At 35.7% G+C, this 102,487-nt stretch overlaps 1 protein-coding gene across 2 annotated transcripts; it reads left to right on the top strand.

The window, feature by feature from the left end:
* Positions 1-42,882: 42,882 nt before the first annotated feature.
* On the top strand, positions 42,883-101,474 carry LOC122330065 (matrix metalloproteinase-16-like). 2 transcript variants are annotated; one of them, XM_043226869.1, is made up of 11 exons: positions 42,883-43,326; positions 58,933-59,081; positions 59,949-59,963; positions 60,333-60,455; positions 65,729-66,033; positions 80,011-80,172; positions 82,717-82,934; positions 91,619-91,757; positions 96,124-96,274; positions 96,359-96,474; positions 99,366-101,474. In XM_043226869.1, exons 1-11 carry the CDS (start codon positions 43,216-43,218, stop codon positions 99,692-99,694), a joined length of 1,818 nt encoding a protein of 605 aa, XP_043082804.1. In that variant the 5' UTR covers positions 42,883-43,215; the 3' UTR covers positions 99,695-101,474. The 2 variants fall into 2 exon arrangements, with proteins under 2 accessions (XP_043082804.1, XP_043082805.1); XM_043226870.1 differs by lacking the exon at positions 59,949-59,963.
* Positions 101,475-102,487: the final 1,013 nt, after the last annotated feature.

The raw sequence follows: 102,487 nt of genomic DNA, 5'->3' as shown, positions 1-102,487 counted from the left end.
TGTTCTCTCCCGAAAAGCGTCACCTGACTTTGATTTCAGTACAGATATACTGTATACACCAGGATGCGACACGGGGGAAATCGCAGCAGCGAACGTACGGTCTGACATGCTCTGATATTGCTCTCGTATCGTATAACAGAGTCCTGTGCTGAGAGGGTTGTTCGGTAACACAGAGATAAGACGGGGCCGGTTATCGCTAAATGCTTTATATGATTATGGGAGTCTCTCTGGAGCGGACAGCAAACATTAGCGTCCATCTAAAATTTATCTCTCAGTCACAGAGCAAAAGAATCATCCTCTCTTTGTGGATTCTTCTCCAAGTTAAAGTCCTGTGTGAGCAGAACAGTCCAGCTAGCATCGATCTCCAGCGAGAGCCTGGCGTCTCAGCAGTGTCTCTATCGAGCATCACACACAGCCAGACAGCAGGAGATATAGAGCCCAATCGCTCAGCTGATTCATGTTTCCTGCTGCTTTCCTGCACCTCTGCCCAAATCTGCATCGACCCTCCAATCAGGGCTGAGAATGCAAAGCATGATGGGTTATCATTTAGTGGGGATTGTATCTGACAGGACAGAGGGATGTGCAGGTTTACTAAAAGAGCAGTTACGTTTGTATTTTCGCTGCAGACAGACGTTTAGCTGCTCTTTTCAGGCCAGACAAACGTTGGGTCAAATGCTGCGTTACTCTGTGCACGGGTGATTTTATCCACGGCGAGCTTTTAAACGAACCGCCTATAATTTGATGGATTTCGGGACGTAAGTAAACGGGAAAAAACATTGAAAACAATTTATAAACTTAAGTGAAATGAACCGCCGTTGAATAAAAATGCCTTTGAGCCCTGCAGTTGTGCTGATGTGGGGTTCTGTTCGAATAATAATCCAAATCTAATTTACGTTGACTCATCATGTACATGTTTTTAATGCATTAATAAACATGCATGTTCTGAAAACTGATGATTGTTGAGTTCTGCTGATTATATGAATACAATAATCTTATACTAGCTGAATAATGTTAAATAATCTTTGCATTTTAATTTAAAATTGTGTTGATTAAATATATTGCTTGCTATGAAATTATATATATATATATATATATATATATATATATATTTTTGTATTATTGTCACGTTTACTTGAAATATTTTATAGTTACAAGAATGCATCAAGTATTGTATAATAATTCATAATAACATAATTGAAATATAATAATAAAAATATATATATTTTTATTAATTTATAAAAAAATATTAAGTCTTTTTCTATATTTATATATATATATATATATATATATATATATATATGCATGTTATTTATATATATTATATGTCTTTATATATAACACATTTTTCTTAAATATATACATGCATGTGTGTGTATTTAAATATTTAAAACATATACACAGTACACACACATATATATTACATTGTACAGAAAACCTATTTTTGGAATGCAATTAATCATGAATAATCATTGCCCAGCACTAGTATTTTTATGTTTATTGGAGTTTGGCATTAAAATTGAGAAAAATGCCAATGTCTGACACTACAGGAATCCATTGTAAATCGAATCTCCTGTGAAGAGCACCACTAGTGTTGCTGCGTTTGCAGAGCGCTCCAAATCATTTACTTACGAGGTTCACTTATGAGAAGCTGCCGTCTGTGTCAGTAGTAGACAGCGAGGCAGCTCACGAGGCTTTGGACGAGATCTGCAGTGTGTGCGTGTTTTCATGCATGTTCACGTTTGTAGCATATGGCAGCACAACACAGTTCAGTAGAGCAAAGAATCAGGGCATATTAATTCACAAAACAAGCAACATTGAACACTGAAACAAAAGTCAGCAGGACCAGCAGCAGATCTCACACACATATATTATTAATATTAACTCATACTTTAGAAAATATATGTAACAGCATCTATTTGAAATGTATACATTTTAGCCAGTTGCCCACATATTAAACATAAATATACATTTATTTTAATTGAAATATAATTAATAAATCATTTAATAACATATATAATAGAGTAAATTGTGATATAAAATATTATACATATACTTAAAAATGAGACATTATAATTAAAACAAAATACATTACAAAAAAAAAGTTAATTCACTATTTTTTTGCGGCTAACCCACGTATCTCTGGCGTTAGAAAGGGGATTTTCACTGGGAAAGAGGATGGAGTTCTGTCTTGATTTATCTAGCCGCTTCCTCTCATATATTCAGTTCAGCTCTGAAATAGCAGTTCCTTTCTGGCCCGTACACTGCGCGCACCGTCCCAAAACCGGTCAAAACTGGCACTGGAAATGTGTTGTTTGGTTCTTTTGCTGGCACTGACGAAAAATATCACAGTCATATAAGGAGACTTGGACTGTGTGTTGTTGGGAAGCAGAAAAAAAAGACCCAGCAAGCACCATCTGTGTTTTCAATGTGAATCATTCACAGTTCTGTATGACATACTTTTGAACAGCACAAGAGAGGCTAAATGTTCAGATATCAGGGCGTCCTGAAACCACCAGATATGGTAATGAATTGCCACAGCGTGAGCTTCTGTAAAGGAAGAGTCACAAGTCATAGTGGATGACCGGCGAAACTTATAAACAGCAATAACGACTGATTTACCAGACCTGTCTTCGAAACAGAAATTTAAATTTAAAATGACAGCACAGACCAACACGGTCTCAACCCAACTCGTCACATATTGCCGCTTGGCCGGGCCATTTCCCATTTTACGACGTCTAGGGTCCTCTGTTGCTTGAAATAAGAAACCCTCGGTTGTCAATATGCCGATGCAAGATGCTAGGAATGGGAACTGGAGATGGGAATTTTATCGTCATGATTATATTATATATTGAGCAATGATATTGCCATCATTGCATATGAGTTAGGGTTCGATTTTTCATTTTACACAACAATTTTTTCATTATTTACACATTTAGCACGTAACCCAACCCTTACGCCTAAACGCACCATTTATCAGCAGAACACAAGATATAACAGGCAGATACAACTACCGTCATTATTTATCCAAAAGGAATTAATATTTCAAGTCTCCAGAAGCAAAAGGATTGTTTTGTGAGAGGATTTGACGCAAACACCGTAGTATAGACGCAAATGTAGTTTGCCACATAAATGAGTTAATGAGTTGCATTTTCTGATAGATTTTTGTGCTATTCTTCATCAACAGACCATAAAACATGTACAAACTTAACTGTGTGGGTAAAATACATAATTAAAATGTTGTTTATCCAATAACGTAATTGTCACCTCTATACTTCCCCACCTGCAGTTAGCCTTGAAATAAAGAGTATCACAGTAAAAGCAAAGAGTGAATTATAGTTTTTAGTGAGTATATACACAAATGCTCACACACGCACACACGCACACACACACACACACACACACACACACACACACACAAATCAATGGTTGGACAATCTATCCTGGAAGCGAAATGCCTAGTCTCTGGTTTATTATAGACTGAGTGCCTTCAGATTCTCTGGAGAGCCATCCCGACCACAAGAATCTACATATTGTAATTGATGAGTTTCATTCTCTTAAACACACACAGACTTGTACTTGCACTTCTATTGTTTTTAAAGGTGGTCTAAAATACACTAAAGTATGCATGTAGAGTACATATATATACGTTTATAAACATACATGCAAGTATGAAATTAAAAGAAATGAATGAAATGGAATGAAAGGAACTGAAAAATGGACTGATGGATGGATGGAAGGAAGGAAGTCAAAAATGGATGGATAGAATTGATAAAGGATAAATGAATGGCACTGAGAACTGAATGGATGGATGGATGGAGGAATTGAAAGAATAGATGGATGCATAAATGGAACTGAAAAATTGATAAATTAATGAAATAATGGATGGATGGATGGATGGATGGATGGAACAGAATAGAAAATTTTGATGGATGGAATGGATTGAATTGAAAAATGGACAAATGGATGGACAGCTAGAACTGAAAAAGGATGGATGAAAAATAAATGGATGGATGGATAGATAGAATAGAAAATAGTCAGATGGATGAAAGTGAAAAATGGATGAATAGATGGAATTGAAAATAATTAATTTGGTGGGCACATAGATGGTATTGACAAATGGATAGATGGGTTGATCGAAAAATGGAAGTTGTGATAGATGTGAGATGGATGTTTGGATGGATGGATAGAACTGAAACTGGATGAATGGTTGGATAGGTGGAATTGACAAAAGATGACGCGATGAATGGATGGATCTCTAACTGACTATTTATGGTAATATGTATGGATTTTCATCATGGTTTGTCATGTGATTTCAGGAACACTGATTTCTGGCAGACTTCATGCGAAAGATTTAAATTATTTTTTTATGTATTTTATTTTCTTTTTCATCCCCAGAAACACTCCACAAAACTGTCCATCCTCAGGCCTGTTCAGTGCTCTCTCCATTAGCGGAGACATGCACCCAAAGACAAACATCATCATATCTCTGTGGTTAAAACGCACAGACAAATTTCCCCTTCATCACTCACAAACGGCCTTCTCCTCCCTCACCCTCCGTCTGTCTGAGAGAAAGACTGACTTTAGAAAGCCATTCTCGTCAGATTACCTGGCAAAGCTTAATGATCAATGTTTTTATAGCTCAAATCACTGGGTTGTTTTAGTTTGAGATATATTCCTTCCTTTCTCGTTTTATTTTAGGATATCTCACTCCCTCCGTCTTCTTTATTTCAGGATGTATCACTCCCTCTCTCTCTTTATTTCTGGCTAAATCACTCTCTCCCACTCTGCTCTTTACAATCTTTATATCAGAATATATCACGACAAGGATACTTTTTCATTTCGCTCTATTATTGATAATGTAAAGGTGTGAGTTCAGTCTAGTTTGAAAGCACAGATAGCTGAGAATCCAGACAGTGATGCAATCTGAATGTCTTTCTTAGTCTCATGTAGTCTGGCTTTTGAATACTAGATGAAAGTCTGGTTCAGTTTGCAGCTCATTCTGGCCACAAACTGTATGATTTTCTTGATATGTTAAACCAATTGTATTTTTTTTGTATTATGTTTAGGAAATGATTCAATATCCCAGACAATGTGAGTCATAAATAATCATTCAATTATTAGATAATAATTATTATTATTATAGCTATGTTTAGCTATAGTTTATGAACAGATATGCCATACACATATTAAATTAGCAGGGACATAATAAATAAAACTGCTTATATTTAAAATATTTAAGCACATTTTAGCACACATATATTAATTAATATACTAATAATATATTAATTATATAATAATAATTTGATGTAATTATATGTTTTACACAAATAAAAATCCGCAAAGATTTATATTAATTTTAAATTACAATGAAAAATATAACAATACAAATGGATGGATGGTTGATGAATGAATGGATGGATGGATGGATGGATGGATAAATAGTATAAAAAATAAATGAATGGATGGAATTGAAAAACAGATGGCCGAATGGGATTGAAAAATTGATGGATGAATGGATGTGTGATGCATGTGAATTTAATTGGATATAAGCTGATCTGCAACATTATTATTATTTTTTCTTCTTCTTTTTTATTGTAACCCAAAAAATAGAAGTGGTTTAATATCGATAAAATATTTATTAACCACATGACACTATTAATAAGCAATAAATACTGCTTATATTGGTACAATATAGTTTTATTTTGCCAACGTGTTTATGTTAAGAACGGTTAAGACTAATTGTCAGCCTAAGTAGAACACTACGGTTACTCAGGACAGTATAGAAGGTAGCCTATGTAGGAGGTGAGACAGCTTATTATGTCTCTCTACACCCATAAACATTTAATAAATCTTAGCGCATTTAACGGAGGATGCTTAAGTCTTTGACGGAACACATTTGGCAAAAAGACAAAAGCCACAAGTTCCTTTCTTTCCTTTTGTTTTTCCGCTCGGCTACTTTGTTTGTTCTGTCCCTGCTAATTTTAGAGGTGCGTGGTGTGTGTGTTTATCACAAGTACTGGTTGACTGTGTAAGCTGGCATTTACTGTCTCTTTAGTGTGTGTTTTATAGGCTGTTGGTAGAATACACACTGGATACTGGCATCCTCGAGTCCACTGTCCCAATAACTACATCACACCCACCCGCCTGCATGGAGATGGAAGCGTCTGTATTCCCCAGCGATGGTGTGGGAGCCGTCCCCGCATCATGGAGCACAGTCACATTTAGAAATGCCTCTCTCTCACCATCGTCTCACCCACATTCACTCGGAACCATGTGAAAAAAAGCTAAAGGTCAACGTGTAAGCCATCTTTAAGTGGCTGAGCGTTACGCAATCCTGTTTCACATCTCTGACAAACTGACTAAACTACAGTGTCACAAACACAAATAGGCCTACTGCTCCTTTAAATAGCAGCCGTACAGAAAAAAAAAATGTAAGCGCGTTTTAGAATGCTCACTGTTTCCATAGCAACCGGAACTACTAACGGCAGACGCGGCGATGAGCTGACTTCACAGTTCAGCGATTGGCTATTTTATTTAGAAGGCGGGGCTTCTTGTGATTGATTGGCCATTTTAGGCGTCGCATTTTTCCCCATTCAAAAAAGTTGTTAAGACATTTAAAAGAACGAGAGCAAATTATTAACAAAAGCAAAAAACAAGTACCAAATTATTACTAATTCAGTAGATTGTGAGTGATGCCGTGGAATGGCGGAAAAACACATGGATTCGTGGAATTAATGTATCTTTAGCACAGCGGTGACAGAATACAATATGCGTTTGCTAAGGTGATGTGGTTGGTTATCAAGGTGTTGCTATGCAGTGTTCTGTTGTGGTTGTGAGGGTGATGCTATGCAGTGTTAAGAGGTTGTTCTGGGTCTTTGTCAAGGTGTTGCTATTCAGTTTCTAAAGTGCTCTGGATTGTTGTGAGTAGTTGTCAAGATGCTGCTACAGTATGTGGTTGCTAAGGTGATGAGAATGGTTGTTAAAGTGTTGCTATGCAGTTACTAAGGTGTTCTGGGCATGCATTACAATGTAAAGATGTTGCTATATTATGTGGTTGCTAAGGAGTTCTGAACAGTTGTTAGAGTTTTGCTATGTGATAGCTAAGGTGTTCTGTGCAGTTACCAAGGTGTTGCTATGGTCTTCTATGTGATTGTCAGGTGATGCTTTGCAATTGCTAATGTATCGTGGGTGGTTGTCAAAGTGTTGCTGCAGTACACAGTTGCTAGGGTGTTATGAGTGGTTGTCAGGGTGTTATTATGCTGTTGCTAAGATATTCTAGGTGGTTGTCAGGTGGTTGTTACTAAGTTTTGCCTAAACTGCCTGAACTTGTTTACAGCGATTTATTTGACAAATTGGTTTAGGCTAATGAGATTTAGGTGTAGAGAATGGAGTTTAGTATCTTAGCAATGTGGAGAACTGTAATTTATGCAAGAGCCAGAAAGAAAAAGAAACTATACTATCTTACACAGCTGTCAAAAATCTATCATCATTAGCTTTTTACAATATTTATTCATCTGATCGGCTTGCCTAATTGAATGCTATATATCAATGGCATCATCTCTGCTTCAAAGGTCGATTAATGATCACTAACTAACTGCGTTGAAATTAATTGTAAATGTTTAACAGCAGCGCTCCTCTCCTGTTTCTCAGCATGAGGCGATTTACTATTTCGTGGACGTCTGGTGGATTTTATTGGAGCGCTGTTATTTCCGATGAGCAGAATGATTGGAGCATGCTGATATTTGAGTCTTATTGCCATCTCAGTGTTTATGTTTGATGATTTGCGTCATTTAGTGATGACTTTGGTTCCAGGCAATCAGCAGGGGATTCAGGATAACAGACCTTTAGCCCTGTGAGTCAGAGCCACAGTTCCCTGCAACGCTGATCACATCAGCTCTGAGGTGCAGTGTGAGCGAGATGAATCAGCCGCCGTCGCTCTAACACATGAGAGGAGGCACTGATACAAGAGCTGTCAATCACGCGCTGAGCAATTTGACCTCATCTCTATTTCCGTTGCTGCGTAAAAAACATAAACATTTGTCACACGCTCACAGGTAGCTTTCTACAGTTTGATTGACAAGCGAGATTGATTGCGTGAGTGACACCGGGAAACAAATTGAACCGTTTCCATCTCTGTCAGGGAGGGATATGAAAAAGTAGCCACACAGATGTAAATCAAGTGCATGCTGGGGAATTTATGCTTGGCGATTAAGGTCAATTGCAGGAAAATTTCAGTTTTGTAAAAACAGTATACCACTTCAAGTCAAATATATACATACATATTAACTATGCAGAATTTCCCCTAATTTACCTAGTTTTGTAAAATCACATTGTCATATTGTGAGTTATAATGACGGGATGGCTTAATACATTTTTATGAATTTATTTCTTTTATTTAAATATATATTATATATATATATATATATAAATATATATTTATATATATATTTTAAGCTAAATAATATTGTTAAATAAATAAACACAGAACAATTAAACAAATACTACAAACAAACAAATAAATAAAATAGCAATAATAAGTAGTTGGGTGCAAAATATTATAAATAAAAAATAAAAGCAAATGCTACAATAAAGCAATCAATCGTCATAAAAATAAATGTTAAAAAGCATTCATTTTAGAGTTTATTTGACTTTCGTTCGTTTGATGGTATGCTGAATGTGAGATGGAAATGTTCTTGTCTGGTTTTGTGAGATTCATCTGCGTGTTAGCTATGCATGTCATCGAGGCAGGCTGATTTATTCTAGCGGTGAAATTTCCAAAACCTCATTAAAGCAGAAGGAGGCGGGTCAGTCTTGTGTCATCGCCCTAGCAACAATCACCGTGCTGATATTTGGTAATATTGATGCAGTAAAGGTCAGAGTTGGCCGACAATATAACAGCGACAGATCCTTCTCTGCTACGCCCTAAGAGTTAGATCATGCTTATTTCGGGACAAACAATCCCAGGTATGATGATATTTCATCCCAGCTTATGTTTGACAGCGGGTCCCAGAAGTGACCTCATCCAGATACAGATGCAGGATGACTCGGATCGTCTGTTTATCAGAACTGATGTCAGGTCTGCCTCTCTGATCCTCAGCTAATAAGTGCAGATATGGTTTTGTTTTATTAAAGCCTGAAACCACCGGGAGCTTTGTGACCAACGAAAAACAACAAGGAGATTCAGTCGAAAACTAACACAATCTACTCTTCACCGTGGTATGAAAGTCTACGTTTTCAAATTCCTTTTTAATAAATACCATTCAGATCGCTGTAGCGGCGCGTGAAGCTTGTCCTCTTTACTAGATATAGCACAAAATAAACACGAATGAACATCAGAGTTGTGAGATTTCAGATATCTATTGTGAGATACAGCATAAACCCGTAGTTCTGACTTTATATTGCTTTTACATCTTACAACTCTGACTCGTCTAATTTTATATCTTGCAAACTGAGAAAAGACGGATTTGTGAGACATATGTCATAATTATTGTTTGTTTATTCTGTTGTGTTCATATGGATGCCTGTTTCCACCAGTGAATAAAAAAAAAAAATCATTGTGACTTTTATCCCACAAATCTGACTTTTTTTTCAGAATTGTGAGATATTAACTCACAATTACAAGCTATAAAGTCACAATTGCGTGATATAAAGTCAAAATTGGGACTTTTTTCTTAGAATTGTGACGTGAACCCGCAATTTCGAGTTATAAAGTCAAAATGGAGAGATATAAAGTCGCAACTACGAGAAAAAAAGGTCAGAATTGCGTGACAAAGTTGCAGTTGCGAGTCATAAAGGCAGAATTGCAACTTTACTTCTCAAATTATTTCACAATTGTGTTAAGTCACAATAACCTTTTAAAACAGAAACAATTAAAAAACAACAACAAAAACCTTCAGCGCCGTTGACAGAATTATTATGAATCTTCTGAAAAAGTACTGAAATATATTATATATAATATTAATAATATCAAGAAATGTGCCTACCTCAAAAGAAGCGACGTGTTAGTAGATGTGTTAGATCTGAACTATATATTTTTTAATAAATGCGCTTTAAATATATTACTTTTTGGGCACATGCATGTGTAAAATCATGAATCAAACATTAAACAGCATATGAAATGTTGAGCCAGGACTGTGCAAGCTCCGGAAGTGTTCATGAAAGAGTGCTACTCCAATCCCGACACTGTCTTAGAAGAAAACGCCACTTACTGCACCATTTTATTCAATTATTTTTTATTTGGTATGCTTTTTGAGACGCGCCATTAGAGCAACGGTGACTCAAGCGATGCTGTTCTGCTGGTTCATCTCTGTCACGCTACGAGCAGAGGAGATTCTGACCTTCTGATGTGCCATTGCTTTTGATTGATGGCTGTATTAAGAGTGTCACTGCCGCTTTTGCTAATGGAACATCACATCGTGAGAGCCATTACTTTACCATCAGTCCCACCGGCCACCTCTCTCTTTCTCTCTATCTATCTTTCATCCACCTCCTTTCCAGCTCTTACCCATTATGCTCCTCCTTCACCGTGTTTCCCGCCACCTATCAGTGGTTTACTTTAAAACGCTCAAAGAGGCGTCCGTGCCATGCCTGGTGTAGACGAAACGGAGGCAGAAGTGCATGGGGTATGAGAATGTGCCGCCTGGCTGGAGATGCTTATTCCCAGAATCTGGAGGAAACAATTCCTCTCACAGATGGTGGGCTCATTTTCATCAGCAGTCAATAACAGCATTGTTTGGACAGCTCCGGGTGGGAGATTATTCCACATCAGACAATCAGCACCTAAATCTGGGAACTCAGGCAAACCCGCCCCTTAAAGAGGTTTATCGAAGCACACTGCGTCTAAAACAGTTACCGAAATCTCACCAAATGCGGTCAGCACATCATAAATGGAGATAATCATACAACGCTGTCATTTGTGATTTCACCACACACACACACACACACATACACAGCTCAATTCTGTGACGGAATAAAAAAAGGCCATTGCTAATATATCTAGCAATTCAGATTTGTTCCCTCACAATTATTAAAGGTCAGAAAATTAAACAAAGTAGGAAAGATAAAGTTTGAGATATCAGAACTGTAAAACATTACCTCACATCTGCAGTTGAGAGAAAAGCGTGACATTCAAAAAAACTGTAATTGTAAGAAAAAATTGAATTAAAAATGTTAATTAAAAGTGCATGATAAAGTTAATACCTTTTCAGTTTGGACATTTTTTCTTACAGTTTGGACTCACAAACTGAGAATTTGTAAACCTTTCATAATTCTGAGCTTATATCTCAGAAATCCAAGAAAAAAAGTTAAATATTTTTTTTTATGGGTATAAAAAATGCAGGGGGAAAAATAGAGTATAAAAATAGTCTATATGAAAGCTCACATAAGCTCAATTATGAATTATGTGTTTTATGCAAAGGACATACAATTTCTACATACAATACAAATTCTGTATAAAACTCTATAAATACAATAATCTTCAGTATTTAATATAACATACAGTATCCTATAAATGTGCTCAACTTTTATTTACAGTGTGACAAATATTGTGGAAAAAGTGTAAATGGACATTTTAATTAATTACTTAATTTTTCTTAATCTATTTTCTTATCTCATATCAAACTGCAAGAAAGTTTTAAATGTAAAATAATCTTATTCGAATAAGATGACTCAGTGTCGCTCGTTAAATTAAAACATAATATAATAAATCATTTAACAACAAACTGTTTTAATGTTTATTGTTGCATACTATCACATCACATACTATTAGGCCGTATACGATATATACACAATATGCATATAGTAGTATTTCAGTATCCCACGATGCACTCGGCTTGATTTTTATTTCCAGTGTGTGTTTTCTTTTTCACAAAATTGGATTAAATGTGTGTAAAATAAACATTGATTTTCATGTTGATACCTGGGTTTGCGCACTACAATGAGCATCCTACAATTCTGCATACTGTTGTTTATAAGCGTGTACAGCGTGCTATTTCTTTGTAAGATACAAATCCTTTTTTGTAAATAAACCCTTTAGCAATTATACAGTATATATACCACACCGTAAGCAGTACGCAAGAAGTGCATTACATTCTGAATGCAGCCACACACACGCTTTTAACTAAGCCGGTAGTTTAGCATCCCAGACACACCGCCGTTGGAGACATTGGCTCTTGTGCCCAGTGGCCAGCGTGATGAGTGTCAGCAAATGGTGAGTCTGATATTCTTAATGCAAGTGTTGCTGCAGAGCTCATAAATTAGATTCAAGCCTAAAGCCATGCAGCCGAGCCAACTTCATTTGCAAAGTGCAGGTGATAAAGACACACACACACACACACACACACACACACACGCACGCAGGCTCGCCGTCTCCAACTTTTTTCTTTCTCTCTGTCAGACAAGCACATACACACGCACTTTAACAGAATCTCACTCTGTCGGGACGGCCCGCGAGTGACACAGGCCCCTGCGCAAGAACCGATTCCTTGTGCATTAAATAACAAAGGCAGACACGACAACATGATTTTTCATCTCTATGACTCAAGCAGTAATCTTATTTCGCTAACCTTCTCTGACTAAAACTGAATGTGAAATGTTTTTTACCGTCAAAAAGTCTTACATCTTACATGCATTCCTGCAGCTTTCCCTTGCCAGATATTATAGTAGTATTTTGCTTTGTTTGTAAAATATTAAGACAAACATACCCTTAGAAATAGTACTCACATTTATGCCATCTAAAATGTGGATGAGTTTGTTTCTTCGACAAAACACATTTGGGGACATTTAGCATTGCCTCAGTGGATCCTTTGCGGTAAATGGGTCAGAATTAGAGTTGAAACATCTGATAAAAACTTCAAAATAGTCCACAAGTATTCCAGTCCATCGATTAATGTCTTGTCAAGTATAAAGCTGCGTGTTTACAAGTAACACATCCATCATTAAAGTAATAGTTCATCCAAAAATAAAAATCATTTACTCACCCTCAAGTAGATCCAAACCTGTATTCATTTCTTTGTTCTGCTGAACACAAAGTAAGATATTTCGAAAAATGTTTGCAACCAGGCCGTTTTGGTCACCATTGACTTTCATAGCATTTTTTTCATAGTATGGAACTCAATGGTGATCCAAAACATCATGTTTTTATTGTTTTTTTTAACCTAGTCTGCAGTTTGATTAAGATTAATTGGAGTGGTATGGAAGCCAGTTTCTGCGACTGAATAAAAATTTGAAAAAAGATTATTGTGAGTAAAAAAGTCAAAATTGAATGATATAAACTCGAAAATTGAATGTTATAAAATTAGAATTGTGAGATATAAAGTTGCAATTTTGAGAACATATCAGTCTTTTTTTTCGCTCAAAATTGGACTTTATGACTCGCAACTGCAAGTTTACATCTCAAAATTCAAAATAAAAGTCATAATTGTGACTTTATATCACACAATTCTGACTTTTTTCTTAGAATTGTGAAATGTAAACTAGCAATATCGAGTTATAAAGTCAGAATTGAGAGATATAAAGTCGCAATTCTGACTTTATTACGCGGAATTGTGACTTTATACTATGCAATTCTGTCTTTATAGCTTGAGTTTAGATCTCATAATTCTGAAAAAAGTCAGAATTGCCTGTTTTTACAGTATCACGCAATCCTCACAAAATTGTGATATAAAAAGTCACAATAACCCTTTTTTAAATTTTATTTTATTTAGTGGCGGAAACAGGCTTTCGTAGAATGCACAATAATTAAAAAAAAATAACATTTCTGAAATTAAAAAAAAAAAGAGTTTTTGCAAATGTCAATAACAATATTTTCTGCAGCAACCAAAACAAAAGTCAGAGAAAAGCTGTGCATGCGTGAGTATGCCTAGATTATTTTTCACTGATAAATGTCCCAATCCTTTATCCTGTTACTATCATACTATCACATGCGCGCACAAAATCATTACACTCATAGTGAGTGCAAAAGCTGTGCCACTGTTTTGTAAATTTATTCCTCACTGTTTATATAACGTGTCTAGAATAATTCCTGTAAATGGAGCATTGTTTTTTTCCTGTACCACAAATGATTTCCACACAGCCAAAAAAGGAGCATAGGGAAAGACAGAGACAGATATCGAGAGTGAGTGTTGGGTTAGAAGGCAAGCCTGGCATTATTCTAGTTGAGCGATCGAGTGACACACTGGGCACTGCATCATTCCCACAGAGCATCCTGGGTAATTTACTGCTTTTGTATCCATGCATGTGTTTAAGGCCACTTTATTGGTTTCAGTTTTGATTTATGTCCTCAGCGTTGGCCTTTTAGCAGCCGGGAATGAATTAAAGTTTGATTTGCATATATTTGCTGTTAATTTTCTGCCCGTGAAAGCTTTTGTCTCAGTGCCTGTGTTATCACACCTTACGCAAATACAATGGAAGGTTGCTGAAATCTCTCTAAAGCTGATCTCAGTCCCACAGCACCATCGGACCCTTTTACCTTTAAGATTAAACGCTTATGTAAGGCCCCATAAATAGTTTGATGCTAAATTTAATATAAAATGGGTCAGTAGAGTCTTAGGAAAAATCATTGGAAAATACAAACCTCTCTCATTCACACACACACACACACACACACAAACACACACCTAAAAAATAAAAAAAAACATAACACTGAAGACAAGTAAACAGTCAGTAAATAAAAGTAAGAAACTAATTACAAGCCATAGGAAACAAATATATATAACAGAACAAATAAATAAGAAATGCAACACTGTATAAAGTAACAACATCAAATGTTTACTGCCTAAATTAAATATTTATTTCTTTTTTTTAAAGCTACAAAAGTGCTTTAGTGGGAGATTTTGTTGTTTAATTAACATGATTGGCAGATAGCTGGAACATAAGGCTGCTGTCACTTTAAGAGCTGTCCTGATCAAATATACAGTTACAAGTGGCTTTCCTTTCTCGGCTGTTTGCTTTCACTTATTAAGACTTATTACTTTGTTCTCAAGGATATATAGTTGCAAAGACGGGCATTTTGACACATAGTATATATATACCAGCACATCCTGATTTTGCTGAGTTCATATTTTGTTGCCCCCGAAGCAGCATTTTATTCCAAAAATGTAGTCTTGACCATATCTCTATGCCTAAAATCAGAGGAAACGATAGATGAATGACACCGCTGTACAAGCACCAAACACTGATTGCAAACCTAAACTTCACAAAAGCTATAATTGGTTCTTCAAATCTAATTGGCTATTTATAATGTTGTACCAGGGCCAACAAAGATGTTGATATATGCGACTGCAGATATACCCACCGGTTTAAAAAACGTTTTCTGAAAAGGTTCATTTACCATCTGAACAAGATGATTAACAAGATGAACATGAAATTTCAACCCCATCATAAAATATGTTTTAGGCAAACTAAAATTCCCAATTATGAACTGGAACTAATGCGACATTTGAAAAGAGAAGTTATTTAGGCAGAACGTATTTAGTTTTTCAAGTTGTTTGTGTAATGCAGTGTGACATCAAAGCCAATAAAGCAGCGTTCTGTTATGTAACGCTGCGTTTGTTGCGTTGAAAAGGTTGCTGGGAATTCGCCGTAACGCTGCGTAACGCTGATTATGCATTTGTACAAAAATGAGAAGATTTTGTTTTTTGTGCTCCTGTGACCTACCAAAAGAAGCCGAGCTGAGGTTTCAATCTCCATCGGACTGATGCTCAGTTTTGAAAGGTCACTGTTAGGTTCTGAGTTCTGGACGTCTTGTTTGAAAGGATACCTTACCTCCGAATCGAGTGTGAGGGCATGTTTGTGTGTGAATGCTTGTTTGCTGACTCTTTGGAAAGACGCAGACTATGTTTTCTCACCTCCATTGGGCAACGAACCGGCACTGACCAAGCAGAGCAGATGGACGGCACTGCGTGAGCGTTTCGTCTTCAACTCTGAGCTCATAACACACTCTCTCTCAGTTCCATTAGTTTCTTCTTCTCTCGAATATAAAGGAGTGTGGACTCAATGATTTCTGTCTCTTATAATCCATAAACAGTGTTGGGAATAACTGAGTAAAATGAGCGATTATAAGCGAATAGGTAACATTTTAATGTCAGATTCATTCAAACGAATAGAACAAATCATTCTAAACAGTCCTCCTTGTTTTATGTATCACTTCGTTCTATAATTCTCCAACTGGTCTGAATCGTTCTAGTGAATCATTTGATTCATTCTAGAGAATCAGTTTGTTCGGACAGTTCATAAAATACGATTCACAGATTCCCCCGCCGTTATTTGCGGGTGCGTTCAAATTTAAGGCTGTGACCCTGACTGAGATTTTTAAATGAATGATTTTGGGGAAGAGCAAAACTAATTCTTTCTAAATAATCAAGAAAAACATAAAAATACACTATACCGTTTAAATGTTACGCCGTTGACTTTTTTGACTCTGACTTTGCAAGTAAAAATAGTAATCTTGTAAACAATTTTTACAATTTAAAATTTCAGATTTCTATTTTAACACATTTTACATTTATTCATGCAAAGAGTTTTCGTTACTCCAGTCTTCAGTGCTTCAGAAACAAGTCATAAGTAGCTCGGGTATAACTTTAACGATAGCCAAAAATACATTGTTGAGTCAAAATTAATTTATCAAAAATCATTACGCTATTAATTTAAGAACATGTCCCATGAAGAGATATTGAAAATTTTCTATAAATATATCAAAACTTAATTTTTGATTAGTAGTATGCTTTACTAAGAACTTTATTCGGACAACTTTAAACAAAAGGTTGATTTTCTCAGTATTTTTTTTTTATAACATCCTATCCTACAAACCATCCATCAATGGAAAGTAAATTTATTTAGCTTTAATTCAACTTCGTATGAATCTCAATTTCAGAGTCCAGGCTCACATGTTGGTTTGCTGCTCAAGAAAAAAAATTCTTCTTATTTTTATTATTATCAATTTTTGAAAAAACAACCAAACAAACAAACAATTGCTCTGCTTGAAATTCTTTAAGACTCTTTGTTGAACAGAAGGGCATTCGATTAAAATACAAGTATTTTGTAACAATTAAATGTCATTTAATGCATTCTTTCTGAATACATCTTCAAAAAGAAAAAGAAAAAAGAAATCAAACTTTTGAACGATGGTGTAACTGACTGTATTTGAACCACTTTACATTTTTACTTATCTTGGCAGGCTACAAAGTTGCTTCCCAAGCCCTGTAAATAACATCTTAAAGGCCGACACGAACATACTCACTTCCAGCTAATGACGGATACATTTTAAGCAGATTTACAGTAGCCGAACAAAGACGCTGCCTCTGCCTAACTCCAAAAACTTGCTCATTCAACGTGTTAAAAAACTTTTGAAAGACAAGCAGAGAAAGCTACTGTGCATGTCAAAGCGGCCGGGACTAAATTTAATCAAAGTGACTGACACAGAAATGCTTAGTTCTTTCCCTCACTGTATGAACATTGATTATAGGTTAAAGGCAATTAAAGTAATGGAGAAAAAAAGCAGAGGATGCTGCCAAAGAGAGTCTTGGCTCGGCCGTCCGTTAGCGCAGGAACAGTGAGTGAGAGGTCTGATTTAGGGACCTTGAGCGTCTTACAGGAACAAACTCTTAATGCAGCGTCTCTGGATGATGTTCAGCGAGAGAGAGTCTGAGTAAAGAGAAACCGGTGCCAAAGTCCCGAACGTTTTAGCTAAAAGGCATTGAAATAAACCGAGTGTAACTTTGTACAATGTTCCTGAAGCAATAAAGGTCTCATTAATACAAAACAAAGCACACAGTTGCTGTGCCTTTCAATGGTTAGAAAGGAAAGCTTCTCAGTGATATGCTAATGCATGGAAACCTAAATTATGGAATTTGTGAGTGTTTAAAAGGGAAACCTAAATGTACAAGTATGTGTTGATGGCAGTTACATCACATGGCAACACAATAAAGCAAGAAGCAATGTTAAATGCTCTTGTAATGGCACGCAAAATTGATAAAGTAAAGCTGTAAACTAAAATAGAAAGCTAATGACAAAAAAGTAAAATAGGTATATTATTTTTTAAATAATTAAAATATTTTATACAAAGGAAAAACTTTAAAGTAAAATTTTAGTATAATTTTTTGTTATTATTTAAATTATTAGTTTTTTTAATACAATTGTATAATTAAATAATATTTGATCCCAATACATAAATAAATTTAATTTAATAAAACAAAATATTATTTTAGGTAACTAGATTATTAAAAATAAAAGAAATATATTAGTTTTTAAAATATTACCATAAAAATATATTTTTATAAAAATATTATATATATATATATATATATATATATATATATATATATATATATATATATATATATATTTAATTTTGATCAAATACAATACTTTTTTAATATTGATTATAATTAACATATTTAATACAAAGTAATAATATATATATATATATATATATATATATATATATATATATATATATATATATATATTATGTATATAACATATGTATTTAATTTTTTATAAAATGATCATAAAAACATAATATTTAACTAAATAAACCATATATATGTGTGTGTTTGTGTGTGTATTATAATGTATTATAGTATCAGAAGCACTTGATAAAGAAATAATGCTCTGGTTTACACATGACATGTGTCCAACCAGGTGGCAGACGGTTGTAGCCTGAAGTTGGGTCATTTTCCCCGAACAAACTTCTCTTCTACTTATCAATAGCAGCTAGTAAATAAGAAATGAGGTCAGAATACTCAAATCGAATTTAGTGATGCTGCAGCTCCCGCTCCTGTAGTTGACTCAGAATGTGCTACACGATATAATTGAATTCCTCCAGGGCCAGATCTGCTCAGCGAGGTAGACAGAATGCCCCGTGGTTTATCTGGAGCCTCGTGTAAATACACTTCTGATAGTGGTGCATTTTTATTCCACTGAGTACATGCTGCAGTTAGTGTGGCTTTACTTTTGTCTTAAAGAGACAGTTCACCAAAAAGAACATTTAAATCCTGTCATCATTTATTCACCCTCGTGTCATTCTAAACCTGCAAGACTTACGGAATGCATAGAACACAATAAAGATTTTCAAAAGAATGTTTGAATTTTTGATGGAACTATCACTTTAAGGTTTCCTAGCCACTATTCAGATCAAATCTGGCCCAAACCAAAAGCATGTGCTCTTCCTTTTCCTTTCTTCCACCTCTCACATTTCTTTAACTCCATCCCTCCGTTTTCCCATTGTGTAAATAAACCCAATATCAAGCAGGGCTGATTGGCTTCCTGCTCCGTCTGGTCCACCCAGCCCAGCTCTGCATGTGAAATAAACTGTCAGGGCTTCTGGTCCCCACAGAACCAGACAGAACCACACTCTCCAAGTCGGAGAAGTTTACTGACATGGGTTTGAGCGGGTCTAAATGGAGCCTGTGTGCCGTAACCCTGAGAACACAAAACCCTCATGCAGGCTTCAACAGTGTGACGGATTGAAAAGGTTTGAATGAGAGCTGTGTGGTTGGACATGATGTTGCAATGTTTGTGTGGACCTCGTGCTCGGATAGTACAGGCTTTGACGACGTGAAACAGAACAGAGCGTGTTTGTTGTGATGCCGCACAAGGATATCACTCATGATGTTTGCGCAGCAAGCGTGCCCGTGGGGTTTACTGCTCTTAAACCTCCACTATGTGAAAAAACAGCATGATAAACAAAAGAGAGAGAGAGAGAGAGAGAGAGAGAGAGAGTGCTACTAGAGGACAAACAAGCATCTGTTCTTGCTAGATCGCTATTAATGACAAATAACAAGAGCATTGTTGTGTTACTTATATTTTATTCTAAAGCATCCAGACCGCAAGCAAAGTTGCAGGAAAAAAGGAGGTGCTAAATAAATATATTATCTGATCAAATAAAATCTTGAAAAAGAAATATAAAAACATGTGAAATATGAAAATATTTTAGAAAATAAAATGCCACAGTAAAAACAAAATGATGTATTATTTAAAAAATAAATAAAAATATTAAAAGTCTCACAACAATTAAAAAAAAAAATATATATATATATATATAAAATATATATATATATATATATATATATATATATATATATATATATATAAATATATATATATATATAAAATATATATATATATGAGTAATATAAATACACCCACATACAGTATTTACATGCATATATTTATATTCCTATAATTTATATAACATATAAATATTATATATATATATATATATATATATATATATATATATATAAACACTTTTCTTAAATATACATATGCACGTTTATTCATATATACATATTAAATATAAACAGTAAAGTAAATGTTTACATAAAAACTTATTTTTAAAGTGATTAATCAAGCAATTTGTATTACAGTAATAAATAACTAAATATTAGTTTAATTAAAAAAACCTTGCAATCTATTCTATTTACTCCTTTTTTTTTACTTATTATACAATTAACAAAAAGAAAAACTCTATAGATTGCTCTATTCTATTTTCTTTTTATTTTAGAATGTAAGAATTCTTTGCTTTGTGTACTATGATAAGCTAACTGAGACTTGTTATAGCATTAATTCCAATTTTTAAACAATTATTTTGTTTATTTTTTTTTTTTTAATTATTTTATTTTATGCTTTATTTGATGTTAAATATACAAAGTGCCCGTATTATGCTCATTTTTAAGTCCACTGTGTTATTTTTGGGGGTCTGCCTGAATATAGTTAAATGACTTAAAGTTCAAAATCATATTTTCTTTATTCTGCGAATGACTGCCACACCTCTTTTTTTCACTCTCTTTTTTTAGTTCCTGTCTCTTTAAATCCCACTGTACAAAAAGTCCTCTCCAGTTAGTCAGCTACAGCCCTGTTTGTTAAAACCCCTTTATAAGCAGTCATTATGCAGATATGTAACACAGAAATAAATGCAGGACTACAAACGAGACATTTAAGTCAAGTGTTTTGTGCTAGAAAGAAAAAAAACGTTTGTAGGTTTCGTAACTTCACAGACCGTTTATATGCACAGACAGTATATATATATATATATATATATATATATATATATATATATATGTGTATTACACACTAAAGGAAAGGTGAAATCAAAAAAAGCATATAATGCAATCATGCCAAACAAAAGTACTGGAGAATTAGGCAAAAGGGATGACAAAGAAGAAACCCTGTGAAACTAGATGCATCGAATTGAGAATTTTGAGTGAAACAGCCAGAACATCACCAGCCATTGATCACAGACAGAGAAAGAGGTAAAGATGCCAGCTATCTCCTGTGAGAGAGAGGGAGAAAGAGAAAGATTACCAATTTAGAGAGAGATCTTTGGCTGATAGAAATTGAGACAGATGAAAAGAAGGACAGCTAGGGGCTGAGATGAAGAGACGGTCAGTACAAAAACGAAGATTTCAGAGGAGAAGATGAGTGTGAGAGAGAAGTACAGAAAGAGTGAACTCAGAAACAAAGAGCATATAAGGAGTGAGGAGCACAGGAAGGGGAGACAATATTGAAGAATGGGGGGAAAAATGAGGAGAAAGATGAGTAGGTGTGGAGTAAAGCCAGGGAAATCCTCACATGTGATGGTGGGATTGCTTCAAGAGCGCAAAAGAGAAGGCTGAAATGAAAATGAAATAATAAAAAATAATAGGTCTTAGTACACATTTTGCTTCACGCACACGAATGCAGAGGTAGACACATCCAGAGAGGCTCTTGTGGTAAATGGGCTACATTAGGCATGTGGCCAATGTACGCACAAAACTATTAAATAAATGTACTTATGAAATATACATTTACATGGCGCTGAACCCTGACAAAACCATCCACTGTCACCTAAACCTGCACACGCGAAAGAGAGAGGAACTTTTAGTGCTGCTAAAATACATCAGAATTATTCATAGGCTTAAATAAATAAATAAATTAAATACTATAACATTAATATGGAAAAGAATATATATATATATATATATATATATATATATATATATATATATATATATATATATATATATATATATATATATATATATATATTCTTTTCCATGTATCTATATATATATATATATATATAATAAAAAGAATAACAATAAAAATAAATAAATCATTGCATTGTTTACCCTTTTGATCTTTCATTCATTCTAACCTAACATTGAAGTAAAGCAATTGAAAATTGGTAAAAAACCTCACTGTGAAATAAATGTTTTTCTCCAATATATGTTGGCCACATTTATTGGCACCCCAAATTCTTATGAGTAAAATATCTCTGGAGTATATTCCTATTCTTATTCACAAAACTGAACGCTCCAGGGTGATTACGGACATGAAATTATCCAGCCATGGCTTCCTGTTTCACAGAAATATAAATGGGAGGGAAACAAAGCCCAGCTTCTCTTATCATCCATCACAATATGAAAAAACAAAGAAAGTTAGCGAAGTGGCTTTAAGAAAAGAACTAGAGCAGTGAAAATGACCCTGTCTGAAAGAGGACATGTATCTATAACGTCTTAATGCACAGCGAGGAGGAGAGTTTGAGCTGGAGAATTGCAGAAAATATTCTTGGGAACTCCGGCATATTCAGTTATCAGACACGACTGGAACTTCAATTGGCACTCTACGGAAAGATGAAACACACTGGTTTGGTTAACACAGGGAAAACAAAGTATCTTATGTGTACAATGGTAGATACTGCTGTATTTTGGATGCTTCTGCTGGAGGTCCTGGACATCTTGTTTGGACACATGGCTTCATGGATTCTGTATTCAACAGATGAAAAAATCAATAAATGGTTGGGTCTTCCGTTGGGACGATAATCCAAAACAAACGAAAGCGTCAAAAAGCACATGTGAGTGAACACTGAGCTCCGTTAAACACGCACAAATGTAAATGCTCTAACATTCATATTGAGAATATGTTCACGGACCACCTCGTGTGTAGACGTGGTCTGATCAGAAGGGGTCAGCTAAAGGTCCGTGTTTCAGCTGGAGCTAGAAACACATGGATCTCTAACATGCACCAGTTCTGCTCTGACAAATGGCCAGGACTGGGTTTCAGATATCACGTTCCTCTTAAGAAAACAACACACGGTCCTTCTGTTGCTCATTAAACTCTTGATGTCATCGTGATTGTTATACTAGCCAGTCCTCCTGTCTTCTATTTGCTCCATTTCCTGTGCAGGTTTACACCGCGTCCTGAGCAGATGTGACGCGATGAACCAACACGAGCATCCGACGCTTTCTGCAGCATTGTGCTGAGGGTCACATATCAGTGGTACAAAATTGTTCTCACATAGTCCGATATTAATAAAACGAATAAATATGCGCAAAAATGTGAAGCCTGTAAGATTTTTTTTAACACATGTATTTTAACACATTTTTTTACTCTTTCATGGGCAAGGCTTATATAGTCCTAGACTAAAATGCGAATCTTAGCTGTTTAATCTAAAAGAAACTTGCACTGATTGATCTTAAAACATGACGGTGCCTTTGTTTTGTCTTATGATGAACACCAGTAATGCTTTTTTAAGGCATGTTTAAAAAAATTACTTAAATGTCCTTACTGAACTATGGCCTAATCCTGACTTAGTCTAAGCATTATCTATGAAACAAGACCTCTAAAGTCTAATTTATTGCTAAGGAAAAGTACATTTTCAGCATTATTACTCCAGTCTACAGTGTCACATGATCCTTCTGAAATCATTCTAATATGTTGATTTGCTGCCCAGTAAAAATGTATTATTATTATCAATACTGAAAATTGAGCTGCATGCTGAATATTTGTAAAAACTGGGTTTTTATATTTTATGTGGACTCGTTGATGAATAAAAAGAACAACATTTATTTAAAACACTGTCGCTTTTGATTGATTTATTCAGTTATCAGTTGACTTTTGATCCATTATTGCTAAATAAAAGTATGCAAAAACTTTTGAAAATAATATATTTTAATGGTTTCAAACTTGAGGAACCGTTGTCATTAAAGGGATAGTTCACTCTATTCACAAAAAGTTGCAAAAGGTTCTTTGTGGTGAAAGAAGTTGTGAAAGTTTAAGATTATAAAATGGTAAGAAAGAGATGGTTTGATTGAATGATTTGTTGTAGAATCAAAAATGGTTCTTTTATTGCATAGCTGTGAAGAACCTTTTAAACACCTTGGCTAATCATAGGGGAAATTTTCATTTTGGGGTGAACTATCCCTTTAAAATCAGCTAAATATATAAACTATATAATATATATATATATATATATATATATATATATATATATATATATATATATATATATAAACTGTAACTAAAACCAACAGTGCAAGAGTGAAAACTAAATTAAACTAAACTGAAAGGAGGCCATTGCATTTTAACGTATATGCACGCAAATGAAATTTAAGAGTCTTGGAATGGAGCACATCGTACAGAACAATAGACCTTTTTAGAGCTCAAAAGCACCCTATTTATTTTCATTGCATGGAAAAGAACTGAAATGAAGTTGTATGGGTTTGGAATTGGAACACAATAAGGGAAAGTAATTGATGGCAGAGCTGTGGCTTTAATCAGGAAGATGCAGAGTCTTATACGGTGTCGGTCCAGTGACAGCTGACCTTGCGAACCATACAGCACTGACCAAATGCTCCTGTGACGGCAAACGTCTGCCCTCAGAAAGGAAAGTAAACCTCCTTATCTCTAGGGACACACCAGCTGGGACTTCTGTGGGATTCCTAGAATACAGGGCAAAGGTGGAGGAAACATGCCAGCTGGGATTTCCTCAGAGCCAACAGGGGGAGCTGTGCTGGGGGTGCGCGCTGCGTCTATGTACTTGCAGTTAAATTGATTCCAGCCTTGAAAAGCAAAGGAAATGCCATTCCTCATGCTAGATCCTTTTTTTGTCTGGGTAAAACATCCTATACTATTGTCCTGTCTGAAGTTTTAAACTGAAACACCTGCCAGAGGCCCCTTCGGACCGAGTGTCTGCTTTCACTATAAGTTTTTCCTCCAAAGTAATTAGAGAAAGCCTTTTGGTCTGCGAGTAAGTTTGAAAAATAACTGCAGAACTTGGGGTATTGTTCAGCAGAAATGCTCTTGTTTTCCTAATAGAGGATAATAGCTATATCGGAAGGAAGCCAGAATGTATTCTGCTCTGCTGACGGGGTGTGTCCTGGCTCAGGGAAATGAGTTTTTCGGAAGATACAACCTGGTCCGTCCTCAAGCGCCGTTGTGTTCGCGACCTCGAGTCCTTCGTAACCTTTTCATTGAAGATGGTGGGGGTTGATTCCCATCCTGTTCGTGCTTAGCGTTGCATGCCAGCGAAAAACTTAAAAAAAACGCTCACGCGGCGTTCAGAGATGTTTCCTTCTGCATGTCACTGTCGGGTGCTCTTGAAATTTATGCCTCAACCTCCTGTTCGCCCCAGTCGCCCACAGATACATGCATGCACATATACGGATAGACTAACGAAACGCACGTGACAAAATACTCCATATTCTCTATAAACATGCACTCAGCACTTTGCCAGCCGTAAAGTCACATGTGAAAGTCAACATTACTCTCCACAGGTGGACTCCCTTTCTTCTGAAGTCAAACTACACGATTTTGTCTTATTCGTGATCTTCGAAAGCTGTATGATCTTTTGTGGCTGTGCAGGTCATTGAAATAAAACAGAAATTGTGATACGGCCTACACTAAATGTAAATCTGAGCTGTTTCAAATTAAAGAAACCTGCACCGACTGACCTTAGAACATGTCAGTGCCTTTGTTTTGCCTTAAGATGCAGTAATGCTTTTATGTTTTAAGGCATGTGAATGAAAATGACTTAAATGTCCTAATTGAGCTATGGCCTAATCCTGACTGGCTCTCGCGATAAGTCATGGTGACGGTCCGAATGTTGGTGGGTGACATGTTTCCATTGGTTGTGTATTCAATTCTCAATTTCAATTTGCACAATTTTAAAGATTATGGTAGCTAGCTTTGCTGCTGCTAGCAATCTACCCATCAGAACTGCAACTTAAAGTTTGTTCTGTTTGTCACAAAAAGCTAAAGGTGCTTTTGCACTGTTTTTCAATCTTGAAAGCGTCCCCTTCACCATTTGCTCTGTAAAAGAGTACTCAACATAATTTCTAAATTTAAAACCATACGGGTTTGGAGGGTATAATAACTAATGACAAAATGTTCATTTTTAGGTAAACTATTCCTTTAAGTCACAGTTATGTAGAAATTGTCTTAATTCTATTTATTATCATGCATATTCGTGCCAGGAGCTACAGATGGTCGGAGAATGATAGAAAGAGGTGGAGAGGATCAGAGTGGGAGGAGAGTTGTTGGCAGAAACAGAGACAGAGTTCAGCCGTTGATGAAAGATCCGCACAACGAGATGGATCGATCTGGACTAAAGTCCCAGGATTGGACAGATGCCAGCACTCGGAAACGTCTACGATAGACTTTAACAAATGATTCCTGATGGACTTTCTCCTTCCATTTAGGTCGATTAGCTGCAATGCTGTGCTTGTACGTTTTAACTTACGGTTAAGTCAGGTTATTACTGCTAACTATAGCATAATGAGTCAGAAATGAACAGTAAAAGTAAATGTGCGCAATTGCTTCCTGTAGAGCTAGTTTTATAAAAGGCTTCCGAAGTCTTGAAAACACAGTATTCCCCGTTGCTCCAAAAGGAAGAACAAGGGAAGAACAAGGCTAAACTGTTCCATTCCAGGAATGTAGTGTTTAGAAATGGATATTACATGTTCAGCACTCCTGATGGAGTCTATCCAAACTGTCTTTGAGTCTGAGCCCAGCTGTCTACCGGCACAAACCCTGCTGGCTTCATTGAAAGCTGATGACTGATCACTAGCAGTCAATAATCTAGTGCGGACGGGACTGAATGGGCTCTTTTAATCTGCCGTAAAAGTATCTAGTAATCGAGTTCCCATTGCTGCATTGAGCATTGCATGAAAATGCTAACTCTATGTCTGCTCTTGTCTGAAGGGCTTTATTGCAGTACTATTGGTCATTCTGATAAATTAATCTATTGGGAAGCAGCCAAGACTTCCTATTAAGCATCCACAGTCCATGAAATTTCCACTATTTACCTTTTTGAATACCAAAATTAACTTTACAATATTATATTATACTAAAATTATAATAAAATTATATATATATATATATATATATATATATATATATATATATATATATATATATATATATATATATATATATATGTGTGTGTGTGTGTGTGTGTGTGTGTGTGTGTGTGTGTGTGTGTGTGTGTGTGTATATATAATACATGACATAAGCGTTTGTACTTATATTTGCACACATTTGCACATTATATATACATTTGCATGTATATATTTAAGACCAATATGTTATTTGTATATCAATATATTTTTATATAATACAAATTGTATAATTATTAATATATACACACACATATATATTTACAAATATATATATATATATATACATACAAATATTTTCTAATATATACTGTATAAGCATATGTCAATAAAAAGGTTACTGTACAAATATAACATATATATATATGCATATGTGCGTACATAATAAACATACACAGTACACACAGTATGTATACAAACATTTTGTTGGATGCAATGAATCATTTGACAGAACTAAAAAATAAATTAAAATGACAAAAACCACACATCAACTAATTGTTATTATTAATATTTTAAATATAAATTCTGATTAAAAAAAAGCGTTTGCCATACTTTGTGCTTACTAAGCAAGTAAGTATGTATACTGTTAATAACAACGGCAAGTCATAGGTTCAATTCCCAGAGAGCACACATGCCAAATGCATACTTTGAATACCCTGTAATTGCTTTGGATAAAAGCATTAGCAAATGACAAATTAGCAATTAGCGTCTACACAAACACCTGAGTATGCAGTTAATTTCACCCTATTTGCTAAGTCAGCGTGTAAAACAACGCTAATTATTCATCTGTTGATCGTAAATGGGCCAAGCACATATGGGCGGGGTTTACACAGGAAGAACCACTGCAGCATCTTGTAAGGTCTTGCTTCATTAGCAGGTATAATATGTGCTAATGAGATAGCAGCACATGTAGGTCATCGCTGTCATAAATCGCAGCCCAAACCTTTGATTCAGACAAATTCACTACGTCTTGCTACATGGAGCAAATGATTTGAGACGGTATCCGTGTATGTTTTTTGCTCTCTTTCAAGTTACGTTTGTGAACAAAAAAAATGTCCATATTCATATTTTCTTTATTCTTATACATATTTGAGTTGGGAAAACATAGATACAACCAATAAATCGGTTTAATTAATCTTTCAAAAGTCTCAAAAACGGATTGAATCCTTTAATGAACTCACTGATTCAGTCAGAAGGACTACTGCATTGACTGAATCTGATACACTTGAAAAATTAAAAAACTACAATTTGAAATGCTGCTTTGGCAACTGTCTGAAATAGCCTACATGTAATAAATTGGTAAAACATTACCATTAACATCATAAATCATAATAGTATGCAAATGATACCAACACTGGTGCATTGTGAGTGGCCTACTGTATCAGCCAACCATTTTAAAGTCTAGACTTTCCTTGATTATTCATAAAGTATAGTTCCTAGTTATCACAACTTTTCATTTCCCATCTTTCTTAGTACACTATGCATCTATAGAGGTTTTAAATAGGAAAAATATAGAAACTCTTTAGCATTTTTGAGCAATTTTTGAGCATGACGCTAACGGTCTAATCAGATTCAGAGCCTGGTGAAGGGCGGTGAATAAAGGACGGGGTGAAGATGACAATAACGAGGAGGGGCAGCCAACTCGTCACAATATATATATATATATATATATATATATATATATATATATATATATATATATATATATATATATATATATAAAATCAAATAAACTACACGTTTAGCAGGCAGACCACATATTGCTCGCCCATCAGTGGTCGGTGAAAAACAGTACTTGCTACACAGATAAGTAACCTTGAGAAGAAACCACTAATATTTCTTTGATTCTCCCCACCTGCTCTAGGAATTTCCCAGAATTCACTTTACACTTTAGACCGGACCACAACACCTGACACCTTCACCATCTTGCAACAACCTGCAAACGCTGCTTAAGCCATCTTTCCTTAACTATTCCAGCTAAAATACAAATACTCACTTGTGAAACATTTAGCTTATTTTTCCACAAGTCACCGTGCTGGCATGCTAGCTTTGAGAGGGTACAATACGCATTTTTCCCTCTATCAGACCAGCACTGCAGGCAATGGTTTAAGATTTCTTTTTTATTGCAAATTGAGTCAGCATCTATAAACCTTCACATCCTCTCAGAGCAAAACATCGGCAGGATAGTCGGGGTATTTTTATTAATGATGAAAGATTGTGCAGCGCTTACTGTCTCTGCAGAAATTGCCAGAGGTGCAGGACAGTAACTGCTCGATTAAATGGTTGTATTTCCATGAACGCATCTAAGCTTTATTATCACCAGATCACCGTCTAGAGTCCTTAACAGATATGAGAAGAGGTTTCAGGTTTGTGATGCAGAAATAAGAGCCTGGATAAATCAAAAGTAAGGCAAAAAAAATATAAAAAGACATTAAGTGAAAGTAAACTTTTTTATGCCTTATTCACTGTTATCTTGCAACACTTCCTACAATAGAGAATTCTGGTCAAAGCTTTATTTTAGGCAGATTTCAGCTCTTCTCATGTATCATTTTGCATAATATAATTGATAGTTCACCCAATTCTGTCATCATTTACTCACACTCAAGTTTTTTAAAATCTAATATTTTTAACCATGCATAATATCCACTGATTTATTACACTGTAAAAAAAAGACTCTGATCTAAATGCTACCTTAAAAACCTGTGAAATGGTTAATGGTAAGTTCCCGTAATATATACAATGATTAACTGTAATAGACATTTCAGACAATTTTACAGTAAAATGCCATTTTTGGTAGTGAAAAATAATATATAATTTACAGGACATAAATTGACGTTCCCAGATTTCCCTACGTTGCTTTTCAATTTGATGTTTTTTTCCTTTAAAATAACAGTTTCCTGTTATTTCTTATAGGTTATGGTTGATCGGGTTGCATGTTACATGTTGCATGTTAAATTAATGTTTATTACACAATAGTGTTTAGTGTTTGAGTGAATGACACGTGACGTACTGTGCACCTTCTGTATGTATCTATATATTTATTAGTATTAATTCTCAGCTTGTGGAAAAGCTGCTTGAGGTGAGCTTTCATCATGTGACTTTCTCATCACCGCCTGATTTTTATGGTTATCAGGTACAAAACAAGATTAGGCTGGTTAACATTATATCAGTTCAAGAAATACGTTTTTTAATTGTACGTTTCAGTAAATCTGTGAACCCTAAAACTTTGGTACCGTATTTTTTACTGTATAATTTTTGTGATTTTTACAGTATTTTTTGGTGTATTTTTGCATACTATAGAAATCAATGGCTGCCAGCATCTGTTTGGTTACCAGCATTCATCAAAATGTCTTCTCTCGCGTGAATAGTTCTTTTAAGTGTACTCAGCTTTGTTGAGACCTATAATTCTGCCTCATTTTAAGACTCTAGAAACCAAACCAAAATAGTGAGCAAATGAAACATGCTTTATTTGCCCCGGTTTGAGTGCTTCGCATCAAGGTGTCTTTTACAACTAACGCAACAGCACTCCTGGGCATCGGTGTGATTATCTCCCAGTTTCATAAACTATTTCTCTTAACTCATAGAGTTTTTATTGTGTGTTTATTACTTTTAAGACAAATGCACTGCTTTCTTTCACCAAGGGGACTCAAGTCCTGCAAATAATGCTTCGGATGATGGCTTTTCAAGGGCCCTTTGAAGAAGTGATCATACAGTTTGTGTTAGCAGACGGTATTTGTAACATCATCTTGAGCTGAAGCCGTGTGGTCCATCAGGTTACGATTCTTTTCTGATTTTGGAGTTTTGTAGAACAAAAGAGACTTTGCGAAGCCACTTTGTTTCTTTTTCCTTCATTACTGCCTAGACTTTGATCCTCCAGTGGTCATATTTCGCTGAATGACAGGGCGGAACATTGAGCTAAAAGTGCCCAGCTGTATTTACCCAAATATCCCCGTTCTCAGTCTTTTTGGGCTAAGCCGAGCTGTCAGTGCTAATTTTTGGGTCGTGTTTGTTTAGGTTTATCTGAGGTTTGTCTCTGGGTGTGCTTATATACAGTATGTGCGTGGTGGATCTCAGGTGTGTATATGTGCTCTTCTGTCGTGCAAGTAAGCCAGACTGCTGGGAAACGTGCTGGCATCGACGCTCCCAAACCCTGCCAGTTCCACTGGGCACCAAACCAGCGCCATAGCTCATTACAGATGCAGTCTGACTCCGCCCATTTTGCCCCGCCCACCTGCCACAGAAGACGGAAGATAGGCTGTGTTCCAAAACCTAATAAGCTGCTTTGCTGCCTACAGACTACAAGAAACATGGCTTATGGCTTTTTAAACTGGGGTCCACCGCAAGCAAATACTAGTGGTTCCCGGAAAACATAATTAAAGAAAATATACAAACAAACAATAAATAATAGCAATAATGATAATTAAAAAAAAACAGCCATGTTATTCATTTTGTTTTGTTTTTTTTGGCTGACATAATTTATTTATTTAGTTAGTTAATTAGTTAGTTAGTTTTTTATTTATATTCCAAATAATATTTTTAAATTTAAATGTACTTGGCATAAACTATGCATTCCCAGTTGATTATAGTATTTTCAGACGTAAGCTTTTGCATTTGGAATGTAGCAAGTGTTACAAAAGTCATCAAGTTTCATTCCACTTTGAACAATAAGTATAAATACCTATATTAAAAAAAGAAATATTATAAAATAATAAATTACTTTTCAACCAAAAATGACCAACCTTCCAAAACCACCAGATGCTTAAGAGCACATAAATGATAACTGAATATCAAGATGTATGTAACATGTAACATGTAACATTTTTGGTACATCATGGATTATTTCATGTACAATAGCGCTAGCTTTAAACATATTAAACAACTTAATAACAATAATAATACATTTTTAAATATATATATTACATTTGTTTTGAAGTAAACCAGTCAATCAGATAACTGATTTCAGACAGAACGTGCCATTTTTGTGTGCAATATTCATCAGATGGTCAGGTAAAGAATTGTGGGAGGTCCGTAGGTGAGTCGTCTGATGCTGAGACGACCCAAAATTGTAGCATCAGCCAGGAATACTTAAACAAAAAGTAATAATTCATTCTATTCTCTAATATTTTATACATTCATACACTCCTACACATTCACAATATTTGCTGGGATCACTCAAAGTCAGGCTGACCTTTAACCCCACAAGTACAGTTTAAAATTTATATATGATGTAATGAAAACATTGTTGTTGTTTTTACCAAAGACACCTCTCTCCTGCCAGGCGTAAGAAGTTTTCATGTGCGGTTTGTATGTGTTTTGTGCTGAACTAAAACTCCATCTGGACTCGGTGTGGGTGGAGCTTTTAGCATGAGCTGCGTTAGGAGAGCAGCAGTGGACTGAGTACAGCCTGCAGTGGGAGTAGATGTGTGCCATTTCTGATTAATTTCTGAGTAATACACACACACACACGCACATTTACAACGACAACAATAACAGAGCGAAGTGACATAACCGCACATCCAAAATCAGCATTATGTCTCATGGGAAGATTTGAAAAGTGGAGCAAAGCAAACAGTAAACAAACAAAGAACATGAGGCGATGAACTGAAAAAAGAATTTAAGGATTTTGGTTCCTTAACCGTTCCGTTAAAGATTTCTCTTGTACTTTTAAGGAATTAATCATCAATCAATAATACATACAATAGTGTACTACACAAATAGTAATCTCATAATGGACTCAAGTAGCGTTAATAACTATAATATTCTAATTACAACATGCTTCATAATAGAAACACTTGTTCAAAAATCGTTTAGACAATACCCATCGTGTGAAGGTGTTTGATTCATTAATAAGAATGTCTTATGAGTCGTTCATTTGGAAATAATTATCTCCTAAGAGTCATTAGGTTGGGAATCAGATTGGAGTAAATCTTTTTTCTCATAAGAGTCATTCTAATATACTGAAAAGATCCATTTGCTGGGGGATCAGACTTTCAACCTGTTTGTTTTGTATGCCTAATAAGAACCATCTTAAAAGAGTCGTTTGTTCAGGAATCATTTGGGCTACACTGGTTGCGCTAAATGTTTATAACCACTAAGAAGAACTATTTCATTCTGTAACAGTTATTCATTGGGGAAATCAGACTACACTGGCTGCGCTGTGTTTTTTAATTAACTGATAAGAATACTCTAATAACAGTCATTTTCTGGGGAATCAGACTACACTGGCCATGCTGTATGTTTTTGATTCCCTAACAAGAACTGTTTCTTAAGAATTATTCATTGGGGAACCAGACTACACTGGTCTTGGAGGAATAGATCTGCAACATTGCTGAACTGCTGTTAGTTATTAGATTATTGCTGCCTCAAAGCAAGTACAGGAACTTGCTACTGCTAATATATACACTATATATAATATATACAGTAGTACACGCTGTGAGTATTTAATGCATACTGCTGCTGCACAAATAGCGTATATACAGGTGGCGGTGGGGAAGATTTGGGTTTCAGAGGAACTGTACGAGAATCGAATTTCAGAAAAGTTCAAACGCCAATGACATATTAGTGATATTCGCTAAATGTTGCATTCAAAAAAGTTTGGTCAAAATAGATGTCTACATGCTTGTTGTACCAGATGGTGAAGTTATGACATGCAAACCAGCCGTAGCTTGCCAAAGAGGTCCTTTTAAGCTTAAATAAACTATTCTTTAACATCTTTTGGAGCATAAAAGAGCAAATCCAGTTTTCAATGTCTAGAAAGTCCATACAGTCCACACGGCAAAACATGTGGTTATGTGACTCACAATGGAAGTTCCTCAGGGAACACAGAAGATAGAGAGGGCTGAGAGATAACGTTTATATCATATTTCCCCCTCACTCCGAACAATCCAATTATTACCTCTTGCTCACCACTCATAACCAGATTAGACTGAGTTGTCATGGCAATGGAGATCTCCAATCAGCTCTCTCACGTTTCCTGTCACATGGCAGATGACGATATTAAAGGGCAGAATTTATCACCAGGGGTTCTCCAAATCTCATTTGAGATTCAATCATGAGAGCAACAATAGCTTAATATTCTCTTTCATCTGGCCGCGTCCCAGAATCCTCGGGGTCACCATTAGTGAGTAGACTGTGCACATTAATGGACCTGTCGTACATTATTTTTAATGAAGCCATTGTCATTTTTGGTTCTAATAGGGGAACTCATGGCTAGTTATCACACTTTTTATTCTAGTGAATACCAATGGGGCATGTTGTCACAATGGAACCCGTGAATTGAAACAAGAAAAACACATATTTTGTCCAACAAATAGTATTATTATTAAATTGCATAGATTTAAACATATATAGTTCAGATCCTTAAACCCCTCCACATGACACTGTGTTGAATCTCTTTATTAAAAACCTCATGTGATGTTGTGGGTCAGGATTTGTAGTTATATCACTGATGTTGTAATCATCACCAAACAGATATGGCATTAAACAATCCTGCACTGTGGAAATCTCCAGCAGAGACAGGTTTGCCTCTTGAATCCTGTATAATCCTGCAACCTGTCTGTGTTTATGTAAGAGAGCTGAAATACCTCCCCAAATATCTGGCTCGTGTGTGCACACGGGAACCGGCATCCCTCAGGTCGCATGGCTCAGTCCTGCAGCTTCCAGGCCGTAATCAGCCTCTCAGAGATGTGAAATGTGACAAGGGCCCAAACAATTCCATTTCCCATGGGAGAAAGATGGCCTGGACCTAATAGCAGATCTTTCTTGGTGTCTGTGGCCTTTTGGAACACAAAAAAAAAAAAATTGGTACCATGAAGACATGGACAAACCTTGCAGAGGCAAAATGACAATGAGAACCCATAGAAAATGAATGCAATGAAAAGTCATATATCACTTTTTTTTTCTCACCTTAAGATCATTGTGCAAGACCAGATCTATTTTAAAGCTCAAATGAATATGACCAAATGAAGTGGAGATATAGATAAGGTTAATAGTTAGGTCTACTTACAGTAAGTTCTCATTGCTTGATGATTCATATACAGTATTTATGGGTTCATCAGTATGACATAATCCCGTTCATATGATCATGGACAACAGTAAACTCCTTTATTTCACCATTGCGCAAGACAAACAATGCATCAATACAGCCTCTAAAAACAACAGCATAAGCGTGGGAGTAATTGGCTTCAAGTTAAAGTTTAGATCTCAGCAGCGATCTGTGCTGGACACCAATGGTCAAACTCACAAAACCAGAACTAGGTCAACACGAGACACTTTTTTCAGTTGCATGAAAAAGCATGCGAACAGCAATACGGTATTTTGTTGAAACCAATCCAGTTCATCTTTTTTCATTCAATACATTTAATGGCAGGACATGAAAATGTATTGTTGGCGTGCTGTTCAGCTGCTGTGAAAATCAGATCGAACTCGTGCAGAAAACCCTTTTTCCTGCAACTACTGTATATATTTCGACTTTGAGAGTGTTGGCTTTTTTAAGCACTGCTAACACAGCTCTTATAATAATTCTAGCGGATCCTACTGGATTTTGAGCGCAAATATTAAAGTCTGACTGAATTATTGATCAGCCTGGACTGATTCCACAAACAAGCAGGTCAGACCTTCTCTGCCTTGATTTCCTCTCCGCTCAAATCAGATTTCATAGAGCTATGATGCTAATGTATAATCACACTGGCTGCCATTAAATGGTGACTTGTGATTTACAAGACCGGGTATTTCAGTTCAGTATGCGTGTAGTTGTAATGTAACAATCTCACTCCACTTATTAAAAGCCTGAGTCTGCAAACACTGCAGACCATATTTAATCTCTAATCACTCAGCAATTTAGCGGAAAAGGCCAAATCATTTTAACACTTCAAAGGTTGCACTAAGTATGTTTTTCCTTTAAAAAAAGTACGTTTAAGATGCGATAAAGCAAATCTTTTTTTCTGCTGAAACTGCAGGTTTCAAGGAGCAGTTTATAATTTCTGCATCATTAGCGACAACAAACGGAAATATTAAAAAAATTGTTCATGTACAAACAGGTTTCCCATGTCTATCAAGCACAGCTATACAGCTGCATTGTGATGGGAAAAATTGGAGGAAAACATATAAACACATTTCTTTGGCGTTTGCGGGCAAGGCTTTTTGTTGGGGGGGTTTTTTCCCCATACAAAAAGTATTTTCATAGCTTCATAATATTACCGTTGAACCACTGATGGCAGATGGAGCATTCAGATGACATCTTTCATACTTTTCTGTACCCTGACAGTCGAAATTGTTTGGCAGTTAATGGCACAGTCACAAGCCTTTTGGTTTTCATCCAAAATATCTTGTTTTCTGATGACAAACTAACCTTTTACGGGTTTAGAATGACATAAGAGTTAGTTTCAGGGTGAAGTAACCTTTTAATTTTTTTTATTTGATTACGTAATCCAGACTACATGTAACCGGTTACTTCTCAGCACTGCTCATTTCTGCTCTCTAAACTCGCCACTTACATTTGGACAATTGCACTAGCCACTTTGCACTGGACATTGCACAGCCACTTTACACTTACACTTTATACACTTTACACTTAATATCTTATACTTTATATTTATATTCTATTTTATTTTATTTTTTATATTCTACTTTGCACACTTCTTTTTTATACATATTTCTTATATTTTATATTTATATATACATTTAAATTTTGTTTCTATTTTGATGCTGGACGGTTGTAAAGAACATTTCACTGCATGTCGTACCATGTATGTATGTGTATGTGACAAATAAAATTTGAATTTGAATTTGAATTTGAATTTGTGATGCTTCAAAACGTGCATAAAAGCAACAGGGTGATGGAAACTAATGACCGGTTAGTAAAACAGATTGCAATACCGCTTTTTGCCACTAGAGATATAGACGTTACAAACTATTACATTTGGAAACCCGGTTTGGTGTAATTGTTGTCACTGCAAACATTACCACGCGTTAAGATGCTTTCGTTCTAACCCGATCCTCAACAATAAAGCTCACCGTTGTTCTAGAAGTGGATGAGAGCGTACTCTTTCTTTTGTCATTCCCGCAGACCACAGCGGGAAAATATGTGTCATCCTGTGTCCTGTTTTCAACGGCTCTGATTACGCATTTAACATTTAGAACGATGGCACGCACTTGATATTTCGGCCAAACCCACCCTGGCACTTCCAGCAGGGCCCTGACAGGCCCCGGGGACAATGCGTCTCATTACCCTCACTTGCCCCAGCAGGAGGCCTTCTTCCCCCCCTCACAGATGGTTCAGGAACCTGGACGACGTCCACAAGCACCAGAACGACCGAGTCAGTGTCAGTTTCCGGAACTCTGGCCATCCGTCTTTTGACGTCTGCGGTCATGACAACAAACCACGCTCTCCCGCTGACACATGGATGCATGCGCACAAAACAACCGATGACAGACACCCTATAGACAGCAGTTGATTTTTTTTTGTTTTTTTTTTTTTTTTTTTTTGGACGGATGTCATGTGCGACCCTGCTTGCATGTTTAATCACATTATGTAAATATTGTGTTTGTCGTTCCATTGTGCACATGTTCACTGGTATTAGGTTATTTTTATGCTCCATCTGTCCTCTGGAGTCATTGTATCACCACAGCTGGACTTAAAGCTAGACTTTCGTGGGGGAAAAAAACTACTTTTTTTTTTTCATTTAAATCACAGGCTGCATTGTGATTTTAGGAGGGACATTATTGGTACACTGATGTTTAAGGCACCCGCACTGGAGCCGTGTGCGACTTCTGGCTTTCTTAAGGTCTGACCTCAATCTGACCCTGCGGCCTGACTGCATTTTATAACTGTCAGCGAGTCTGTGCCATTGCTGGATCTGCATAAGGCTCTGCTGAAATTGCATGCTTCTAAACGTAAGCCTGTCTGTCATTAAAAATGGTTTTGGTGCTGCTTCATCCTAGAGATTCGTCAAAACTCCTCAGCCAAGTATTAAACATTTTTTATAATTTTTTTTTAATTATTTTGTTTTTGCAATGGTTTACATTTTCTTAATTATTTAATATATACACATGCAGACATTTTTACTTATGCAGCTATATAATTAATATATTTTACGCAATTAAATATTCAGCTGTGATCTTTGCTTGGAGCCATTTGGCGATTAATGTCAAGGCCTGTAAAAATCGAGTAGATAATATACATTTTAGTTCAGTATTTGAATTTATTGAAAGGATAAATTGTTGACCGTTTTTGCTCCACTTGATTAATGAAAATAGCATATGCAGCACACATCAAGGGTGTTTTCTTAATGAATGATTCGTATTTTGGAATTTTGAATCATTTGAGTCAATCTTTCAGTGGTCAATTCATAAGGACAGGCACGTGCTTCGTTCTTGAATGAATCAGCCGTCATAAATGTATTTTGTTAAATAGAAAGTTGATAGAATTTTTAATTAAACAATGCGATTAGAAATGAACTGATCACGTTGTATAGGTGTGTGTTTCTATGCATTGGTCTCTTTTGTGTGCGTGTATGTGTTAGCTTGTATCTTTTTAAAAACGGATAAGATTTTGTATGGATACACCCATTTTCACCATCAATTTCTGTCTGAAAGCGCGCGTGCGTTTGCAGCCCATTTTAGCTGAAAATTGTGGCCCATTTTAGGTTAACCAGCCATTTCTGCGTAAAATTACATCTTTCACAAAAATCAGTTTCTGTAAATGTGAAAATCCACTGGCCACTGTGACTGGTGAGTAAATAAGTTAATGTCAAGCCCTGGTAGTAAAAATCACACTTTAAAATATATTATAATATATATTTGAATCAGATTTTATATTCATTTGTAACAATTTCTCACGACATTGCTTTTATAATATTACTATTTACAAATGTTAGGATCTTACAGACCCAGTATATATGAAAATCTATATAATAAATAATAATAATTATTATTATTAAATACAATAAATTATTTTATTTTAATTTTCACATGGACATTTACCATGTTCTCTGAAATGCACACAAATGCATACTTTGAACATAAAGCGAACAACGGCATATCCTTAAATATTTTAATAACTCTTGATGCAGTAAATGGAGATGGCAGGAGATTTACTGAGGACAAAAGGGTTGGAAAGAAGGAGATGGGAAAAGAAGAATAGAACGGCAAGAGAGGGAGAAAGTGATGCGTGATGGGTCGCCAGGAGAAACGGCCAAATGCTTAACCCGCAAACGCGAAGCCCGAATCTGTCCAGAACGTTTTTGGCCGGTCTGTGAAGGAAGCAGAAGGAAGGTTTCGAAGCAGGCGGCCAAAGAGCAGCTTTCTGAATGGAGAGAGCAGATGCAGTTAGAGCATTAGAAGTGATATTGAGAGGGAAAGTTATACGGGGGAAGCAGTACCCAGCGCTGGAACAGAAGAACCGCAGAAGCCTTCTATCTCTCACAACGCAAGAGAGCGGGAGAGACTACAGACAGAACCGGCTAAAAGAGAATGAGAGATGGACGGAGAAAGAGAACGAGGCGCAGATGGTTGCTGAAATGTGCGAGTGCTCCAGTTTAGGATGTCATCATTATCATTATTACGTGTCAAGCGTAGATGCCAGAAATGAAATTATGGCACCTGCTCGTTTCTTCGACACAACTGCCCAGCAAGCATAAAACATTTCAACAGCTTTGCATTTTGCTCGCAGCATACAGTAACGTCACAGAATCTCCTATGGCTAAATTTAAACATAACTAGAAAAAAACAACTGAAGAAACATTAGCTACTTAAGGTCAGATTCCTTTAATAAGTGCTTATAAACGTTAGTGTAACACATTCTTAAGAACCGACTAAATAGCAGACGTCATAGACTTGTATTGTATGTTTCACTGTTACAACGGGAAAATAACATAATACATATAATAAAAGCAGGTCACATTAATCAAATGTTTTACATTTAAATATAAATATTTGAAAACATTTATAATAAAATTATAAAAGCATAAAAGTATATAAGAAAATATTAAATAAAAGCTTATTTAAAATATTAATAAATGCTGTAATAGTCTATAATTAATATTAACATTTAACATACATTAGCAAAAATGTTCAATTGTAAATAATAATAAAATATATTTATTATGTAAAAAAACACGTAATATTGCTGAAATTGAAACAAATAAAAGTTGAGGTAGTGAAAAAATGAAAATAAAAATATATTAAAACTTAAGAATTTAAAAAAATGAAAGTACGTAGGAATAATACATAATTATAATGTACATAATAAATGTTATAATAGTGTAATACTAAAATTGTGGACTGAAAATTGCATACTAAAAAAAGTGTAAAAATAACAAAACAAAACAAAACAATTGCTATAGCTATACCTAATAGAAAAATACATTTATGTTTTAAAAAATAAAACATCTGAAATATAAAAGATGCAGAATAATATTACCATTATTACAGTAACAATACATTTACGTATACCATTATTATAAAACATTATGACAGCCTTTTAACAGCTTCAAATAAATGTCTATACAACATTGCCATGCTTGCTGGGTGTTTGTCAGTTTACCTCAAAGGGCCTTTGCCGGAGCACTTTGATGAGCATGTCATGTTCATCTTTACCGGCTGATCTCCACTCATGTGGCTGAAATGTGTCAGATACAGATACAGTTGGCAGAGCTCGGGGATTTAAAAACAGAGCAATCATCAACTACAAATCAAAAGCAGCAAAATGCAACCATTTTTAACTCATATACGTGCTGTTTAAAATGTTAAAGTGCCCCTATGATGGATTTTCGAAAATGACGAAGTGAATGAAGACAGCCCGCAAAGTTTCAAATAAGAAAGTGCACCGCGTATAAAGTTCAAAAGAAAGAATCGACTCTGAATCATTGAAACGAGTCGATTTTTAAAACGAGTCCCAAGCCGTTTTGTGTTGACTTTAACGTGAATCATTGGCACATTCCTCACTTGGTGTTTTCAGGTTGGTCTGAATGAAAACGCTGATTCATTCTTTGTCACTAGGTGCCGTTAAAACTCACAAACACTTCTTTAAATTAAATTTGATCATGCTGAATGTTTGGGAGTCGTCGAACAAATAAGGTACAAAAAAAAATATATATGAATGACCTTGCATGCAATGTCCACCTGTTGCTGGGACTCCCGAAACCAAAAACCATTCATAACCACCCATAATGGGGCACTTTTAAATGATAAGGTTTTAAATGTCATGATTTAAGGCCGGTGTGTTTTGAAGGAAAGCTGTTATTGGTCACCGCCGTCAGTGATGTGTGTGAGGCCATCGGTTGTAGTCTGACAGATGTTATTGGTGCGTTCTGTTTTAGGTAGAAGAGCAGATTCCCTGCGGTTTCGTGCAAACTGAAACCACATCAGATGGCCGCGGACGTGCCCTGCTCTGCTTTTTTACATCACATTTGCCTCTAAGTAGAAAATCATTGATCTGCGACATTTAATCAGATTTTTCTTTTTCAGCGTCGGTGTGCGTGTTCTCGCCGAGATGAAGATGGGCTTGATCTGCGCTCGTATTTTTGGACCCCTCCCTGTGTGAGAGGAACACACGCTTTGCACTTTTGTAGGAGTGTTAATAAACCGAGCCAGGCAAATGATAATTGTAGCACATGAGCAAAAGTCTGCGCCGTTTAGGATGATTCAGTCAGAAAAGGCTGGCTGTTGGAACTGAACACTGTAAAAAAAATAAATAAATAACAATAATAAATGCAAACAAACAGGACTTTGTGTATATAAAAAGTGAGGAAATTGTAATGTTCCCTCTTTTCACACAGTAAGAGAACACGAGAGACGCCCTCTAGTGGACATGAACGGTACATCCAAGGCGATGTAAAACAATAAATAAAATATTGTTTTTTAAATAGGTTTTGTAATTCTTTATTAAATATTACGTAAATATCTTACTAAATATATGATTCAAATTAACATTAACACAAAAGTACATAATGAAATCAAAATCTGAATTATTTTACTTGTATTATTTAATATTAATATAATTTAATTAACTAATTTAGATATTTTATTTATACTAAATATTATTAAACAATTTTTCTAAACACACACATACACACATACATACATACATACTGTACACATGTTATATATATATATATATATATATATATATATATATATATATATATATATATAACAAATATAAAAGAAGACTATATATCGTTAAGACTATATATATTATATATCGTTTTATGAATACATATATATGTGTGTTATTTATTACAGTTATTATATATAGTAAATAAAATGTATGTGTATGTACACACACACACACACACATTATAATAAGTATAATGTGACATTAATTAATTAATATTAATTGTGTGCGTGCTTAATTAACAGAAGATCAAACTAATCTCAACAGTATGTATTAATTATGTGTGTGTGTGTGTGTGTGTGTGTGTGTGTGTGTGTGTGTGTGTGTGTGTGTGTGTGTGTGTGTGTGTGTGTAAATATACCGAAACACACTGGAACATTTGGTACATATGTTGGTAGATTTAGAAATGTCGTAATATAAATGGGTTAGCCCATATAAAATCTTATAAAGGCATTAAATGTATTATTATTATTATTATAGTACAGTATGTGTTTATTTACTCCAGTTTGGTGTTTGGTTTCTGATCTAGGATTCCGTGACGTTGCTCTCCGTGGGTTCTCCGCCGAGGTGGGATTCAGAGCTGAGCGCAGCGCGCATGCGCAGAAAGGGGGGGGAGGTATGGTTGATAACTCGCAGTCCATCGCGCTGAGCAGAAGAGGAGCAGCACAACTAAATGTGACTTATCTGAGCATCATCATCACATCTGCGCCTCCGGGAGACAAAGAAGAGACGAACTCTGAAGGAGCGAACAACGCGACCAGAGCCTCCCGGAGTGATATGATATCGTTATTATTATATCTCTCGACGTGACGACTGTTTGTCTGCCTCTAATGTTTCCAACCCACTGAGACCAGGGGGGATTTATTCCTTCTTTTGTTCTTAGCTTTTTTTTTTTTATCATTGACTATTAATAAAAGCAGCCAAAACGAATAAATACGGGTCATTATGGTTTTGTTAACACTGCATAATAGAAGAGGGTTGAATTGCTTGTGCGCGCAGTTCTTGCTGTGGATTTTATGTGCTGTGGACGCTGAGGAGCAGCAATTCAGTGTGGAGGTAAGAGATCCACAGAAGAGATGATGTTGATGCCCTTCACGTCTCTACACGCGTAACAAACCCTGCTAGATCGAGCCGTTTAGCATGCGAACTACTAACGCGTTTTTTTTTGTTTGTTTTTTTGCACGTCTAATCTCTCTAGAACACGCCGAATTAAAGTTTGTCAAACGTCAGCGATGCAAATGAATAGCTCGCGCTGTTACGCCTGAGACTTGTTGGTGGCTGTTTGCCGGGTTTGTGATTCGTACGGAAGCTTATTAATAAAGGCTGCGTTAAATATGCTAATGTGTCACGCGAGGGAAATCGGCGTTCGGGTTCCAGCGCGGTTGCTTAGTAAATAAAAAGCGGCATGCAGCTTGTGTTGTGAAGCAGAGGCACTTTTGTTGGACTGTGCGTTGCGTTTAGGCATGGCATGATGTTGCTACTTCGGTCTGTAGCTAATTTGTTCAAAAATACAGTAAAGTGCTGGTGCAATGTCTACAATAAGCGTTCCTTTAGAGAAGAGAGGTGTTTAGTCCATACACTTCCATTATTCTGATCCAAAAGCTTGTATGTTCTTGCTGTTTTGGACACACACACACACACTGAGTTTTGTTCTATTGGCACAATCTGATTTACCAAAGGGTGGAATAAATCAACTCGACATGACTTGATATCCGGCCAGCAACCAAAGAAGTCAACCTGTCATTACAGCCTAAATATTGTAACGGTAAACATGCTGCTTTTCGTTTTTATTAGAAATGCAGCGGCATTTCATGCAAAGAAAGCTTTCGCCCTTCGAAACGTGCCAACATTATAAAAGTCCGCTGTGAATTTACAGTCGGTCAGAAGTTATGCTCAAATGAGACAGCTGTTTGTGTTGTTTGGAATAGTGAAGTGCGTTCAGGACAAAGTTTTTCTCCTCAAGCGCTGGACGGTGTTGCAGAGGCAGACCGCCTGTTTATGAGCTTGACAGTTGTGTCAGATGCCCTTTATGTCTTTAAGGAGCCTAAAATCTGCGGTAAAGCAAACAATAGCTTGAGACGCCCTAAACGTTCATCCTGACAACCGGCTCTCTGAAGATTGCTATTTTAGACCCTTCGAGATTAGAGGCTTTCTCGGGACAGCAGCAATTCAATAACATTTTACAGTACCATGTACTTTAAAGTCCCCAGTCACCGTGTATTTAGGCATCCCATTGTATAAATCAGCGAGAAGCAAAGCGGAATACAGATCGGCTTGATACAGACTTCTTCACTGGACTGGTTTGGATTTCTTTTTAGAAGAAAGCACCTGTGAGATCAATGGTTTTGCGCAGAAATTCGTGGAAACTTTCCATCGCAGAGGTTCTTCAGATTATTAAAATAATCTTAATATGACACGCCTAAAAATAAAGTTTCCAAAAGAGGGTTTTAAGAACAATAGAAGAAACATTTTATAAGTTCCTCAACCTTTTATTGAACAATTCTTAAAAGAAACATCTTTCTTTTTTCTTAGTTAAGATTTCATAATCTAAAGAATCTGGAAGATTTGGAAAGGTTTCATGATTTGATGCCAATAAAGAATGTACTCTTAAAAATAAAGGTTCCAAAAAACAGGCTTTCATGGCCTTTCAGAGAAACAGTTCTTCAAAGTTCTTTTTTTTTGAGAATTTCAACAACCTGAAGAACCTTTTTTCACCATGAAGAACCAATGGAGAGTTTCCACAGATGTTAGTTACTTCATGTCACCACAAATGCCTGTAAAGAGTCTTTATTCTTAAAATGGTTCATTGGGGTACTCAAAATGGTTCTTCTATGGCACTGTTGCAAAAACACTCTTTTGGAACCTTTAATTTTTAAGAGTAAAGTTTATTTAGAAATTAACATTTGGTCATAATATACTCACTAAAACCAATAGACTGTACGCTAAATTTGCCTATACAATGAATGCCAATGGGTTCCAGTGTTTTTTGGACCTCGTTATTCTTTCGATTTTCTTGTTTTGTGTTCATACGCGCTCTTCCATTCCACAAAAGGTTCTTTGTATGAGAAAAAGGTTATTCAGATTAGTTAAACGTTCTTCACGCTGGTTCTTTTCTTCAAATACCACCTTTAAAAGCCCTCATTTTTAAGTAAGCAGGTTTGGAATGACATGAGGGCAAGTAAATGATGAGAGAACTTTGATTTTAGGTGAACTGTCCCTTTAAGAAAGCCTTGTGTGAATCAAACATTCAATCTGCCGGGGTTAAAAAGCATCAAGGAGACAGACAGAATGCATTTTCCACTTGTCTGAGGTTATAAAAGGACACTGATGTAAAGCATTGAAGTTTATTGGTGCGGTTTGGCTTACATGCTCTGCTGGTGTGGCAGTGGCAGAGGGTTATATTGGTAGCTTCCTGCGCACACAAATACATCGGCTTTGGAGGGATAAGACAAGTCTCTGTCTTTCTAAATGATGGATCTGTAGTTTAACCTAAATCCGTCTAGGTTTTGACATTATGACCGTCTCTGTGAGACCGAGGTCAGGAGCTGTTTGGTCACTGGGCCACAGCATCACCTCAGCTTCCTCCCTTCCTTGCAGTTCCACATGATTAACTCCATTTTACCAGACACATTAAACTAGTTTTATTGTGTTATGGTTCAATATCTATTCAAACGTGCAATGTACACACTCTCAGTACAGTAGACAAGCTCTCTCTCTCTCTCTCTCTCACGCTCGCTTTCTGTCTTCGTGTGTATGTGTGTGTTTTGGAGAGAGACATTATTAATAGTGTGTGACAGACAGACAAAAGAGGGATTTAACTAGTGTGCGGCGAAGGCAGTGAGGTGTGTTATAAAAGAAACCATTGACAAACTATTTGGTCTTTCAGAAAGCCAAATTATTAAGAGCTGACAATGGACATGTAATCTTTTCTTGGCAGTTCTCGCGCTCTCCATACGTATTGCTCTCTGGAGGTCTTTACGAGGCTTTCAGTTGAAGAATGGCCTCCCAGAACCAGCCAAGGAATTATCTCTCGGGGACGCAACTGATTTATTTTTTAATTAAAAAGTAAGATTTATTAAATGGAAAAAAGTTGTATTAATATAAATCGTCTGGATTATGGGGGCGTTATTTCATTCATTGTATAGATTTAAGTCGTCACGTCTTGCGAAAGTGCAGTTAAATAGCGCCAGAGCTGTCAGTCTAGAGAAAAAACGTCACCGTGAACAGATAAAGCTTTGTCACATCTCTCCAACAAAGGCATATTCTCTCCAGAATGACATGTTTGGATGATGTTTGTCACTTCGTATAACATGATGTGTGCGTGTGTGTGTGTGTGTGTGTGTGAATAGGAGTCAGATGGAGTTCAATTCGGCGTCCATCTTTCTGTTGCAGTTTCTTTCATTTTGCTAATCTTACATTAAAACAAGAGCGAATGTTATTTTTACCACCATGGCTGTAGTGATTCACCCCCAAAATACACATGCATACACTGGATGATGCAGCTAAATAATCTATAATATTAGAATATATATATATATATATATATATATATATATATATATATATATATATATATATATATATATATATATATATATATATATATATATCTAACTAGCACAAAAACTGGCCTTCTTTTTAGAAAAAGTCAATTTAAATGCAGTAAAATATAATATAGAATAACAGTTATTTGCTAAATAATAATTTTTTTAATATTTATAATTATTAAAATCTGTAAAAACACTAGTCTTTCATGACCAGTATAACATCGCATACCATAAACTGCAATATTTATTTGACTAAAACGTTTTATTATGCTGAGAACAATAAAGCTACGCTGAGAATTTCTTGAACATTTCTGAGATAATGTGACTGATGAATTAAATCAGAGCTGAATTGAGTCATATAAATGGACAGTTTGAATTGATTCATGCTCATGAGTTGAACAAATTTCAATGCTAATTAAAAATTTCTAAGACTTAAGCTTTCATATTTGATATACACAGGAGAAGGAAGGATCATCATCTTAAATAAATGTCATAAAGGTCATTGCATACCAAGTCTGAAAAAAGTCCAAAATTATCATACGTTAAAAAGTAAATATGACCTCATGCTGCATCAATCACACTGCCTCTGAAACTTTGATTCATCATTAAAAATTCGGATCAGATTTAATTTTCTGCATTTTGGCATCCGTTACAAGCATTTTTATAGGAAAAGAAAAAAAATGCATATACAAAAATTTCACATTTAAAGTGGAAAAATACTATGCATTTATATGAACTGGTTCATATAAATGAACAGTTTGAAATGATTCAGACTAATTAAAATAACTCTGAATGCTACAAATGCTAAAAATATTTTTAATTGAAAGGATCATCATCTCAAAGGATCATCGTCACAAATTGTTAAAGAACTGTTCGTTATATTTCCCAGCCCTAAATGTAAATCGGCATTTTTGGGTTAATCAAATCGATTTAAATGGACCATTTTTCAAAAACACTTAAAATGCTTGCATACCAAAGAGTAAGGAAATAGAGCCATCTCAGATATTTAAAGATATTAAAAATATCACCCAGACCTAATAGCATGCCAGTGTTTTGGGTTGAACAGGTCCTATGTTTAGCTAATCTGTTCTGAATATCAGGCGCAAAAATCACATTATTCAGAGCCACGCTTTTGGGTTTTGTCACACTTGCAAATAATACACGTATTTTCTCATGCTCTGCACTCAACACAACACACATCTTCAAAGAGAATACCCAATGCGCAACCCATCCCATAAGCCCTTCTCTTTAACTTTATATGTGCACTAGAAGCAGAGCGGTTGCGTCCTGCTGAGCACAGAGTCCGTGACGGTCCAACTGAATGGGTTCAGTTCTGTCTTCCTCACCGGCCGACAGATTCGATCACAGGAACCCTTTGAATAATGGAGCCATTTGACTGGGGTCGGTTTTGTTCTGAGTAAAACATGAAAGTCTCTTTTGAAGGCTCATGAATGAACAGAAGCTCAAATGTTTATTAGATCGTTCCCTTCATCGTGTGTTTGTGCTTTTGCAGTATTTCCGAGCGCCGCTTTCCGCGTTGAGGCCTACTGAGGACGTGACGGTTGACTCTTGTTTGTTGCATTTCCGCACAGCGTCATCCTATGCTTGTGCAAGCGTCAGTGCATGCATGCGTTCTGTTGGTACATCGTGTCATCGTGTGCATTTCCAGGCAAGATCGTAGTGCCCTGTGCATCGCGTAGCATGTTGCGTTCGCACATGGTCTCTCTGATGTCAGTTTGGCTCTGCACGGCGAGCAGATTTTCGCCGCGGAGGGGACGACACATCCGTCTGTTTATCTGTCCTGCAAGAAGCGAGCGCACCAGTGCAGCCCAAACGCGTGGTTCTGTCTGTATGCAATGTCTATTTCTAGCTTTCTTACTCCCCGGACGTTATTTTCTTTCTTTTTTGTCTCGCTCACGCCGTCTCTTGCTGTTTTCCTTGGCGTAATGTTAGTGTGCCGAAAGAGACTGTTGCTCTTCAATCTTTAATGGCACGGGCGATTGCTGGTGTCGAACAGACACACATGACACTATGAGCTCTCTTGAGATCTTTGGGGTTTTCTGTTGATACCGTAGGGACCAGAAAAATGTCATTGCCACTCAATCCAGTGATGACTTGATGGCAAGCTCATTTCTGCTTGGCACAGACACTGACTATACTGTATAAAAATGCAATTTGGACATAAACCGACCCTTTGAAAATGGCTTTTGTTGGTGTAGCCTGGTTGATTTAGTTGTATTAAACTGTATTTTTGATTCGTAACAAACAACTGTACATTCTGTAATTATTAATTACTTAATATTAAGTAGTAGATTTTATTCAAGTTATATTAAGATTATATTATTTAAATGAATGTGAGTAATTAAAAGTAGTCTATAATTTAAAAAAAAAATATTGATTCATTTATTTTAAAACTTATTTTTATAGTAGCATGGAAATTATGTCACGATCCAAGAAAAAACTAAAATGTGACAAATAAAAACAGAAGCATAAGGCTAATATCTGTTACTTTTTTCGACGTGGATTAAAAATGCAAAATGATGCCACTCAATAAATTAAACATGCAACATAACGAACAACCGTAAGATATGCTTCACATGCTATAAAATACTAGCACATACTGAGCAATGTGCATTGCGCTGGTACTCCATTCTGAACATGTACTGTAGCAACAAAGCTCTCTCTGGAGGGAATGAACTGTGAATTAATAAAAATGTTTTGTTTGGAACTGGGTTGAGAGGTTAAAAGCGCGCTAGATCCGTTAGAGAACTGTGACATTCTATGACATTTGGCCAAAACAGTCGGCAGCGGTTGATGGAGGGCATGAGACGGAGGGGGTAGCCATGGTGATCCCATGTGCGATACGACGCTTTGGTATGTGTCCGGATGAATAATTTAGTGCGTGTGAAAACTGATACCAGAGAACGATAGCCTTTATCCACACACACTTACACTCACTTAAGCACAAGTGACGCAAGAGATCCCATGTGCCTGGTGTCACAGCTCAGCTAAAACAGATAGCAGTTAAGCACCATTGTGTGAAAAGGTCCCTTTTTAACACAAGCTAAACTATGCGCTAAAAACACACAATATATAATATATATACAGATATATAGAAGCGTAAAAACAGTTACGGCAACTCAAATCGCTGGGATGAAGGTTAAATCACACGTTAAAACGCATTAGCATCGCAAAGCCCGTATAAAGATCAAGTCTAATAATCCGTACAAGTTATGATTTCTAGCCTCACTTAGATTTATTAAATAGTGAGTGTTTTCACACAGGTTTCCCTGAACACACCTTTTGTCTGTCATTGGTCAAAAACAGCCCCTCCCCCAAACTCACAGCAGTGCTTGAGCAAGTGTTGCTGTTGCTGGGCAGGTCTGGATTCTCAAACAAACAATGTTTTGAACAGATGCAAATGTTTACACTTTTAGCTTGTTAACATAAAAAAAAAACAGATATGTTTCACTTCTGAAGATTTTACAGGATGGAATTTTGACTAGCCAAGCTCAACAGTCACTTATTTATCTGTGATCTATACTCCATCTGTACGTGTTGCCATGGTCACATCTTCTCTCTGAGGGTGTTTCATTGCTAATGAAGCGTTCGGACGGCCTTTAGGGTTCAGCTTTGATGTTTCTATGAGGCTAATTAGGCCTCGTTTGGCTTAATAGCTAGTGATCCGTGAAGCACATCAGCTCTGAAAGTTCAGTGGCGTGGTTCGGCAAACAGAGTATGGCGTCAGGTCCTCCCCGGCCTAAATCATATTGTATGATGTCGATTGACCTTTTTGGAGTTCAGCCATGGCTACGTTCCAGTCTTATTTTTATAACTGAAATTAAGACAATTAAAAATGAAAGGTTTTTGCAAAATATAAAAATTACAAATTAAAATATTCAGTTTTTTAGAATATAAATATTAGATACTTAAAATAACAGTAAAGTAAAATGAAAAGTACTAAAGCTAAAATTTTTATAAAAATACAAATATTAATAATAATAATAATAATAATAATAATAATAATAATAAAAAATGGAACAAAAGGGCAACCATTTATTAAAACAAAATTTAAATAAAACTAAAAATTAAATCTATAACAGTATATAAATAATACTAAAATAACACTTGTTCAAAAAGAGAATACTACCATATATGTTATGTACTATTATATACCATTATATTATTTACCATATATTTGAGGCTAAAAGACCTCGCATACGGAGTCTGAAAATTTCCTATGCATTTTTTCCATCTTTTTGTATTTGTCATTTTTTCATTTCCAAATTCTTGCTACGGATGAGAAAACGCAGAAAAACGTTTAAACCGATAACATTTTTTTATGGTAGATGAACGTTTCGGAGTCAGTGTATGAATGTAACTGACACAACCCAGCAGGCGCACAACGTCATAAGATGTTGATATTTGGTTCAAATGTAACGTTTTTAAGTTTTGTAATCAAAATCCCAAATTAATTCAACGTCAGATTGACATCCAATACTGACCTCAACTCAATTTTAAATTTCAACCAAAATGCAATGTCTCTGCTCCACTTCATGCCCAACGTCAACCTGACGTTAGTCTTCTATAGCAGCTCACGTACTTCCAGAAAGTCCTTTAGTAGATGTGTAACTGTCAGTGAGATTAATGGAAATGCCAAAAAAAATATCTAATTTAAAAAATAAAGATGCATTAAAGATGCAAAAAATAATAAACAAGGAATAAATAGTTTGGGCCTCTAAATGCTTACATACCTGGGCTTATATCTTAAAGCTTGTAGCCCGATGTGGCGTTCAGCAAGACACTCGAGTGGAAAAAAAAGTACAGTAAAGTGCTTTTGACAACAGCATCTGCCAAGTAAATAAATGTCAGTCTCACCAAAATACACATGTTGGCCCAAAGCTCTTTGTTCATTTGGCATGCAGTCCACATCCAAGGAGCCAACGTATCTTGTATCCTGGTTGTGGTTTTTAATGGCCTCAATCTTCTTGAAGCTGCACCAAACATGCCAAGTGTTCCCAAATGCAAAAGCACCTCAGAACACTCTCTCTCCCTCTAGAGGTCCCCCGGGGTAACCTCAAGAAACCTCTTCCCTCTATTAAAGGCACACTGACGTTGATTAGATGTATAAGTCATGCGCTGAATAATCCGTAGCTCAGGGGAGCTTTTTCTGATAATTTCTCTACTTACATAACAAGTATGTATCTGTCTTAAATTTAATAACTGTATTAAATGTGTTTGTGCTCTGATATGAAGTGATTGACAGAGAGGTGTTAGAAAACATTGACCTGCTGTGTGGAACTCAGCTGTCTATCATCAGCAGATAAAAGAGGACATATATCACGGGAAAGCTGGAAGAAGAAATTAGTTTAGACACCAGGGAACACGAGGATGAACCTGAAGTGACAAATGCCTTATCCTTTTTATCGTCATTTCCACTGTTTCGTGTTTCTCGCTAATTATATGTGACTGTTTGGATGCCAGCTAACATGCTATAAATCTTGAGAGTGGTGCGGTTCGTCTTAGGACAGCTGAAAAACAAATGGCTCTGAATGCAAAATAATTCAGTCAAAATTTGAATATAAAAGCTATATATTAAATGTAATTAAATTGAACTTTACCCATGCATTATATTATATTATATTCAATTATATTATATTATTACACAATTTTTTCATGTCTCTAAAAGCAGTATGCAAAATGCAAAAAATAATAATCAAGCTTTAAACATATATCATATTATAATATAATATATAATTCCATAGACTAAAAACAGTTTATAGTAAGGAGAATGCAAACATAATTGTCAAAATCTTTAAAATAAATAGATTAAATTAAACTTTATAATTAATAACAATAATAATAGCACATTTTATATTATATTGCAAAATGTCTCTGTAATCATGTCTCTAAAAACTGTCAAAAATAATTGTCAAAATTGCTAATATAAAATTAAACTGAACTGAACTGAATTTTATATATTATAATATATTATACAGAAAGTCTTTAGAAAAATTGGCAAAATTTGTGAAATAAACTAATTCAATTCAATTTAATGGCATTAAATTAAACTTAAACATGAATGTATAATTGTTAATAATAAGAATAAGAATCAGAAAAATACTTGTCAGTGCACATCACAAGTGGAAGATATTATCTACCGATATTAGCTACGTTATTTTTCTATTTATGTAGCTATTTATATAGCTATTTAGCCATTAAAAGTCCTGTGGTTTGTTATTTCTGCTCTACTTCGGGAACTAACAACAGAATTAAAAATAATGATTTCAACAAATTTAAAAAAACTAATAGTCCCACAACACCGGTTAAGCTAATGATACGCTTAAACCAGTCAGGCCTTTTAAACAGATTGCAACTTCGTTTGGTCCCATTAGTGGCGCAGAAATGGCACACTTCACTTTTAAGGTTACTGTTTTAAATAACAGCATGTCTAAAACCATGCCAGTACTTAACGCAATAACGTACCATACCTCCCACAGATTAAGTCGAGCTTCGCTCTGTTTGTTTATACTCATGGTTTTTGCCAGGATGTGAAGTGTTTTGCAACCTTTGGGGTTTGGTTGAGGTTTTGAAACGAAGCTTGAAGATGGTTTGTCATTTTTCTTTCTGGAACACCGTCCCTCGGCACCCTAAACAAACAGACGAACGTGAAGTGTTGGGCGTAGACACTGGGCAGCAATAATTGCGTTGAGTTGTGCAATCGAATAAAAGCGCCTCTGCGCAATGCCGCCTACAAAAATGAGACACGTTTGCCGCTCTGGTTCGGTTTCCTCACTCACTTCGGATCTGTGCATTATGCAACACCTCATCACATATGTGTCTGTAAACCCGAACCACCATAGGTCCCCTTGGATCCCGTTCCAACATCAAATTAGGTTACGGTTTTTATTCATGAAGACTTTCGGTGCCAAACGCCTGTGCCAGTTAAAAGCGTGATTCCTGTGCAGGGGGAAACATCTGAAGATAACAGATCGCTGTTTAGCTAACTGCATGCTGTGAGTGAATGCAAATACGGGATATTTTAGCACAGCGTTACACTTTCCTGACCAGACCAGCCGTTAGCCGGGCTGAAGGTCGACCAGTAAGAATTCTCAATTAAATCACCTAGTTGGCAGGTCTAAATATTTTAGCTGACCCTTGATAAACCCTAGATAGATAAATAGAGTTCTCTATTCAACTAAGAAAAAATCTGACATTGTTAAGCAACTATAAAATAAATGATAATAGCAGATTTGATCATTTGGACTTGGAAATTAATTAAATAAATTAATAAAACTAAACTTAAGACATGTTGCTTTGGAAACTAACATTAAATAATTTGAAGTGAAAGTACCAGAATAAACTTTTTTATAAAGAAACGAAAAAAAGAATGATAATGGCAAAAACAAGCAAAAACCGAAATGCTAAAATGTAAATCAAACATAAAATGAAAAGATATACATATGCAAAAATCGAATTATTATAAAAAATAAAAAAATATAATATATTAACTTCAACTTAAAAAAAAATGAAGATATGTTCTTTTGGAAAACTAAAATAAATAATTAGATTTTTAAGGACCACAATTACTATAACTAAGACCAAGTAACCAACATGTGTATATAAAGATATGAAAAAGAAAACCCATAAACCCCATAAAAACCCCACAAAAAAATAACATAAAATACATAAAATCACTACAATGAAAATATAGTAAAAGTCAAATGTTTGCCTTGTCATCTTATATACAGACGTGGACAATTGTTGGTACCCTTTGGTCAATGAAAGAAAAACTCACAATGGTCACAGAAATAACTTTAATCTGACAAAAGTAATAATAAATAAAATTCTATAAATGTTAACCAATGAAAGTCAGACATTGTTTTTCAACCATGCTTCAACAGAATTATTAAAAAAAAATAAACTCATGAAACAGACCTGGACAAAAATGATGGTACCCCTAACTTAATATTTTGTTGCGCAACCTTTTGAGGCAATCACTGCAATCAAACGCTTCCTGTAACTGTCAATGAGACTTCTGCACCTCTCAGCAGGTATTTTGGCCCACTCCTCATGAGCAAACTGCTCCAGTTGTGTCCGGTTTGAAGGGTGCCTTTTCCAGACTGCATGTTTCAGCTCCTTCCAAAGATGCTCAATAGGATTGAGGTCAGGGCTCATAGAAGGCCACTTTACAATAGTCCAATTTTTCCTCTTAGCCATTCTTGGGTGTTTTTAGCGGTGTGTTTTGGGTCATTGTCCTGTTGCAAGACCCATGACCTGCGACTGAGACCAAGCTTTCTGACACTGGCTAGTACATTTCTCTCTAGAATTCCTTGATAGTCTTGAGATTTCATTGTACCCTGCACAGATTCAAGACACCCTGTGCCAGACGCAGCAAAGCAGCCCCAGAACATAACAGAGCCTCCTCCATGTTTCACAGTAGGGACAGTGTTCTTTTCTTGATATGCTTCATTTTTTCTCGTCTGTGAACATACAGCTGATGTGCCTTGGCAAAAACTTCGATTTTTGTCTCATCTGTCCACAGGACATTCTCCCAGAAGCTTTGTGGCTTGTCAACATGTAGTTTGGCATATTCCAGTCTTGCTTTTTATGATTCGTTTTCAACAATGGTGTCCTCCTTGGTCGTCTCCCATGTAGTCCACTTTGGCTCAAACAACGACGGATGGTGCGATCTGACACTGATGTTCCTTGAGCATGAAGTTCACCTTGAATCTCTTTAGAAGTCTTTCTAGGCTCTTTTGTTACCATTCGGATTATCCGTCTCTTAGATTTGTCATCAATTTTCCTCCTGCGGCCACGTCCAGGAGGTTGGCTACAGTCCCATGGATCTTAAACTTCTGAATAATATGTGCAACTGTAGTCACAGGAACATCTAGTTGCTTGGAGATGGTCTTATAGCCTTTACCTTTAACATGCTTGTCTATAATTTTCTTTCTGATCTCTTGAGACAACTCTTTCCTTTGCTTCCTCTGGTCCATGTCGAGTGTGGTACACACCATATCACCAAACAACACAGTGATTACCTGGAGCCATATATATAGGCCCAATGGCTGATTACAAGGTTGTAGACACCTGTGATGCTAATTAGTGGACACACCTTGAATTAACATGTCCCTTTGGTCACATTATTTTCAGTGTTTTCTAGGGTACCATCATTTTTGTCCATGCCTGTTTCGTGAGTTTATTTTTTTAAATAATTCTGTTGAAGCATGGTTGAAAAACAATGTCTGACTTTCATTGGTTAACATTTATAGAATTTTTATTTATTATTACTTTTGTCAGATAACAGTTATTTCTGTGACCATTGTGACTTTTTCTTTCATTGACCAAAGGGTACCAACAATTTTGTCCACGTCTGTATATATATATATATATATATATATATATATATATATATATATATATAATACTAATATATATATATATATAAAAACTAAGCAAAAGCATGACAAAATCATTAAAACATATGAAAATGAAAACTTAAATACAAGAAAATATATTTCTATAAATATATTTACAAAATGTACATTTAATATAAATATACATTTAAATAAATACTACAATAATTTAGAAATACTACTAAAATAACACTGACTTGGCTCTTTAAAATCTAAAAAACAAGAGACACATTTGGGAGACACTTTTTCTTTCAAGGTATCACGTGTACATGTTCACACCACAACTTATTATCCTTATTACGCTTAACACACGAAACAGCCTAACTGAATCAAGTCGTCCGATCGCCGCGTATGAGAGTGTAACGGAGATATATCCATGTGACCTGTTATAAATGAGGCTTTCTGTCACGTATCTCACAGACCTTGATTAACACTTCACATTCCTGCTAAATGACCCGAAACAGCTGTGTGTTGTTGTTTTGCGTCTGCGCCTTATGCGATCCTTTAAAATATAAGTCCTTAACATGATTTACCCGAATAGCCCGTGGTCCAGGACCAATTTTCTTTCCGACCTCGAACAGCATTCGCTTAAAGCTTACGGTTATGCTTAGTGCCATCATTGCCATTGATTGTAGAGGTGAGTTATTAGGTTTAACCTTAGGGACATGGTTCAGCCTGTGATTGATGGATGCTGATCCTGGAACTTATCGTACTTGGGTAAATCGCGTTATGAGTTATAGTTTAGTATGTCATCAAATTTCATTCATATTTGACCCCAAAAGAGAAATTTTCTTTAGCATGTGAAAATTGCGCTTTGCATAAATCCTCATGCATTCAAAATAACTATCATGTTCGTTACTGAAAATGATCCACAATGCAAAAAAAAAAAAAGCTTCATTTTCTGCATGCAAATATAGCAAACATTTTATTTCGATTTTCTTATTTTTAAAAGTATAAGCAGTTATTTCCTTGCACAGCGTAAGTTTTATGAAGGTTAGCATACTAAACTATACCATGCTAGTTAGTAATTTGTTGAATTACTAAAAAGATGATATACCAGGAAAAAAAAATACAAAAAGACAATAAATAAATAAAACTTTAAATCCATATTAAACTTGAAAGGGTTGTACTAACATTCCCGTTATTTCTGAATGTTTTGAACATTCAAAATAGACATTTATAAAAGCAATGATTAAAAAAACATATTTTCTCGATAATAAGAATGTTAATTACATATAATTTTGCAAACGTTACGGTAACTTTACTTTTGAACATTTGTGAAACATTAATATTGAAAAAAATGTTTTAGAATAAAAAATGTTCCATTAATGTTTTTGTGATAACATTTTGAGAACCTTTTTAAAGGCCGGAGAACTTTGAATGAACATTCTATTAACGTTCATAACTTTTAGAGAGCAAGAACATTAGTTCTGAAGACCTTCCCTTTAGCTGGCATAACACAATTTGATCAAAGAACGTTAAATGTATCGTGCAAGGTCTTTAAAACTTTGAAATCGGCTTACAAAGACAAGATCAAAGAAGCTGAAATTTGACACCAAACAACTGTATCTACACGACTTGTTCTTTCAAATGTTACAAAAGGTCCGGATTCACGTACTGCAGTGGTTTGTGTGTGTTTATCTTGGACTTCTCTGTAGCGTAGCCAGTGACTTTAGAAAAGGGCATGCTAGGATAGGGATGTTCTTATAGCTAGAGGAGAGATGATGATTCACACACTCGCACACACACACACGCACACACACACGCACACACAGTGTCATGATGAGTGTTGTAGAGTTGTGATGCATTTGGCTGTTGGCTGAAGGCAGCAGATGGGTCAGCAGAGGATCCGTGTAAGCACTTCCTACCGCTTCTCTCCAGCATTAATGAGAAAACCACTTCAAAACAAACTCAACCTTTTTTTTTAATCCGCTAATGGCAGCAACAGTAGCAGCGGCCATGTTTCTACACAAAACTAGAAACTAGAGTTAATTGAGCTATTCTAAGAGAAAAGTATGCGTTTACTTGGGCATATTAGCTGTGTCAAGAATTTTGTATTTTAATTATATATACTTTTATATTATATTTATAAAATGTTTACGAATGATTTTCAGGTTAGTGGCGTACAAATGAAAATGAAATTTGTTACTGCAAGGCTTTTAGATTTTTTTATTTTGCTATGTTTGATAACATTTCACAGCAGAATAAAATATCATATATGTATATGTATGTATATGTCAACAAATCGTATTCAAAATAAAGGTTTGTTTCATATTTGCGTAGTGTGTATATTTATTACGTATATATAAATACTCACACATGCAGAATATATTTAGAAAATCTACGTACATTTCTAATTTAATCTTTTATTCAATATATGAACATAACATTTTTCTTAAATACATACATACGGTAATAAATATACACAGTATATAACGCATACAAAAATCTTTATTTTGGATGTGATTAATCAGTTTGCTAGAACTAAATTAGAAACAAAGGAGGCAGTTCCGCTTTGCATGTAAAGCTATGATTATACGTTACACTGCAAACAAAGAATGTTTTTTTTATTTTAAATACATTTTACTATTTATTAATGCATCGACCTGTGTTTAAATGCTTAATGGTATTAAAAGCATATATGTTACCGAAGTAGTAACGTATAATGATTGAACAAAAGTCTCTGTCTCTCTTAGGCTTGGCTGCAGAGGTATGGCTACCTCCCTCCCACAGACCCCAGAATGTCCGTCCTGCGGTCAGAACAGACCATGCAGTCTGCTATCGCTGCCATGCAGCGCCTCTACGGCCTTAACGTCACCGGTGAACTGGATAAGAACACCATTGAGTGAGTAGCAGTTACACTCTCACACGGTCACTCAATCCAGTATCAACTGGTCAGACGTTGTTCTTCTCAGAGACTCTTTTAACATCATTGTATGTGTATAGCAAAATAAGTGGCCGTACTTTAACACTACAAAAACCGTCTCTACCGACACTAGTGATGTCAAAGTCATGGGTTCAAATAATAGACCTAATAGATCTTAACTGTGGTAGTGTCATATTAGTGTCACAAGTCTTTTTTTTGGTTTAAAACATCTGAGAAATGTATAAATGTAAATTTAGAGATAAGCATAAACCACTCCAGACTAGCTTAAAAAATTACTTTAAGGGTAAAGGATGGGCAATTACCTGATTTTATTTCAAAAATGCCTTTACAAACTGCTCAACATCTAAAATGTGATATGATAAATGCATGTCTGAATATAATGTACAGCAGTGATTCCCAACCAGGCTCTTTAAAAAAAAAAAAAGTTCTTTATTGGCATCTAACAGTTCCATGGAGAACTTTTAACATCCATGGAATATTTAAATGACAGAAAGAGGTTCTTTATAGTGAAGAAAGTGTTGGATTTATTTTCTCTTCTATGGAAAACTGTGGAAGACGGTTTTCGTGACTTGATAAAAAACAGTTGCAAGTTATAAAGTCAGAATTGAATGTCTATCACACTTTGCGAATTTGTGTTATGCAATTCTGAGAAAAAAGTGAGATCAAAAGTCTCCAAATCTCCAAAACAGTTATTGAAAGGGACTCAAAGCTGTCTTTAAGGGCATGCAGTTGGGAGACACTGATGTACAACGCCTGGCCGCTAGGATCCTGGTGATGTCATAACTCTTAACATGATCTTTTTGTTTCCTTTTTGCTTCGGCATAGTGATATCACCATAAGGTGAGGCTGACTTTTCTCTTGTGATTTGTTTGTTGCTTTCAAAACCAAAACTGTCTCGGCTTCTCTTTCTCTGCTTGAACTCCAATCGATCAGTTTTATGAGTACGGTATCATATTAGTTGAATAACTGGCCGATATTTGGCCTCTAGATATTCGTCTTTAAAACACCAAATACTGTTAAATACACAAGTGGATTTATATGTGATGTTGATATGATGTAAATATTGCTTCATATTTTGGAAACCTCATGTATTTTGAGAGGTTATTAATGAACATTTTAATGTCGCGTAGAAGCTCAGACAGGCTGGGCTGAATGTCACTAGTGTGGAGCAATGAAATATTAATGAATCTGCTTATTTTTCTCTCTCAGCTGGATGAAGAAGCCACGATGTGGGGTGCCAGACCAGTTCGGCGGTGCCTCGAAATTCAGCGTCAGAAAAAGACGTTACGCCCTAACAGGGCAGAAATGGCAACATAAACATATCACATACAGGTTAGTTACAAAAACACACTTTTACTTTGCGTGTATGTGTGTGTGTGTGTGCGTGTTCCTGGTAAAATATGTAAACATCCTCAAAATGTTTAGAAGCAAAATAAAATACTAAGAGAAAGCGCATTTCTCTTGCTTTTCTTTGAAGCATAAATTCAATATTGCTTAGCGAGGTTTACGCTTGAATCAAGAAAAAAAAAAAAAACGTTTTGCCAATGGGGTAAGAAAAGCAGACTCACTTTAAAATATGTTGTCTGAAAACAAGTTTTAATATCTTACGCAATTTTGTTCCTCGTGTATAAATGCGTCTTGTTTTAAGGATGTTTAAATGTATTTTGTGGAAGATGACACTAATACTGATTAAGGAAATGATTTTTGCAGTGCCAGCAGCAGCGCTGAGATAATTAGGTTGTCAGATTCTTCTCATGCCAGACTCCCCTCGCTAGTCCTAAATCACTCCGTCCAACATTCCCGTCTCTTCCCCTGTCCCAACTGGCCTCTTTACCTCTGTCTCTACAAACCTTTATTAGAACGACTAGATTAAAGGATCTAGTTGCTCTAAATTATTCAAGCCAAATATTTTTTTTTAATTGCTTCAACTCTTATGTACGCGCATGCAGTACTGCGCTTCACAAGTTGTTCGTGTTTTTAAAAAAAGTCTAGTAATGCTGCTTTAATTTTACCCAAAGAGTTCATTTTGGAACCTTAAAGGTGCATATAAGTACTGAAAGTGTGCATATTTGAACCTAATAGGTACAAAAGTGTACCTTTTGAAAAGGTACCTCCCCAGTGACAGATTTTGTACCTTTAGTTATATATCTATTTTAACTGATTCGTTTATGTGACGCAAAGCTGAATTCCTCCGGTCTTCAGTATCACGTGATCTTCTAAAATTCCACGAAAAAACATTATTAGAAATCTAAAAACAGTTTGTGCCATATACAGCATCTTTTTTGACCTGCATGTCGTTATATAACCCCGGCGACAAGCGATTTGTATTGTTGCGACATGCATTATACTAACACAATGCTCTCTATCAATGCAATATTTCTTTGATAATCCCTCAGCTTACGCATATATGACCTATATTCGGATATGACTATATAACATTCGCCCTAAAATAATCTGCTTGACAGTACTGACAGCTGTGACAGTTAAACTCACACCACTATAGAACATAAGCAGAAGTTTATCCACCTAGAAACACAGTCCCGCCTCAGAAGGAGGGTTCAGGCAGCCGAACAGCTCGAATAACAAATATACTGAATAATTCATGTAAGTGCTTTAACGAAAAAAAAAAACTCAAGCTTCACATTTCTGCTTTTAAAAACTCTCTGGGCTGCTCTGATTGTGTTAATGTACAGCAAAAGTGTTTTTGCGAGCTGATGGACGAGGCGAAATTACAAAAGGCCAGTGTTTCTTTTGATATGACATAAGTCAAACAATACAGCCTACTGAGAAAGAGAGAAAAAAAGGAGAGCGATAGAGAGAGATTATGATTATGTAATGGAATGGTGGCTTTAGGCACGAGTGTGTATGTGTGTGTGTAGCCAGGCTGAGCAGATGGGTAGGCAGATGTTCCCCTCAGCGCTCCCTGCTCTCTGTCTTGATCCAGACTGTACCACCCTTCACCTTCCCCCAACCCTGGATCATACCATGTGCACTTACACACACACACACACACACACACACACACACAGAGAGAGGCCTCTCCTCATCCTTATGGTATAACAGGCACAAATAGCATCACTGTATGTGTGTGTGTTAGTCTGGGCTAATTGAGTTGGTCTCAAAGCAGTCTGTGTTCTCATAAGCACTGACACACACGCAGTCATTCACGTAACTGACATAGTTTCAATATCGCCCGAGAAGGACTTGAAAGAACAAAGCGAGGTGTTGTGTATTCAGCGTCTCTTTCGTGTGAGTCCTTGTATTTGCATGGGTTTAGATGGTATAATACCACGTTTCCCCCCCTTTGTTAACCGTTGATGCCATCCTACGCTTTTGAAAATAACATTTTCCTATCTGAATTCACAATTTAGTGGCTTAAAGGATGCCCAGGGTCCATTTCGAGCTCTGTGGAATGCGTTTGTTGCTTTTCTTCCTCTTTTGAAATTGAAAGTCACTGCAAGTACACTGAACAAATATAGATCTTAATATATTCTATATTTATTTTAGCATTTTATATTAAAATATTTTTAAAAATCAATACACATTATCAGTATTATCATTATTATAACATATTTTTGCACTGGCATGAATTGTTTAGTAAAACTATATTCATGATTTAATATTAAATTAGGTTTTAAATAGTCTAAATCTATTTGTTTAAATACTTGTAATTTATATTTAGAATTATATCAATGACTTTCAAAACGATTCAAATTGAGTTTAAAAAACATAACTCTGTTTTCAATTAATAATGGAAATCTTTTTACATGCTTTGGCCATTCATTTACATGGCAACTGCTTTTTATGGGCCTGACAATGCAAACATTTGAAAACAGGACCATTAAGACCTCCATGCGATCTAAAAGTTTGTGCTGTCAAGCAATTAATAAAAGTTTTGTACATAATATATGTATGTGTGTTGCATTTATTGCAGCATTATCATAACATTTATTTTGAATGTGATTAATCATTTTACAGCACTACTAAAAATTTAAAATTCGTGGAATTTTGGTCGGGAATGAGTTTTAACAACTTGGTTATCAATACGTGAACTTTTTAAAAACACAAATGTTTTTTTTCTGTTTTTAGTACATAACTGTCATGTAAACATAACCTCAATTTGATTCTGAAAGGCACACAAACCCTGCTTAGTTTAGTGGGCAGTATCCCTGCTGTTGGATTTTCCATGGAAAGATCTCCTTCTGGTGGTGGTGGTGTAGCCTTGTGGTTAAAAAGCTGGGCTGCTAGCCAAACGGTTACAGGTTCAAACCCCAAAAGACACGATCTATGAATTATAACCATTGTGCCCTCTTGACAAACACTTAACCCCTACCTGTCGCCGTGATTTAACGCGGTTAGATTGTGGAAATGGTTTCCACCGGCTCCGGTCATCAACCAAGTGCTTTCTGGCATCCTGACTCGATGCAAATTTATGCTTCTTTTCCCAGTGATTTTTTTTTTTTTTAAAAGCTGAATCAATTTTGTATGTCACACATGATAAACATGGCAGGAAGGTTTTGCAAAACACCTCGCGTGGCTCTAACAAGCAGCCTTCAGAGCGGCTGAGCTGAAAATCCAAGCCTAGAGAGGAAAAGAAATATCTGAAGGGTCATGAAGTTCAAAGACAGGATTATGATTTCTGGGAAGTACAGCTGAGAAAGACAAGAAAAATACATGAACGGTGCAAGCCAGATGTTGATCTAATAGTTTGCGCTCACAGACGGAACAACTGTATGCGGGTGATATCCAAACCCCATCCTGCACCACCTGGAGGGAATGAGAGAGAGAGAAATAGAGATAGAGAGCTTAGGTTTCCGTGAGATATTATGTCTTGTAAATATTTTAAGAGGCACTGCTTTAATACAGTTTAAATTTCTCAGCACATTTGAGAAAACAGCTGCTACTGAGTTGATTGAGAGTTTTGGCTAATACGCTATAGACACAAGCACTGCGCTGTACCTGACAGTCATGCTTAAGGATGTAGTGTATAAGAAGAGAAGGTATCTCAAGTAAATGTTAAAGTAACCCATGGGAAACATCTCAGACAGAAATTCTAATGTAAATGATATTCAATGTGCGTAAGAATCAGAGTCTGCGTGAGAAGATGAATCAGAAAGCGAGTCGGAATTTTGACCAACTGTTTTGTTTCAGATTGATTTGTGAATGAATCATTCAGATAAACTGTAAACCAGGAAATGATTCAATAGAACTGTGGTCTTTTGTGAATGTTGTAAAGCAATGCTTTATATAAATCACTTGATACCTTATGTGAACAACATGAATATATATATATATATATGTATTTGATTTGCTTTTATTTATATTTACTTAGTTTTTTTAGTTTTAGCCATCTTCTTGTGATTTCTTTTTCATTTTAATTTATTTAGTTTTAACTTTAACTTATTTTATTTCAGTTAGTTGCCTAGAATTTTTTTTTTTTTGCATTTTATTCCAGATTTTCCAAAAACAATAAAGCTAGGGAAGATCTGATTCCAGTGAATCAGTTCATTTGGAATGTTTGTGCAAATTAAGCTGTTCAAAAAGAAATGATTCACTTGATTTGAGTATCTGCAAGTACTTACCCGTTCATTTCAAAAGATTTTGCCCCTTTAAGTTAAGGCTAGATGACTTGCAGGTAGCCTACTTTTTCAAAACATTAGCTTGACTTCAGTGTACAGTCTTACAATAAGCCCACAACTGATATAACCTATCCAAATGGAAATTTGTTATCCATTGTCAATGGGAAAGCGCCCAGGCAAAATTGCTCAAAAAGTTGCCCCGTGTATCTTGGTGGCTTCTTCATCGCTGACGCCAACACATTACTACATTAGAAGTAGCTCCATAAGACAGAGCGGCTCAAAGTTGCTTCCTTCACAAACTCAGTCCAGAGACAAAAGCAAACGCTCTTTTATTTTCGTTTTATTTTACGTATATCACCAGTAGGACAAAGATAAAGACCTTCTTCAGTGTGTTAAAGAGCTTAAAAACACATTCGAAACACATTATACACATCATTAAAAAAATATGAGGTTTGAAAATATGCCCACATCAGGCGGCTTTTGTAATGCCGTGAGCTGTTGGTAATCCTCAGTAAAAAAAATAAACCCTGCTTCACCTGTAGAACCTCCAGCAGAGAAGCAGGAGAAGCAGTGGTTCTTTGTCAGCTTCTCTTTCTTTCTGCAAGATTTCATGGAGAGAGATGCACTAAGCCAAACCCTAAACATTCATTAAGTAAACATAGTTAATTAAATAAATAATTACACCGTAACAAGAACGCTTTTAAATAAAGTGTAACCAGTAATAGTAATCTTATGTAATAAAGCAGTAACTACATATGTATTACTAATTTATTATTAATTTTATAACTTTATTATACTTAAGCTTTATTTAAATTAACAAAATTATATATAAAAACACTGCCTTAAAAATGATAAAAAGAAATAATTTTATTCAGAACCAAAATATATTGATGAAAAATATGTGAATTGCAAACTCTATTGCAATCAAACGTTCTGTCCATTTCATAATGTGCAACACAGATTTGTTTATTTGATCATTATATGTAAAATACACATTTTTTGATTGTATTCTTCCCTTCTTTCCAGTATAAAAAATGTCACGCCTAAGGTAGGAGCGGAGGAGACCCACAATGCCATTCGCCGGGCGTTCGATGTGTGGCAGAATGTCACGCCGCTGCGTTTCGAGGCAGTGCCCTACAGCGACCTGGAGCGCAACAAGAAAGATGTGGATATTACTATCATTTTCGCCTCAGGTTTCCACGGCGACAGCTCCCCCTTCGATGGAGAAGGGGGCTTTCTTGCACATGCCTACTTTCCCGGTCCGGGGATCGGAGGAGACACACACTTCGATTCGGATGAGCCCTGGACTCTGGGGAACCCTAACCATGACGGTACGTAAACCTGGTTATATTAGTCGCGTATAAACCCAGCTTTACTGAAGAATAAATCTCAGCACACTCTCCATTAAAGAAAATAACTTCATATGAGCTCTGCTTTTCTAAATTGCTCTAGAAAATGATGGAGTATATGGATTTGGTCAATTTTAACTGATATGTTCCCATTCCTGTTCAACGATTCATTTTCCAAACTCCTCCACTGATTGGTCGATTTCATTAAAGCAGTGCCACCTAGTGGCAAGTAGTGAATTTGCGTTTTCATTCAGACCAACAGGAAAAGACCAACAAGTGGGCAGGGAATATGCTAATGTTTAAAACCGCACAATGTTTTCGTTCACTTAGAGCTGTGTTACGCATTACATGAAAGGTAATTTTCAAAAATCCATAATAGGGGCACTTTAAAGCAATTGATATTTTGGAAGGGGAACAGGTTGTAGGGAACTTTTTATCATGCAGACTAGATATTCAACAGCATAACTCTATATTTCGCTTGGTTTTCTGTTTGTGAAATAATCAGTACTTGTGACTTATTGATAAATGTTCCGCTGTTTTTCTGCCGTATCATAATTTAAAATTTTCCGTGCTGGCCTATTATCGTTGTTGCACTGATTTCAGATTTGAGCTGTGTACAAATAAATACAAACCGCCGTACATACTGACATGCTGGTCAGATGGTCTCGTTCTGTCTTGGTGGGCATTTCTTGACCAGAACAAGCTGCAGCGATTAGACATTGTGCCAAAGTCTTTCTCTGTCCAGTGTTGCCAGATCTCTAGAAAAATAAGAAACCCAGTCTGACAAACAAAGTCCAATGTACGCAAGTCAGCTCACAAGATATGCCAAAATAAGCAAGCGTGTGGGCTCACTATGTTAATTGTTGTATGGGATAAAAATGGTTTGGGGGCCAAAATCTAACAAGCCTAAATACCCAAATGTAAATATCGCAACAATGCTTCTGCACCAAGTGTTCGGAATCATAATATATTATCTGCACAGAATATATGGTGTGGAGGTAGACAGTTCAACAGTGGTGCTAAAGTCATATACACATCATAACATTTTTATATCACATCACATTTATATCTCACACAAAAACAGTGAGATATAAAGTTGAAACGAGAAACAAGTCTCAATCAGGAGATTTTAAGCGACATTTTTATGATATTAAATATTGTGAGATATAAAGTTGCAACTGTGTGATATAAAATCACATTTTGAAAAAAATTATTTGTCGAGTTGTGATATGTAATGTCGAAATTATAACTAAAACATTTGACATTAACATTGAAATTTAAAGTTGCACTAGTGGTATATATAAAGCCGTTTTGTGATTTATAAAAAAAATGCAATTTTGAGATTTGAAATATCAGTGTGATATGAAGTCACAAGTAAGAAATATTAATAAAGTTGCAATTTTATAGATTTTTATTCCAAAGCAGAAATATTAGGCCTATATTATCTCTTTCAAATCTAACTGCAATATCATCCTCCATCCGTTTTCTATATTTTCTACACTTACCGTCCTTCTATAACAGGTATCTGTCTCTTTCATTCATATTGTTGCCATTTCCGCCATCTATCTTGCAATATGCCTACTTGCATACACTCACAAACACTCATAAAGCACATAGTCAACAGGAGACAACACTATCACATCAGTCTGTTGCCAGGGAGGTGGCGACCGGTTGCCGGGTGTTTGTTTCATCGAGGGAGTAGAGCTCTCTGAAGGCTCACGTGGGCCACACTTCCACTCTCTGGTTGTGGACATCCTCTTTACCTCTGCTCCGTCTCGCTGTCTCTGTCTTGTCGCGGAGTACAGCTGTAAGTAGGTCAGCCAGTGTGTAAAGCAGTAAGTGACGGGGATTCTGGGAGTATAATAAGGGGGACACAGCTCATAAGATGTTTAGTCTGGGTTAGGGGGACAAACTGCACAGAAAAATGTGTTTTTCTGGCTATTTTCAAATTCTTACATTCTCTTTCACTTTTAGCGCTCTGCTTGGTTTGAGAAACCGACACAGAACATTACGGTTGGGCTCTGGAACTCTGTGTCTGTCTCTGTCTGTGTGTGTGTGTGTGTGTGTGTGTGTGTGTGTGTGTGTGTGTGTGTGTGTGTGAAGGAGAGCAGTTAGACCTCACAGCAGGAACAACCTCCTGGTCTCGTTCTAGGCTGAGAGAAAAATAGATCGTCTAGGATGATAAAGGTGAAATACACAGAATAAGAGCGAGAAAACCATTTGTTTACTATACTTTAGCATCAAAATTGTGAACAGATTAAGCTTTTGAACATCATGGTGAGGTGCTTTAAGAGCTTGGAGGCTCAAGCCAATAGTCAGGGTTTAGTTAACATGGTCCTTTTAGCTTGGTCATAAAACCTATTTATGACCATTCCAAAATTAAGTGTCGTTATTAATATAATATCTACACACTCTTTTTTTAAGCCAAATATTGAGCCCCCCCTTGCTGAAATATAGATTTGTGAAAAAATTTGTATTTTTGTAATTAATAAAAAATAAAAATAATTATATATATATATATATATATATATATATATATATATATATATATATATATATATATATATATATATATATATATAATTTAAAATAACAAATGTAATAAAAATAAATAAAATATTAAATGTGACATTATACATGTTTCGTAAATTAAATATCTGGCTTTTATTTTGTCATTGTACTAAGGCAAAAATATTGTATAAATCATATGATTTATGTTTAATTGTAACATTATAAAATATTCGTTTTTAATATAGTGTTAGATTAAATATACTTATTATATGAAACATTTTCAGTCCAAATTATTTGTATTACCCTTTTTCATTATTTTTCATTATTTCTTACTCAAATTCTGTAAATGTCAAATAATTCAATGTAATGTAATAAAATGATAAATGTTGTAATATTTTTAAACTTAGTTTGAAAACCCATGCCATGTCATGGAGATTTGCAACTTTCAGCCTTCGCCAAACAAAAACCTTTACGTAACAAGAAAACCTGTAATATTTTCAGCTACTCATACAGGCACCATACCTGCACATTATGCTTTTGAAAAGATAAGCGTGTTTTGTTTTTCTCCAAATTGTCCCCGGGGAGAAGAACACAGACGAACATGGATTCCGACAGATTTTGAAGTTTCTCGCGCTCTTATGATGATGCGATAACATCGGCCACGGTGGAAAATATGGAACATTCATGGGGCTGCACTCATGCAGGAAATTAAAATTCCAGAGTGATATTTTCTCTCCCTCACCCAAATCAGGGTGAGACGGGGTTTGCCGGGTTAGAAAAACAATCGAGAGTGAGGAATGCCCTGAATGTTTCGTGAATCGGGAGACATGCCTGAAGAATTGAAAAATTTCACCTACATTTCCCGTGAACAAGAGCAGACAGAAACCGTGGCTCGTGTCAGAGCGGCAGGAGGGAGGAGGGAGGAACATCTGAAAAGAACAAGCTCTGCTGGAAGAGAATAACTGGCAGGATAATGGTGGATGATAAAATATGCGCGAAGAGAGCTTTCGTATCGCAAATATACATGGGTCACTTGGCTGTCGGCGTGGAGAAAGAGCGGTAGAAATGTGAAAGATGTGCAAATGACATATTTTCAAAATCGACCAGTCAGTGGGTTGTCTGTTGACGGTGCGATGGATGGACGGACGGACAGATAGATATGCAGAACATTGATGACAACGATAAATCTAAAGTATTACAATGACTTTTTGGCTTCTGAAAGTGTAGCTTTGACCACCGAAATGCATTACATTTAAAATACGTTCAAACAGAAATCAATCAATCTCAATTATATTTGACAGTAATATTGTTTTTCATGAAGTAAATAAAAGCAAAAGCATGACCCTTCACCGCTAAGCTAGTCATAAGTGTGAATTTTGAGATCATTTTAATAAATAAGCTTTCCATCGATTTATGGTTTGTTAGGATAGAACAATATTTGGCTGAGACACAGCTGTTTGAAAATCTGGAAACTGAGGGTGCGAAACAAATCTAAATCACCTTTAAATCCTTAGCAATGCATATTACTAATCAAAAATTACGTTTTGATATATTTACAGTAGGAAATTTACAATATATCTTCGTGGAACGTGATCTTTCCTTAATATCCTAATGACGTTTGGTAAAAAAAAAGACCCATAATATGCTGATGCTATTTTTTTTTCCTGATATAAAACATATCAACGGAATTGACTTTACTATCACCATGGTGGCAGTAAAACAATCAATCAAATCTTTGCCAAAGATTCACAATCTAATAAAATCCTGAAGAATACAACACATTATAGAAGTTAAATGCAAATGTGGTTTAATGTTGTCTTGAAACTGCTCCATTCATGTTGTGTCAGAATTACTGTAATTACGAGATGACAACTCTGAGCTTTTCACATCCTCAGACACTGAAATTATTCATTTCTATGGCAACTCTTATAACGGCAAAACAGATGCATGTGCAGCTTTGTTCCTGATGACATCAAAGCGTAATCACTACATTAATTCACTTCTAAAAACGTTGAAGAATAAACAAATAATGTTGACAAGAGAATTCGGCGCTTTCATAGTTCAACAAAAACCTTATTTATTATCTTTTTTTTTTTTTACCCCTTGAAGAATTCATTTGCAAAAACAGATAACTCAGTTTTTAACAATTCAAGTTTTTTAAATTGTGCAAACTGCAGTTGGGTTCATTTGACTAGGTTAAAAATAACTATAAAAACAGCTAACTAACCCTATAAAAACATAATGATATAAATGATAAAATAATCAACTTCTTGTGAAGCTGCATGTTATAAAGCGCAAAAAAAAAAAAAAAAATATTTGTGCGTGAAAATCGAGTTTTTCCTGATTTCGATTTTTAAAAGGTTGCCTGTAGTGGTGATAATATAGTACTATTATAATACAGTAACTAATACAATAAAACCATGATAAAATAATGATAATTAAAAAAGTAATTTTGAAAACTCTTCAACTGGAATCTCATAATAACGAAATGTTAGGAACACAACAAGTGCGTTTCGATTGACAAGGTCCCTACTTAGTGTTCACTGCTCCCTACTGCCTAAGCACTAGGTATCTATCGAAGTGGACTTAGGTTATGATATCACATGAATAAAATTGCTATTTATTTTACTTTCAAATTCAAACACATATAAAATACATATACAATTAAAATGAATATAATCAAAAGTTATATGTGTAATCTATTACAGACGGTTTCATCTCATGCACTTTCTTTCCCACATGCAGCCTCATTAACTCTTCTGAGGTCAACAAATAAAATACATTTAAAATTTAAAAAAATTACAGCTACATTTCTCGCCAGGTTCATTTAGTTTCACCTATTCATTCAATACAGTATGCAAATGTAACTCATCTCCATTCATAATAGTTAACAATAACAATAACTACATTTATTGCAAGCGCTTTATTGCAGATCCTTTAAAAATCTTATCAGTGGTATTTTCCCTCTCCGCTTCCTGTGAAGTGATGTATCGATGTTCCCTTATTCCCTACGCCGTTCGCAGTGCCCTTCAAACTGAACACGTTCGCTCCCTTCGGAATGGAATCTGACTTAAGATGTCAGAATACCTGTGAAGTCCCCTAAGCGGTCGACTTACGGTCGAATTGTGACGCGCCTAACATGTCACGTGACCGGTCCGTGATGTCATCACATAATCAGACCATCATAAACGTCAGCTAAAGAGGCACAGTGCACGCATAATATAAACGCAGCGTATGTCAGAATTAGCATTTATGAATAATATGTGATTTGAAAATGTCCTGCAGACTGTACTGTATGTGATCCATATCCTGAATGTGTAAGGAGAGCGTCTCACGCTGGTACACACCGGGCCTGCTCTCAAAATAGGCTATCACCCACCGACTGGAGCATTAGCATTCCATGTGGGTAGCAGCAGCACCTTCCGCCGGCACAGCCTGCCTCTCTCACTTCGTCCCTCTCTCTCCATTCAAAATTTGCCACAGCATTGCGAGCAAGGCTTGGATAACTCGATGCGTGTGTGTGTGCGCGCGTGTTTAAATACTGTCCTTAATCTCTCCTCTCTCTTGTGAGTGTCTGTCTCAAATCCACTTCCTCTGGATTCAGAGCGGCGTGTTTTTATTCATCCCTCGTTAGCTTGCTAAACTCAAAGGAGTCTTGAAATGCCGATTTAGATTCGGTCTTCCTTCTTATGGGTTTTACGGCAACTTATGTGAATTTGGTGCAACGTGAGCTCATAAATATGGATTCTCATTAAGCTGCACTGGAAATACCGCTGTATGTAATTTGACGCAACCTAAAAGAGACTGGGGTAAGCGTAAATAAAGTCTATTCAGCTTGTTGTCTACAGTAGATCAAAATCGCTCATCTGATCGCTTACAAAAGTAACTGCATGGGTATACTCGAGATGCTACATGCTATGTGTTACATGTTTTTAGCAAAAAAAAAAAAAAAAAAAAAAAAAATATATATATATATATATATATATATATATATACACACACACAGTATATACACACACATATACAGTATATACACACATATATATATATATATATATATATATATATATATATATATATATATATATATATATATATATATATATATATATATATATATATATATATATATACACACATATATATATATATATACACATACATATATATATACATATATATATATATATATATATATATATAATAAAAAAATAATGCAAACATGCAACAATAATATTTTTGACTGCCTTATTTATTTATTTATTTATTTTTACATTTTAAAGGTTAAAATATGTTGGCTTTTAAGCAGTACTGTCTACACGTATGCGTAGATGTTTGGCACGTTTTAAAGTTATGAGCAGATTATAATATCCAAAAGAATATGCAGGGCATATATTTTTTTAATGTAACTGCAGCCTTCGCGATTTGATAATTGCACAATTGCGATTTTTAGTTGTATAACTAATCTAAATACGTTGAACAAATCTTTAGCCACGAGCAAGCATAAATATTCTACAATAGCGCCGCGTTTTTAAGATGGTTTATGTTCAAGGTCAGCATATTTATTGGCAAGGATAGATATCTGAATTTGAAAAAGGAAAAGCAGCTGTAGAGCCAAAGTAAAGGCCGTAAGTCTAGACGGGAGAGCTGAACAAGAGGAAGAGAGGGAGGTTTAGACAGATGAAGAGAAAAGAGAGATGGCAGAGCAGCTGTTCTCTCCACAATGCTTCATCTGTTTGTGGGCACCGGCTCGTTTCTTCACACCCAAGAATGAACCTGAACCTGATCTCTCCTGGAATCAGCCACGGGTAACAGAAGAACGCCAGGAATCCGAGTACTCAGCGCTCTCTCCGTCTCTCTCGCTCCCTCGCTTTCCATTCCTGATCCAATTACTCAGCAATGGCCTTCTCGAAGGTCTAACAAAAGCCCTCTTGTTGTCAACTTTACCATGTTTTTAATCACCACTCATGTTGAAATGAACACTAATAATGTTCCTCGTCCATAATTAGCATTAGCGTCTGATTTGCAGTTCAACTGCGTGCGCTTTATGAAGCTAAGTGCTAGGCCTATTGTTTTTATGGTCCAGTGTAATGATTTTTCCACTGTTAGCATGGTGTTGTTAGCGAGTACGGAATCAGTTTGTTTGTGAGGTGCGATAGCAAAGTTATAGCAAACTCTAATGGATTTAGTTAGTAGAGAATAGCATTAAGATGATCTGTTTGAGGGGTTTGCTAGCAGGGTTTAATGACTTTTGCTAGCAGGGTGTAAAGAAGGGAACTAGAGCAACGGAGTGGTGATTAGCATGAAATAGTTTCTGAGGAACGGAGCAGGTATGAGAGCAATTCAACCGAAAAAGCTTTCAGAAGTTTATATGACGAATATATGACGCCTAGCGAGATGTACACAAACAGTTAGCGACGTACTTTAAGCTAAAACAATGCAGCAATTAGGCAAATTTCCTACTTTATATGCAGCTAAAACTACTAATTTAGCAAACATTTTCAGTCAGGTGCGTAAGAAATGAGTCTTTGTTGATAATTTGTTGATACACCTGCAAATCAAACGCTAGCACTGCACCTGCAAAGATAAATTTAGTGTTGCTATTGTGTTTCTGTATTCATTACTGTTTGAGTGTCAGTTAGCAGAACGCCTTTATAGTTGATGTGGGTTTTCAAGTCAATAGTTTCTAAAATTATGTTTCACACATCTGCTAGTAGCATGTTATGAGCACTGATCAGAATGAACCGGTTATTGTCTGGAGTAAAAAATAAGAGATTGCTGCACTTGTCCATGACAGTGACCTTCAACGCTGTTTGTTTTCTGACTTTTTAAAATGTATTTATTTTTAATTTACAAATGATGAGAGTTTCAATATGTATAATATAATATAATACAATAATTCTAAATATAAATTAGTAAAATTATTAAAGAAAATAAGATTTATTACTATTGTAACATTTTACAGCAAAATAAAATAATTAGAAATAAGATTTTGTATCAAAAATATTAAAACAAATAAATAAAATAATAATGAATATAAATAATGTAAATATGAAGTACTAATACTCTTATTTATTTATTCTTACATGTTTAAAATATGCAGGAAGCCCAGCTGGCTGATAAGTATTTCTCTCTACAAGTTATGTTATTAACCATGATTCATTTTGTTATTTCAGAAGTTCTGCAAACTATATTATTTTATTAAAAGCAATATTGAGGTGGGAAAAAAAATTATAAACACACACACACACACACACACACACACGTATAGGAAAATCGAACACAGTTCATTTTAAAAGACGGGAAAAGCATTTCTCTCAAAGAGACCTATAATGCCTCGGGCGTTTACTGTTTTCTCTGAAATCCTGTTGACAAGGATTTAAGTGTGGGCCACCGATAGCTTTACACCAGTGCAGAAACAGATTTAGCATTGTACTAGCCAGACTATAAGAGGAAGACGGTATAACGAAGGTGAAAGAATAAAATAGAGTTCTTGTCCTCCTAAACCTGTGCTTTCCATCTTTAGTTGAACAGGACGTTTGTCCTCCAGCAGAGAGGAAATCCGAATGGGATATAAAAAGGGTGTAACGTGCCCCCAGGGTATCCTGACTGATGTCTTTGTGTGTTTTGAAGACTCCCGGTGCCTCCTTGTCACAAATGTTCACACACATTCACGCGTTCTTGCCTTCTTCCGAATTGCTCGCCATTCCCTCGAGAAACACTGAGTGATGTCATATCCTTTGAAGGCTAATGAATTTCTGAAAGTTCATCAAGCTGTTCGCTGTGATGAAAATAATTTCATGGCAGTGCACGTGGCAGAAACGCTTGTCAATCATTCAGCAGCGTGGGATGATCCACTTCGACATTTCCCATCTCGTGTTTGGAATTAAGCGGATGGATCCATCATCTGTAATCAGAGCCCAGGTCTCTGGAGTTGTGTGTGTGTGTGTATGTGTGTGTGTCGGGTTGTGTGAGTAGGAAGTTCATCATGCGGATTAAAAAGGCATCGCTCATTTGACTACAAGCGAAGCTGACATTAGAAAGAAGGTGTGTGTGTGTGTGTGTGCGTGTGTGAGTGAGAGAGAGAGAGAGGAACATCTTATTCCCTCCTGCATGATGGGACATGTATCTAACTTTTGTGTTTCTGTCCCACACAAAAAAGCGTACCATTGTTTTACAATGGCATTGATAACGCAGTGTTTTTTGTTCATTGGCTTACAAGAATGCACTGTGGTAGTACCATGGTGCAGATATGGTAATACTATGGTACTTGGAAACTACTGAAATGCATGTTTTAATGTGATAGTCCAAGGTATTTCAAAGAATAGCATGATCCAGTTATGTTAAATGTACAAAAAAACACCATTGTGCTTTTTGCGAGCTTTTACCATGGTAAAATGATTGTCTTATAAGCATTTTTGCCACACCTTGGAGTGCCATAATATATTTATATGGAAATTGGAGAACCATGTTATATATGATTGTATGTTGCCATGTTTTATTGGACATTTACCATGGTATTATCGCAGTACTATTTTAAGTTTCTTTGAGTATCATATAAATACAGTGGTATTTAAATACCAATGTTTATGTATATATATATATATATATATATATATATATATATATATATATATATATATATATATATATATATATATATATATATATATATAAACACCATAGTATTACCATGTTTTCTTTTTGACATTTGCCTTGGAAAAAACAGGGAATTTATTCAGTACCATGATATATATTAAAGTATCGTTCTATCACCACGCTTTTTGCTATTTACCATAGAAAAATTATATTTCTTTAAAGACCTTGGAGTAAATACTAGTGTATATAATTTTGAAAGTCATTTAGTACAAAGGTTTATACTGAAGTACCATGGTATTACCATGTTTCATTAGATATTGGTAAAATCCTATTATTCTTTTAAGAACTTTGATGCTCTGTGTAAATACCTTTGTAAATAAATCTTTATTATTATTCAATGTTACAGTATATCTCAAGGTACCATAGCATGATGTTTTTTGGACATTTATTATATACCGACATGGGAATCATTGAGTGCGATGGTAAACACAAAAGTACTGTGGTATTACCATGTTTTATTGGACATCTACTTTTTTAGCATGGGTGAAAAGGTAATTCCCAGATTGAGGTCAATGGACTTGACAAATTGAGCAAAGTCTTTTCATGTCTGTTTCCCATTTTTGTTTCCCATCACTTTGCTTTTATTCTCCTCTTTTTGATCTATGAACTTGCCTTTCAGCTGCCTGCTAATTAATCAGGGTCTTGGATCTTATGTAAGAGTCGTGACAGTTCAAACAAGCGTTTCTGGTTTGAACTTCAGCAGGAGCATCTCGGGAGATCCGCAGTGCTGGGACTGAGCGCGACTCAGCTGAGGACATGTACATGTTACTCTACACATCAATGGTTTTACGTTATTTTTTTTTCTGTGGAGAGTGCAAAAATGGAATATATATTTAGGAAATCACTTTTTTCCAGCTTCCCTACAGTTAAACAGTCGGTCACTCCGAGTCACGTCAGATATGACCATCTCTGTTCCCTTCTTCAGGGAACGAGGGTAATATATGTAACCGAAATGTTTTACAGTTTTCAAGCTAGTTAAACTAGTTTCCGGGTCTGATGGTAGCATGCTTAGCTTAATTTCTTGATTATTACACTGCAAAGAGAGTGTATTTCCTAGCCATATTTTGAAATATTGATAATATTGAAACTCTTTTTCTGTGAGATGCTAACGGTCTAATCAGATACGATGATCTATGCTAAGCTACAGCTAAAAGTGCTACTGCCAGACCCGGAGATCAGCTAAATGGATTTGGAAACGTTAAAAGTGGTTCCAAATTTGTAGGAATTAATATTTTAATAAAACAGTCCCATTTTGGGGTATTTGATTTACTACGAAAAGACCTGGTTCATAAGAATCACTTGTTTGTTTGGATTCACAAAGAAATAAATGATTCATAAGAATCAGACAACACAGGTTTTTTTGATTCACTAAAACAAATCGGCTCATTCACACCAGAGTCATTTATTTGGAAATGTAACTATACCGCTCTTGCTCTAAAATACACTGACTGTGCTGTGTGTTTTTGATTCAGAGATTGACTCGAAAGAGTCAATTGTTTTGGAACGCTCTATGTATTTTGATTCATTTCTCTACCTCCCATTGGTTTTGTCCTCTTTTTCTGTGGAGAGAGAATAAATTAAACACATATAAATCACAAAATGTAAATTGTGTTTTGCCCACTTTTGTGGATTTTAGCATATTGCTATGTGATTACACCCTGCCTTAAAGGGACAGGACAGTTCACCCAAAAATGAAAATTCTGTCATCATTTACTTGAAAAAGAGTTTATGGGTGAACTATCTCTTTAATCAAAAGAGCCCAGATGGCTGTAGACTGCTCAGATCCCTCCTTATATTTAAGTCAAGGTTTTCAGTGTCATTTACAGCTGTGGCGTAAACAGCAAGGGATGATTTATGCAGAATTTTTTTTGGAAAATACTACTAGTGATCTCTCTAATTTCAGACAGTTCCAATGCAGCCCACTTTTTCTCTCACTACAAAGTCTCTTTAGATCTCGCACTCCCGCTGTCCCGTTACTCGTAAATTCTTAATAACGCTCGTGTTGTGCACTGTACGTACAGTTTGTTTCCATCTAATATCCTACCAAACTAATATTTTCCTCTGATAACAGAACTGTAACTGGTCTCGCGTGTTTTGTTTCGCTCAGCAGCGTTTTGGTCAATTGTGGATATTGGAGCGTTTCGCAGCCGTCGGCTTTGATGCCGGCAAATTCTCCGGGGCGATGTTCCGTGCGCAGAAATAGACCGAAATATCCAGGAATGAAAAAGGCATCATTTGATCTGCATCTCCTGCGTCGAGCAGTTTAAATAAAACACAAGTTGACTGAATAAAAAATGTGTCAGATTCATTGGTGTCAGCAGATAAAAGAGGGAAAGATAGAGAGACAGAGTGAGTCATAGCTGAACAGGAGAAGAGAAAAGACAGATGTCGGTCTGTAGCTGCTGATGTGGCCGTCCTCTGCGGTTCTCGTTTACCGTCGCATAACGTCTGCCTTACTTTGGTGTTTGGACTGTTATCTGGCTTGTGGAGTAAAGTCCCGCTCCAAACCATCTCGGGCCGGGGCAGGGTGGGGTTTTTCCATTTGTGCACAGAGGGAAGATGCTCTGCGCGGATGTTTGATGTGAGGGTGTGCGGTGACAGGGTTCATACTGTAATGAATCCCAGCAGTAGCTGTGGTTGCTCTGGATGAGTTATTCTGGAGTGGAAACAGAGATAGATAACAATTACGCACACAAACAACCACACAGCAGCTTTGATTTTGACATATCATTATGCGCTCTGACACATTTGCTGCAAATTCAACGTGAGAGCTAGCACCGGCTGGGCGCATATATATACGTCTCATAATTCAGCATGTTATATAACAATATCATCAATTGCGAAATACTGGTTAAAGCGAACATGGATGGCGTTCACAAAGAATGTTGTTTATGTAATCCGGCATCCGAAAAAAAAGGATATTTTGCAAGAACAGAATGTAGGTAGTCGATTGGGACCTAAAAAAAGAAATAAAAAATGCTCAGGAGAATCATTTGTTCGTTTTCAACTAAAAACAGAAATGGCTCGTAAGAATCATTCATTTGGGAACCAAACTACAAGGCTCACACTGCTTCGGACTCAACAAAAAAAAAACAGTTCATAGGAGTGATTTATTTATTTTGATTTATTAAAAAATTAACTGGTTCATAAAAGAGTGATTTGTTTGCATTGGGGAAAAATCATTTTAAAACTGGACTACAATGGCCATTCTTTATGTTTTTAATTCATAAGAAAGAGTCATTTTACAAAAAATTTGAATAAAAAAAACATCTCATAAGACAACAATGTTGCTTAGAAAAGTCATTTGTACATTTTGATTTACATAAAAAAATAGGAATTGTTTATTTGGAAAGGGACTAAAGTGGTGATACTGTATGTTTTTAACTCTTTAAAAAAAAGCAGACGGTTTAGCTAAACTTCGTTTGTTAATGATTCAGTAAGAAATTAAATGACTTGCTAAGAGTCGTTCATTTGAGAATCAGATTACAGGTCACACTATATCTTTTAGATTCACTAAAACGAACTGACTCACAACAGTCTGTGTGTTCTTGCTTTCCTCAAATGACTAAATTCAGACTATCAGACTGTTTCTATTTTAGGAATCAGATTAAATTGTTTACAGAGAATGTTTCTGAATAAAAAGCAACAGCTCAAAAAAGTGACATCAAACGCATTTTAACCAGGATGTGGGACTTTCGCTGTAATAATTACAGTGATTGAATTGGTCATATGTGTGCTGCAGTATGCCTCACTGATGTGTGTGTGTGTGTGTGTGGTTTGTGTGTACAGGGAACGACCTCTTCCTGGTGGCGGTACATGAGCTGGGTCACGCTCTAGGCCTGGAGCACTCCAACGACCCCACTGCCATCATGGCCCCCTTCTACCAGTACATGGACACGGAGAACTTCAGACTGCCACATGACGATCTGCAGGGCATCCAGAAGATTTACGGTAAGATTCTCACAGGACATTCATAAGCTACTTATTACGTATGTATGTATACATGTAGTATGTAAAACAGAAAAGTTTCGCATCTTAAAAAATATCATTGCCTCCGAAATTTTCGTCCATCATTAAAAAAAAATTAAAAATAACAATACGTACCAGGTTTGATTTTCTTCACTTTCACATCCGTAGCTGGCGTTTTGATGATATTAAAGGATGATGAAAAAAAAAATGCATATGAAAAGGACCTTTACTCGCAAAGTTTCCACCACAGAATAAAAGAATACAAATAGGTAAATGAAACTTTTGAACTCCCAATTATGAGTTATGAAGTTGCAATTCTGAGTTTACATCTGACAACTGGAACATCAAAAAATTAAACGTAAAAAAAAACATCTTGATTTGAAACTGAAATCATTATGTTGTTTACCGAATCTATGCACGGCCAGCATATTAAGAAATAAATCTGTGTATTTTTTTCTAAATTGTGGGAAAAAAAAGCCAGAATTTCGAGATATAATATTATAAATATAATATTTTAAAAAGTTGCAGTTACCAAGGCAGAAAGCTTGCTTAGCTCCTTGCCATTTCCATGTAATTATTTGTGACATTTTCAAGTCAAAATGTTTAAAACTTCATCCTTATTCCACATGTAGCTCGAAATATTAAACCTCAGTGTGTAGCTCGAATCAGAACCCCCTTAGCAACCCCAAAGCAACACCCTGGCAACCATGCGCTCCCTTTTTTTATAAAATGTAAAAATCTACTGCCTTATGTTTCCCTCTGCTCCTCCACCCCCATCCGGAAAACACTAAAATGCAAGTTCCTGAGAAGTTCAGATCCTCTTTCCTGGCCCCCATCCAGCGTCCGTCCCTTTGGTCTTCCTCTTTGCTCCTCCTGACACAGGATGAGACCGCTGAGGGTGGAGATGCTCGTACATCTCGCGTATCACGCACACATTCCCAACCACGTTCTCTCAATATCCATCACTCTCACCAGAGCAGATCTCCGTTTCGTTGGCCCTGTGTTATGTAACGTGAAGGGCTGTAATCCTCGCTCTATTTCAGGAGATTTGATTTCAGACAGTCACTCCTCTCTGTGGTTCTGCGGGCATCTCCAGAGGGCTAATCCTGTCCTCCTGCCCGATTCATACTTAAAATCATTCATTATTTTCTCCATTTAATCACCTTTCCTTTCATTCTCACAGAGGATTTCTTGACCTCTTGATCTGCGTTCTGTCGGCTCTTCCAAAAACCTGACGTTTTAGTTCATTGTGCTAACAGCTTGAACTCTTCAGCACAGGTCAGCCGTCTGCTGTGCTGTGATAATGAGTCTACAGATAATCGAGGTGTATGCTGGACTGTAATTGATGCGAAAGCACATGATAGCACTTTTTCATACCCCAGTCCAGATGGATATTAGAAAAACGATTTATTTGTCTGAATTGTCTAGTTTCTTTTACCTTTTCAAAATAATACAATAAAAATAATATAGATTATATAATAAATCTACAATGTATGATTAAATATCTCTCTCTCTCTCTCTCATATATATATATATATATATATATATACACACACAGTATAAATTATAATAGTATAAGTCATCATTTAAATGTAAAATATAATAAAAAAATATTATACTAACACAATATTTATAACCTGAACCAAGGTTAGGCCAATAAAATGTCATTTAAAAACTGGTACAATAATTGTAATATATGCTACAATATGAAGAAAATATAATTTATGAAAATATATATTAATAAGATATTTTTTATATTAGATTCTTACAGACGTACTATTGTTGAAATACTTTTTTAATTATTGCTATTGATATTTTTCTAAAATGTTGTAAAATTATCAAATTATTTATTTTAGTGATATGATAAATTAATATACCAGTATACAATGGATAAGGGATATTAATAAATTTAATACAAACACAATCAAAAACTAATATACATGACACATATTTAAAATAATTGTTATATATATATATATATATATATATATATATATATATATATATATATATATATATATATATATATATATAGTATTTTCAATGTAACTATTAATTTAATAATTTTTGTATTTATTTAATTTATTATTATCATTTATTTAATTTAAATACTAAAATACAAATTATTTCTTATATATGTCTTTATAAAGGGTCAACAGAAATAACACAAACATAGTACAATGGGTTAGGGGCATTAGTACGCAATGCATTTAGCCTCTAAAACCCCTTTTAGCATGCTTTTATAAAACATAATAAAACAGCATCATGATAAAAGACAATATTTATAGAACCATTGAATGTATTCTTCTTAAAAATGTATTATTCCTCAAAGCAGTGTAGTGCATTAGCATAACTGCAGGCTATTTACTTTTCCAAAGCTAATGGCACATTAATATCGAATTTAGACTGTATGTATAATAAAACAAGATTTTGTCATTTATGAGGAGGTTTTTGACCGCAACCACTACAACTGTAGTCTAAAAACTAGTCTGGTTTGATAACCCTTATCTCTCTCCTTCTCTTCAGGACCTCCAGATAAACTTCCCCAGCCGACGAGACCTCTACCGACGGTCCCGCCGGCCCGTTCGCACCCTCCCGCAGATCCCCGCAAAAACGACAGGCAGACGAGACCCCCGCGAATACCCACCGGCGACAAACCGATGCACCCCAACGCCAAACCAGACATCTGTGACGGCGGTTTCAACACGCTAGCCATCCTCAGAAGGGAGATGTTTGTCTTCAAGGTAAGCCAACGAACGGTGCCTGTCATAAATACACGAAACAAACAGATTCATATGTCTTAATTACAATATGAAACGAGCTCATTTCAAGCCTATGGTCTCATGACTGCTACTTCAAGGCTGGCAGCTTCAGCTGACAAACACACACACACACACACACGTGGCGGCCGCAGGACGCGTTTCAGCCAGCGTTACGCCTCCCAGTGTGTGGGTGTTTTCTCTTTGTTCTCTCAGCGCTTGTTCTGTAGGAAAGTGACCTATTAGTCAGAGCCAATGAGCTTTTCTTTGCTCGCTGAACCTGAGAGCTGTCTTCAATGAGTCTGTAACCCTCCAGTGTGATAGCCGAGTGTATCAGGATAGCTGAGCGTTAGCAATCACTGTATGGATGGCAGGGTGCGGATTATAGAGCTCTGACCCTGCTAATGAAAGCTTCAAACTCACCAGCGAGAGAACGATAAAGGGAGGCTCACGGAAAGGAGATCAACTATGCGGTTAAGCTTATAACGTGGGAAACCGGCGTTTTGTGGTAATGTTATGTAATCGAAAGTTAATCAGAGCGCACATGGTGCTAAATATACGCTGACATACAAAAGTAGCCATAGCAACAGAGGGCTTCTGAAGTGTTTTTCTCGAGGATCAGTATTGAAGTTTATTGACAAAGCGTCTACTGTTTGCATCTGCTATGGGTCTTTAAAAATTTACAAACGGCATAAATATTACTTTAAAACGCATGCAGTACGGAGAGTTTGGAAGCAGTATTCTTTAAGGTATGCATAATTTTATTCAGCAAGGATGCATTAAATTATGGAGGTCAGAATATAAACTTGCAACTGCGATGTATAAAGTCCAATTTTGAGAAAAAGATAAAACACTGATGTGTTATCAGATTTAGAGGTTTATAACTCAAAAATCGTAGAACGTGTTTAGTTCAGCGGCGAAAAGGGGCGTCATAAGTTGCAGTAATAAAAATTGGTTTAAAAAAAACAATAACAAATGCTTTTCGTTTTGAGCTTTCTATTCAAAACAAGTCAAAGAATCCAGAAAAAAATAAAACATTTTCACAAATACATTAAGCAGCACAATTGTTTTCAACTTTGATAAAAAGCGATATTTCTTGAGCATATTAGAATCATTTCTGAAGGGTCGTGTGACTGCGGAATGACATTCACAGAAATTAATTACATTTTAAAAAATATTCAGATACAAAACAGTTATTTTAAGATGTAATACTATTTCACAATATCACTGCTTATTTATGTATGTATTTTACGTTTTTAATCGTATTTTTACGTATGTTTTTTAGGTAAATGCAGTTTTGATGAGACTAGGAGACTTCCTTCAAACATGCTGAAACTTAATAACACTGAAATAATCTTATTATCCCTAAATGGTAAATAGAATATTACAAATACACGATTTTCAAAAAAATAAAAAAAAATAATAATAATAATAATAATAATAATAATAATAATAATATATATATATATATATATATATATATATATATATATATATATATATATATATATATATATATATATATATTACAATATAAATAAAATACAATGTATGAAAAATTTATAATTTAAATAATATAATTGTATAATATAAATAAAGGCCGAGTGCAGTAATGGTGATCTGTGTGTTTCTGGCTGCAGCCCAGATTTACTTGTGCTATAACTTCACAGACAGCCAGCGTTTCCTGTATATTTCGCTCCGTGTAAAACAGATAGGCTTCATTTATCAGACTTTACAGAAAGTGTCTTTTTTCTGAATTCGCCAAACTCATGCTGACGTGTAGATTTATTCCACATGAAGGGGGTTTTTGTTGGGCTCTAATCTTGTCACTTGGTCTCTACTCCCAGTTTCACAGCAGACGCCCCTGGGAAAACAAAATCTATCATGAACGCTGTTATATTTCCTCACTTACCCGCTCAGTCGCTCGCATGCTGTAAACTGGAGTAGTCTATCATCACGGCTAGACAATAACACAAACATATTTCTGTGCAGTAAAATGCTTAAAGTCTGCCGTCGAAGCTCAGAAGCGTATCCGCTGTAATATCAGTGTCAGATCCTCACATCGCCAGCTCACGGTAATGGACGGAAAACCTGCGACTGTTTATTCATGTTAGTCATGCTATTTTTTTCTTCAAGACTGGTCATAACTTTAAGTCAGTCACACAGAGATGGTCTGTTTTAAATCTGAGAAGTTGGCATAGATGTTATGTTTATGCGACTGGTTAGTGATTGGCTAAGAGAGATAATATATTGGAGAGAGATAATATATTCGGCCAATCAGAATTAGACAGAGGGACACGGGATCATCAGGGAAATGATATGAGATATGAGAATCTTCCAGACATTTGAAAACATAATTACTAGGACAAACGATCCTGAAAAACAATCAATTTAATTACATGATATGCTGATTAATAATCACGTTTATTTGCATTTCGTTATTTGTGAGGACAAGCCAAGTGATAATGACACAAACTCTCTATTGTGGCAATTAAATATCTGAAAATAGTTTAGTTTCTGTAAAGAATAAACATATAACTGACTTACGTATCAACTAGATCATATACTTTACAACACATGATAATTGTATGAAAAAAAAAAAATATATATATATATATATATATATATATATATATATATATATATATATATATATATATATATATATATATATATAAATTAATGTCAAATGGTTAATTGCAATTAATCACATATTAATTAATATTAATATTTTTGTTTAAATAATATATGTATGTGTGCACTGTAAATTTATGTATATATAAACATATTTATATGTATACATGTATATATATATATATATATATATATATATATATATATATATATATATATATGTGTGTGTGTGTGTGTGTGTGTGTGTGTAAAACAAAAATTGTTAATCCTGATTAATTACTTGAAAGCACTAAAAGCATGCATTATTATTTAATATGCAATATAAATAATTTATCATACACACATTTTATAATATATAAACAACAATATAAATCTATGAATAAATAAATATATAAAAGTATGTAAATGTTTCATATTTATTAAATCTTGTATTTATAATGAAATGCAATAAAAATAATTTACAATGTAAATATTAAAAATATATATTTTTAAGCTGTTTTTCCATTCACAAAATAAAATTATCTAAACCCTTTAGGTAAATTTTTTCAGCTGTAAATAAAAGCATGCTTTGTCCTCTATCATTTCTCCAGTAATATAAACAGTCAGTCTCTCTGTAGTAAGTATGTGTGTGTGTGTGTGTGTGTGTGAAGTGTAGGAGAGTGTGTCTCACTCACTCAACTGACTGGCGTCTCCAGAGCGCTGCTGTTTGATGCGGTTTAAGTCTGTGCCCGGTGACAGATCTCTTCCGTCCAGTCCTGTGAGGAGAGTTTCACAGTCCAGCGAGGGATCTGTAGACTGTGAAACAGAGAGATAGAGCTCTCAACCTGCCCAGCACCGCACCGCTCGAGGTGCTTTCATCTTTCCAGCGCATCTCATCTCTGAAATCTGTAGCGGCCGATACAGTGTGCTGTACTTAAACAGACTAAACCCCTGCGTGCATCTGAGCTCTCATCACTTACTCATTCAAACATTAGTCAAATCAAATCTCATCGATCGTTTTCCGACATCTGAAACTATCGACATGAGCTGGGAAGTGTGAGAAATTTTCCATTTCTATTCCTTAATAATTGCATTAACAATTAACGACCCTTGAATAAATATATATACATGCGCATTTATTTTTAAACAACCACATTTTAAAGCTTTTATAAGCTCTTTTTATTAGCTCTTTAAATGGCATCAGAAGAAGTTTTGAAGCTCTGATCCTAATAAGTGAACAGCGTGTGCTTCAATTATTTTAATCCGCTGCTTTCTGTACTATAACATTATATTTAATGTTTCACTCCTCTGTGTTACACAGCTAAATTAGAGATTTTAAATTGAAGACAGTCCAACTTGTACCAGATAATGGTCTCTCTGAGAGTAACTGTCCCAAAAAATGCGGTACGGAGGGTCACATAAGACACTCTTCTTTAAAGAATGAAGCAGAATACATTTTTGCTCTGTGACCTATTTTTGTAAGCTCCAAAATTCGTGCAACCCCACACCACCTATGCAACAGAAATAGCCCACATTTTAAGGTCCTGCAGAGATTACATTCATTATATAAGTGAATTTACTATTTACTATTTTGTCGATGTTATTGATATTTAGTAACAATATATATGTGTGTGTGTTTGTGTGTGTGTGTGTTATTATGTATATATACAAATACACACACATACAGCATATATTTTGAATACATTTTCATGTATTTACATATATATATATATATATATTTATTTCCATAAATTTATATCCTATATAAATAGATTTAATATAACAAAATATACACAGCACACTTACAGATATTATATAAACAAAAACGTATTTTGGATGCGAATAATCACTTGACAGCACTAATAAATATAAATGTATAAAAAAATATATATTTATATAAAATATATATTATCACACAACTAGTCTTTAGGTTTCAAACAATAAAGATTTTTCATAAATTTTTTTCTTTTTCACACTAAGGCTGCATTTATTTAATAAAAAGAATCTAATAAATTAATAAAATTGTGAAAAACATTTTACAGGTTTTGGATTTTGGACAGTTTCAAGTAAGAGTTTTTATATTATTATTATTATTATTATTTCAAATAAAACTTTTTTTTAAATAAATGAATATATGATATCATTCTAACAAGCTGATTTGGCTATAATATTAATTATCAAATATTAATAATGGTCCTTTTTATGAAATGATTATTATCCGCCAGTTTTAAGATGACCTACAAAAAAAAAAAAATACAATTTGTATTAATAGTTTTCATTAAAAAGGTTGAAAAAATTAAAAGAAATAACAAAATAGTCCACTTTAAAGCTGAAGCTATGCCGAGGCGGTCATATCTCACTTAGACACAACAGTGTGTCTTTTCTCATACTACACTAATGAAACACATATGAATGTGTTCATCTAGGGACCAGGCGTTTGCTACGTGTGTGTGTGTGTGTGTGTGTGTGGCCTTCCCTGTGATTACAGAGTGACAGGAAAATGTGTTTGTCTTTCTCTGGTTTTGGGATGGAAGAGAAGAATGAGGTGGAGTAGGAGTGTGTATAAAGCCACAATACTGGAGCGTCGTATTTGCATTGTTATGCAGTTGCTAAGGTATTCTGAATGACTGTTAGCGTGTTGCTAGGTAGCTTGAGGTATCAAGAGAGCATGTGACAATGAAGTTAATTCTACTGTACATGTATTATTGATGTCGGAGTTTGCCAACACTACTAACAAACCAAACGTGCTCCGTTTGATACATTTTTAGCTACAGTGAGGCACAAGAGGAATCAAAGTAGTTGTCTAAAATCCGAGGAGTGACATCTCTATAATCGAGTGCAAAATGCTGTCAGCGAGAGGCAGGCTGAAGAAGTGTCATACCGCAGGATAAAATGAAAGACGTCTTCAGTTTTAGAGATACTGATGGTCAAATTACATTCTTCAATTTGCTACATAAGATTAGTCGGGAGAAGCAAATGTGTGCTTGAAGAATAATGAAGTTGTCATCGTTGAGCCATATGTTATGCTCAAACTTGCCGTTGAGTTGAGATCCAGTCGTTGCGGTGCACAGTGAATTATCTCAGAACTGCATATAAAGAGATGTGCTTCTGGATGCTGATTGGTCAATATCATGTTCCAGCTGTGCTTCACTACACAATATAATTATGTTGGACAAAAGAAAACAGTCATAGAATGGACAAATTTAATTTTTTGTTATACACACACACGCACACATATACATATATATATAACATAACATATGCACACACTCACAAAATATTACATATTATATATTAATTACATATTCAAATTAAGCACAAAACACGAGAACAATTCTAAGAACGTCACTAAAACTTTTTCTGACATTAAGGTTATTTTTATTTTATTAATGAATTTCTTTAGTATTTAATTATTTATTTATGGATAATTTATTTTTATTACTGAATAATATTATCAGATTTTATAAAAATGTTTAATTATGTTAAAATATATTGAAACAACTGACTATATATACACATATATAAATTATTAATTCAATTATATTTAATATAGATTTTTATATATATACAGACGTGGACAAAATTGTTGGTACCCTTTGGTCAATGAAAGAAAAAGTCACAATGGTCACAGAAATAACTGTTATCTGACAAAAGTAATAATAAATAAAAATTCTATAAATGTTAACCAATGAAAGTCAGACATTGTTTTCAACCATGCTTCAACAGAATTATTTAAAAAAATAAACTCACGAAACAGGCATGGGCAAAAATGATGGTACCCCTAGAAAACACTGAAAATAATGTGACCAAAGGGACATGTTAATTCAAGGTGTGTCCACTAATTAGCATCACAGGTGTCTACAACCTTGTAATCAGCCATTGGGCCTATATATATGGCTCCAGGTAATCACTGTGTTGTTTGGTGATATGGTGTGTACCACACTCGACATGGACCAGAGGAAGCAAAGGAAAGAGTTGTCTCAAGAGATCAGAAAGAAAATTATAGACAAGCATGTTAAAGGTAAAGGCTATAAGACCATCTCCAAGCAACTAGATGTTCCTGTGACTACAGTTGCACATATTATTCAGAAGTTTAAGATCCATGGGACTGTAGCCAACCTCCTGGACGTGGCACAGGAGGAAAATTGATGACAAATCTAAGAGACTGATAATCCGAATGGTAACAAAAAGAGCCTAGAAAGACTTCTAAAGAGATTCAAGGTGAACTTCATGCTCAAGGAACATCAGTGTCAGATCGCACCATCCGTCGTTGTTTGAGCCAAAGTGGACTACATGGGAGACGACCAAGGAGGACACCATTGTTGAAAACGAATCATAAAAAGCAAGACTGGAATATGCCAAACTACATGTTGACAAGCCACAAAGCTTCTGGGAGAATGTCCTGTGGACAGATGAGACAAAAATCGAAGTTTTTGCCAAGGCACATCAGCTGTATGTTCACAGACGAAAAAATGAAGCATATCAAGAAAAGAACACTGTCCCTACTGTGAAACATGGAGGAGGCTCTGTTATGTTCTGGGGCTGCTTTGCTGCGTCTGGCACAGGGTGTCTTGAATCTGTGCAGGGTACAATGAAATCTCAAGACTATCAAGGAATTCTAGAGAGAAATGTACTAGCCAGTGTCAGAAAGCTTGGTCTCAGTCATGGGTCATGGGTCTTGCAACAGGACAATGACCCAAAACACACCGCTAAAAACACCCAAGAATGGCTAAGAGGAAAAAATTGGACTATTGTAAAGTGGCCTTCTATGAGCCCTGACCTCAATCCTATTGAGCATCTTTGGAAGGAGCTGAAACATGCAGTCTGGAAAAGGCACCCTTCAAACCGGACACAACTGGAGCAGTTTGCTCATGAGGAGTGGGCCAAAATACCTGCTGAGAGGTGCAGAAGTCTCATTGACAGTTACAGGAAGCGTTTGATTGCAGTGATTGCCTCAAAAGGTTGCGCAACAAAATATTAAGTTAGGGGTACCATCATTTTTGTCCAGGTCTGTTTCATGAGTTTATTTTTTTAATAATTCTGTTGAAGCATGGTTGAAAAACAATGTCTGACTTTCATTGGTTAACATTTATAGAATTTTATTTATTATTACTTTTGTCAGATTAAAGTTATTTCTGTGACCATTGTGAGTTTTTCTTTCATTGACCAAAGGGTACCAACAATTTTGTCCATGTCTGTATATATGTATATATATATATATATATATATATATATATATATATATATATATATATATATTTTTTTTATTACTTTTATATTAATAAATAGTTAAAATTATTATAAATATATTAAAATGTTTTATGCACACATACAAGATCTATAATCATCGCAGCATTAGAAGAACTTGTACTTTATGTTGAAAGAAGAAAAAAGTCATACGTCATACGTAACGAATGGAGATGACGCTTGGCAGAAAACATTACTCGTTTATCCAGTTTATGAGGCGACAGGCCTGATTTGCCATCATCCTCTCCAGCAGCACAAGAATGATAAAAACACAGATAAACATCAATTACACGCTTAATGTGCATCCTTTGCTCTTCGCTATGACTAAAAAGCCTCCTGCGTCTGCAGAGAACCGCGAAAGAGAGAAAGAAGTACATACAAATTGCCCACAGTGTCTATTTTATAAATCAATTTTATAAATTTTGATTTTTGGGCTCATAAGTAGCTTCCCAGGAGGGAGGGATTGTTACGGCCACCGCAGAGCGATGACGGAGAGATTGTCTGCTTTGCCACCAATGTTTAAAAAGCTTTGGAGACATCAAAGCAGTGGCATCAAAGCTGTAGACGTGTGACGTGGGATTTTCCAGAGCTGGAAGTGAGCAGTAGGTGAAGGCCAGGATGCCGTTTGGGTGCAAGTTATTTATAAAACGTGCTTTTTGTGGCCTAAAAAATGACTCGTAAACAACAAAACAGCTGCTGTTTATAACTGATCTTCTAAATGTGCTCCAAAAAGCAACATGCAAAGCCTTATGGGATACGTGTAATGTGCCATTCAGCTAATGTTTTGGTTTTTTTCCGTCTGTATGAAGGACCACTGGTTTTGGAGGGTGAGAGATAACGCCGTGATGCCCGGTTACCCCATGCTCATCAACGTTTTCTGGAGAGGTCTGCCACCCAAGATTGACGCCGTCTATGAGAACAGCAAGGGAAAATTTGTGTTCTTCAAAGGTAAGATTTCTACAGTGCAGTTTGAGGAGGTAGTAAAGGAACAGCGTGAAGATGACACTTAACCTTGTTTCTACAGAGAGGTCGACAGCTGTAGGGCTCTCACGGGTTTATCTACCCTGCCTAACCGGAGCAATATAACACTGTTAGGAGTTCATCTAGTGACAAACCTGTCAAGAACATGGGTCACATTGAAAACAAAAAACATTTACGAATGCTGTACAACAATTATCATCATATTAAAATGAGTCATGTATGTATTGCTTATTTATATATGTATATGTTTTTTAATTGCACATTCCAGGTAATATCAATCAATCAAAGTCCATTTGGGTTGTTTTGATTAATTTATAATAACTTAAACAGATAGAGGTAATTGACTAATTTTATCTCCTCCGATGACAATGTAGATGCCTGACAAACGTTATTGTTGTGATTATTAACTTTGGCTAGGTATGAAGGTATGACAGGTTCATAGAGTTTGTCGAAATTATTTATCCTTGATCATTTTTAGTCAGCTTTGACGAAACAGCTTTCAAAGTGAAAGTAGCCTTGTCACCTGACCCGAATACAGCGTGCCGATTCGCTAAAATAGACTTATCGTCTTCTGATTCGCTAAAATAGATTTATCGTCTTTTGATTCGCTAAAACAGATTTATCGTCTTCTGATTTGCTAAAATAGACTTATCTTCTGATTCGCTAAAACAGATTTATCGTCTTCTGATTCGCTAAAATAGACTTATCGTCTTCTGATTCGCTAAAATAGATTTATCGTTTTCTGATTCGCTAAAACAGATTTATCGTCTTCTGATTCGCTAAAATAGATTTATCGTTTTCTGATTCGCTAAAATAGATTTATCGTCTTCTGATTCGCTAAAATAGATTTACCGTCTTCTGATTCGCTAAAATAGATTTATCGTCTTCTGATTCGCTAAAATAGATTTACCGTCTTCTGATTCGCTAAAATAGATTTATCGTCTTCTGATTCGCTAAAATAGACTCATCGTCTTCTGATTTGCTAAAATAGATTTATCGTCTTCTGTTCAATGGCGCTTGTCGGCTTCTGGAGTAAAACGTGATCGCATTTCAGATCGCGCTACATGTGGAGAATAATGCACGGCGATCAGCTCATTTTTTAAGTACCGTTTATCGGTTTTTGCAGAAGAACTCATGAAATATGATCAAATGTAATTGGCCTTTTTTTAAGTGTGCATTTAGCTGAAAGGTAGAGTACATTCATACTGCATGTGTAACCGAGGGAAACAGTCAATTTCAGGATAATCATGTAGAAAATATCAGGCTTGAATATATAGAGCTATATTTCCCATGGGGGAGAAAGTATGTGTGTGTGTGTGTGTGTGTGTGTGTGTGTGTGTGTGTGTGTGTGTGTGTGTGTGAAAGAGAGGTTTGAAAATCGCTAAAAAGGAAAAGAAGAGGCTGGGCCAGACGGGATAATGACAAATACACACACACACCTACGCAAACACAGCAGTTTTCCACACGCTTTTGTTTCTCGACAGCTAGATAAATGGTCTCCCGTGTTCAGAGAGCCTAATGAACCTTTTTAGCCCACCATGCCTGTCATCTTAATTATTTATTTGCCTGCACACCTCACATCTCCACTATCAGATCAGAGAGCAGGAGGAACGAGGGAAGCATGGAACAATTACAGGTCGCTTCCGCGTATCGGTGTGCGACTGTGCATCAACCTCGTCTCAGATTGTTCTGCTAAAATTCTTTAAACTGTGAGAAATACAGTCAAAATGACCTGGTAGAAATGGGCTTCAATAGTTTTAGAAAATAGAAATAGTAGATATATTATTAGAAATATTATTATTAAAACACAAATGAAACAGCAGTTGACATTCAGTTTAGTAAGGGGTCTCACATTTGTGCCTATTTCTAATATATATATATATATATATATATATATATATATATATATATATATATATATATATATAGTAAAATTTTATTATGTCTCATGAATAAATATAAAAAAATAAGGAGTGCATATTTGTTACGCTGTGGTAGCAGGAAGGAGCACTCAACGAGAATATAACTCTTAATAGTTTTTAATCTTCCACAAAAGACTAAATAACAATACAGACAGGCAAGCAGACAGACAGACTGGAACCACACGCATACATAGACGAGACCATTTAACAGGAACTTATATAGCAGAAAGTAAATGACATAATTAACTGCACACACCTGAACACAATAAGACAATTAACTGAAGACAGAAAGTAGGGCACACAGAGCACATGGGACATGAAAAAAAACAACAACAAACAGTCCTAACACGTGACAATATTTCAGACTATTATTAGAATTTATTATAAAGTTATAATGAATATTTAATTTATGTAATTTAAAAATGAGCATTTTTAATGTTTATATTACTGTATATTTTTATATTGTGTTATAAATAATATTAGTAAATAAAACTGTAAACGATCATTAAATTAATAAATGATTCTTATATTATAATCACATCTACATAATGCATTATCAAATATAATTATTTGGTCTCATGAATAAACATGTTCTAAAATAAATGATAAATATTCAAAATGTATTATAAAACACAAAGTAAAATAGCTATAAATGAATGCGAATAAACTTACTCTTATATAACGTGTTTTTGATGAGAAATGCTTGAAATCACACCGAGCTCATTACGACTGAGCTTATAAACTCATCACATTTGCGATTTTCTTCCCATGGGCTCGTACACAGTGTGTGTGGTCCATGTGGAGGCAAATAAACACTTTTTTTTTTCACACTCGTTGCCGGTGGAAAGAAGGCGCAGAGTGAGGATCGCTTACAATGACCTCTGAGCAGTTAAGTAGGTCAGAAAGCATGGCCAAATCTGGATGTTTTAATGTGTTGACCTCCAGCCAACATTTACAATAAAACCATCCTGCAATTTCACTTTCACAAACATACTCGCACAATCACTGACAAAACACAGACATAAATGAGCAAACACACACACACACACACACGACTCCAGGGGTCTGCAACGACCTCTCTGGCACAGAGAGACCTGACCCCGCTGAGAGGGCCATGAGAAAGACGCAGGTGATGTGACAGGCATTTCCTCCTCTAGAGGAAAGATGACGGACCCGTCCTCCTCTGACCCCTCGGACTCCAGCCCTGAACCCGGCCCTCTGCACCCTGCTCTCTTAAAGCACACTGACATTTTAAAGCGAAGGCATTAACATGTCAGGTCTGAGTAACAGTGGCAGACGGGCGGCCAAAGGCCTGCTCACGGTAATTAAAGGCAAACAGGAAGTGCCTGAACTGTGAAATTGAATGTTTGGTTTTGCTGAAACAGACATTTATCTGGAAATGATGTAAATATTGGGGATTACTATCAATAACCTCAGTGTTAGATTATCAGTGATTTGAGACAAATTTCACTGGTAGAAACATGAAATGTGATTATGGATTTTCCTCTGGATAAATGTGCAGTAGGGAATTTTTATATATATATATATATATATATATATATATATATATATATATATATATATATATATATATATATATATATATATATATCTCAATAATTTGTACTATATAATATTGTGTTGTATAATGTGTAGATTTATTATTAATATTTATAATAGTTATTTTATAATATTATACATTATATAAAATATTGATATTTTTATTAATGTAAGAATTATATAATAAAAATTATTTATATATTAAAAGTGCCATGTTTAATTCTTGCAAAATGACCCATACATTGCCATTAGAGTAAAATTACTGAACCTAAACATGATAAAAATGCTAATCGTAGATTAAAATTTCATATGGCGCTTAGAGGCTTTTGCCTCTGAATTCTTCATATTGAGCTAATAGTGCATTTAATTACATGAATACAAATTTCAAATAAAAAAATAAATGTTTACTTTAATGTTAGATAGATAGATAGATAGATAGATAGATAGATAGATAGATAGATAGATAGATAGATAGATAGATAGACAGATAGATAGATAGAATGTTAATGTATTTATTGATAAAGTATGCAAGCAAATACAATACAATCTATCAAGGCATATTTTCCTCATCATCATTCACCATCATCAAGAATTTTTGCCAATACTCTTATACTCAAAAGGCACAGAAAGAAATCATTACTATATAGAATCACCAAATTGTCCAAAATCAGCAAACCCCTCAGCAGTTTGTGGAGCCAAACCTGAAAAAATCAGCAAGTCATAAAGAATTTATAGAAACCATGATTTACATTTTCCTTCTGTGGCTGAGCTGAATGTCTGAACGTTCTCAGAATCTACCCTGGGCTGAATGCTGTAATCTCCTGATTTCTACTTTGTTCTTGTGCTTCTAGGTAAGCAGTTCTGGGTGTTCAAGGACACAATGCTACAGCCTGGCTACCCCCAGGACATCTCAATGTTTGGAAACGGCATGCCGGCTCAGAGTATAGAGACAGCCGTCTGGTGGGAGGACGTGGCCAAGACCTACTTCTTCAAAGGAGATAGGTATGTGCACAGCATGTGTGTGTGTGTTTATGTGTGTGCTCGGCCATGTGTGTGTTTTAACTTTCTCTGTTTATCTATATGCAGGTATTGGAGATATAATGAAGACTTAAAAATGATAGATCCTGGTTATCCCAAGTCCATTACTGTATGGAAGGGTGTTCCAGATTCTCCACAGGGAGCGTTTGTAGACAAAGCAAATGGTAATTTTTACATTACAATATATATGGATATTTTTTTTATTATCTACTCAGCCTCTATTGTTTTCAAATCCATAAGACTCTCTTCTTTTCAGGATGCTTTTGAACTACAAAAATCCTATTAAATCATAGAGTAGCTTTGTGTGAAGAACACACTAATATTTAACATACCTTCTGCCTTGGCTTTCAAATTTAATGCATAAAAAAATGCTTTTTGAAATATTATGCAGGAGTCCAACTTTTATAGTGACAAAACAATAATTTTAAGCCAACTAACTTGGTATTTTCAGTGGAGTTTTTTTTCCAGCTAGTTATTAGTGCTGTGATGCTAATGCAAGGGACACAAGTTTGAATCCCACTTGCAGCATATCCCAACTTTCTGATTTCCTGTCGCTTCTCCACACCATTCATAATGTAAAAAAGATACAATGGCAGAGAAAAATTTTTTAACCCAGCTGTGGAACCAACATAAAAATCACTTCAGAAAAAGAGAAAAACCAACATACATTCTAAACATGCACAAAAAGGGGTCATGTGATGTTGCTATAAAGATTTTTTTGTGTGTATTTAGCGTAATGCAATATTCTACACATATTGTACATCCTCTAAGCCCAGCCTTCCTGAAACTGGTACAAAGCTCATCCTTCTAAAGAAGCGAAGTATACTCTGATTGGCCAGCTATCCAGTGTGTAAATGTTACGGCCTTACCATAACGTGATGCAGTGTCCCGGTGCTATGACACAAAAACAATTAAAGCCATTACAAACGAAGCATTTGGGGATATGTTTACAGATTATAATGATTACATTACACCATTTCTACATTGGTGATTGGAGAAACAACAAGCACAACACTACGCCGCTCAAAACTTACGTTAAGTCGCAGGTTATTTTAATAAGAGAACCTAACTTACTTAAAGGTTGTGAGTCAGAAGTGCCATACAGTCCTTGCAGATTTGGAATTGCCTCACTTTTTATTCTCTGTGCACAGCCAGCATAGCCTGCTCTATCAGGTTCAGGAATCAGTTCTCCATAAACGCGCTCAACACACTTTAATATTTGTGTTGAACTGTACTGTAAACTTAACCACTGGTTTCTAGTTATGTCCTCTTTTAGAAGCACAAAGAAAGTAGTTTGGCTTTCACAACGAAACACAGCGTCTCCAGAAGATGGCGCTGGCAGCAACACTACAGTGAGAATGATAGCTCCGTCTTCTTTGCGTAAAGATTTGGGTGGTGTTATGAAAATAAACCCACACAGTGATGAAGTGTGGGCTTGTTTAAACAAGCCATTTTAAGGGGGAGTGGACAAGTCATACCTTTTCTAAAGAATTTCTCTTTGGTTTTGAACCTTTAGTCTTTGCTTAGTCAACTACAACTATGCACTAAGAGCTTGTAACACTCCAAAGAGAAAGGTAAACTTGAAATCGCATCATTTGACCCCTTTAAGTAAAGACTTGTTAGCAAACTACGAACAGACCATGCAGCACGGTCTGAAATGATCTTGCATTTGAGTCTGAATTTTTTCTGTCCGTTATGAAGCAGTGTCGCTGTCAATTACACTGGCCTATTTTCATTCTGCTCGAGAGCACAGTTCTGAAGGGTTTCGGGTGAGTGTGAAGGTCTCTGGCAGGAGCTCTCGGGGTGGGGACGTCTTGCATGAGTTCAGTCCGTAGCTGCAGGCACGCAGGTCGACAGCCACACACATGCCATCTGTACCCAGCCCCGCTGCCAGGTTTGCCCGTGGACGCAGGCGCTCATCTGAGCGTGAAGGGTGGATTGATATTCCAGGGAAATTGTTTGGCTAACCACACTTTGAAAGTGATTGTGGGCTTTCTTTCAGCCCTGTCTCTGCACGTTACCCAAAAGGCCTCTGTGGGCGAGACAGAGTTGAGAAAATTGACCCTAATTATGTGTCATCATGGCCAGCCGATCATGGGGAGATGGGAAAGGATAGCGTTTTTTTGTTGGTTTTTTTTTTCCTTGCTCTCTAGTCTTGCGAGTATCGATGTTACGATAACCCGTGGTCTTACGATAAGCCTTTTAGATCACACTTTTTAGATCACACTGAGCCTCTCTTCCTGTCTGGAACATTTTTATTTCCAGGATTTAGAATCTTTGTTCAACAGATTTTGTGAAGGGTGACAGGAAATTAGCAGGGAGATGTGAGATCAGGATTAATCTCAGATTTGAACTGAGTTGGCTTGAACAAAACAAAAATAGATGACACTAAACTAAATAAAAAATTTATTTGTCCCATTTTTGGTCACTGAAATGAAATGATTAAAAAAACTGTCAAATAATAAAAAAAAACATTTATTACATTTCATAAATTGATCATTAAATAAAATATAATTGTGATATTTTAAATATAAAAAGCTAAAATATATATTTTTTTATTTTACAATGTATTTTATAATATATTGTTTAATATTTTAATAATACGTTTCTTCTTATTTTAATTTTGGTAGCTTCAGTCATTGTCATTATTATCACGTTATTAACTTTTAAACATGTCTGTATAGTTTTTCTGTCGTAATTTTAATTTTAGTTTTAGTAATTTTCCTGTGTGCTTATGACATTTTAAATATGTCTGTATTTAGCAAGTGAAGTTAAACTAAATGAAAATGAGAATAAAAATTATAGAAATGTTGCCTGTAGCTACTGTTTTTTTTAGATTTTTACTAGTGAATTTAGGCATCACTATATTATATAGTACACTATGAAAAACAGATATTCACTATGAGGTTTGCTAAAGTTTATACTTAACAAAGCTATGTGAGTGTTAGATGGCCGCAAAAGTAATCAAAAAACTTAAAAATAAACAGGGGCAATCAAATATCCAATGTAAATGTATAAACAACTTACAAATGTCTCCCGTGTCAATGCTTCGCAGGTTTCACTTACTTCTACAAGGACAAAGAGTACTGGAAGTTCAACAACCACAGGCTGCGGGTGGAGCCCGGCTACCCTCGCTCCATCCTCAAAGACTTCATGGGATGCGACCTCATGCCCATCGACCCCGACACGCAGCCGACCGAGGACGAGGACGTAGTGATTACACTGGACAACGAAGCCAGCACGGTCAAAGCCATCGCCATCATCATTCCCTGCGTCCTGGTGCTCTGCCTGCTGGTGCTGATCTACACCGTCTTTCAGTTCAAGAGGAAGGGGACGCCCCGACACATACTGTACTGCAAACGCTCCATGCAGGAGTGGGTGTGAGTCATACGGCCACGAGACACGGTGGCGTAAACACCCTAAACTTGCGGACTTTGGCTCTTGACCTGCGTCTCGCTCAAGGTGAACAGCGAGGGCCTTTGCTTTGATTCCCCCCTCTAGGAGACGAGGGACGCATTTCCCTCCAAAACTCCCTTCTCTTGTCCCATTGGCCCCCGGTGCACCCACTGTAGGACTTGTGGGAGGCTTACGGGGTTGCAAGGATCCCACGGTGCATTGCGCCGTCCAGTGCCACCGTTCGATGTGGAAATCGCTGATTGCTATACCTTTAGGTTTTACAAGTGCACGCTAAAAAGATGAAAAAAATTAACGAAAATGCAGCAGGAGTCACTTTTTTTTTTTTTTTTTTTTTACTTTCGAATTTTCGCTTGACTCCGATCTATTTATGTTTTAAACAGAAATAATTACGATTCCCTTTAAAGCATCCCAAACCAAATAAAGACTCCAAAGAGGATCTTTTTTTCTCTTTTTACGATTTTTTTATTGTTATTATTATTATTATTATTATTATTATTATTATCATCATTTCTCCCTCCCTGCTCTAAATATTTTGCAGTCATATGTAGTGGGGGAAGTTTTGACTGTTGTGGCAGTCTGTCTCAAAAACAGGGGCCAAAATATTCTGCAATATTTTTAATAGCCTTAATTATGGATTGTGTTGTTGCTTTTGTTTTTGTTTATTCGTTTGTTTTTTTAAGCACCGCTTCGTTTGTCCTGTCGGAACGGCAGTGCAGTATTGCTTTGCTCCCTTTGAGATCAATTGGAGACCTCATTTTTGCCAGGGGCCGCACTGGAACGGGGCGGGACTCCTTAACCTCTGCCTAACATATCAGTCAAAACAGAGGGAAGACCAAGCCACTGCAACAACGAATACTTTATCGTGTTTTTTCCGTCCGATGGTAGAATTGCAACGCAAAGGAAGTGCTTGAACCGTTTATCGTGCTTAACGCTCACTCGTTTGGTCGTGTTTACACGGACAGAGATTTGAGAATTCGTTACTTCCCTTTTTCCGAAAGGTTGCTGTTCGAGACAGAGCATGTCATCTCCTTCGGACTGCCTTGTTTTTAGGTCTGGATGGGATCCGAGAACCTTGACGTTTGAACTAGAACCACCAGAGCAACTCAGGACAGCGCTTGATTCAAAGTGTATGCAAGCCTTCACATCCAGTCCTGTGTCTTTATTATCAACCGAGAAGAAAATCAAAGATATATCATGTAACGTTTCACCATTGCTTGTGATCGGAAGCTTCTGCGAAAGGATCGGACGATTACGTTTTTTTTATGGAGTCAGAACTTTCGGTTCGGTTCACGTCTTGCGGTCTGACTCTAGATCGGTCCTTTGCATCGAACGGATGTTTGAACATAGAGTTATTTGCTTGCATTAGCATTTTTTTATGTTCGATTTTCTTTTTCTTTTTTTTTTGGGTACATTTGCAATCAAATGGCCTCAACCTCAAGTTTAAAGTGGTACTTAAAGTGCTAAGCTGTCATCCGGCACGTTTCCTTTAGATGCAAGAGAAAAAAAAAACACAAAACAAAAAAACACTTACGTCATCTAAAGTAAACCATATGCGTGTTTCTGGCAAGCAGTGTTTGAATGTGTCTGTATTGATGCTAGATTTTCTTTTTTTCTTTCTTTTTTTCCTTTTTCATTGTTTTTAAAAAAAGGAAAAAATGGGACATTCTTCAAATTCATGTACTTCATGACTCGGTTTGGGACGAACCGTCCTGACAGACTTAATAAATTAATCAGTATATGATTAAAATGCCTTTTAGCGCTTTGTTCACATTTATTATACATACATATTCAGTCTGGGAAAATATTAAAATCTACTCTTTCAACTAACACAAAAACCATTGGTGATACCATACAATATATCAAAAGACTATGGTATTACCAATGTGCTATCGCAGTACTTTTCTGCCTTTCTTTCGCTTACAAAAATGTACCATGGAATTTTGGACATTTTGACATAGTAGTAAAATGGTATTTGAACATAGTACCATGATACTAATACGGTATTCTGGACATTTTACCACAGTACTGCATTGGCATTGAACATTATACCATGCTATTTTACCATGGGTCTGTTAGCATGGTACATGGTAGCATTATACTACTATGGTATTTTGGACATTTTACCATGGTGCTGGTAAATTAAAAACCACCCTATTTTAAACATATTACCATTATTACCATCATACTTTACACACAATATCATTTGACCATGGTACAACTATGGTATTTTTGACACATACCATGGTATTACCATAGCATTTTTGACTTGTTACCATGGTAATACCATGGTATTCTGTTCATGTACCACTTTATTAAGGGCACATACCATATTCTTGGAAATACCATGTAAATACAATATCACATAAGTTCCCTAACATTAGAATTCCCTCTAATGTACCATGTGCAGTACATTTTGTAAGTGTTCTACCCTCTCTCTTTCTCACTGTGTGTGTGTGTGTGTGTGTGTGAGCATTCGCACGAGTGCATCTGAACATTTCCCAGAATCCCAGCCGATCAAACAAAAGTCAGCTTTGAACAGCTGAGAGGAAACGGCGATCGTTAAATAATCCAGAAAATCGAGTATCATGAAGGTGGTGTGTATCCTGTGGTTATATTTAGCTAGCATGATAAGAATCAGAGCATAAAATATGAGACGGCGGTGGGCAGAGGCATTTAGAACCCGCCAAGTGCAAAAGTAAACAGAGACAGCGGCAGGCCGGGCGCTTTCTGATTGGCCCGTCGGAGCCCTGGCATGACGGA

Source organism: Puntigrus tetrazona, chromosome 24, assembly GCF_018831695.1.
Source record: "Puntigrus tetrazona isolate hp1 chromosome 24, ASM1883169v1, whole genome shotgun sequence".
Classification (NCBI taxonomy): Eukaryota; Metazoa; Chordata; class Actinopteri; order Cypriniformes; family Cyprinidae; genus Puntigrus; species Puntigrus tetrazona.
This window is presented reverse-complemented; position numbering and strand designations above follow the sequence as displayed.

What these genes read in the sequence shown, in the direction of transcription:
- LOC122330065 (XM_043226869.1), top strand. Translation starts at nt 43,216, where the DNA reads ATGGTTTTGTTAACACTGCATAATAGAAGAGGGTTGAATTGCTTGTGC. An exon ending in CATAAACATATCACATACAG is followed by an intron (nt 60,456 to 65,728) that starts GTTAGTTACAAA and finishes CCTTCTTTCCAG; the next exon opens with TATAAAAAATGTCACGCCTA. An exon ending in AAAATTTGTGTTCTTCAAAG is followed by an intron (nt 91,758 to 96,123) that starts GTAAGATTTCTA and finishes TTGTGCTTCTAG; the next exon opens with GTAAGCAGTTCTGGGTGTTC.